Here is a 144,179-nt window from a genome sequence, read left to right as displayed (position 1 = left end):
ACCCACCGATCCTGGATGCTGTTCCTCTCAGGCACCGCCCTGCCCCAAGCCTGGCTGGCCTCAGAGACCTTCCAGTGCCTCGGGCCTCACCCAGAGTTTTGGGAAACTCAGTCTAGGGTTGTCCTCTACCCTAGAAGTAATTCAGAAACATCAGTCTTAGATTTCTTCCAGATGGAATAAAATGGACAATCCAAGTCCACTCCAAGCAGGATTGTGGAAAATTGCCTTAAGGTTTTGAGTCCACAAATACATTTTAATCTGTTTTCTTCAGGTGCTTTGCTAACACTGAAATATCCTTTCAAAGTTTGTTGATCCCGAATGGTCTTAAAAAAAAAAAAAAAGGATTTATTTATTTATTTGAGAGAGAAAGAGAGAGCGAGCAAGCCGTAGGGGTGGGGGAGGGAGAAAGAATCTCAAGCAGACTCCCTGCTGAGCACAGAGCCCCACGTGGGCCTTGATCTCACAACTCAGAGATCATGACCTGAACTGAAATCAAGAGTCAGACACTCAATCTACTGAACTACCCAGGAGCCCCCCTGAGCGGGGTTTAAATACTCTTAATTATTATATAAATTTGAACTGAATATGATAAATGTAACCAAATAAAACATCCCCTAGGCTATGGTTGTACCCACCTCCGAAAGATGTTGTCTGGGAATCTTAATTCTGGAGCAAGAAAATCGCCTTCCATACCTGCTCCAAGTAAAGTCTTGTGCTCTTGCCCTGAGAGTGTGGCTGTTCTGACCACTGGTGTGCATTTTTATTTTGATGCCTATGCCCCGGAGGGCACGGACAGTGGCCTTATCAAGTGAATAGCCTGATGCATTCATAGGAATTAGAGAGAAAGACAATTTGACAGATGGGAACACAAAAGAATGCAACAACAAAACAAACATAAAGGGAATCAAAATATTAATTAAAAAAAAAGGGATGGGTCTGGGTGCCAGGTTAGGTGGTTTGGCCGCAGTGTCACCAAACGGCCCATGCGTGATGTGTGGGATGCACTCCAGCCACAGATTCCAGAAATCACAGAGGAGATCATTCTCGGCACCGGCAACTCTCCACTGCATTCGCACTTCCCCTCGAGGCAGGTGGAGGCCCTAGGGATGCAGTCACCATTCTGAGCATCCAGCCTGCCCAGTTGTCCGGGGCCCTCCAGGCATCGGGACAGACGGTGGGAGAGGAGAGGGTCAGGGGGCTTAGATGGAGGGATTGGACCCCTGCCCTGCATCCCAAGTGTGCCACCTGCCACCAGCCCCCATCTCCTCCGTATGTCCCACATTGGTGGAGAAGGCAGATGCTAGAATCAAGGTTTGTGGTCCAAGTAGCCACTATGTCCATCTCTCTTGTGTGTCCTACTATCACATGGAGGCTGCCTCCCCCTCCCATGTTCTAACACTCGGGCCTGAGAGGGTATCCGACTGAAATATGTGAGACCGAGAAAGACAAATATCGTACAATTTCACTTCCAAGTGGAATCTAAACAACAAAACAAATAAACAAAAAACCAGAAACAGACTCATAAATGCAAAGAACACATTGACGCCTGCCAGAGGAGCACCGGGGGTGGTGGGTGAGGGAGGGGGTGGGAGAAATCGGGGTATGAACTTGTGGTTATAAAATAAATAAGTCATGGGGATGAAAAGTACAGCAGAGGGAGTAGTCATTCACGTCGTAGAAAAAAGGAATAAGCCTGTGGTAAATCAGATTTCCCCGTCCGCTCAGGTGAGCTTCTAGCTACCAAGTCATGTATTTAAATATATCTGCTTGTCTGTCTCCGGCACATGCGAGCACACACAGACACATAGACACACATCCACACCCACAGGGAATCTGATGCCAGGACTTCCTCACGTCCCCAGGCCCAGCCTTGTCATTTCCAACTTGCTGGTCCAGACTCAGTTGTCCACTAACAAAGATTATCACGGATGCTTCCTGGGCCCAAGGCCGGCTGGGATAGTGAATTTCTCACGACGGCAGCCAGACGTACTCTTAAGAAAGTTCTTCCCTGGCCTGCTGGGAGTACGGACACTGAATGGTTACCAGGAAAGAACACAGAGCAAGCACGACTCAAGCTGACAGCAGGAAAGCCTGAAAGAGAGAATGTGCTCACATCACAGAGCATGCCCTGCCCTTTCTTGGTGCTGTGGGGTGAATCATGTTCTCCGGAAAGATGTGTTGAAAGCCTAACCTCCAGCACCTAGAATGTGATCTTGTTTGGAAATAGGATGCCTGCAGAGGGAAGTAGATGAAGTCCTCCGGGAGTGCAGTGCTCCCTTCATGCTAGAGCACCTGTGTCCCTGAAGGAAGATGAGTCGAAGGCCTGGGGGGAGGGTGTGGAGAATACAAGGATGAAGGCTGTGATGTGGCTGCAAGCGACGAGGGCCCATGATCAGAGGCTAAGAAGAGGCCAGGAATGAGTCCACCCAGCGCCCCAGAGGGAGCACAGCCTGTCCACACCTTGATCTTGGACATCTGGCCTCCAGACCTGTGAGGCAGTGAGTTTCCAATGTTTCCAGCCACCCAGCCTGTGACACTTTAATATGGAAGCTGCACAACACTGGTCCTCACGGGGTCTGAACAAGGCATACTGTCCCACCGGGGCAGCAACGAGGGGGTTCACTTGAATTTAATCTCTACTGGGAGCAATGATTTCTCTGAAAACTGGATCTGATGGTGCTTTTTCTCTGGAATTTATTTAAAATGTTCAACTGGCATCGGCTCCGAGTCCTTCCACTTACATTTGATTGACTTTCCTCCAGACACTTAGTGGACCTTCCCAATTCCCCGAGTGTGTTCGCGTTTTATTGCTGTCTCCTAATCACATTACCTAAATCCCACTCGGTGGTTTCCTTGCTATGGCTCCTCATTACCGAAACCTCCACAAGAAGCCTCGCACACATCAGCAGCGGACTGTAAAACATCCCCCAGGCATTAGCAAGACCTCTGACTCCTCTCAGCCCATCTTGAAATATGTTCAATGTCTAGACTAATGGACTGAGCAGCCGTCGGAGGGAGTGTGTACTCTTGTTTGGTCATCAAGAAAGTCATCACCTCCTCATATATAATTCCCTGGGGCTTCCTGCCAGGTTTCTGATAAAAAATGGGCCAGACTCTTCTTTCTGAGTTAATCGGGATCTGTTCTGATGAAACACGTTGCCTGATGAGAAAGGAGATTTTGCAGATTCCTGGTCTCCATGTGGCTTCGGGGGGGGCTTTGCTGTGCACCAACCACTCTCGTGCACTTCCATTACTCCCTTCCCATCCAAGTGAGGCATGTGGAGCAGCTATTCCTGAGCAGCTACACTCCAAAGGGTGACATGTAGTCCAAATATGTTATGTGTTATCTCAGTACAAAGAACAGACTTCTTGTTACCCTACCTGGGGCCGTTTACAAAATGAGGCACCTTTGTTGAGATCATTTCTTGAAAGTGAATGATCCTCTCTAGACTCACGCTTGCCACATTTCTGCATTTAAAACACATTAAAATGAGACCCAGATCCAGTGACTTTGGACAGGATGTTTAAGTTATTGCCTCCCCCCGTTTTTAATCTGTGATAGGAAGAAGGAAGGTCAGTCAGGTGGTCACTAAGATTCTCTCCTTTCTTCTCCACCCCCAGGCACAGCAATATTTACTAGCATGAAGTACCTCTTTTGGAAACAGGAATAGAAACAATCCCTTTAGATTGTTGGCTCATGATAGATCTTTTTTGTTAAGTTTACCAAGAGGGCTTTATAGTTATAATTTTAATATGCAGAAACGTAATAACTGCTCAATACTCCATTACTTGTGCCCAAGTACAGTTGGTGTGCATGTTTCAAAAAGAGATATTCCTGTCAAATTTAAAGATAATGGCAGTAAACTTTATTTTTTGATGACTATGATAAAAATCACTGTAAGGTGACGAGCTTTATCACCTGAGAAACCAATCTCCAATGTGAAAGATTGAGAGATGTCTTTCCACGAGCTCCCTCCATGTCTCTGTTACACTGAAGTGAGATGGGTGTGTCATCAATTTGGTTAAATATCTTCAGGGAGACCCACGAGGTAGATCCACCATTAGAAGGAAGTTTAATTCCATCTTTGATGAATCACTTACTGGTTTCAAAGTGGTTTCATAGCCACAGCTGAGGCTGAGGTCAGACACAGAGTCACAGGGTGATAGTGCATGGGGACACAGCATCTGCCCGGGGAGTGGCCAGGGTCCCCAGGACCCCGGGGAGGTGAGCTGCTCTGAGGACTGAGCTTCTCCACTCCAGCCTCCTCTCCCTGTGTGCTGCCTCATGAAGCTGCCTGCTGATGTGCAGGGGCCTCCCTAATAGTTCTGGAGCGTGTCAACAAGAACAAGGAGGACAGGTGACCTTCTGCAGCCCGTTTTATGTGCTGAGACAAGCCCAGAACACTGTGCTCACATAATCTCAGCCCATCCTCTTATAAGCTCGGGGACATGACCTCTGTATTTGTCACTGTACTCCAAGGACACACAGGAGTCTGCCAACTTGCCTGAGGCCACAGGCTGCTGAGTGGGAACCCAGGACCGGGGACCATGCAGAACTGTTTGCCAAGAAGCTACTCAAAGTGGGCAACAGGCTCAGCATCACGGGGCAGCTTCTTGGAAGTCCAGACTCTCGGGGACCACCCAGGCTACTGCGTGGGGACCACAGTGTCCCACGAGATGTGCTTGTGCACTGGACCTCGTGAAGATCTGCTGCGGACCCCAGGCTGCACTGCAAAGCTCACACGCCAGCGGCCTGCAGTAAAATGATCAGAATTAGTGTTGTGGCAATAAAATCTATATACACTCTTTGGGATTTATGCAATCTTCATGGCTAAAATATTTCTTTTGTTTTTAATAAAAATGGCAGGGCCTTGCATGAGCTGGGAGGCACCACATCACCGCTGCACGTTTGGGCCCAGCCCGCACTGCCCCAGCTCTCCCCGCCCGGCTGTGGTCCATGGCCAGACAGCAGCAGCCTCCTCTGGGTCTGTCGGTCTCCTCCCTGAATGAGCACTTCCCCAGAATGTCCCCTGTGTAATTTCCACTCTTCCTCCTCCAGCTTTCTGCACAGTTGTGGCTCCAGGGGCGTGACCCTTCGCTTTGTCAGCAGACGGGCTCCTGTTACACACGGATGTGCTGCGGGACCTCAGAGCGTCAGGAATCCATGAAACAGGAGCCACTCAGTGCTGCAGGTGTCACTCCTGTTCTTAGTGTCACGTGGTGAGGCCAGGGTCAGCCTTAATCTCCATTTGTCCCTTTCTCTCTCCCTCCCTCCTTCCCTGTCTCTCTCTCCTGCCTCTGTCACTCTCTCTCTCTCCCTCTCTCTCTCATTCTCTCTCTCTCTCTCTCAGCTCCCTCCCTCCACCATTTCATTCAGCCCCAGGGCACCTGCAGGCTAAAGGTTCTAGAGTCACTCAACAAGTGGCACCGAACCTCCGAACCTCGTCTGAGTCAGGATCTGAGCTGGTGTTGGACCTCCAGGGCTGGATACACAGGCCCTGCCCTCAGGCAGCTTAGTGTCAGGTGCCCCGAAGACACCTGTCATACGTGGGGGTCCAGAGGGGGCAGGAGGATGGCAGGGGGGCTCCGAATGCAGCTGGAAATCCCAGACCGCCACTGCCAGCTCCAGCCCTGCCTGTGGCCCAGCTCGAGCCCCAGGGAAAGTGGCACCTGCTGCCCTCTCCGCTCGCCATGTGGAGCTGGGCAATGAGGCGTTCCTGCACGTTGACCTCTGCGCCACGTCCTAATCCCGCAGTGGTGGGGGCGCGGGCCACAGGGCCTTCCTCCAGAATCCCTTCTTGTCCATTCACAAAGTCAATGCAAGGATTAACATGAACCCGAAGGCCTCGGAACCTTTAAACCAGTGACTAAAGCTTCATCATTTAATCTTCTAAATGGGATTTCTGACATCTAAGAGTGTGAGGGGTGGGTGAGTACGATGCCCTGTTTTCTGTTCTCCAGACACAGAACTGGGCAGGCTCGGTGTTTGCAGCAGAAGCAACAGAGATAGAGGGCCCAGAGCCCTCAGCTCTCCCATCCGAGGAGACGGAAGCCCTCCTTCCCACGTGTGGAGACCCAGGCACGCGGCACTCCCGGCCCTGATGGCCAACCCAACACGATTCATTACCATTGACACGGAGAGCTGCATGCATGGGTGTCCGGGCCCCTCTAACCCCCAGCAGAGTCAGCATTTAAATGGTCCATTCCATTAGGGTTTTTTTGATATTGACAGTGACAGGCTTATAAATAAAATATTATTGAGTGTCCCAGAGGTCCTGGTGGCTCTTGGAGATAATACTTATTCATACACTGAGCCACTTGATGCAGAGGAACACCTTGTCTGCTACAATTTGCCTCCTAAGTTGTAAGTGACAATATTATTTCAGAACAAAGGGAACAGGACACCACCTCTTGGGATCCACGACGACAGCATGTAGATCCAGGGGCTGAAATCATCCATCAGTTAGTGGATTTGCAATCTGTTTACCAAAATCATTCTTTGTTTATAATTAGTATCACTATTACATTAGTCTGCATAAAATAACATGGCAAATCAGTCTTCGGATTTCCCTGGACACCCCACAGTGTAAACAGCAATTATTTACATTGTGGAGGCTGCATTTATAAATGGCATGAATTCCCTCTCTTTAGGGCCAGGGAGCATCATGAATCAAGATTATGGAACTTCGATTTAAACACTGAATCTTGTCTTTTCAATCGAGGAGGATATTGATGGAATTAAACAATGAATCTACTTACTGCTGTCATCAGTCCTGTTTGTTCTGACTGTAGGTTGCTTTCCAAATAAATAGAGCCCTCAGATTTAGATAATATCTGTGTAACACAAAATGCACATAGATTTCAAATCATTTGACTGACTTCATCAGAAAATATCTTGACATCTCAAAAGAGTTAATACAAAAATTCACTGGGGCCCTGGTAATCTATTTTATTACATGAATCAGAGAATCTCTTTTTCTAATTTCCATTCTAAACTGTGGAGGTGTTTGGAATACCTACATAGAAAAGCTAACTTCAGAAGAGGGATGGCCAATGTAGCAGCATGCCTCACTTGTTTGCAAAATAATTGATAAATTTCGAGCTTCCAGTTGGAAGCAAGATGGGTTTAAACCATTATAGGTTTAGGAAGCCGGTAGAGTCTGTCAAGTTTTCTGAATATCAGAAACAGGCTCCACTGCCTTAGTGAAAAGTGGGTGTCTAGGCTTCCCCAGAAATCCTCCCATAGGACCTGTGTAATCCCACAGGGGCTCCGAGAGAGGCGGCTCCTCCCTCTCCAGCCAGGAGGGTGTGACCCAAGGAGGATGGTGGCCTTTATGCCTGTTTTTCTGCACCCTCACCTTTGGCAGAAGAAGTAGCTTTGACCCCACAAAGAGGTCATCCCTGCCTCAACTGGAAGCTCTGACCTGGCAGCTTTCTGCCTCTCTGTCTCTATTGATGAAGCTCCATGTCTGCAGGGCATCAAGCAGTGGCTGCCAGCAAATCGAGGTGCAGAGCCCCTCATGACCCAGCCCATCAGTCCTCTAACAGCTGCAGACCCGCTCCTACTCCAGTGCCCCTGCCCTCACTCACCCAGTCAAGTCCAAATTTGGAGGCTGGTCCTCAGGACCTGCCCTGGCTTCGCTCTGCCTGCTTTTCTGGTTTCCTACTTTGGTGGCAGAGCTGCTGCCATATAGAGTCATAGATACATCACATCTCACATTCAGGCAATAAAATAAAGATGACAACACCTTTATTTATCTATCTATCTTCTATCTTATTTATTTATTTTTAGACAGAGAGGAGAAGGAGGGGGAGGGAGGGAATGTTAGGCAGGCTCTACCCCTGACATGGGGCTTGATCACATGACCCTGAGATCATGACCTGAGCTGAACTCACAAGTCAGATGCTTCAATGGACTGAGCCACCCAGGCACCCCAGTAGCAGCTCTGTTAAGCTGGACTTCGGTGATAATGTCAGAGGTGGATTGTGCCCCTTGTGGGCACAGTTATCAGGTCAGAAAATTATTGGTTTCCCACCATGAAGAGACAGAACTGTCAGCTTGCTAGTGTTGGTAATGTATGTGTGTGTCCATTCCATTCCTGGTCCCTTATATGTTTTCTTATTATTATTCCTCTTCTTCTCCTCCTCCTCCTTCTTCTCCTCCTTTTTCCTCCTCTTCTTTTTCCCCTTCCTCTTCTTTTTCTCCTTCACCTTCTCCTTCTTCCTCTTCCCTTCTCTTCCTCCTCCTTCTCCTCCTTCTCCTTCTCCTTCTTCTTCTTCTTCTTCTTCTTCTTATTATTATTATTATTATTATTATTATTATTATTAAATGAGCAAAAGCTTCTGAAGACCATACTTCCCTGCACCTCTCTATAGGTGCTTTTCTAAAATTGACTTTCCACAGAGATTTGTGAAGGTGACGAACCTAAGCTAAGGAGTGCCCTGCCTGAACTTGGCTGCCTTAGCCATGCACCTCACCACCCTGTGGCATGCAGGCACATGGTTTTGTTTCAGTCCCCAGGAGAATCGCACATGGCTGTCAAGAGCTTTTATTTCTGCCTCAGTCCCCCTCCCTCTGTCTCTGACTCCCTCCCTCTTTCCTCTTGGCTCTCTTTTGATTCTATTTCTAGTTTAATTCAGGTTCCTGGCTGAGTTGGCTCTGCGTCTGTCAAAACCCAGCCCCTTCCACAGAACCAGGAATCTTACGGTCTGACCGTCTGGTAGTTTCTGTTGGGTCATGAATGACAAGGTGGTGTTGTTTGTGTGTGTATGCATGTGGATGGGTACATGCAAGTGTGAATTTGCCTTTTTGGTTCATAGTCTTGGGGACTCTGATACCTTGGCATTTGGGGCAAACATCTGTTTGACCCTGGGTCACAAGGTATCATTTCTATAAGGATGATGCAAATCACACCTTGTCATCTACATCACTTCCCACCTGACTGAATTATCTTGTCCTCTGACACCTGATGGCATCCTCTATGCTTGTCTTTGTAGCACACCACTATGATCTGAAGTCACCCAAAAAGAAAACTTCTATTCTGTCTGGAGAGGAGAGCAGCCTGGGAGTTCTGTAGTGGTAATGAGCCAATGACTCTGTGATTTTACATTTTTCTTGATGTGTGACTGGGGAGATGCAGAGACTTCTTGTTCCCCTTTTGAAGTGTCTAAGTAGGAAAGAAAAAAGCATTAAAACAGTGCCTTTCCCTCTTTTATTTAAACGATGTGCTTATAACCATAACCCATGTTGTTTCTTTGGCTGGCTAGCATCTACACACTCTCCCCTCTGCCCCATTCCACACACACCCATGCAACATTGTAGGTGAAGTGGTCACAAGGATCTGTCATCCATGCATACTCTCAGGATGCACACATCAGAGAGGCGTAAATACGCCTAATAAAGGGGAAGGGATGTAGAGCTGAGAGGAGAGAGGTTTGCAGCTGGTTTTTACGTGGCTCACAGAACAAAGCGACACAGAAGAGCATTTCCCTTGATGTGTTTGCAACTGAGAGACTGGCCATGATCGTGGGGTACAGCAGGACGACAGTTCCAGTGTATCTGGGGTTTCTGGCTTTCCAAGAACCACACAGGGCGCTTCCTTCTGCCAAAACACAAGGAAGCACTAAGCCAACACTCAGACAAGCGAGTCAGCCCTTGGAGGGAAAAAGGGCTGACACAAGGTACAGCAGACAAGTTTGCATCACTAATCTAACCAGAGCTCAGATAGAGTCATGGACAAAAGTAGCACACCATGACATATTGATCTATAAACACCTCCTCCATTCCATAGCTTGCCCAGGATCAGACTGCATTCTTTGACTGTGTTTGCATGAAATGTATATTTCTGAGGAAACACATTGGTATCTTCTCCTAGCTTCAGAAAAAAAAATAGAGTATACGATTTTATTAATTCAACGGAGCTTCTCTTCTGATTTGTTTTAGAGATACTTTGAAGCATTTCTATAAATTTAAGTGACCTCAAGAATTTCTAAAACTTAAAAAAAAAAGAAAAACAGTTGAACTTTAAATATCTCAAGCTGTCAACCTTTGACATTTTATTTATTTATTTATTTATTTTTAAAGATTTATTTATTTATTTGAGGCGGGGCTCAGGGAAGTGCAGAGGGAGAGAGAAAGAGAAGCAGACACCCCGCTGAACAGGGAGCCTAACACAGGGCTTTATCTCACAACCCTGAGATCATGACCTGAGCCAAAATCAAGAGTTGGATACTTACTTGACTAAGCCACCCAGTTGCCCTGACTTTTGGCATTTTAGATATTTGCTTAAATCAGAAGGAAACACTGGTTGTCAGGTTAAGTTAATGGTCTTGATGAATAAGATGCTAAATGAGAAAGTTTTAAAAAGAAGCAAATTTGATAATATGGAGAGATAGTTGGGAAAACTTCAGTATAAGCAAATATAAGCAAAATCTGAAGAGTTTTTAATATTTGGTGCATAAAAGTGGAAAAAATTAGGTAATTAAAAAAAAGATTTTATTTATTTATTTATTTATTTATTTATTTATTTATTTATTTAAGAGAGAGAGAAAGAGCATAAGCAAAGGCAGAAGGAGAAGCAGGCCCTCCACTGAGCAGGGAGCCCAATGCGGGGCTTGATCCTATGACTCTGAGATCATGACTTGAGCTGAAGGCAGATGTTTAAACGACTGAGCCACCAAGGCACCCCTCAGGTAATATTTTTAATCAAAGTGAATCCACACGCAAATTGGATTAGTCTGATAATTTCAGTTTTAATGTTGTTTTCTATCTTTCCCATCTATTTTATCATAGCATAAAATACAATTTTACCAAAATATTCTAGCTTATGCAAGATAAAGTTTTCCATTAAAATCCCAATTAAGGGACGCCTGGGTGGCTCAGCGGTTGAGCATCTGCCTTCAGCTCAGGGCATGATCCCGGGGTCCTGGGATCAAGTCCCACATCGGGCTCCCAGCAGGGAACCTGCTTCTCCCTCTGCCTGTCTCTCTCTCTCTCTCTCTCTCTCTCTGTCTCTCATGAATAAATAATGAAATCTTTAAAATAAATAATAAATAAAATCTAGTTAATTTATATTTCTGAATATCTTGGCCTTTCCCCCCCGATGTCTATCATATCATCTTTCTATCCATAAAACATTTCAAATTATATGTGAACATCATATGGTAAAATAAATAGAATTGGTATCATTTGATTTGTTCCTGTAAACTATGTAGCACAGGTAGTAAGGTAGTGACTCGGGGGGATATTTACAAAAGACTTTGAGTACATTCATGTCTGTTTATCAAGGTGAAATCTATGTTTATCAAGGTAAAATATAAATATCTTATTATACCAGAAAGAGAAATAAGCTAACCAAAGACATATTTGAGAGTGTAAAAAAAGTACTAAAATACAAAGGGAAGTGAGTTTGAGTTTATGCTACTTGCAACCAATATATTTGAAAGGAGCAGTGAAATGTGTTAACATTTTTACAAATTTGCTCAGTGTCAGCGAATATAATTATAAAATGAGAAAAAGGCTTGTGAAAACTTGTCTGCAAATTCCTGCATGAATGGCATAAAAAAAGAAAACCTAAATTTGGATTTCCTTTTGTTAAACAGTGATTTGACCTTTGAAAATATTAATATGCATTCTGCTCTAAACAGGAAATATAAATGTTATTCTCCACCTTGGTCACAAAATTCCTCTTTATCACCAAATTTTGTGAACATTTACTCTTTCTGTGTTCATGAACTACCTTTGAATCAAAGTTCTTTATTATTATTATCACTATAAAAAGCTAAAATCCCTAATAATAATGGCTACCTGCTGTGGCGTTTTGTTTTATTTTAGTTTGAGACTGAAACTTTAATTATTTCTTGACTTTAAGTATTTATGACTTAGGTTTGTTACTATCTTCTGTTCTAAATTTATGCCCTAACTTTGGGATAATAAAACTTTTAAGAAATCTTTTTTTTTTTAATTTTAAGTATCTTAAGGGCTTTCCAATGGCAGCTGAGTTCCAGTAAAAATCGACTCCTTTGCTTTATAAAAAGAGGGATGCTAGAAATAATTGGGTTGAGTTGCCATTCTCCAGAGTTTTAATTCGCTTCACTCCCTTGTTGGAGCTCTCCTGGTTGAACCAACGCTAAAAGAATAGGCACATCAAAAGTGGAACTTGCTCTCTAACTTAATTGGAATGAAATGAAAAGTCATTAATGTAAAGGTATATTCAGCCTTCGTGTTTTTTGCAGTTTGGATACTCACATGCACTTGTCGCTTGTTGGCAATCAGACTGCAGGATTGATGGGATACATTAAAATAGTCTGGAGATTTGCCAGTGTCCTCACTGACCTTGGAGGCTCACCATCTTAGATTTGCTTTTGATTTAATTCTTATCATTTGATTACACAAGTCCTTCAAAGGAAGACCCACTCTCCTCCATTTTATTATACAGTTGACCCCTGAATGATGCAGAGCTTAAGGGCTCCAACCCCTGGGCAGTTGAAAACCTGTGTGTAACTTTTGAGTCCTCCAAAACATAACTACTAATAGCCTACTATTGATCAGAAGACTTACCAATAACATAAATGCTCGGTTAACACATATTTTGTATGTTTTAAGTATTACATACTGTATGCTTACAATTATCTAGAGAAAATAAGATGTCACAAAAAATCATAAGGGAGAAAACATACATTTATCATCCTATTCCTGGGAAAACATGTGGGTTTAAGGGGACCTGCATAGTAACACGATGTTAAGCAGCAACTGGAGTTGATTATAATTAGTTTCCCAGACCCATTCCTCCTTGCTGAGCCCTGTCAATTGGTATTTTTTCATTGCTTTACACTTGAAAGAAGACCTTGGCTGTGTGTGACAACCAGATCTTAAGTCTTCTGAAGAAACATCAAAAGAACCACAGTAGATGACTAGAGGGGCTCCTGACCCTTTGTACCACAGTGACTCTACCCAAGGACGCAGACTTCACCGTGACAACAGACCTGTCCCAAGGAAGAAACCCCATCATGTCCTATCCAGGGACTAAAGGAGAATTCCCAGGACTCATCCCGCAAACAGATGCCTGATGAAAGTCATCTGTTTAACACAAAATCATCATCATCAAAAATAAGAAGAAATTACAGAGGGATGAAATGGACCTGAAAGAATGGATTTAATTGGGATTAAAGTTCTATTTTTACCGAGCTTATGAGAACTCCTCTTATTTCTTCTTACTCTGACTCTAAGTTAAAGGGACAATAGTTGTTCAAACTGAAATGAAACATTCTTTAAATAATATCTTGTTTGAACTAATCCTTGAGCATCGAGAAAAAAAAGACATGAAATTCCTTATGTAGATAATAAGCAAATAAATTGTTAGCACACTTAAATATAGTGATGCTAATACAAAATAATTACAGATAGAAATCGTCTGTGTCCATAAGCCATTTCAAAACATGATGCCAATGGCTATGCAAAATGCAAACAATCTTTCTAAATCTCTTTACTTCTTGTGATCATGCAGTTATTTATATAGGTCAAAAAGAATCTTTTCTCCATCCAATCAGAACATATTTTTAAATGTGACAGTGTCAGAAATCCCCTGTAAGTAGTTATGACAAGCTTACCACTCCAGAGTCAGGACTGTTCTTCAGACATGGACCGGTTGTTAGCTAAGACGTCCCAGGAACTCTGGTCGATACCTGTCCTATGACCCATGGAATCCTGGCAAATATTATCCCTTCCAGGCAGGGTGGCAACATTGACAAATTTTATAATCTCAGGGAAAGAAGGCTCCCTGAAACTTGAAGATATTAAAAGAAAAAGATATTAGTGGTGAATTAGTTGCTTCTTCATTTCTGACCTCAGTAGATAACTGATAGTTTCAATAAAATAAATCTAGCAAACAAAATATATAATTCTAGGGTTTATAGAGCCTCATGAAAGAAGTTGATTCTGGGATGCCTGGGTGGCTCAGTGGTTGAGTGTCTGCATTTGGCTCAGGGCATGATTCTGGAGTCTTGGGATCGAGTACCGCATTGGACTTCCTGAAAGGAGCCTGCTTCTCCCTCTGCCTGTGTCTCTGCCTCTCTCTCTGTGTGTCTCTCATGAATGAATAAATAAATAACATCTTTTAAAAAAGGAAAATAAGTTGATTCTTTGTCATGAGGTGCCTGGGGGGCTCAGTTGATTAAGCATCTGCTTTCGGCTCCGGTCAGGATCCCAGGGTCCTGGGATGGAGCCCCACATTAAGCTCCCTGGTTGGTGGGGAGCCTGTTTTTCCCTCTCCCTCTGCCTGCCACTCTGCTTGTGTGCATGCTCTCTCTTTCTCTCTGTCAAATAAAAACATAAAATCTTAAATTAAAAAAAAATGAATGTTGGATAGATCTACCTTCTTAAACCATGTGATGCTATACATATATCCTAGTAAATAACAATGGAAATAAAACAAACCATAAACTAGCCATGTACAATCAGAAAATTTAAAAATGGCACAAAGACACAGCCTAAAGGCACATGCCCTAGACTCTTCCCTGGTCTGTGCATATCTATCCTCCATGGTCTCTTGTGGACAGGGTGTGTGTCCCTGCCCCTTGGTGGGACCTAGCTATGTGCTTGGCTCTGGCCAATGGCATTTCAGCAGAAGAGACAACGTTATAGTTCTAAGCCAGAGGAGGCCTCACACATTTCTATTCACTGTCTCATCTCTACTGCTGTCATGAGAAGAGCTTCCCATGGGTAACTGGTGGCCTCTCAGCTCTGGTTCCAGGGGGAGGCATGTGGGCACACCTGACTGCAGATATACTGTGTGAAGCATGGCCACCCCTCAAGCCCAGTGTAGATCAGAAGAACTCCAGAAGCCCCACAGACATGTGAGCAATGGTAGATAACTCTTGTTCTAAAGCACTGGTTCTGGGGATAGTTGTTAGGCAGCAATAGCTAACTGACACAGAGGTGGATCACAAGGTGGGGCTGTGGAGCAGGAGTAGCTGCTTGCCTTGCTGTCATTGTCCATGAGCACCAACAACATACCCCACACTCAGAGGCAATTATCTTTTGTATCCTGAGGTAAAATAAAAATAACATGGTCACTCTGTAAAACACTAATCCCCCCCAAAAAATGATACTTTAAGGCTTTTCTGTAAGTTTCTGTCTCCTTAGTGAAATTTTTTTCATTAAATATTGCCATACCAATGTGTGAAGATATATCATATACAGAATGTGATAATTATGTAAGAAAATTGTTATTTACCCATTGTGGTCAGATCTACCATGAAGGCTGATTGGTAGTTTTTATGTTTTTCTCTTAAATATCTGGGTTTTTTTTTAATTTAATTTAAAAAATTTTTTTTAATTTTTTAAAAAATTTATTTATGATAGAGAGAGAGAGAGGCAAAGACATAGGCAGAGGGAGAAGCAGGCTCCATGCACTGGGAGCCTGATGTGGGATTCGATCCTGGGTCTCCAGGATCGCGCCCTGAGCCAAAGGCAGGCGCCAAACTGCTGCGCCACCCAGGGATCCCTAAAAATTTTTTAATGAGGGGTCCTTCTGTAGACTGGATTTCCTTGTATGTCTTTGCAAACCAAGTTATTTTCTTTTCTGACACCCTTTGTCTCTGCTTATCTCTTTATGATAAATGCTCCCCTGGCTTCCATGGGCACATTCCATGCATGCACACCTCCTTTACTATTACACCCTTAACTCCTTCTGGGAATTCCCATAGCCCTTTCTTCTTCTTTTATGTGAACCACCATTATTGTCTTGCATTTGTCTGTATTTTGATCCTTGTACTTTGACTCTTAACAGGTGCTCAGGAATGTTGTTGAGTTGCTTCCATGACCTCACCTTGGGCACATTCTTTCTTTCTTTCTTTCTTTCTTTCTTTCTTTCTTTCTTTCTTTCTTTCTTCTTTTTTTTTTAAGACTTTATTTATTTATTCATGAGAGACACAGAGACAGAGAGAGGCAGAGACACAGGCAGAGGGAGAAACAGGCTCCATGCAGGGAGCCCGACATGGGACTCAATCTCAGGACCCCAGGATCATGCCCTGGGCTGAAGTCAGGTGTTAAACCTCTGAGCCACCCAGGGATCCCCAGGAACACTCTTTCTTAAGGGTCTCTGACAAGATTGTAAGCTGGGTGATCTTAAAAGAAAATGTTTGTCTCTAGGCACCTGGGTGGCTCTGTCAATGGAACATCCGTCTTGGTTTTGGCTCAGGTCCTGATCTGAGGGTGGTGAGACTGAGCCCATGTTGGGCTCCATGCTCATTAGAGAGTCTCCTTGAGACTCTCTCTCCCTCTTCCCCTGCCTTCCTCCCTCTCCATTCACTCCCTCTCTTTTTTTCTCTTAAAAATTAAACAAATCTTTTAAAAAGAAGCTATTTGTCTCATGCTCAAAGATGAGAGAATATGATGCTTAACTGCAAACTCTGAGCTTCTCAGATCATCTGGGGCTGTATCCAATCAATGTCCTTTCTATAGCCCTCAATGGACAAATGAACTTCCTTGAGGCCCATTTTCATCTTTTGTGAAAAGCGGTTATTAGTAATGACCTTATACACCTGTCACAAATGTTAAATGAAACAACGTACATAAAGCATCTAGGTCATTTAATTAAAGTTTGCTAATATTATTAGCCCACGTGCATTCCTGCTGTTTGATCAAAGTGCAGTTCTCTCTTGGCTCCATGATGGGGGATAGGACATTAGCATTGTCATCCTTCCTCCGTAATATTCAGGAGACAGCTACATCACCCTAATAAGGGATTCTGTAATTCTTTTTAAAGGAAAGAAACCACATTCCTCCTCACCCTCCCCCATCCCTCTCCCTCTTCTTCTTCTTCTCCTAATGATGAAACCATCTCACTTTAAAAACAGGAAGGTCTGAAGTTGGATATTTGGATTTCTCTTTTTAATCCAGAATGTAGTCTGAGGCATCTAGCAGCAGCACCTAAGGTGACATGTAACATGCCAGGTGTATTCACGTGTAATTTGCCTGGGTAATTATTTCTTAGCGCCTGGAAACTGATTCCACTTTCACAGAGTCTTGTTTTTTGTTTTTGTTTTTGTTTTTGTTTTTTCTTTTCTTTTCTTTTCTTTTCTTTTCTTTTCTTTTTTTTTTTCACAGAGTCTTGTGCGGCTTCAGGTGGGAAGGGCAGAGGCCAGGCCCCTTATGTCTCCTTGGGGGTGCCATACATCTGCCTTGGACACCAGGCGGATTTCAGTAGCCATGGCACAGGGTGTTGATGAAAGCCTACCTGTTTCTGGCTCTACTATGTGCAGTTCTATAAAGCAGTCCCACGGATGTTGAGGCAAGAGCTTCTGTGGCATCCTTTTTAATTAGTAGAGCCGAACACCCAAGCTAATACAAGTATCTGATCACAGAAGACATCAAATTGAGTATTTAACATCATTGAGTAGGAACCACAGAAAACTTTTATAGCCAATGGGATATACTAATATCTCAATTAACATATTTCTACATCTCTTTTATTATCAATGCAGATTCATCACCAAAATGAACAAAAGTCTAAGCATGTTGTAATGAAAGTGTGGTGAGAAACAAAAGTCAAAATGCTCTCTTAGCGGCTTCTCATACAGCCTGGGACAGCTGTGAACTAAAAGAAGCCAAATGATGCTCAGTAGGGGAAAGAGCACCATGTTCACAGCCGGACCATCCTTTGAGAAGCAGTGAGCAGGCCACAGAGAAACAAAAGATTGAGGAACATGACAGCTAAGGAGCCTCTGCAATCCCAATCCTTACAGTCCCAGACAGACACAATTCAGTACAGTGACGAGTAAGTGAATATGTCACAAACACTGTAGGACAGTAGAGGCCTCAGGAACTCTGGTGCTAGAGTTCGGACAACCGCTCTGATGAACCACAAGCAGAACCTTTTCAATAGTAAGATGCTTGTGATTGCCTTGAAATTTTCATGTGAGCGTTTTAGTTCTAATGCCAGCCTTGGGTGATTTTTTTTTTCATATATAGAGAAATTATTTGGGGATGAAGGTGAAGGTGGAGAATATAAGCCGAAAATGGTCATAAAAAAATCCTTAAGGTGCTTTACTCATCGTTCAAGTGTTGGTTGGAACTTAAGTATTCTCTTTTAATTTAGAGCTTTCATCTTTTTGAATGAATTTTTTAGCTCATGCTTTATGTAGCAGGACCATAATGTTGCTCTTTGGAGTATTTTTGTGTTGTTATGGTCAAGTGACCTTTCTGTCATTTTGCAAAGCATCACTGAATATTGGGGCATGGTCATATATTTGAGTTTCCCCAAAACCTAATAATGAAGGCTAAGAATTTTTGTCAATATAGACATATCTGGAATATTCTCCATGCTCTCCCAAATCACATGACCTTCAGCCATCCATTCATCACCCATTACACAGGAAAGCATGAGCTCCTGCCATGTGCAGGTGCTGGCAGGTGGTGGCTCAATGGTGAACATGACAGCCCTTGCCCTAAGCACACATCACTCCGCGTGGGCAGACAGGCATCGAGACAGCAAAGGACAATGCCGTTACACTCATCTGGCTGTGGGGTCCTCTGGTGGCCATTGGACATTGTCATGGGAAAATGAGAGACAGATACGAGAAGGGAGGATGGGAGTCTGAAGCAGAGCCAGACCCACAGGTTGTGACCTTGGGTTCTTTGCTGCATTTTTAACTTGTGACAAAGACTCTGTCCCTAACCCAGCTTCAGTCAAGCTCCTCTGAGCCCTCTTATTGGCCTGGCCTCCATCCTGGCTCCCTTCCTTGTGGGTGTGAATAGCCCAGTTTTAGCCAGAATCTGGGTGAGTCAATGCAGATAAACCCCATCTGATCACCCTGTGCACCTTCAGTAAGAACCCCTACCCTCCAGATATGGTTTTGGGAGTTTCCCGTCCACTGACCTCTCACTCTGCTTCCTGGCTGCAGACGCCCAGCTGCCTTTGCTGGATTTGGAGTTTAGCCACTTCTCTCCCCTATTGCAATAGTCTTTGAATAACATCTTTACTATTTTTAACAAGTGTCAGAATAATTTTTCTTGAACACTCGTCGACAAACTCAAGATTTTTTTCATCTTCCAAAAGTCTTAAATTAGTAAAACTGATGGAAGTGCTTGGCTAATTTGAATGGATGACTGAGGACCCATCACAATGACCAAATTGCATGATTTGGACTGTCAGCTAACAACATGGAATGGGATTTGCTTGACTCTATTTTTGTCGGTGATGGAAACAGTCTAATAGAGATTGGCGCCCTGCCCACATTGAGCCCTCCACTTCTGTGCTCTGTGTTTTTTGGTTGCTGTAAATATATTAACTTGCATTTCTCCCCTGGGGTTTTAAATTCTGAGCCTGGGATGGAAGCAAGAGCATGAAGGTATCCCTGCAAGACCTTGTCCTTATTCTCCTAGGCCAGTTTTAGACCATGTGGCTTGTCACTTGGTGCTGAAGCATGGGTCCGCCCTACATAAGCCCTTCAAGGGAACCACAGGTGTTGCAGGATACAGACAAGCAAGGGAGCATCACAGATGAGGACTCAAGAAAACTCTGCTGAGCCAGCACCCACATGGATTGCAGAATGAAGCCCACTGCCCCAGGGCTCATAATGTCCATAGAGGACTGGCAGATTGTGTTCTCAGTGTCTCTGGCTGTGAATCCTGCAGGACATGGGGCTGCAGGACACAGGACACTGCAGGACACAGGGCTGGCTTTTCCCTAGTTCATCATGGTTCATTTGGATCAGAGCCTGCTTTGGAGGTCACGAACAGCTACAGACTCACAGGTACAGACAGGCCCAGGCCACAGCATCCATAGGGACTGTCTATCTATGACCCACTCAGATGCGCTCATTGGGAATAAGACCTCCCTGCTCCCTCCCTACAACCTCCTCTCCTCCCAGCTGTCCTTGTCCTCATTTGACATCTTAGGCTTGGGTGACAGTTTGGTGCATCAGCTCCGGAGAGGCAGCTGTGCCCAGGCTTTGGGGAGATAAGGTCAGGGAAGGAGCAGAGAGACACTTTCATCCTCTTCCTTTCTACTCCCTTTACACAGGAGATGCTGGCTAATTGCATCTTTATTACCACCTCCCCCACATCAGAATCCCACAGTATCACTTTTATTAGCTTAACTTAAGTGTTAATCATTCTGAATAAAAAAACTTTCTTTTATTAAGAAGATAATATTTCAATTACAAACTTAAACTAGCCTTATAACAATTAATTCAATGAAATTAAACGTGTCTCAGTATGTTGCATGAAGAAACCAACACATTCTCCGTCTTTCAGACACCACTGTTAACAGACCCGGTGAAATGTACATTTTACAGAGAAAATGTCCTGAGATACTCAATGGAGGCACTTAGCCACATCTGTGATCAGAAAATGTAGAGACCATAATATTTGAAATGCCTTTTTGATTTTATAAAGATAATACGGGGTCATGTTTTAATTTGGGGGTTTAACCTCTTTTTATAATATTTATTGTGTGAGAACTTAATACAAGCAAAGTATTTGTGGTAATTGTTTTTTTATGTTTGAGACAACACAAAAAATTGGTTTTTTGAAATTAAACTCCCATGAATCAGCAGTGTTCCCCAGTATGAAGCTGTAGGAGTCCTTTTGAGGCTGTATGTCATCATACGACAGAGGCAAAGCGGGCCGATGTCTGGGACTGTAGCTTGCGTCTCACTGTTCCCAGATATATGAAGTCCCTAAATAAATACATAGAGCTGTATTCCTAACCAGAAAGGGTGAATTTGGTCAGGAAACATATCTATTTTATACTCAGGTAGTATATGATATTTTCCGGGGAGCCATGCCCCATAATTCCCCAATCCTAGGTCTGTTTTCCATAAGCAAGCCTGGTGAGCTGGCTCCATCCTGCTAGAAGCAATCCTTGGACAGATCCCCTAAGGACTCCAAATATCATTGATTTGTTTGCAAAAGTTCTGCCAATTGTTTATTTCTTATCTATTGATCTATCCACCCATCTATTCCTCCATCCATCTTCTCATCTTTTTATCAGTCTATTTATTCATCCATTTATGTGTTTCTATCTCTTTTTTTTATTAATAGACTTAGAACAAGGGATAGAGAAGAAATTTTTAAAAGCTCTGTTACCATCTCAGGACTAATGAAAAGATCTGTTATTGGTATGAATGTCTTTTTTTTTTCTTGTAATACATAAAGCTTCTCGAGAGCATTTATATGGCTAAGAAGTCAGCGTTCAACTAGTGACATGTGACCCCCTCACATCTTGTTCTGGATGTGGGGGTGTCACCAGGCCCTTCTTTGAGTTAGCTAGGAAGAGATCATAGGTCTCCTGGGGTTGATTGGGTTTGCTTTGTCTCCCAACCAGCCCACTTAAGTCAACACTGGCCACCTGCCTTTGGTGACTTTCCTGTCTGGCAGACGCACATGGGGAGTGGGGCCCCGCATGGACCTGTCCTCTCCCTCCCAGCTTCGAATGCTTCTCCTGCTTCTGACTTTGAGAATGCTCACCCCAGGATGCCTCACCCTGTGTCCCTTGTAGACGTGCCCGGGGACATCCCTTTGTGTGTAAGACACTTGAGCAGGGCAGGTGCGTAAGCCTCGGGGATGGGCATGGCTGGACCCAGGAAACCTGTTCCTTGGGGAGATGTCACTGTGTGATGGCAGAGGTGCCACTCGGAAGTGGCATCAGGGTGATGGTGAAGTCCTCAGGACTGAAGGCCGTCCCTGTGGGTTGCTGCAGACAAACAGTTCTCAACCTCCCCAGAGGACGATGTCACAGCTCTGGGGCACATCTTTCCAGCACTCAAGGACACCCACTTTCTGAGATTCCATACATGTTCAGTAGTGGGGGAAATAGAACCAACCCAGCTGCTGAAATCAGGCTCACAGACACGGCTTTGAACCCGATATGGCGAGTGGCCCTGGGCATACCTCCTGTTCACTTGGCTGACTCAGTTTCCCATTAAATGGGATTCCTGGGGCCCCTTCCACCTCCCTTGCTCGCCACATGCCAGGTACACGAGATTCATCATTTTCCCACAGCCGGGCACACCTGCTGTGACTCTATGCCTTTTAGGTGTCCATTCTTCCACCTCGTGGGTCCCTTGTCCTCCATCTGAGGGCCCAGTATACACGTGAGCAGCTCTGTCTTCCAGGGAGCGCTGCGACAGCCCTGCCACCAGAGGAATGGGCCTCAGTTGGCATGTGTCAGGTGGGTAAATGGGGGAATTAATGACAGAATAAATGGATGGCAAATGGATGAGTGGAGTGTCCCAGGCCAGCAGCAGACAGATATGGCCTGGGGGTGGGGGGAGGCTAACCCAAGGGACAAGCCGTCATCGGAGAGCACACGTGAGCCGGAAGCTACTGGATTTCCCGGCCAGTAGGCCAACATTCACGGCAACCAGGGCGACCACGCAGGCACACGTCATTCTTGGGCCACTGTCTTTCCAAAAACTAGTAAAGACGCAGCCGTGCGGCGTTCAGCACAGAAGGTCGCTGTGCGTTATGGAAAAAGTGGATTCAATGGGCAAGAGTGAGCTTCTGACTCTTTGCTGTCAGGGACTCGGATGCGGCTCCTCCCAACACCTGACAGGATATTGCGGGAGCCTGAATCTGAGGGGACCTGGCTGCTTCGTTAAGGGGATTTCTCACATGGGAGTGAGGTGATTTTCATTTCCTTTACAATCTTTCTGGGCTTTTCAAAATCTTTTATGATAAACATACTACTTTTATAATTAGGGGAAACCATAGCAAAATAAACCAATACCAAGTTTTAATGATAACCTATGTCCATCTCATGTCTGGGGGTCCCAGGAATGGTCTGCAGGCCAGAGGGGCCACCTAGCCTGTGGGGAGCAGCTTCACTTTTAAGCAAATTGTGGTTTCAGAAGTAGTAATGCCATTGGCACCAGGACTCTCACCTGCCAATCCCCCTGCTTTGTCAGTCTTGTAGGTAGCACTCCTGCCCTCCTCCTGCAGCACCTCTGCCCTCCTCCTGCACCAAGGCTGGACAAACACCTGCCCCCAGAGGTGCTCTCTCTCTCCTGGTGAATTTTACATTTCAATGAGACCACAGAAAGTTCTTCCTTGCTGTCTGCTCAGTGGACAGGGCCCTGGACAAAGGGTGCGCAGCAGGAGTGAGGCCTGTGCACCGGCATTTGCTGTGCAAATTTCATTTCTTCATCAGCTGTAACAAACCTGAGCTCTGGCCGAGGCTCTGCATCAGTGATGCGGGGAGGTGTGTGCGTGCTGGGCGTGCACCACAGGCAGGAACCAAGAGAGGCAAGTGTGATCATCTGCAGGTCTCCTCAAAGGCCTCCGGGTCAACATGGAGCACTAATTTTACTGCATGAAAGGCTCCGCCCGCACCTGTGGCATCCCTTCCTCTGCTTTACGGGCGGCCAAGGTGAACTTCGGCCTACTGAGCCCTGAGCAATGCTTGCGGACAGAATGAAAATTAGAGTGACGGATTCGAAGAGTCGGGGGTTGGGAGCAGAAAAGTGTGTTTCCTGACCTCGGAAAAGAGCAGGAATCCCTCAGATGGGCAGGGGCAGCACCTAGGGCCTGGAGAGGGAGCCGGGGGTGGACAGAGCCACATGCAGACCTGTCTGAACCCCAACCTGTAATCATGTGCTAGGATGCCAGCCCGGAGGGACAGCCACAGCTCGCCTGGGGGAGGCTGCTGGAGTCCTGAGGTCTGGGGCCACAGAGTTGTGCCAATGGGGAAGTGGGCTCGTCATGTCTCCTATCTTTCTTTGAGTCTTTTGTCTCCTTTCACTTAACATGTGCAGTGTCTCCAGCGGCCCTCCTGCTCAGCGGTCATCCGAGGACCTAACTATTGCACCTGGGTAAAGCGGCAGCACATTTTGGTGTCGAGGTACAGACCCACTGTGGTGCCCAGCATCCCAGCCAGGGGGACGGGGACAGCCCTGGAGGCACCTGTAGGAAAGAAGGCGCAGGTGGAAGACGGCCGCTCCCGCGCTGAGTCACCTGCACCCCGGCCCCACTCGGCACAGGGATCAGAGGCTCCGCCGGCCAATTCACCTGCTCTTACCTCCCGGCTGGAAACCATCACAGGGGAGCGCTGAGCACCTGCTCGCCCGTGAGTCCTCTGGGCTTCTCCCCGTCAACCACCTGTACCGCAGACCAGGGCAGGCCGGGGCTCCAGCACCCACAGCTGCCAGGCAGTGGCGGGGGCGGGGGGTGTCACCCTCCTGCGAGGGCTGCAGGGTGTGTGTGTGGGGGGCTCTCCAGCCAGTGAGAGGAATGGAAGTGAGACAAGGAAAAATAATGAGTTCTTTCCTTCCTGTCCCCGAATTCTTATCCTTATTTTCTCGGCCTACTTTAGAATGTAAGTTATTTGAGGCTTTGTGAGGTCACATTTCCTGTTTCTTGGATAATACAGAGTTTATGTTTAATGCTATATGTGCTATAGATTTTTGTTGGATTCTGATACTTAACTCAGGGCTATTTTGTGTGGTTACAAGTAGTTAGCAGGTAACCATGGTTTCAGGTTTGTGGTGAGTGTAGATGGAGGGTGCTACTGCTGGCTATAAGTGGGGTGTGTGTGTGTGTGTGTGTGTGTGTGCGTGTGTGATTATATGTGGACGTATCTCTGTGTGTCTATCTGCACCGTGTTCTGGAATAGAGTGCGTGATGTGAGACAACAGGCATTTGTGTGCTCTGCTAGTCTCACCGGTGAGACCAGGGATTTGTTGGAGGGGGCATCCTATCCTCATCTTTCCTTGCTCTCGTCCCCCCTGCACCCAACACATCTCTGGGCAAGTTGAGTTTCGCAGGAGGTCCCGGGAGTGTCCCGATGGACCCCCACCTTCTCCCCCTCTTAATCAGCATCGTTTCCCTCCACACAGTGGGCCATTCCCTTCTGGGTCCATCAACCAGTCTGTCTCTAAGTCTTTCCTACACACTTCCCAGACAACCTGCCCCACTTCCTATCGTGCACACCCCACCCGTGCACGCCCCATCATGCATGCTGCCTAGGTGACCATGACTCTGGAGTCCTGAGGCAAGACTCTGTTTTCCTACAAGATGTCAACTTGGTTCTGACACCAATTTGATCCAATCTGGTGAGGCAGGTCTCTGAAGGAGCCCTGCCACTCCTTCTCCCTGACCTCCGTGTACTTAGCAGATCTGTATAGGGAGCCAGCAGCTGTGTTTTCCTTTTTCTTCTTGTCTCAGCAAGTCACAGCGGTGAGGAGTGTGCAATCGCCCGATCTCCTTCCCCCATGGTGTAGATGAAGCCGAGTCCTTCAGGCACCCATCCCAGGTCTCACCGCCAGACCGAGGGTGGTATCTCCATGTGCCTTCTTCCTACCAATTCTCTGCTTGCAGTGGTCTGTCTGTTGTTTTAGAGCCACCATGGGGCCCCAGACAGGTGCCGAGGAGGCCTTGGGTGTCAGGCGATGGAGCACGGCAGCATGAAGGACGAGTCACAGAGTCTGCAGACCCAGTAGGCCTTCTTCCCAGCAACAGCTGCGAGCAGTGACCTGGAGTCCATGCGGAGGAGAAGCCGGATGGGTGAGAAATTTGACCCATAAAATCTACTTCAGATGGTGCTTTCATGGCCCTTACATGTTGTAGCATTTATCAGTACTTCATTCCTATGGATAAATAATATTTTGTTGTTTTTTTAATATGTTACATTTTGTTTATCCGTTCACCCAACTGGCACCAGGGTCGTTTCCAGCTTTTTGGCCATTATGTGCACTCTGAATATCAGGGTACAAGATTGTGTTGGGACACATGTGCTAAATTTGTGTGTGTGTACCTGGGAGTGGAATTGCTGTACCACATGGAGGAAGCCAGACACAAAAGACCATGTATTTTATCATTCTATTGATATGAAATACCCAGATTAGACAAATTTATAGACACAGAAAGCAAATTCATGGTTGCCAGGGGCTAGGGCAGGGGACGTGGGGTCAACTGATTGATAGGAATGGGGTTTCTGACTGGGGTGATGAGAAAAGTTCTGGAAGTAGATGGGGTAATGATCACACAACGTCATGAATGTACTCAAAGCCACCTAAGTATACACTTTAAAATGATTAATTTTATGTGTGTTGTACTACAAAAATTCACCTAAGAAAATAGAGTTGTTGGTGTTTTGTTTTGTTTTGTTTTAAATGTACAGGATAAGTTGGTTGAGAATTGACAACAACCTGTCAAGTATAGGTTTTGCTGATTACACAGAAATAGATGAAACAGTTGTAAATTGAAAGCCAATTCCTTTTGCTCAATATGGGATATAGTTAGCCATAGAAACCCTATCCTTGTCATTCCATTTAAACCTGTTTTTATTCCACAGAAATGCACAGAAGGTAGGTTTCAGCTCAAATTACAGTGGGTGCTTAATGAGTATGGTAAATAAGCGGTGGTTTATTGCATAGTTGATTTATACTTGATGTTACGTCACTTTTTCTTGTCTTTGATGTTGAGAAGATCAGGCAAAGAGAAATGAGCATGTTTGAATGATCAAGAAATAGATAAATTTTGAAAGCACTACCGTGCTTTTATCATTCCTCTTGCAAAAAAGAAAAAAAGGAAAATGATGTTTTGTTTCTCTCTTTGTTAAACATGTATAAGCCTGAAAACAGATGTCATACCACTGATATCTTCAAGCTATTAGTGGTGATATAAAAACCGGCGCTACCCATGGGGGAAAAGAGTTTGGGCCACTTTACAGCTGTGTACACAGCATATAAACGTTTCAGTAATGAAAATGGGATTCAGAATGAGCAGTCAACATTTGATGCAAAAACAACAGCCATATATTTAGTAAAACTCACTTGCAAAATGTGCTTCTCATCTATGGCCATATATATGCAAAGACACGCTTATACAACACGTTTCTGGCAACATCAAACAGAGCTTGACCTGGTTAACCCCTTCTTGGTCAATAAATATGTCAGCACATCGAAATTATTTCAGTGACATTTGATTTTATGGTGCCTAGAACCCAAAGTGATTATTTTCAAAAATACAATTAAAGTTCTTTTAAAGCAGACATAAAACTTGGTGAAAGGACCCCTTTTATATAGCACTTACCCAAACTTTAAAAGATCCATTACTCACAAATGCATTTTATGTGATGCAGTTTCCAGTATTTATATCAGAACTCAGGAAATTACAGCTCAAACAGCAGCCTCACTACCCACAGCCCACCCCCTAAACTCTGTCATTCTCCTAATGGGCATTGCGATTGCTTTTTAGAAGATCCTCCTTGAGGGAAAATGCAGTATGGAAAAGCATTGAAAGGGACCTAGCACAGGAGAGCACAGATCTCTCTGGCCCCCTCCACCCCCCAAGCACAGGCATCTGGCACATTCACTTCTGCATCCCCACGTCAAAGGCTTTGGCAGACACCTTGTCAATCAAGTTTGTGAATGAATATGAGAACAAATGCGTGAATGTTCTTTAATTATGTGACATGTTAAGAGCTGACATGGCCACAGAGATATGCTTTTGTCATCAGTTTTGGGGTATAGACCTTCCCCCAGGTTAAGTGGTGTGTCCTGCCAGAGAGTCATGGGAATGCCCATTGGCTCCCTACCTGGGCCACGCCCAGGATTTTTATGCACACATGTGCACACATATATACATGTATTTATACATACATACATTTATCAGAATGTATATAAAATGATACTACAGTCAAGTGAGTAGTGTGTGTGTACTGGATGGCACCATAGAATTCATGTACGTACATGAATGTTTCTCCACTGAGCTGATTGTCACATCTGAGAAATATATGATGGGAGCTTAAGCATGATATTTCAAGTAAAAATGATATGGATGCAGTGATTAATGAGGACATTGGGTGACAGAAGGCTAATGACGACAGCTCAGTGTCTCCACTGCCTGTGCTATTGAGAATAAGCCAGTCAAGTTTGCTGTGCCTTAATTTCCCCAGATGAAAAGTGAAAATGATAAAAGTTCCTTCTCTGTGATGTCGCACACAGATTAAGCTAACACAGGTAACCCCTTAGAACAGTGTTGGCAGAGAGTCAGGGATCAACCCCATCTGCATTTGGGGTGACATCCTTGTCACCTATCCCCAGCCAGGGCCAAACCTCAGGATCTCACGAAACTGATGTACATAAGGTACAATCTGATGGGAAAATACAGAGGAATGAACACATCCAGAGTCCTTGTAGGAGTTTTTAGCCACACTTCTCAGAAATCAATATAGTAAATATGCAAGTGTAGACTCATTATCTTCATAACACAAAAGAAAATCAACATTTCACATGGAGCTCATACCTGTTGTGTCTGGTTACAGTGTATGGATTATAAAATAGTAGCAAATAGCAGAACGAAAATACAGTCATTGGGAATTTACTAATACCCTTTTAGTAACCCTGTGTGAAGTCAAACTTTTTTAATTTTTTATTCATTTTGTTAAAGATTTTATTTATTTATTCATGAGAGACACAGAAAGAGAGACAGGGATCCCTGGGTGGCGCAGTGGTTTAGCACCTGCCTTTGGCCCAGGGCGCGATCCTGGAGACCCAGGATCGAATCCCACGTCGGGCTCCTGGTGCATGGAGCCTGCTTCTGTCTCTGCCTCTCTCTCTCTCTCTCTCTCTCTCTATCATAAATAAACTAAAAAAAAAAAAAAAAGAGTTAAGTCCCTATTAAAAAAAAAAAAAAAGAAAAGAAAGAGAGACAGAGACAAAGGCAGAGGGAGAAGCAGGCTTCTTGTGGGAAGCCCGATGTGGGACTTGATCCTGGACCCTGGGATCCCTCCCTGAGCCAAAAGGCAGACGCTCAATTGCTGAGCCACCCAGGTGTCCCAAAATTAAACTTTAAATAGTAGAATGTATGAGTGATGAAACCACTTTACCTCTCTTTAGTTACTTCCCAACTAAAGTAAACTTATGTTTTACAAGAGAAGGTATTTAAAGGTACACACACACATTTTCAATACAAAGAAGCAAAACAAGCTAGCATTAAGGAAATTTGCCCAAATACTGGATATTTCTTTTTTTTTTAAGATTTTATTTATTTATCAGAGAAACGCACACACAGAGAGAGAGAGAGAGAGAGAGAGAGGTAGAGACAGAGGCAGAGGGAGAAGCAGGCTCCATGCAGGGAGCCTGACGTGGGACTTGATCCCAGGTCTCCAGGATCACACCCCAGGATGAAGGCAACGCTAAACTGCTGAGCTACCCAGGCTGCCCCCAAATACTGGATATTTCTGTAAGAATCCATAACTTTACAAAATCTGCAGTGTAAGCAAACTCCTTTACAACTTCAGGTTCAGGGGTGCCTGGGTGGCTCAGTTGGTGAAGAATTGGCCTTTGGCTCAGGTCACCATCCCAGGGTGCTGGGATCAAGTCCCACATCGGGTTCCCTGCTCAGCAGAGAGCCTGCTTCTCCCTCTGCCTCTGCCCCTCCCCCCATCTCGTGCTCTCTCTTGCTCAAGTGAATAAATAAAAAATCTTAAAAAAAGAACTTCAGCTTCAGAAAGACCTTGTGTTCAGAAGTAAACAGGTACACTGTTGAATCTTTTCTTGAGTTTTCTAGAAGGCGAATCTCAGCATCTAGTATCTGATTGATGACCCTCAACAGAACCCCTCTGGGGCACTACTGCAGTAAAGTTGTCCTCAAAGATGCAGAAAAAAGTCAAAGCCAGCACTTCACAAGGAAGGAAGGGGCTCTGAACTTGAGCCATTCTGTTTCTCCTACTTGGGTAAAAACAAACACAGTTAATGGAGGTCTCAGAAAAAAAAACCGTAAGCTGTTTGTTATGATTATTATTTTTTTAAGATTTTATTTATTCATGAGAAACACAGAAAAAGAAGCAGAGACACAGGCAGAGGGAGGAGAAGCAGGCTCCATGCAAGGAGCCTGATGTGGGACTCGATCCTGGGAATCCAGGATCACACCCTGAGCCAAAGGCTCAACCACTGAGCCACCCAGGTGTCCCTGTTTGCTATGATTATTTAATGATGTCAGAATGTATCATTATTTATAATTCCAAATGTTTAGAGCATGCAAACCACAAAAATAATAGTTTAACATTTAACTGTTTAACACCTTTTGAGATTTTTTAAAAAACATTTACCTGTTCTGTTTTTTACAAACGTCAAAATAATTATGTCGTTTCTAAAGAAATCTCCTCATCCTCATCTTCCTGAAAAATGTACTAAAAACTTAATTGTGCATGTCACTTTTCAGGGGGTTTATAAATGAGAACAGGAAGAAACAGTCCATGAAATGGAAGGTGTATAAATGGGTGGTCAAACCCAGAAGTCAGGCCTATAAGGATTAAGACATAGACCAAGGCTGACATTGTAGGTGAATGTCAAGTCCACGTCAACGTGATGACTTTGTGTTGTCTTGGTCCCTTGCCGAACGGTGATAAGTCACTGTGTTGGATCACTGGGTTTGGAGAGGGGGAACCAGAAGGTCTTTATCAGACCCACCAAGTCTATTCTAGGAAATAGGCTGAGAGGAGGCTCAGACAGGCTGGAGCTTGAGGACGAGCTGAAGGCTGAAGGTACACACTCGAGAGCCAACAGTGCATTGATGGGAATTTCTGGCCAGCTGTCGAAGGTTTTGATTCTGCAGGAAGAAGACTCTCAGGGAGGCATTAGAGGTCAGAGGTTGATGAGAGCAACCTTCGCTGCAAAGTAGATATCCTTATTTTTCAGCTTACGTATTTCCCCCCTCACATTGTTCTATCTGCACTGGGTCCATCTTGTTAAACTCCTTCTTCAAAGGCTAGTCCCTTGACTCATCTCCATCTCTCAAAGCCATTTCTCCTTCAGTGAACCCCACTTGCCCCTGTGTGGTCAGCACTCTCCTGAACACTCCTATTCTATGCTATGCGCTTCTCTCTTCCACCATCTTGTCTGGCCTGGTCTCGGTCTTCAGCCACTGGCCCAAGCGTTTCTAACGAGGTGTCTATTCCTCCTGCCCACGGACTTCAGTCTCCTTCATCCTCATCTGACCTGGCTTGCCCTTGTCCCACCCACCTGGACTGCAGTTTCAAGGTCATTAACAACTGCTCTGCTGTCCATCCCACCCAGGCCCTTGTCTCCATTTCACATGACCTCTCAGCATTATTTGGAATGATTGACAATCCTAATGCTATAGAAATGCTCTCTCCTGACCTCAGTAAGGATGTGGCCAGGGTTCATCCTGCTCCAGTGGCCACCCCCTTCTTGTCTCTTTGCTTCACACTCGGGCCCCTCTTGGCCCCCGTGGGGTTCTTCTAGCATGTGTCCTACACCCGTACTTCCCTCACCCTGGATTGCTTTATGGCTGTGGGTTTAGCTATGATCTCCAGGGCAACGACTTTCAGTTGTAATTTTGCATCCTAGACTTTTCATCTGATCTCCTCCCAGGGCCTCCTTGACATCTCTATTTGAACTTGGCCTGGGCATTTTACCTTAATCTGTCAGGTACTGAACTCTCAGTTCCTCCCTCACTACTTCCTCTGCAGACTTCCACATTACTGGAAATCGCATGACCACTAAGCCATTGCTTATTTCCGGTTTCTGCTTCACCCTCCCTTCTCCAGGTCCCAGGGTTGATAATCCCATCAGGCTCTGCAGTGAGCTCTTTCATCCTTCCCCTCCTCCGAATGCCCTGCTCCCACTTGCACCCACCTCTCACCTGGCTTCCTGAAAGAAGCTCCTCAGGCTGGATCTTCTTCCTCTTGCTCTCTTCAATACGTTCTCCCTAATTAGACAAACCTCTTGAAATATAAATCAGATCTCACCTTCCTGCTCGAAACTTTTCAAAGGTTTCACAATGTGAAGACAATAAAAGTATATTTTATCCTTGTAGAAATGTGGGCAAATTCACATCAGCCTACCTTTCCTATTTCCTTCTACTTTCTTCCTCACTCCACTGTCTCACATCCAATTAGCCTTTTCTCAGTTCCAGCTTCTTACTGAGCTTGCTCTCGACTCAGGGCATATGGTTGCCTCTCCCTGCAGGAACCCACCTCCCGTTTTCTCCTTTAAGTTGTCCTTCTCATGCTCTTCCTCAAGTCTCAACTTTGATGTAACATCCTCAAGAAAGCCTCCCCAGGCCCTTTCTCTCCAAGAGTATGCTCCTTCTCTAACTCGGGTTCTCATTTCCTTCTTATCATCACACTTGGTTCTAAGCCCATCTTTCTCATCTACAGCATGTGGGTAGGAACATCTCATCTGTCATGTTCACCTATGTGCTCACAGATGTGGTAGGATGAGTTAAATCTGGATATTAAAGGGACTTCTCATAGGAAGGACCATCAGAGAAGTCATTGTTTTCATTGTATTAGTCTAAATTTATAACAATACATTCAGACATTCAGAAGGCAGAGCATCAAATTTGGCAAAAAACAAAGAGGCAAATACAAAGACAATATTCTGTATCTTGGGACACCTGAGTAGTTCAGTGGTTGAGTGTCTGCCTTCGGCTCGTGTCATGATCCTGGGGTCCTGGGATCGAGTTCTGTATGGGGCTCCCCACAGGGAGCCTGCTTCTTCCTCTGCGTATGTCTCTGCTTCTCTGTGTGTGTGTGTGTCTCATGAATAAATAAATAAAATATTTAAAAATATTCTGTATCTCTGAGGTTGTTTGTACTTCACATGGAATCAAGTATGCTCATCAAAAGCCAATAAAAGACCTGAGAAGAAATAAAGGTAGATAATACTGAGAAAGATTTTAAGATCTGTTAAAGAGGAATTGCAACACACCCTTGGGGGATTACTTATAATATGTTTTGGGTCAAGTGTACCTATAGAGTAGGAAATAATCATTTGTTCAGATATTGCTCACCATGAAGTGATATCTAAATATCTGCCTATATACAAATATATATATATATACATATATATATATATGTATATATATATTTGCGTGTGCACACACACATAAGAACTTTATATTGCCACATTGCAAGGTTCTTGGCAGATCATTTCTCTAAATAACATGCAGGCTGTTAAGAATAGTATCTGCTTCTATTTATTCCCAGAACCCAGATTACTTAATTTCTTACACGTGCCAGGCACTCCTGTCGGCGGGGGATGTATCCTTCAACAATAATGACAAATGGCATCTAGCAGATGTGTCAGGTGTTGAAAGCTTCCAGGGAACAAAACAGTGAGAAGAGATGAGTTTCTGGGAGAGCTGCTTTCCCATTCAGACGGTCAGGGAAGGCCTCGGGGAGACGACCGCGTGTCAACAGATAGATATGTGGGGAGTGTTGCACACCAAGTGTAAAGAACAGCAGATACAAGAGCCCTGAGACAGGGAATGTGCTTGGCAGAGCAGACAAAGACCCTTCGGCCTGAAGGAGGTGGTGAAAGTGTGGAAGAGCCAACAGCAGAAGCAAGTCACCTTCTGGTTGGGAACCTCATTGACCAACCTAAGATATTGGTTTTCCCCTGAGTGGGATGAAAAGCGTTGGTGGGCATATCCAAGAGTGATGGGCTCTGACCCTCATTTTGAGGAGACAACTCTGTGTTGAGAGCCTGTGGTCATGCAGATCAGAGGTGACAAAGCAGGTAAGGCCACAGGAGCGACCCATTAGCGGATGATACAGACATGAACAGAGGTGACCACTAGTTAGAATCTAGATGTGCTTTGAATGCAGAGACATTCTTCTTGCTGATGGCCTCAATAGGAGGGCAAGAGAAAGAAAGAAGACAGTCCAATACTTCTGGCTCAAGCAAAAGACAGCAGAATTTCTGTGCACAGAGATGCATGGAAGCAAGGAGCAGGCCACGACCAGGAGAGAAGCCAATGCTTTTACAGATGATGTTGTCGTTGGCTCTTTTTTATTGAAAATAATTTCAGCATTGACAGAAGAAGATATGTGAAAAAGAGGAGTTGTCTTGTTCTTTTTATAATCCCCCCATCTTCCATCCTGTGCTTTTGTTGTGGAGAAATTCTGGAAAGGGACAGTTTTCCCCAAGGTTCTTCAGCTGCCTGTGAGTGCCCTCCCTATAGCTGGCGACATATACTGTGCCATATTGTAGTTATTAGTCAATGTGTCTCCAGGATGACTGCTTCATAGTTTCCGGTAGATTCCAGCACATTTCCCATTGCACTCATCACTGGAATGCATCAGGTCTCCTCCTTTAGTGGAGTGAATAAATATCTACACTCCAAATGGCCTTTCAAATATATATATTTTTTAATGTCCTAAATCTTCCTCAGATCTTACTTTCTTGACCCTTAACTAAAAACATCTCTTTATAAATATTAATACTCACTTTGATTTCTCTAGCCTTGCAAATGGCCACGAGTGAAGCATCTAAGCTTGAGGGAGCTGATCTAGGCACTTGTCACCTTATCTTTTCAGAAGTGCTGGGGACTCCAGGACCATCTGTACCCAGGATGCCTCCATCACTTTCGAGCAGCCTGGCCTAGCTGAAGGGAGTCAGGTCCAGCTCTTCTGTTATGTAATTGGTAACTTTCCAGATTAATATCACACTTAGGAAATATACTTTTGTCATCTGCATTGTCAGCCAAATCTTTGACAATTATTTTGTGATTTTTCTCATGCTCTGAAAAAACAAATCCTTAATTTGATTTCTCTTCATAGGAATCATGCCTCACCCCCCTAAAAAAGCCGTGAAAATGGGCTCTATTGATTTTTTTTTTATCTGTGCATTAACCAGGTTGTGAATTATGGCATATTTCTGGGGACCAAGTTTATCAATGGCAGCAGAGGTAAGGACAAGGTACAAAATTACTGACGTTTATTTCTTCTCACGTAAGACATCCCAGCCAAGTGCTATAACAGTTTCCAGTGTGAACATAAGCTATTGATTCAAAGCTGCCACCTGCTACTTAGCCACGTCAAGAGGCAGGAGCTTAATATATCAGATGCCATTTGCTATTTAGTCTCAGGTGGTAGGCCAGAATCAATATCCTTAAATCAAGAATCTCTATATTAAGCAGGAACAAGGACATTTATTATAATTCTGGTCCTTTCCTGCTATTAGCCTACAGAGGCAGGCACGTTGCTCTGGCTTTCCAAGCCATGTTGCCCTCAATACCCCCTCTGTGTTATTCTCCCTAATTATATTGTCTCTGTACTAGAGAGTCTGGAACAGGCTTACACTAAGGTATATTGTCCAAAATACTTCAACTGCTTGAAAAGCTTAAATATGAAAAACCTATCTAATGGCACTTGCTTTGAGAATTAAATAATAGTTAATTAATCAATACAAAATGAAGGCAGTGCTTGTCCAACAATGTTGGAAATAACCCCAAAGTCAGGAAATCAGTATGTGAGGTGGGGGGATTCGGGGGAGACTGGAAATATTGAACTTCAGTGAATAGCAGGCAAAACTTATCTCCAGCTTTCTCAGAATCTGCACTAAGTTATTTTAGGAGTTGCACCAGTATATCCAAAAATTTGAAAACTTTCTTGACTTCACCCTCCAAAAGAAATTCATTAGGAGGTACCCAGTGGGCTCCTCAGAAGCACATGGGACCTCTTAGATAATAGTTGGATATAAAATTCAAAGGTTACCCCCATAGCATTGCTTCTTGTATAGCCCTTTGATGAAAGTCAGATTTAAGCTGACAGATCTCCAATTAAGTCAGTTCTACTGGGAAATGGACCAGGGCTGTGTAGCTTTGGGGATTTTCAACTTTCCTTGAAATTTGGAGGAAAAATTTTAAGTTCTAAATGAAATATTAGGAAAATGTTAATTATACTCAGCTGGACAAAAGGCAATATGAGATAAAGCCGGAGATTTACTTCAGTGGGCAATGAGGGACCCTGGGGACCATAGCATTGGCATGCAGGTTGCAAAGATGGGACATTCTACTCAAACCTAGTCTTTCCTTTTAAACTGAGAATTTGACCCATCAGAAGGCTTTTACTGTTTTTCCAAGTATTTCAGTAGAATTTTGACAAAGATTCAAAGGACATTAGAAAGCCCTTGGATCTGGATCATCCCACCTGGTTCACACACAAACAGTTCCTGTTTGTGAATTTCAGTCATTAAAAATCACAAAAGCAAATACTTTTGTAGCACACGCTGTGCACCAGGATCTGTTCCAGTCGTTTTACTTGACTCATCCTCATGTGTTCTCCTAAGCCAGAGACTAACAATGGCTTCCATTGTTTATCATGAAGAAGTGGAAGCACCAAAAGTTAAAGACCTCTCTGGGTCACCCTGTTGGTGAGTGGTGGGCTTGGATTCAGATGCAGGGTCTGCCTTCCTAACTGCAAGGCTATGCTCTCTGCCTAACCACGGAGATATAGATAGATGATATAGATATAGATATAGATTAGATATAGATATAGATATAGATATAGTTTGTTTAAACTTATGTTTCAGTAAGCTTCACCACAGGACTCAAACTCATGCCCCTAGAGCAAGACCTGAGCTGAGATGAAGAGTTAAGACACTTAACCTACTGAGCCATCTAGGCACCCCCACAAATATTTTAAAACTTAATCTGTATTCAACCTTTTAATTTTCAATGAAGCAATGAGAAACAGCAAGAAGTGTGGGAGGTTTTGTCTTTTTTCTCACATAAGACATTACTTCTTTCAGCACTGAGAAACACCGAGAAAATTATCATGGAAATTCCAGAGCTAGCTGGCAAAATGTTGGCATTACAACGGAAGGACTTTTAGGGTTTTGTTTACTTCTGCATCCAGGGTCAGTGAGCTCTGAGCATCCCTGCTAGGGAAACAGAAGTCGGGGGAGGAGCTGAACAGAGTCAAGGTCTCCAGAAGGACCAAGATCTAAGTGACTCAATAGTTGCCTATTACTCCTGTTGTCACCGTCAGTGTGCTTTCACAGAAATTATAATAGCAATGCACAAACAGCAATCACTGCATCACTGCAACGTCTCAAGCACCTCCTGGGGACCAAGCACAGTGCTGTGCTTCTCTCACAGCATGTCATGGAAAACTCAGGACAGCCCTTCAAGGGGAGCCCAATGCCACCCACATCTATCCTGGCTTCCATGCCATGGCTCTTGACTATTAGGATACATTGCTTCCTTAGAAAAAAGAAGAAAAAAGCCTAACCTTGGAGCCAATGCAGGTACCTGCATTTTAAAATATGGACCATGTTCCTTCATTTACCTGAGCCACTCCTGCGTGGTGCGTGCTACCAATCACAGTTGTGTGGGGTTGAAGAAGGTGCAGTCCTCGCAGAGTTAACACTTCATTTGGGGAAAGGGAAAGAAAATAATTGGCAGGAATGTCTAATTCCCACTAAGAAGGATGGAGAAATATTCACAGAGGGCAGAGCCAGAAGTTAAAGACTGAGTAGGGTTGTGTGGATGGGGGCAGGGAGGCCAGCACCCCTCTGAGAAGGAACAACAAAAGGACAGGAAGAGAAGACATTTTCACTTCAACAAAGAAACATTGGAGAGAATGGAAGCACTTCTGGGTGTCGACAAAATCACAATGATTTCAATCCAAGGTAAAATTTTTATTCAAGATAAAAATGAAAAGAAATTACACAGCTGACTCGAGATGAAAAGAATCAAGTGTCGATTTGATTCCTGCAAAGGTTCAGCGCGCTGGCTGTGACATTGGAAACTCGGTCCCACACCATAAGGGTGGAATGAATGAAAGGAGCCTCAGAATCACGCACTTAACCCTATTGTGCAGAGTTTGGAATAGATGCTGTTAGGTGACCACCACCCTTTGCTTTAAAAATTGGTGTTTATCCACTCTGCCGCAGAAATGCTTGCAGAGAACGTGTTTCTCACCAGGGTTTTTAAATATTTACATCTGCTGATTAATAATTTATAGTTGGCATTCAGGACCTTAGACTCATGAATAATTGACGTGTTCATTTAAGATTTGCAACTGTTCCGGATAATGATGAAGTGCACCAGTCGGTTCCCCTACTCCAATGGTGAAAGTTTACAGTGGAATCGGGCTTTCTTTTGGTTTTACAGAGGTTGGAAATAAAGATATAAGCAAAGTAAGGCAGGAGAATAATTGTGTGTGCCAGATGCTATCTCTATTAAGAAAGGGAAGAGTAATTGGCACATAGGGAAAGTCTCAATACTCATGACAACACTAACAAGTGGATTTTATTGGTTGCATTTTCAGTAGAAGGAAGGGGGCTTGGGAAATCTGATTCAATTCCACATGGCCTCCTGCCCTAATTAAGTCATCGAAGAGTAGTTTGAAATAGCAAAAATATATGTGTATATATGTATGCATATGTGTGTGCGTATGTACATACGGATGTGATACACATATACACATCTATATTTCTGATCACCACCAGTTTAATTATTATGATGGTGGGTTTTTTAAATATTTTATTTATTTATCCATGAGAGACACAGAGAGAGAGGCAGAGACACAGGTAGAAGGAGACACAGTCTCCCTGCAGGGAGCCCAATGTGGGACTCGATCCCTGGACCCCGGGATCACTACCTGAGCCGAAGGCAGACGCTCAACCACTGAGCCACCCAGGTGCCCCAATAGTGTTTTCAAGAAAAGAAAACTAATACAGAGAAACAGAGAAACAAGCTAAAGGTTTGTGTGGCTGCCAACTTACCTGTTACCTTGGTCACACCACAATTCTCCAATTATAACTTCTTTTGGAGAATTGCATGTTAGTTATTGGCAGTTTGATGTCAAAATGACTCTTATTTGAAAAGAGAATGTTAAACTTAGAAGATCCATGCAAAGAAGAAGAAGAAGAAGAAGAAGAAGAAGAAGAAGAAGAAAATAGTATCAATTTTAGTGTATGTGTTGCCGAAGTAAACACAAGACAAAACAGTTCATATAACTTTTCACTAAGCTATTTTTCTGTCGCCTGGCAATTTGGTGTGGAGTTCAGTTAGCAGTCTCCTGCATGGGTCATTGGCCATGAACAGCATCACGAAAAAGGCATGTTTTGTAACTATTTTTCTAAGTTCACTCGTATATCTCTTCTTGAGACCATGCCCCGTTAGGTGTCTAATCTGTTCCATATGATCCTCCCTTGCCAACTACCAAAACTCATCCTTAGTTTACTGTTTTATTTTACAAAATGGCTTTCTAAGTCTTTTCGGGGTAATAGCAGAGATGGTTTTATGGCGCTGCAGTTTCTGGGGGTGATATTTCAAGTACAATGAAAGACAGCGGGTAAAGTTGTTTTCTTTTTTAAGATTTATTTATTTATTTTTGAGAGAGAGAGGCAGGCAGACAGAGCACACTATGTTGGGAGGGGGCAGCGGGATTCGGGCAAGCAGACACCCTGCTGAGCCAGAAGCCAACATGGGGCTTCATCTCATGACCCTGAGATCATGACCTGAACCCAAATCAAGAGTCGGACGCTCAACCCAGTGAGCCACCCAGGTGCTGCTGGGTAGAGTTGTTTTCTAATGACGATCACAAAATGCCATCCGAGTCAAAATCCATTTTTCTTACTCAGAAGATACTTGAAGATTCTGCTCATGATGCACTAGACATGGGTGCTTCCTTGTCACAGGCCTGATTGCCCTCTCCTATGTCCTCAAAGCTGGCAAACAGCCCTTGTCTCAGTGGGCAAGTGAACAATTGCTTGTTTCTCTATTTTGACTGATGTTCCTCACTCTTGTCTTCCCTGGCCATGTGAAGAATGTTTTTTGGCTTCAAAATTCCCCAGACTGTGCTACTCATTGCAATCTATTTGAGGTGCCTCTGTTTTATTGAGTCTGCCTCTTCCAGAAGACCATCAACCTCTAAGCACTTTCAATTCCATCTGTCTGTGTCTGGGGATAAGATGTGGGCATCAAACAGGGCCTGACGACACCAAGAGGAACTGCTCTACAGTTTAAAACACAGAGAAGTTCATCAAGGGGATTGTTAACACAGCAGTGTGAGAGCTCAGAGGCTGACTGGGAGCAGTGATGTAATGGGAGGAATCAACACGGAATTTCTCAAGGCTTGAATGTTGTGAGTAGGAGGTGCCACAGGGTCAGGGGCTGAGGTCATGATGCAGAGAAAGCACTGATGGAATTTTCTGGCCAAGAGCCTGAGCTACAGACGACAATATGGGATTATGGAGATGGTACCCAGGTGAACAGGGCGAGGCCAGAAGTAGCCTGTCTTCTCCCTTCCTCTCATCTTTAATCCCTTCCCGTGCCTGTCCTTGTCCAAGCTGGTGGGGATCAGCTGACATGGGGATGGGGAGGTGTGGCCTAGGGAGCAAATGGACCTGCACTGTAGGTAGAGCAAGGAAGGGTCAAGGACGAGATCTCCTGGCAAACAGGACAGAGCTCAGCCATGGGGTCCTGCCGCCACCGTCATTGTCTAAGAAGGGGACTGAGGTTCTTAGCGCATTTCTCCAAGGTTGTGTCTGGAATGAGGCTGGACTCCATTGTCTTACCAAGTCAACAAAAAGTAACAAGTCAGAGTTTATCATTTCCCCATAAAATAGAATGTGACATGAAAAATATTTGAAGGCATTCTTAACACCTACAGAAATATATTTTATATGAGTAAATGATTAATTGCCAACCTAAGCTAAATTTTATAAAATGAAAAATATTCAGAGTAGGTTTTTAAAATTAAAAGGCAAGTTAATCAAAGGTAATTAGATTGGCAGAAACAAGCTTTTGGTCTGAGTAGAGATATAAAGGTGTATATGGAACATGAAAACTGCTCTAAGGCACTTTCCGTGGGAGGCATTGGGAGCAGAATGCCATGTAACACTGGGGCGGGCTGCTTCCACCATCATCGGAAGGCCAGGGGTAGCAGAAGGCAAGAGGCACCCTGGGACAGTGCCAATGGCACAGGATGAGCCATGAGGAGGGCAGGGGACAGCTGCTGCTGCCACCCCTGGGACCCCCAACCACCCCACCTGAACTTCCCTGTAGACACTGGCATATGGATTCAGCCACTGAGTCCACTCCTAGGGGTCCTCTGGTAGCCACGACATCAGGCAGGTGGATCTCATCCCAGGGCAAACCTTAACATTTCATACAAGCCTGTCTCACTCACCATGTGGGACTCCAGGTGGAAGGAAGTTTTGGAAATGTAGCTTTAGACGTCCAGCCCCTTCAGGACATGAAAGACGGGCATATACAGGGCAGGAATGTTGGCCGAGTCTTAATAAACAATTGAAAGTTAAGACTGCTCTCCAACTTCTGGGAAAATCTAATTCTGATTTAAAAAAAAAATACACTTGAGAAGAAATTCTCTTTCCTCCTTTGGAGAAGGACTTGGTGTATGAAGAGATGGTTTCCTTTTGCAGTCCTGAAGTTTCAATGGTCAGGGAAAAAGTCTAATGACTAAAGCCAACAGAGGAATGGAACTTTCGAGGTGCTTGATGACCCAGATCTACCAGAACTCACTAGCCACGAAACAGCTTACCTCCAGCTTCCAGGAGGATGAGACACTAACTTCTCCGAGCTGTTGGTTGGATGTTCCTTCCTATGATACCAGATGGGCCTTCCTCCCACAGGCTGTGCATTCCACTGAGGCAGCTTAGAGAAACGACGCAGCGGAACTTGTAATGAACAGGCAATCAGACACGTTGAAACCACAGCTGATGTCATGAAGAAAGGGTTGAAGCTTCTCTCTTGAAATTCTTCTATACAACCCAGTATTCAAAAATATACAAGAAACTCCTTGTAAAAGGGATGGGCCTCGACTTTCTTGACTTTTCAATTTTTGATGTTACAATTTTGAAACAGTAGGAAGTTTCTAACCTGAGAATAATTCCTCTGAAACTAATATATGTATGTGATTAGACTTCTGTTTCAAACATTTAATGCCAGTTTTTTTATTCTTTCTGATTAAATTTGTGTATATATATATATATATACATACATATATATAAAATATTAAAATATATTATATGTTAATATAATTGGCATGCCAAATATTTTAGCAGAAAAATTTGGTCCATCTGTATCACTAGCTGTCATAATGGCCCCTGGGCGAGATGTAAAATCCAGCAGAGCTTTCCACCATTTCTTCCGAGGCGAAGTGCACTTAGACTAACATATCTGTCTTCTGTTTGACTGTCTGCTCATTCAAAAGATATGGACACAGGTTTACTGATTTCAGTGCTTACTGCGCACTATTTTACCTTTTAAAATATAAAATATGAATTTGGAAACATGGATAATTCAGGAAGCACGAATTTTCCCCTGCTACATGTTATCGGCTGTGCTGTCCATTGGGTCTGTAGGTGGAGAGGACATGCTCCCAGGAGGACGGGTTCTACTAGGTGAGGCCTCCTGTGACCAAGAGGCCTTGCTTGACATGGTGTCGGCACAGAGCAGTTGGGAAGTGGGCTAACTTCAGATATTTACTTACATGGAGTGATGTGGACCTGTTTTCACTGACAGAACACGGATTCCTAGGTTACTCAGCTCACATTCTATAAAGACAACAGGAACAATCCTATTCCTCGCATTCTATGCATGAAATATCCCCCTATTTCCTATTTTAAGTGAATTTTAGTGATTCGAGTTCTGTAAGAGCTCAGTTCTATGCAAAGTATAAAATTAAAGCCCAGAGGATCAATCGCCCGTTGATTCAGCTAATGAATAATCTGTACATGATTTTACTAAAAAAAAAAAAATAGCCTCATCCTTCCCTTGGTGGGGAGGGACTCCGCAGTATATGAAAGATTCACATCGGGGCCATTAATCTAATCTAAAAGGACCTAGAAAAAAGTCAGCAACTGTGCCAGTCAGCAGAGTTACATTACTCTATAGAAACAACCTCAAACTACAGGGCCTTTTTTTTTTTTTTTTTGGTGCAAACATCAATATTTTGCTCGAACCTCATCCAGAGGTTTCTGCTCATTGTGATCCCTGGTGGACACAGCAGGGAGGAGGGATAGGAGGAGGGACATTCCTTCTGCTGCGAGTATCACGACTCACATTCCTTCTGCCGCAGCCTGTGAAGGACATGTGCTCCCATCTCGGGGCCCAGAAGCAGGGAGCTAGACGTGCTGACACCACCCTGGGCCACCTAGACCAAAACAGCCCCGCACGGTCCTTTTGCTGTCCACAGGTGGTTTTGGGGTTCAAACTAGAGAATGGTTAGGTTTACATGTGCCCTTTGTCAAGTCCTCTGTCCTCTACCGCCCATGCCTAGGCCAGTCCTCCTCGGTGGGCACCGTGTTGTGAAAGGCGTCGCCCCCTCCTCTCCGCAGCGAGGTGCTGCCGCTTTAGGGAATGTATGTAATTCCATGCATTCTGTGATTTAGCAACACATTCAACTATTTTAGAAACACCCGTGGGCCACAGTCCAGCCCTCAAGGAGACGGAAACCTGTTGGGCTAGGCGGCCTGCCCATATCAGAAACTAACGCCATTGGTGGTGTAAGCCTCCCAGCTGAGCTGTACAGGAGGTATGGCCCCATTCACATTGCAGGGATGGGATGTGCGGAGAGCAGGAGGGGGCAAGTCCATCATGACGGGCCCGGCCTGGAGGTCTGTGTGCAAAGCCATTGGGCCCCACATCAGGGCAGTGGCTGTGAACATGGAAAAAGTTTAACTCGAGAAACAGTGCAGAGGGATGGGAGCCTGATAGCAAGTGTTCAGGATGGCGGTGACAATAGTGAAGTGTAAATCAGGTGGAAGGTGCAAGATGTGAGTTTGGAGGGGCAGGAATGTTGGCTGACTCCCACTGTTGAAGTTTGGCCTTAAGTACATCCTTCTGCTTCTCCTCGTCCCTGTTTGCTATGACCTCCTTGGAGATGTGTGTCTCTTCGGGGACTCATGGCTGAGCAGGATCATTAAATGTGGGGGACAGTGGCAAGGGGCAGAGACCAGATGGGCCAAGCCAGTTTGGTACAAGCCCTTCAATTCTTTAGGGGACAGCAACAACTAAAGATGGTAAAAATGATGTTTTATGACATTTAATCTCTGCTGACCTTTCATCACATCTGTTATGGGCCATAAACTTACTTGTCAATCCAGGCATATACTTCAAGTTGTTTCCAAGTATCTGTTTTTAAAAATAGAAAGTGAGTCCCATGAGAGTTTCAGAGGGAGTAAAGGTCCATTTTCACTCCCAGGACCGTCCTGTCCAGCCTGCCTGGGTGACCTGGGAGTCCATGACCTAGCCATTCCTCGAAGACTTTCTCCACCAGCAAGCCCTTGGCTTACGTGGTCCATGCTTCCTTTTCTCCTGGAATCTTCCCTCTGCATCTAGTGGTGCTCGGGTATCCCCCGGCCCGTGGTGCTATGCCCCCCACAGCTGTCGCCCTTGACCAGCAGTCTTCTTCCTCGCCAGGAATCTGCCGTTAGGTTTACGCACCAGGGCAGCTTCCACTCCAAGGGCAGTCTGGGATCCCCTCTCCCTTGGGTCATCAATGACTTCTTCAGGCTGAATCTAATAACACTCTCTCTTCACTTCTCAGGAATTCACTTGGGGAACTGCTCCCTTGACCCTCCACCTTGCCCTGTCCCCTCCTCCAAGTCCCCTTTGTTGAATTGTGCCTGCTTCTCAATGCATTCTGCTTCCGGGGCATGTTGGCCACTGTGCCCAGACCCCAGAGCTCTGTATCACCCTTTTTCATGCCACCCATTTGTGAGCAGATGGGCTCCTCCACTTCTATGACAGTGGCTGTGTGCTCGTGACCCCCAGAGCACCCAATGCACATGCCCTGCTGCCCTGTAGACAGCACCGCATGCTAGTGGGCAGAATGGCCCTCCGAGTCCCTGAGCTCTGTAAGGAGCATCACCAGCCTTCCAGCTCCTAAGCCAGGAATGCATGTGCAGCACCTGCCTCCCCACATCCCTAATATTTCTGACAATACTCTTTTCTCCATCCTCACTGCCATGGACTGGCCACCGTGGCTCTTGTCTACACAAGAGCCAGCCCTCTCTGTCCCTAAACTTCTCTCCCCGAGTCCTACAGAGATCTTTCCAAAATACACATTAGATCTTGTCAATCCTCCTTCAAAAAATAAAAACAAAACTCTCAGTGTTTCTCTATAGCTTAAGGGCAGAGTGTAAAGAAATTTCATGGTCTGGAATCTGCTGAGAACCAGCCTCTCCTCTTGTCACTCCCATTCTCAGCCTCTCCTTCTCACCCGCATCTACGTCCCAGTCCTCCTGACCCCCTTGCCCTCTCTGAGCACTGAGGATATTTTGTGTTTTTTTCCTCCCAGCTCACAGCCTGAACCACTGCCTGCAGCCTCCCCTGGTTGATTTGTCCACTTTACTCCTCAGCCAGGCACCCTCCATCGGGAAAGCCTGCATTGAGCCAACTGGCCACCCTCCCCCTGGCTCTTGTATGAAGAAAGGGGGCCCCTCACACCTGGAAATCTGGCAGGGAGCAAGGAGCACGGCTTGGACCATGAAATGAACAACTGGTTGCAGTTACAGACTTGGTCACTGTTTAGGATAAATCTTGAGAAATGAGCATGTCAACTCCAAGGGCCATGGTGTTGTGAAGCTCCAAACTGCCTTCCAGGACCGCTCTCATGCTGGGTTGTTTTGCAGGGTTTTATTTTCTGCCACTCTGAAAGAGGTCAGAGCTAAACACCAGCTCATCACAGTGTCCTGTTCCTTCCTCAGATAGCTGGTACTCTTGAGTTTTTGTACTTTTTTTTTCCCTCTCCAGGGACAGAAGTATTAAGCCTCCAGCAACTGGCATGTTGAGCTGATAAAATCAGAGAGACATGATTTAGTTGGGATAAAAGAAAAGTCACAGTTTCCCAGATGTTTCACTGTGTTACTATGTAACCTGGTTATTGCCTTGCATTTTTGATGGACTGAATTAACTGGGAGGGAGTCCTCTCATTTGGGCAAAGAAAAAATTACATTTGGTCAACAATCCAGTGGTCTTCAATGTAACTTTTTTGCCCAGCTTGGCTGAAATGCTGAAAATCCCAGTAGGAAAGTTCACAACTGAAGGGTTCATGACCTTATAGGAAAAATCAGGAGGATGGTGGGGTCCTCAGTAAGTGAACTTGGAGAGATTTCTTAAATATATTTGTTTTCACTGACATAAAGTGACACCTAAGAGACACCAAGTAAAGATATTACTCATGATGAAGTATACAATCCAGTTCATAATCATCATGACTGTACTTGATATCTCTTGCTTCATAGAAAATTTTCAAAATTCCTTTTTTCTCCTCGTATAAAGAAATCCTTATGGCTCAGTTTTTGTTTTACCAATAATAGGCCCAGCATGAAACATCTTTCTATGCGGTTCTTTATTCCACTGTACAGTGTCTTCCGGAAGTGGTACCCCGAGATTGACAGTGCTCCCCCTTGCTCCCAAGCATATCATCTTGACTCTTCGGGGAAGCTGGAGCCTGGCCCAAGGCGGAGACATGGTGCAGATCCCTGTCACACCTTCCAGCGTGGGTGATCCTGGTGAAGGTATGTCAGGTTAGGGTCCAACCTGAGGAGTACACACCCCAGGAGCATGGCCCCACTCTCATGGAAAGGTCCATCCTATTGGGGTCACACTCCTGTAAACCAAGCTCCTGAGACCGACACTTGAGACTGGAAGACCAGATGGCTAATTCTACAATAGGAACAATCTAATTGTTATTCAGAATGGAATATTCCCGTTGGCAGAGCCGGCACATTTTCTCCTTGTGAGTAGAGCCACGTAGGAAAACGAATCCGAAGGCTCATTAGAGAGCAGGCTTGCAGCACCTGCCAACAGAACAAGAGGAGACACCAGTGGTTGATGGCAGTGGGCTGGGGGAGCACATGATGAGCACATGCTTTTCTGAGTCCCCAGCTAGAGGCTCCTTATACCCCACAGAGGCACGACATGCTGAGGTGGACCAGTGCTCCCCCTTCATTGGCACTTTCGTGGGCCTTCCCGGCGCCCCTAAAACATCAGGCCTGGAGGCCACTGCTCTGCCTCCCCTGTAGGCCACTCACAGCTCCACCTTGGAAGGCCTGCCTGTCACACCCACTCCTCTCCCAACCACTTGGTCTGACCTCCAGCCGTGCGACCCTGTGCGCCAGAGCATCGAGGTTGTAACCTGCCAGCGGTGGCACATCACCTTTGAACTTGTCCAACTGATACCTACTTTCTTTAGATAAGGAAGTACATTAAACCACACCCTGTCCAATTGCTCGGGGCCTGACAGTCCTCCCTCCTATTAGGGACTGGCTGTGGCACGTGCCCGAGTGTCCAGGGTGCTTTTTCCTCTTCCAGGAGGCTGAACTCAAGTCCCTAACATTCACTGTTTTAATATTGCATTTGAACAATAAAGAACGGCACTGACAGATTTCAACCACTTTTTTGAATGGACCATCTTCATGGCAGAAAGATGGTCAAGGGATGTAGTACAGTCTTCAAGGACACCTGAGGGCCAGGACACAGCACCCTGAAAGGCATCAAGTCCCTTGGGTGCGCCTGTGATTGTTTTCCCTTGGAGTCTGTAGGTTCCTTACTTGGGGTCTGATGTGGATTTGACGTCCAGTGGCCAATCGGATGCCTACATATCTTGATAACACATTGTGAGACCTCCACCCTGCTCATGTCCAGCCTCTGCTGTATCCTGTCACCTGGAAAACATCCCTGTGTCCAGAGGGATGGGTGGGGCTAGTTTCTCTATCTCTTGAAACAGATTTGAAGTGTTTAGATAAAACTGATGCTGTCACTTCCATACTTCTACAACCAATTTCTTTCTTTCTTTCTTCTTTCTTTCTTTCTTTCTTTCTTTCTTTCTTTCTTTCTTTCTTTCTTTCTTTCTTTCTTCTTTCTTTTCTTTCTTTCTTCCTTCCTTCCTTCCTTCCTTCCTTCCTTCCTCTTTTCTTAGAGAGAGAGAATGCATGCAAGTGGCAGGGAGGAGCAGAGGGAGATGGAGAAAGAATCTCAAGCAGACCCCACTTAGCACAGAGCTGGATGCAAGACTCCATCTCACAATCCTAGGATAGTATCCTGAGCTGAAATCAAGAGTCAACACCCAACCGACGGAGCCACCCAGGTGTCCACTTCCATAATCTTTCAATGTTCGATGGCATCACAGGTAAAATAGCAGAGACTATAATATTTTTCATATGAAGATTTTAAATTCCATCTTTTGATTATACAGGAATATTAAAATTTAACACTTTTTACTTTATGATGTGGTAAGTGGTGTGTTTCTGGAAACTGTTAATTTCATCTAAATTTTATATGTGTTGGTTTCATATTTCATTAACGTCTTCCCTCAGTTATTTTTTTTCTTCAATTTATTTGGATTTAACGTATTTTGTTTTTCTAGCTATTTGAGATGAATGCTGTTAAAGTCAACATTTCCCCAGGCAAAGGGAGCACATCAAAATTGATTTTATCATGATATCATTGCGGGGGGCAGTGGCAGGTCTGGATCCTTAGCCCCACTGAAACAAGGGCAGGGCATCCATGAGGACTGCCTGGGTGGGATCAACATATCCAACTCAGGGCACGGAGCATTCCTGCCCTCATACCCACAGCAGACCCCAGTTCCTGTCTTTGTCCTCTAGACCCACTAGAACAATGTCAAAGCTCTGTTAAGTTTCTTCACCTCTCAGCTCTCCAGAACCAGCAGATCCTTATCGAGGGAGAAGAGCTCAAGTGCTGGGCTCACCTGTCTGTTTTCCTTCTTCTCTCCTGTCTCATCCCATAACCTGAATAACACAAGCCCTGTACCACCATCAGAGAGCTCCAGGACCCCCGGAAAATATATTTTCCAGCTTTTCTACTTGTTCTCCATGAAAACAGCTCCAAATCATCTAGCCTGTTATTATTAAAATGTTTTTATTGCTGTTGACATACTTAATCAATAACTGATCTCAGTGATTTTCCGATTAATAGACACAATTGAAAATAGGTGAGTGAACATTTTGTGTTCATAGATGGAAGATCGTCATCATGTTAGTAATCTTTCTGTTTCCAAGTGTTCTCTTGGCATTTCCTTTTATAACGCAACTTTGGCATCCAAACATGGAGTTTATTTTGTTGGGCTTATAGCTGTAAACCCAACAAAATCTATTTTGCACCTATCAGGGCTCACATGTCCCATTAAAGTTAGATTGAAAGGATTAAGTATAAAGCATTAACAAAAAAAGAGTATTGAAGACTCGTACCACTGCTCAGACTGTATGGATTTTGAAAACCACAACCCTAAACTAATCATGGCCCCCTGAATAAGGCATATTTCCACTTATTTTATCACTGAATTTTCATTATATCTCAGCGACAAACATATCGATGACGTAGGAGACTGGATTTGGGTGGCTCTAACATAGTTGCCGATAGATGTTTAATTCGATGTGACTTTACAGGGATTCGTAATGACTAGTGGGGACAATTCTTCGGGCTCTTATTTGCCAGTCATCTGTCACAACAACCGGAAGGTTGAACGCAGCACAGTCACGCAAGCAGCCTGCCGCTACCTCTCAAGGTGATGTAGCTGGTGTGCTACTGCGGGCAAATTCCCCGAGCTCTCCCATCTTCTCAGCAGCGACCTACAGGCCTGTGTCTGGGCTTGGACGGTGGGTGCTCTGCTGTCAGAGAACCTGCCCTACCCCCATGGGCTTGGTTTAGGGTGTCTACCTTCTGGACTATGGGAGTGCAGCAGTGTTTCACCAGAATCTGGGGCTTGGGGGGATCTGTGAATCTTCCATTATTCATTCTCTCTCTCTCTCTCTCTCTCTCTCTCTCTCTCTCTCTCTCTCTCTCCCTCCCCTTTCCACTTCCCCCAGGCAGTTCTTTAATACTCTGCTTCTGTCTTGATACCACCCGTCTAATTGTCCCACTCTTTCTCAATATCTTCTGGTCTTTGCATTCGACCCTATGAACTGAAGGTCCTGTGAATGCTCAGAGTTCCCTATATTCGTCATTCTTGGTTATTTGCCTATTAGCCGTTGGAACATTTTAGCAAATATAGCTAAAAGTTCTGGAGGACAGCCAGAGAGTGCCTTAAATACTCCATTTCCATCATTTGTTTCTGTCTCCAACACAGTGCAGGCACCTAATCCAGGCTGAAAGGATAAATCACAGGCTCACTGCATGGGGGAGGGGGGTGACTTGCCATTACTGGAGGGAAAATTACCTCTGAGGATAAAGAGAGGCGGATCCCACGTGCAGAACAAGCTGGGTGGCCCCCTGTGTGTACCCCCTCCCTCACATCTGCCCAACCCTGCTGGCACTGCCCTTGCCTCTCCCACCTCCCCTCGTGCTTCCACTCAAAACGCGCAACCAAACAGCACACCAGAGTCTACGATTTAGCAAGTAGCTTGTTCTCTTTAGTTTAAATGATTGTCCTAAATTATTGCTAATCATTGTTCTCAATAATTCTCTTGTTTTTGAGTGATGTTCCTTTTCACTTTGCAATCTATGTGCATTTTGTCTGCTCTGACTCACATGGCAACCAAGTGGTTGTGCCAACTATGATTTCTTGATGAAAACCTACTTCAAGTGAGAAATAGAAAGAAGCTACAGTCTCCACCATGTTTCCGGAAGCCTGAAAGCCCCACTTTTGTGTTTTAAACTGCTTGGTGGATCTCCATGACCCACCAGTGACAAATGCCACCTCGGTGCCACCTGCCATCTGCGCTTGTTAGACCTACCCCCCCCACACACACCCCTGGCAGCTCCCACAGCATGTGTCCATCCTTGGACCACACATTCCTCCTGGGATCAGGCCCTCTCATACCTCCCACCATGACCTATACCCCTCTCCTCCTTTCTGTTTGGAACCAACTTTCTCCTCTACTGGCCAGGCTTTACAATTCATTTTAGTGTGGACTCAGGGGCCAAAGAATAAGCTGTCTACACTAGATTGCACTTATGAAGTGTATACTCTTCATTTAGGCTGCATCGGGTGATTTCATTTGGTCCCACCTGCTACTTGGCCCCATGAACTTGTCACATTGACTCTGCACGAGCTGTTCACAACACCTGTCCAGGCACCTCATATAGAAGTGAGGCCTCTGGGCACCTGTGTTTCAAAGGAATAAATACATACCTGAGGTTCCTCTTCCTTTTCTTTTCTTGTCTTTCTTCTCCCATTACTCCTTCACAAAAACCCAAGGCAGCATTGGGTGCTGTCAGAACGGGGACACCCAATGATTGCTCACCCCTGGACCCCAGGTGAAAGCTGTCCCTCACCTGGAGGCCCCTGGGCTCACCCCACAGCTCTTCAGGGAATAGGCTCTTGGTGGGCAGGTGGTTGACAAGGCTCTCACCCATTCTTTCTTTGGTGCGCCCTGAGCTTCCAGAAGCCTGCATTCTGCTAGCACTAAAGTTCCTCATCCTGTCCACCTCCCTTTATCCTTCAGGGGGTTTTCTGGTTTCCACCTGGAAGTCTGAGACATGCTCTTCAAATCACTGTCTCCTCGTGCATTTTCTCTCTTTTGTGGCATTTTATGTTCCCCTCCCTCCAAATGCAGCACATTTGGGACTGTCTTACATTAGTGAATCTCTCCAAGTTTCCTTTGGGATTCTGAACTTCGCTGTTTGGTAGTTAGAGATAGTACATAACTTCCATGAGACCTATTCTAATGGTAACAAATTAAAACACTACCCATGTAACAGCTACAAATTTTTTTTCTTCTTGTCATCTTGGTATGCACACATCATTTATTTATTTGTATCTAAATCATGAATTTTCTTTTTTAAAAAAGATTTTATTTATTTATTTATTAGAAAGAGAGGGAGAGCGAGCATGCATACTAGCAGGGGAAGAGGCAGAGGGAGAGGGAGAAGCAGATTCCCTGCTGAGCAGGGAGCCTGACATGGGGCTCCATCCCAGGACCCTGGAACCATGACCTTGAGCTGAAGGCAGACGCTTCACTAACTGAGCCACCCAGGTGCCCCTATGAATTTTCTTTAATCAAACAGAGATCCCAGGCATACCTGCCATCAGAGAATGGTGGTGAATGGCACGTATTAGGTTATGTCTCTGTACGCTGTCTGCACTGACATGCACAGTCCAGCAGCACTTACTGCTTTCATATTGATCAGAAGAAGAAAGTGAGGCTTGCAGAGCTTACGTGATTTGCCAAAGAAGAGAGTCAGTGCGTGTGCGACCAGGAGGCACTACTGTGGCTCTATAAATGCCTTCCTCCTGCTGAGGCCCCTCCGCGAGGACCCAGGCAGAGGGTGGCCCCCTCCCAGCCCTGTGGCCACCTCCACGGTGAGCCCACGGCCCACGGCCCAGAGGGAGCTGGGAAGAGGGGCCGCTCTGCAGTGCTGAGGCTGCAGGCTGACGTCCCCTTTTTGGACTCTGTTTCCTTTCTCCCTCCGATTTTCCCCTTTGCTTCCTTTGATTTATTTCCTCCCTTTATTTTTATTGTTTCTGGGGTGATTTCTGTCTTCTTTTACCTTGATGACTTTTAAATATCTTTCCTTCTTTCTTCTTGTCTTTTCTTCTTTTACTTTACACACACACACACACACACACACACACACACACAGTCCCTCTGTAGGGATGTTGCTGCACACACTGCTTCTTACGTGTTGAAACTGGAAATGAAGCTTTTAATGAGCTGTTGGTATCAGTCCAACGCTGATGGATCTGGCTTTGTGGAAAGAGGCAGGGCAGGCTCCCCAGCCGGCACGGTCCCCTCCTGCCTCGGGGCAGGCCAACAGCCGCCAGAGTGTGCATTCAGCCCTGGGTGTTAAGAGGTAAGTCGATGCAGAAGCCACCTGTCCCGACTCCTGCCACTCCCAGAGCTGACTCCCAGGCCCCCCACCCAGACCAGGTGCGCCCCATGGGTCCAGGACGCACAGTGTAACACTGCACATTTGTGTGACTCAGAAAACAGCCCTGTGAGAAGACAGACCCTGATCATTTTGCCGGGCATTCTGAGGCAGCCCTGCCCGCCTGGAGACTCTGAACACCCTTCTGCTGCCCCTGACCCATGGCCACTTCTCGCCACACTGACTGCCGTTTCTATTCTTGCAATGTCATGACCATTCTGCTTTGTTTTTGTTCTTGTTTTTAATGTGATTTTCAATACAGCCTATTAAAAACACAAAATGAGGGCACCTGGGTGGCTCAGTGGTTGAGCATCTGCCTTTGGCTTTGGTCATGATCCCGGGGTCTTGGGATCGAGTCCCACATCAGGCTCCCTGCAGGGAACCTACTTCTCCCTCTGCCTGTGTCTTTGTCTCTTTCTGCGTGTGTGTGTCTCTCATGAATAAATAAATAAAATCTTAAGAAAAAACAAAAACAGACACAAAATGATACTTCAGGAAACCTGGATTTTGATTCAAGCGTTTCCACTTTGGACAAGATTCTTCATCCCCTGTAAGTTGTCCGGATTTGTCTATGTGCCATTTAGGATGACTTGGGGATCCCAGGTTCCTGCATCTTGGCCAGCTCACGATGCATGCTCCTGAAAGAACATGTGCTGAAAGAGAAATGTGCTTTTCTCGTGTAGGTAGGCAGACTGTGGGGTGACATGGAGCATGATGGTCCACGATTCACTTCCCTGGAGCCCACGAAAGGGAAGCTGTTCTGTTGCCTTTGTACTCAATGAACCCCATCGGCCAGGGAGCACCTGGCACCTGCAGGAAGCAGGGAGTCTGAGCAGTCCGTATGTGAGAGATCCAAGTCCCAGGCTTCTGCAGAAGGGCAGCTCCATCTGCTCCTGGAGAACTGAAGTTTAGGGGAGCAGAAGGATCCCTGCTAGGCCACAGTTTCTATAGCCTCAGAAAGCTTGAAATCAATGAGGGCTGAACAGGGTTTTCAGCCCCCTGGAGAGAAACATCCACTGTCCACAGGCTGTCTGCAGGACAGCTCTGTGACCTCCTGTCCAGGTGACCAGAGTAGCCCCAGGTGTGTCCCTGTGGGGGACAGGGAGGATCCCCTCCAAGGTGTGTGCTCAGAGGCCTGCCACTGGTTGTCACACTGGGAATGACACAGCCTGCATTAAATATTTAAATAGAGGCCTTCCTTAGCTTAAATCATCTGGACATTCCTTGCAGCTTAGTGACAAGCATGTTTTCCCTCAGAGTCTTCCCTGGGTCAGAAAAGCCTGATCCATGGTCACCAGTGTCCAAAAATAGGATGAAGAGACTCAGAAAAGGGAAACGAGGGTGACAGTTTTGCATGACGTGGCCATGGTGACATAAGTTAGGTTTATGTCCTTGAGAGAAAAGGTGCAGGAGAGGGGCCCACTGAGCAAAGAACGTAGGAAAATGGTCTTCGAGTGGAAGGGGGATGTGTTCACTGATTATTTAAAGCCTCTCACCAAGGCGGCCGTTACAAAGGCAAGGTCAGTCACGGGGCTCCATCCCTCTCCTGGAAGGCTCTGTTTTTTAAGTACAGGAGATACTAGAGTGGATTCAGTTTACTTTTCACAGGGTGGGCATAAACGTGGAGCAGAATCTGCCAGGTAGCAGGGCGGTGATTACAGCCGCGTTCAGCACCTTGCCCACTTGGATCTCACAGTGGATGTCACCGGGTAATTTTAAGTGTTTATAATGTTTTAAATGTCGAATTATATAGAAGAAAAGGAAAGCCGTCTCACTTGAGGGATTCAGTAAGATCTACACGTTGGCCACCATGAAAGGATAGGACCCTCGTCTAGACAAGGCCCTGTGGCCTCTCAATAAGTCCCCGGTGGAAGCTGTCCCTGGGGGTTCTCAGAGGGAATCCTGGCAATTGTGGGGGGAAGAGCCAACCTTGACCATGGCTCAGATCCGAGGAGCTTCCAGCAAAGGCGTGGAGGGCTGTCATGGTCCTGGGGCTCCCAGACGTCATGGCCTCTGTCGTGGGGCCTCCTGGGACAGTTATCATGGTACCTCCTGCGCGCAATGGCTGTGGTCAGCGGCGAGCAGGTGGGAAAGGCAAGGAGATGTCCGCCAGAAAGCTCTGATCAGGTCACCAAGGTCACTCGGTTTGTCTGTTGTTTCCTTGGCCTGGACTGTTATTCTCAAGCCCTGCATGCTTCTCTTGCTCTCTTCATGCCATGACTCCGATGGCCCCTTCTCAGGACACCTTGCACGACTCACTGATTTAAATCTGCAACCACCTCCCTGGCGCTGTCTGCACCCTCTCCACGCAATCCACATCACCCAGGCTACTGTTTTACTCATTTGTGTGACGTGCCGTCTGCTTCTTCCACACAGGGGCCTTGTCTGGTTACTTCGCAAGGGCATCACAGTGCTTGGAGTGTTGTCTGGCACAGGGCAGTTAGTATTTATTGACTGAATCATGAAAACAGAGCCATTACCAGTATTTCACTTACCCAAACAGAGTCAACAGAGGCGACCCCCACTGAGTAGGAACAACATTTGAGCGAAATGAAGAAACCTGAAATTATTAGTAATACAACCCAAGGCATTAAAGTTGTTTAAGATTAACACATTGGACTGGCCAAAGTGTGTGTTTGTGTGTGTTTCGTTTGGAAAGTGTAGATCATGTTAAACAGCAAGAAACCTTTTTTTTTTTAAGATCTTATTTATTCATGAGAGACACACAGAGAGAAGCAGACACATAGGCAGAGGGATAAAGAGGCTCCCTGTGGGGAGCCCGACGTGGGACTCAATCCCGGACCCCTGGGATCACAACCTGAGCCAACGGCAGTCGCTCAACCACTGAGCCACCCAGGAACTCCATCAAGAAACCTTTTAAAAGAGAAAACAATTTAACAATTTCTACATTTGATTGAAAATATACAAATTGTCTTAGATATCAATCATATTTTGAGTATATAAAAGTAACTACTAATAAAAAAATGTTGGAATAAATTATTTTGCAAAATAAGAGTGTTTCCAGTAGTTGTCTTTTGAGGGAACAATCTCTATGTCAAATCTTAGGGGATTTGCCTTTTAGGGAAAAACCATCATGGCTGTAACAGTCACTCAGTAGAAATTCTCTTATAGACAATTGTCTGGTAAAGCTTTGTATGTTTCCTCAAATATGGGTAAGGACAGTATCAATTAAAATGCTTATCGCTATGAACGCAATATACTTATTTATGCATTTGGCTCATGGTCTCCCAGATGGCCATCCATCTATCCAGTCACTCAGCCAACAAATAGCAATTGGGCAGCAAATATTTGGCAAGGGCTGATTATGTGCAAGGCGCGGTGCTGTATTTAACGGGACAAATATGATCCGCTCCCTTCCTTGAGAAGTAGTATTTCCCAGAGGGGGAGACAAGCTGCATTAACCTCCTCCCCTCCAGCACCCCAAGGTCCACATGCACCCTATCATCAGGCAGGAGGGGAGGAGTGAGCCCCCCAAGGAACAGGGATGTGTACTTCAGGAGAGATGAGCAGCCTGGCACCAGAGTGTCATGTCCAAGCAGTGGAGACAAGTCTGGAAACACTGCAGTAGGTACCGAGTGCAAGCTGGGAGTTTAGACTTGATTCATTGGACAAACCAGCATCTTTGCACTGATTTAAAGTGTTAAGAGGATAACTGGGATATTTAGCCTAGATGGATCTGACAATTTGGATTGCATTAAGAGGCAACACTTAATTGTAAAGTTATTATTGAAACTGATGCAAAAACAGCCTGCAAGGTGTGGAATTTGGGGAGCTGTAATTGGATGGGATGTGTGCTTTCAATACATGTGATGGATAATGACAGCCAGCTACTTCAGCGGCAGCCAGAAATAGAAGATAATTATTACAGGACACCTAACAGTTGGCCCAAGCCCATGCCTGAGATTCTTCGAGGTGCCAGGGTTCCATTTGGAAAGTCATCTCTCCCAGCCTGTGTGTGACCGTCAGCTGGTGTGGAAGGTTCTGGGCAAGCAGCTCAACGGCCGAGCTGTTTGATGAAGTGCAGAGCATCCACCCTGGCCGATTCCTAACATGCTCTGATTCTGGCACTGAGCTGCATGCATGCTTCAGGCAGAAATGTCATTTCTGGCTCCTATTGGAGGCTAAAGTCACATGGTACCCTTTTCAAGTCAAGTTTTCTGTTATTTATTTATGGCATGCAAAGTCTCCATCTGCTCTTTGGTGAAGGACGTGAAGATGGGTCTTTGGCAGCTGATCAGGAAGCAGAGACCTGTAGGGCTGTGGCCTCTCCTGATCCCATGTCCACTGACACCAGATCTCAGCTGAGCCAATGGGCAGCAGCCAAGCAGCTCCACACAGGTATTCACTCACCCGAGTAGGTACCGAACAAAAAGGCCCCAGAGTGGGGGCAGGTGAGAGGAGGTTTGCAAGATGTAGTTGCTTGGTTTCATTATAGGAGTCAGAGCTCAGGGGCACGGCTCTGCTTGGAAACTCTTTCCAGCAAACTACTCACTTATCCCAGTCTATCCAGTGTGCCAACAATGTCCAACTGAACTTCCAGGACTTTCCCTGAGAAGAACATGGTGGCTGATGGCCAGTAGCCAACACTTCTCTACTATGTAGGCTCCAGATCCGGATTTGCCCCCATGACCACCCAAATGGATCCAAAGGGTTTGCCCCACTGTGTAGCACAAAAGACAAACCAAATTCTGTCCAATGTTCTAGGAAATTTCAACCATTCTATCAACACAGGGAAGACTGAACCTGAGGGTACAGGGCCATCGCCCAGATCCAAGCATCCCCTCCATCTCCCTCTCTGTACCCCAGTCATTCATTCCCTCCTTCCCCCAGTCATTCATATCCAGACTCCTACTGTACAGGTAAGTTTTTGATATTAACCTCCTATGGGGAGAATAGTAAATCCTAGATCCTTCTAGTAACGTTGCCTAAACTGGCTTCCTTTCTAATTATTAATTCTTTTTAAAAAATCATTGTGTTCTTACTTTCAAATACCAAGCTGCATTTGAGGGAGAACATTTTTTACTGATCCTGTTTTCAAGGTGTCTCCCATCTGTGAGTAGGATGTACTCCCTGGGGGACAGCGAGGCTGGAGACGTGGTGCTTCCGTCACATGGACAGGAGGGTCCCAGGGACTCAGCAAAGTGGGCGTTGGCATCACAAGACTGGTGCTGTCTTGTGTCTCGTGTCTCCAGAGCTGGGGAAGGGGTAGGCTGTCCAGGAAGGCGTATTGAAGTAAGGGATATCATGGCACTGAGACTGACTAGGGTGGAGAGTGAGCTAGGTTTTGTATGGGCTTGTCCTTCCATTGCTGTGGTAGAGAAGATAGCAGAGCAGGAGATATAAGGGCACTGGGATCCATGATTGCCAGGCCTCAGGAGCCATTGGAGGGGCTTCTAGAGGGGGCCAGCCCCTCAGCCCCGTGTGCACCTGTACCCTCAGCTTCACCCTGGCTGCCTCATAGGCTTCCACCCATGGCCATTGGGCACCCAAACCCAGATGCCACAGCAGTGGCCCCACTTCCTCATGAGGGAACAACTTCAAAGGTTAGGACTTAGACATAGTGAGCCTCGTCATGTGGGGTCCCTCCCCTCGCCCTCACCTGCTGGGCCCCGTGGCCTACAGAGTGATCCCTGAGATGGGGACAGGAGACAGATGGGGGAGCCTAAGGGGGATCATGGCTCATCTGTGCTGTGACTCTGGGTCCCACCCCTAGCCCCACAGATAATGCGGGCGCTGCCTAGGGCGGGAGTTCCCATGTCAGCCAAAGACATCGTTTTAAAGCAGATTTGAGAGTTGCTGTCAGCAGACCCTCTCTCCTTCCCTCCACTCCCTGACTCTTCTTCCAAAGCAAATCCACCCAGTATGTGGGGCTCAGTCTCAAGGCTCATTCTCTGGGAGACTTCCCAGTAAGACTTGTGTGGGAGACAAGTCCCCTGTTATTTCACATGCCCCTCTGTCTCCCACATTGTGCGGTCTCTTATTTGCTCCCTCCCCGGGGAACTGGATGAGCTCGCAGGCCGGCCAGAGGCTGTTCGGGGCCCATGGGCCTAGGCCTGGCCCTGGGGTCCATGCTTGGAGCAGAGCAGGGGCCATGCACAGCCTGCCACCTGCTGTGGTGAACAAGTGGGTGGGGGAAGCAGCACAGAGGCCAAGGCAGTGGGGCGGGGAGCGGGGGAGGACTTTCTGTCCCTCAAGTCCCCTCCTCGGCTCTCAATGCAGGGAGGGTATTACAAAGGCAGATGCGTATCCTTTATTTAGGGGGCCTCGGGTCACCTAGATAGTTTTTCTGGTTTTAAGATTCCTCTGTGAACTTATAGTCCCCACTGCCATCTGTCCCCGGGAGAAGGAAGGATGGATTCAGCCACGTGCAAGATGTGGGGGCCAATGGGACACCGTGATTTCTTCCCCCAGTGCAGGAGGCCCTCAGACCATCATCAGGGTCAACACGATGTGCAGATGCCCTCTGAGGCTGCTCTTGAAGAGACACAAGGCAGGTCCGGGACGTGCGCGCAGCTGCCCTGGATCCACTGCAGCAAACGGAAAACCTACTTCTGCTTGCTCTCTCTTTTTTTAAATTGGAGTTCGATTTGCCCAGTGCTCATCCCATCAAGTGCCCCCCTCAGTGCCAGTCACCCAGTCACCCCCACCCCCTGCCCACCTCCCTTTCCACTACCCCTTGTTCGTTTCCCAGACTTAGGTGTCTCTCATGTTTTGTCACCCTCTATGATATTTCCCACTCATTTTCACTCCTTTCCCTTTGTTCCCTTTCACTATTTTTTTATAGTCACTAAATGAATGAGACTGTATAATGTTTGTCCTTCTCCGATTGACTTACTTCATTCAGCATAATACCCTCCAGTTCCATCCACATCAAAGCAAATGGTGGGTATTTGTCATTTCTAATGGCTGAGGAATATTCCATTGTATACATAGACCACATCTTTATCCATTCATCTTTCGATGGACACCGAGGCTCCTTCCGCAGTTTGGCTATTGTGGACATTGCTGCTAGAAACATCGGGGTGCAGGTGTCCGGCGTTTCATTGCATCTGAATCTTTGGGGTAAATCCCTAACAGTGCAATTGCTGGGTCGTAGGGCAGGTCTATTTTTAACTCTTTGAGGAATCTCCACACAGTTTTCCAGAGTGGCTGCACCAGTTCACATTCCCACCGACACTGTAAGAGGGTTCCCTTTTCTCCGCATCCTCTCCAACATTTGTGGTTTCCTGCCTTGTTGATTTTCCCCATTCTCACTGGTGTGAGGTGGTGTCTCATTGTGGTTTTGATTTGTATTTCCCTGATGGCCAGTGATGTGGAGCAGTTTCTCATGTGCTTATTGGCTATGTCTATGTCTTCCTCTGTGAAATTTTTGATGTTTGACAAAGCAGGAAAGACTCTCCTCTGAAAAAAAAACAGACTCTTCAATAAATGGTGCTTGGAAAATTGGACAGCCACAAGCAGAAGAATGAAACTAGACCACTCTCTTGCACCATACACAAGGATAAACTCAAAATGGATGAAAGATCTAAATGTGAGACAAGAATCCATCAAAATCCTAGAGGAGAACACAGGCAACACCCTTTCTGAACTTGGCCACAGCAATTTCTTGCAAGATACATCCATGAAGGCAAGGGAAAGAAAGGGAAAATGAACTATTAGGACTTAATCAAGATAAGAAGCTTCTGCACAGCGAAAGAGACAGTCAACAAAACTCAAAGACAACCTACAGAATGGGAGAAGATGTTTGCAAATGACGTATCAGGTAAAGGGCTAGTATCCAAGATCTATAAAGAACTTATTAAACTCAACAGCAAAGAAACAAACAATCCAATCATGAAATGGGCAAAAGACATGAACAGAAACTGCTTGCTCTCTTGTTCACACCTGAGAGTCCGGAGGGCGACCCTCCAAGGCCGAGGACAGCAGGCTTCCGTTTCCACCAGCAGAGGGAGCGCGTGGCGGTTCGCGTGTGGCTCCTGGCCCCGCGTCCCTGCACCTGGTGGTGGCATCTGCCAACCGCTTTTTGCGCGTGCCACTCAGCGCTGTGCCCTGGGCGTGCTCTGTGGACCCCAGGGAGCCCTGTGGACCGCTCCTCCTGAGAGCCACTAATTACTGCGCTGAGTAGCAGAACCGGCTTCCCATGGACCAATTTTATAGATGCTTCCCCGTGGTGCCATAGTTACACCCCATAGCCCTGAGTCATCCCGCCTGCCACTAAACGTAGGTCCTGTGGGTGCCCCGCTGGATGCCATTTCTCAGAAAGCATGCAACCTGCTCCCCTGATTACTTTTGTGCAGATCTTGGAAACTCCAGAGAGCCAAGAATCTGAATGGAAGCATTGGTTAGAACACCCCCCTACCCCCCTACCCCCACCCAGAGCCTCACCAATAATTCTTTTTCCTTACTCAGGCTCCTCACCCACTGCTTGTTTCTGCTGGTTAATCTTCTCCTGGTTTTTCCCTTCCTCACATCCCTAGTAATTGGATCATATGATGAATGTGATTAATACCCCAAGCATTGCTTTGTCTCTATTCTTAGCAAAAACTTTGCTGCAAACACCACACTGGTGTCATCAGAAACTTGGGTGTCAATGTCAGACATGTAGGGGACACTGGGGCTTCTCAGTCCCTAAGACAAAGGTGCAGTATTGGTCAGTTTATTGGGTCAGCTCTATTAAATACACCAACAGCCAACAGTATGCAAAGTTTTCTACTTTTCTCCTATTCTTTCTCTTTCTCTCTCTCTCTTTTTTTTCACTGCAGACAATTCCTTGGCCTCATGACATTGGCTTTTAACCATGATTCATGAAGTAATAAAGGAATCCTTTATTCAAGAAGTCACTTATCCTGCTAAAAATTCCTTCTTTATTAGCTTTCTCATTATGATCCTGTGCAGGCATCCATTTCATACGAAGAGCCAGATTCCTTATCTCTTGAGAAAGGGATGTGAGAGACATACAAATAGTATAATAGCCAGATTGGTGATTTGTCAGAAACTCATAAGAAAATACGTCCAGCTTCTCAATTATCCTGGGGACTATCCCAGGACTGAAAGTCTCACAAAACACCAGTGACCCAACGTGGTGTCTCCTTGTGAGCTGTCGGTTATGACCAGCTGCACAGATAAGGAAGTGTTTACGGTATTTGCATTCGGAGCATCTCTAACAAACCATGATGGGAAACTCTCCACACAGAATTTACCTGAGACCTCCCTGGTTGGCAGAGTCTAGTCCATGCCCACCTTCCATGGAGCCCTTCCAAGTGCACAGTTCTGATTGGACACTGAGCAAAGGATTTGTGACCGCCACAGGTGCCATAACGGGACTGTGACATGGCACTGCTCAAAACACACTCACACCCCTGCTCAGCCTGCTCCAGGTCCAACACATGCTTTTTGTGTGTTTGTAATCTTTTATTTCCCTGGCAATCTATTCTTCTGCTCTACAGAGCTCCCCTGGCCCCCGGCTTGGTGGATCTGCAGATTGAGGAGAGGATGGAGCTGAGTGTGGCATCAGAAATACACATGTAGAGTACACCTGCTTTGTCCCTGGGGAGAAAATGCCTAGCATTTCATCCTCTCCCTCATTATATGCACAGAAATGGTCATATCTGTTAGAAAGCCATTTTCAATGAGCCAAAGAGTCAGTACCTCTCTTGCATTTGGGGGTTTATTATATCTTATTCCTTTCATTTCCCACTGAGTATAAGAAATGGAAATGAGACTTTTGTCTAATTTTCCTCTCATCACTGTTCCTACTCATGACAGGTCCTGGGCACCTGTTACCAGACTAATGGGTCCTTTAAAAATTTCTTTTGGGTCCCCAGTTTTAAAAGCCAACCAGGGGGTCACCGGCAGAGTATGGGCAGGCACCTTCTACAGCCAGTGATAATCATATGCTCTTTTCTTCCATCTGGAGACACTGGACCCACTGTCTTTGGGCAGATCTCAATCTATTCTGGCCAGTAGATGTTGGACAGAGGTGCTTCCATGCCATCAATGCCACAGTGGCAAAACAGAACTGCCGCTAGAGGCTGATCTGAGAATAAAGGTACAGAAGACTTTTAAATAAAAATGTGACTCGTGGTTCATCTGTGCTCTCTTGGCACCTAAATATCAATTGAATGAATAAGAGTGGGTAACCAAGTTTAAGATGTTTGCAGGAAATACAGGTTTATTTAGCCAGAGCAAAGATAAATGTTGACAAAGGGTGAGTCAAGATTTTATTCTACTTATTTTAGAAACTGGGATATTTATAACTCAATACCTCCCAAAACAAATGATATAGTCTAAAAATGGGCAGAAGACAGGGATAGACAGTTCACCAAAGACATCCAGGTGGCCAACATGAGAAGATACCCAACATCACTCCTCATCAGGGAAATGCAAATCAAAACCCCAATGAGACATTGCCCCACCCTTGTCAGAATGACTAAAATCAAAAACACAAGAAACAAGTGTTGATGAGGATGTGGAGAAAAATAAACCCTCGTGCACGGTTGGTGGGAATGCAAAGTGGTGCAGCCACTGTGGAAAACAGTATGGAGGGTCCTCAAAAAAGTAAAAATAGAGCTACCCTACAATCCAGTAATCACACTGCTGAACATTTACCCCCAAAATACAAAAACACGAATTCAAAGGGATACACGCACCCTGATGTTTATAGCAGCATTATGTACAGCATTATGGAAGCAGCCCAAGTATCCATTGATTGATTAATGGAGAAAGGAGGGGTGATGTATACACGATGGAATATTACTCAGCCACAAAAAGAATGAAATCTTGCCTTTTGCGATGACGTGGATGGAGCTAGAGAGTATCATGCTAACTGAAGTAAGTTAGAACAAGACAAATACCATATGATTTCACTCATATGTGGAATTTAAGAAGCAAAACAAATGAACATGGGGGAGGAGAGAGAGAGCAAGCCAAGAAATAGACTCATAACAGTAGAGAACACCCTGACAGCCACCAGAGGGGAGGGGGTGGAGGGGTGGGGAAACTAAGTGATGGGAATTAAAGATTACACTTATCATGATGAAAAATATTTTTAAAAAGATCCGAATTCTCAAAATTAAAGAAAAATATTTTACCTCTTTTAGACACTGGAATAATTTTGAGTTAGAAAATACTCATTAATGTATAGATGAATAAATACTAAACCATGAATGAATGCAGAAAATCATAGGTCGCAGATGGGAAATTAAACTGAGTATGATTTAGCTAAAGTATAAGATATCTGAAGGGATATTTGGGAATTATAAGACGGAAATCTTGTTTGAAGAAGCTTGAATGCCAGCATAAAAAGCATGGTATGTGACTCGGAGGGGGATGCCACCACAGACAGAGGAGTCAAGCTGTTCCAATGATTAGCATGTCCTCAGTTGGGATCCATGGTTATTGATATTATATTGTTATATTACTTACAAAAAGGATATTACAATAATAGGGATAAATAAAATTAAACATTTTTTTAAACTGGTGGCCTTGAATTTTCTTTTAGGATTTATTTATTTATTATTATTTATTTATTATTATCTATTTATTTATTTGAGAGAGAGAGAGAGAAGAAAGAGAGGAATAGAGTGGGGCGGAGGGAGAGAGGGAGAGAATCTTTTCAGCAGACTTGTGCTGAGCCTGGAGCCGGGTGTGGGACTCCATCTCATGATTCTGACATCATGACCTGAGCCAAAACCAAGAGTCGGTCACTCAACCAACTACACCACCAGGTGCCCCGGTGGCTTTGAATTTTTAGGAGAAACATCAGGCAGAATTTACAAAAGTTTATGAGGGATGTCTTGGTGGCTTCTACCTTTGGCTCAGGGTATAATCCCAGGATCCTAGGCCCACATGGGGCTCCTTGCAGGGAGCCTGCTTCTCCCTCTGCCTGTGTCTCTGCCTCTCTCTCTCTCTCATAAATAAGTAAATAAAATCTTTAAAAAAACGTTATTTGATCCCCAGAAGTCCTTTTTCTCAAAGAATCTTGTAGGACTCCTGTTCTGCGGATAACACTTAGGGAAATTCTAGGTACAACATGGTAGAGAGCTAATCCGGGCTCAGGGGAGGGGCAGGTCAGAGGGCATTCCAGGGGACAGAGGAAGAGGATTCAGACATGGCTGGGGATGTAGGGGGATCCCCCTGAAGCCGATGGAGTCCTGCCAGACCCCTGGATACCTTTGCCTTCTGGTTCACACCACTGCCTTCCTCCTGAAGCACCTGTGGCTGCACCCCTGGCTGTTGGCTCTGGTCGTAGGATGCCCCGTGAGACTGGTGGAAAGTACCAGTAAGTTGGTGTGCCTGGGAGCAGTCTCCAGACTATAAAGGATGGAGGTGGACGGGTAAATACATGTTTTCTCAGCCCACATGTCAGTCTACAGTCACCCAGCACCCTGGGGGGTGGGGTCTCAGTTTCCCACTGCTGTGACCCACTCTGGCTTCCCTACTCTCTTACAACTGCTTCCTGGAGATGCCTCCCAAATGAACCATTTTCACCCCAATCCTGGCCTCAAGGTCTGCTTCTGGGGCAGCCCAAACTAAAGCAGGTGCTTACTTAACTAAACAGGAGAAAGCATCATTTTTGTCGTAATTCCTTTGGAGGACTTCATCGTTGTCTTTACAAGTGCTCCAAATCCACCTCTGTATCTGCCCACCTCATTACCATTCCTTGATCTCCCCATCCATCATCTGTCTATCCGATTGCTCTATCATCCGCTACTCACCTATCCAGAAAAGGATGAAAGTAAATATACAAGATGCTAATGATCACCCCTGCGTGACATGGACTAAGGGAGAGCAGCCGAAGTGTGTTCCTGTATATGTGTGTGTAACCTTGCATGTTGTCCAAGTCCTCCAAAACCAATGTACAGTCACTTTTATATTTGGGGAGAAAAAGAAATGTTTTATAAATGCTTACCTATAAGCCTAAATATTTCATACGCAACCTCCACACTCCATTGGGCCTCTACTGCTGGGAAGGAATGATAACATAAATGTAGGTATTCAGCATCTCTTTTCCTTAAAACTGTGATTTTCCTTAAAAGAAAAGGAGGAAGACAGAGAAAGGAATTGCATAGCAATTCACTGACTAGCTAATGCCATGTTAGCTCCTGAGGAGGTGACCGAGCCCGATTCCTTAGCTGCTGTGTGGGATGCTCCCCTCGCCTGCTATTTGAAGGCATTTACTACAGGAACACATGCCTTCATCACTCTGCCTTCACTATGAATTATGACTCATCCTGCCTACACAAATCCACTAAATGGCTTTGGTTTGCTTCTGAATCAGTGACATTTCGGTCCCCGGTACCGTAGACCATTTCCATAAAACACAGACCGTCACGAGAATGCCCTTAAATTTAGCTCAGAGATTGAACTGAGATATCTTTGTCAGAAAGATCAGATTGGTTAATGGGGAGCTAGAAATTATATGTATGTGACAAATCGTGTCAGCTTCCCACCTGATCGGGGCTGTGCCTGGGGTGGAACGAGGCCTGAGCCAGACGCAGAGAATCCTAATGGTTCTCCAGCTTGCCAGCCAGCATCACACACCAGCAGCTCCCGAGAGGGCTGAGACCACATGGGTCATTTCCAGAACTTTTCCTTCGTGTGTGTGGGCGTGTCTGGGTGTGTGTTTTACAAGTGGGTGGGAAATCTCAGCTGGTTCTCAGCTAACATAAGGTCTGAGGGACCCATGACAGACATACACTTAGTGATAAGGAGGAAGAGTTGGCAGGAAAGGGCTGGCGCACAAAGCTGGCCTAGCTGTGTTCTCTTCCTGGGATGGTGGGACAGAGATGTTGGCAGGGCCAGGCCAACGTGAGGATGGCTTTGAACACCTTTGCCACCATCTTGCTAGAATGTGACTCAGGTCACTTGCAGAACTCTAAGCAGTAGTTTCATTCTCTTTAGGGAGAATTCAGTGCCTGTCCCCATGACAACAGATCAATATGACACACAGCCGGTCTCGATACAGGCGTCTGTCTGATAATACTTTGGAAATGGCCAATAAAGACTCAAAGCCTGCTTATGCACTGGCACTTGGGGGGCCCTCCGGCAAGCAAGCTTGCTTCCCATGCCACGGTGCAGGTGGTGCAGAGGTGATGGTTGGAGGGACACTCAGCACCAAGGGCAGCGCCTGCCCGCCTCTAGCCTCTTCCTTCACGTTGCTTTCCTTTCTAACTCCATCCATCACCCTTATAGTCTGATTCACTGGCTCTGTTCTCTCTCCATGTCCCCCTCTCCATTGGAAAGAGGACCCTCAGGCAGCCTTGGCACCAGAGAAGGGCAGAATGGGTATAGCCACTGTCCCAGGCAGGTGCATTTTCAAAGCAGCACATTTGGTTGGACCAACAACTCTGTATCCTGTGCTGGTCATTCCTTATCTGCCCTTCCAGGTTCAGTCTCCTCCAGCCTCCATCCTGCCTGGGCTCTAAGGGGATGAAGGCCTGAAGTTACCAGCTCCTCCTTCTTGGGCTTCTGTCAATGGTAATATCAACAGAGAACGAGTTCCTAACAGAGCCCGATGGGCCACTCTCTCCCACTCTCTGTGCTGCAGCCCCAGTGGCTTTGGCCTGGCTTCAACCCTCTGGGCTGAGAACACCTTCTGGGTAACCCTCTCGATGGCATCAGCTCTCACCTGTCTCAGGTGACACTTCCCCTGCCTCTTTAGGCTGATGGCAGGTAGTGGGCCCCAGCAGTGGGTATCACAGGTGACTTAAAATCCCTTGTTGGTCGGGGATCCCTGGGTGGCACGGCGGTTTGGCTCCTGCCTTTGGCCCAGGGCGCGATCCTGGAGACCCTGGATCGAATCCCACATTGGGCTCCCGGTGCATGGAGCCTGCTTCTCCCTCTGCCTGTGTCTCTGCCTCTCTCTCTCTCTCTCTCTCTCTCTCTCTCTCTCTCTCTCTATCATAAATAAATTTAAAAAATATATTGAAAAAAATCCCTTGTTGGTCACCTTAACTACTTATGCATCCACAAGAAGTCCCTTCATTGAACTCATTTATCAAGGGTGCCTGGCTGGCTCAGGGGTTGGGCATTTGCTTTTGGCTTAGGGTGTGATCCCGGGGTCCTGGGATGGAGTTCTACATCAGGCTCCCTGCATGGAGCCTGCTTCTCCCTCTGCCTATGTCTCTGCCTCTCTCTGTGTCTCTCATGAATAAATAAATAAAATCTTCAAAAAAAAAAAAAAGAACTCATCGGTCAAACCCTTCTGAGTGTGACTTTCTTGCTTACAGCATTGGCTGGTGTTACAGAGGGTGGAGACAGCACCTCATTAGGGGCATGGGGGAAGGATAAGGGACCCTGAATTCAGTTCCCTTTCTGGTTCCTTATGCCTAAGTATGAGATCCTGTTGCTCTCCTTGAGCTGGGTGCATCAGCAGACATAGGCTTCTCTCTCCCTTTTTTTTTTGTATATTTTTTATTGGAGTTAGATTTGCCAACATATAGTATAACACCCAATGCTCATCCCATCAAGTGCCCCCTCAGTCACTGTCACCCAGTCACCCCGTCTGCCCGCTCACCTCCCCTTCCACTACCCCTTGTTCATTTCCCAGAGCTAGGAGTCTCTCATGGTTTGTCTCCCTGTCTGATTTTTCCCACTCATTTTCCCACCTTTCCCTTATAATCTCTTTCACTATTCCTTATATTCCCCATATGAGTAAAGCCATATGATGGTTGTCCTTCTTTGATTGACTTACTTCACTCAGCATAATACCCTCCAGTTCCATCCATGTCGAAACAAATGGTGGGCATTCATCTTTTCTGATGGCTGAGTAATATTCCATTGTATACATAGACTACATCTTCTTTATTCATTCATCTGTCGACGGACACCGAGACTCCTTCCACAGTTTGGCTATTGTAGACGTTGCTGCTATAAACATTAGGGTGCAGGTGTCCTGGCATTTCACTGCATCTGTATCTTTGGGATAAATCCCCAGGAATGCAATTGCTGGGTCGTAGGACAGATCTATTTTTAACTCTTTGAGGAACCTCCACACTGTTTTCCAGAGTGGCTGCACCAGGTCACATCCCCATCAACAGTGCAAGAGGGTTCCCCTTTCTCCACATCATCTCCAACATTTGTTGTTTCCTGTTTAGTTAATATTCACCATTCTCACTAATATGAGGTGGTATCTCATTGTGGTTTTGATTTGTATTTCCCTGATGGCCAGTGAAGTGGAGCATTTTCTCATGTGTTTCTTGGCCATGTGTATGTCTTCGTTGGTGAAATTTCTGTTCATGCCTTTTGCCCATTTCATGATTGGATTGTTTGTTTCTTTGCTGTTGAGTTTAATAAGCTAGAAAACCCAAAAGACTCCACCCCAAGATTGCTAGAACTCATACAGCAATTCAGCAATGTGGCAGGATACAAAATCAATGCCCAGAAATCGGTGGCATTTCTATACACTAACAATGAGACTGAAGAAAGAGAAATTAAGGAGTCAATCCCATTTACAATTGCACCCAAAAGCATAAGATACCTAGGAATAAACCTAACCAAAGAGGTGAAGGATCTATACCCTAAAAACTACAGAATACTTCTGAAAGAAATTGAGGAAGACACAAAGAGATGGAAAAATATTTCATGCTCATGGTTTGGAAGAAGAAATATTGTGAAAATGTCAATGCTACCCAGGGCAATTTACACATTCAATGCAATCCATATCCAAATACCATGGACTTTCTTCAGAGAGTTGGAACAAATAATCTTAAGATTTGTGTGGAATCAGAAAAGACCCCAAATAGCCAGGGGAATACTGAAAAAGAAAACCAGAGCTTGGGGCATCACTATGCCAGATTTCAAGTTGTACTACAAAGCTGTGATCATCAAGATAGTGTGGTAGTGGCACAGAAACAGACACATAGATCAATGGAACAGAATAGAGAACCCAGAAATGGGCCCTCAACTCTATAGTCAACTAATATTTGACAAAGCAGGAAAGACTATCCACTGGAAAAAGGACAGTCTCTTCAATAAACGGTGCTGGGAAGATTGGACAGTCACATGCAGAAGAATGAAACTAGACCATTATCTTACACCATACACAAAGATAAACTCAAAATGGATGAAAGATCTAAATGTGAGACGAGATTCCATCAAAATCCTAGAGGAGAACACAGGCAACAGCCTTTTTGAACTTGGCCACAGCAACTTCCTGAAAGATACATCTATGAAGGCAAAGGAAACAGAAGCAAAAATGAACTATTGGCACTTAATCAAGATAAAAAGCTTCTGCACAGCCCAAGAAACAGTCAACAAAACTAAAAAACAACCTACAGAATGGGAGAAGATATTTGCAAATGACATATCAGATATAGGACTACTATCCAAGGTCTATAAAAAACATAGGCTTCTCAACCTCCGTTTTCTATTTCCAAGGTACCCAGCGTGGTCTGCTTAGGGACCTGGCTGCAGGTGATGCTGCGTGGTGGTTGGCTTTTCTCTGGACCATAGGTGAAGGGCCGGAGGCATCCCAGTGTTTTGGCAAACCTGGCCAGTCAGGACACACGTCCATGGAGGCCGGATGTGCCCACGTCACGGCCTGGGGTCAGGCACTCAGAGCCATTGTCCTTGGGAATTCACCTTTCTACTCCTTCTGAGCTTTTCCTGTTTACTTATCCCTGAAAAAGGAAACAAGGACTGAGTCCCTGGTCATTTGCCAGCTGCTTGGTGAGGTCTGACTGGGGAAGCTGTCCACATTTCCCTCTGAGGACTTCCTCAGGGGAGAGAGACAAGAACAGGACAACTGGATTTTACCACCACCCAGCCCCTGGAAGTCTGAAATGCCGACACTGGATGTGACACCTCCATTCCCTCACGAGATCCAGTGTTGTCCCCCTTCTGTGTCCTCTGACTCACACCCACCCCAGCTGCCCTGAGCCGTGTTCCTGGACACACACTCTCTGTCTCTCTCTCTCACCCACATAAGTCACCCACCAACTCTCAAGAATTCCATTTCCTCAATATTCTTGAACCAGGTTCACTTTTCTTCATCCTCATCAATGCTACCCTATTTGAGTTGACAGCCATTTCTCCTGGAATACACGGTAACACATTTTTTCCAAACTGGTCTCTTTGGTTCCTATCTTGGCCTGGAAGATTATTCTCTATGTTGCCTCTCTATTTTTTCAACTCACACACCCTGTAGCTCAATACTCTTCAATGGCAAACATCAGTTGATTCACAAGGCACAGAATGCCCCTCACCACCTAATCTACTTACCTGTCCAGTCCTGTCACCTGGCTGGCCAGTGCCTGTCCCACCTCCTACCTTTTACTCCCACTGCTTGCAGTCCTGGAACAGTCACGCTGGAAACAAAACAATCTGGTCCCAATTTCTTTTTTTTTTTTTGTCCCAATTTCTTCTTCAACTCTGCCTTTCCTCGTAAACTGCTTAACTGTGCCTGCCACCCAACAGAACAAATGATGTTTTTAGAATGTTGTCTTTAAAAAAATATATTTTTTATTTATTTACTTATTCATGAGAAACACACACAGAGAGAGGCAGAGACATAGGCAGAGGGAGAAGCAGGCTCCCTGCAGGGAGCCGGATGCGGGACTCGATGCCAGGGCCCTGGGATCACGACCTGAGATGAAGGCAGGCTCTAAACCACTGAGTCACCCAGGGATCCCTGTTTTTAGAATGTTAACCTGACCTAGGTTCCCATTCAAAATCGAATGCAAGAGTGTTCCCTTTTCTCCGCATCCTCTCCAACATTTGTTGTTTCCTGCCTTATTAATAGCCAAACTGTGGAAGGAGCCTCGGTGCCCATCGAAAGATGAATGGATAAAGAAGATGTGGTCTATGTATACAATGGAATATTACTCAGCCATTAGAAACGACAAATACCCACCATTTGCTTCAACGTGGATGGAACTGGAGGGTATTATGCTGAGTGAAGTAAGTCAATCGGAGAAGGACAAACAGTGTATGTTCTCACTCATTTGGGGAATATGAATAATAGTGAAGGGGAATATAAGGGAAGGGAGAAGAAATGTGTGGGAGATATCAGGAAGGGACACAGAACATAAAGACTTCTAACTCTGGGAAATGAACTAGGGGTGGTGGAAGGGGAGGAGGGCGGGGGGTGGGGGTGAATGGGTGACGGGCACGGAGGGGGACACTTGACGGGATGAGCACTGGGTGTTATTCTGTATGTTGGTAAATTGAACACCAATAAAAATTAATTTATTAAAAAAATAAATAAATAAAAAATAAAAAGGGAAAAAAAATCGAATGCAAAGACCCAGATTCTTACAAAATCATTACAGCCCTGTGAGTGTGAAACTTCATTGAATCCCTTGTGATCCTCAGGAGAGAGCAGTCCTCTCACAAAGCCTGGATGAGCCCTGCAGCAGAAGAGTTGGGCCGATGGGAAGAGTGTAAGGAGGTCTCTATCCATAAGAACCCCCATCGATCACCCTCAACACACGATTTCCCCCAACCTTATACTCCCAAATGTAAAGAAGTTGTCTATCAAATGCTCACAAACCATCATCCTGGTAGTGAAATTGTGTGTGTGTGTGTGTGTGTGTGTGTGTGTGTGTGTGTGTGTGAGAGAGAGAGAGAGAGAGAGAGAGAGAGAAGGATCATCTCTCACCTGCAATCCTAGATAACACCCTTGGTTTCAAAATACTCTCCCTCTTATCGGAAAATGTTTTTGTATCCTTTAAGACCATACGATGAGCTACCACAGCATTTTTACATTTGTCTGCAAGCAAATTCATTTATATGTTCATTCGTCCATGTGATCTACTTCACAACTGTTCATTGCATCCTCCCCCTCTGGTCCCATCCAGTTCCCTGGAAAGCCCCTGTGATGTGCTGTTGATCTTGAAATGAAGACAAATCACTTTCACCTAGCTGACAAAGGCTTGCATGGACTCGTCCCTTCCCATTTTTCAACTGCCCTCAAAGGTGACACGCTTCCATCTGATAATAGTGCACGCACATCAGATCAGTGCACTCGGAGAGCACACAGGAAAGGACTCATTACAAATCATGGAGAAAGTCATGATCATTTGCTATATTGTTTTGCATACATATTGTATCACTTGCTTACATATTTTAGTTGTTCAGAAAAATCTCCACAGATTGTCACTTCACACTGTGCATGCAGTAGAATCCCAAATAGACAGAAACAGTAAATTCTGAAGTTGAATGTGAGTTTATTTATACATGAGACAGTATTTTCAAAGATTTTTAAAATAACAACATTTAATCTAAAGATGGGGAAAATTTATTACTGGAAGAGCCAAAGAGGAAAATACATGAGTGAAAATTAATTGATTTGATTAGATATAGCAGTTTTTCATCATATTGTCAACATCACAGGCAAAATCAAAGGACCAAAACATCTTAGGTGAATATTTGCTATATGTTCGATAAAGAATTTATGATTTAAATATACAAGAACTCATACACATCAATCGGTAATGCTGACACCTCTGTGGAACGGTGTCCAGCATTTTAAGTGCTCTGCAGTAATGTGAGCTCTTCATGACTTGTTTGTCATTGTTAATATTTGTCATTTGTTATAAATTGTTACTATTTACTTGTCAATATTGTTACTATTGTTAATAGTACTATTCCTAAGATACAGGGAGAACATACAAGGTCCAACAGTCATGAACAATAAGGCTAAAACACATGAAACAGTGTCTATTCTCACTTCTATCTAGGGAACTCTAAATGCTTAATGAATACATTTTTTGCCAATCAATTTATTAATGATTTTAAAATAAAAATCAGTACTACCAAAGGCCATTCACTTTCTGGTAATAATTAGCATCGTAATAAAATCTTTCCTGATTTTATCCTTGGAGCACTCCTTCTCCAAGGTAAGTGTGGACGAGATGTCTACTGTGCACAGGTGTGAGTGGTGTGTGTCCCATGTGGGTGGAGCCTCAGATCCTACCAACAAATGGCAAGACCACCTTCCCCAGCCAAGGATAGAGGCACACTTGAGATGCAGTCACCTTCGTCTCAGGCTCTTTGTGGACGACAGTAGTCAGGGAAAATGTCAACCTGCCATGACCATGGTATGTGGGCAGGAGAAGTCTTTCTGTGTCAAGCTGTCTTGGTTGATACCACCTATAGGGAGAGTGCAATTTGGAGACATCATTCATGAGAACGGTTTGATGGTATAGAGAGATTTTAAAGAATCTCAGATTTGGATTTTCTGATTCCTGCTCATTCAGTCACTTGTTCATCAGGCAAACATTTCCTGGGCTTGTGATGTGTCTGGACACCTAGCAGGCACAGAGAAACAGAATAGAGAGATGCCTGCACAGGGCCACAAAGCAATTCCCTCTCAGATCCTTTTCTAAGAAATAATGAAAAACATAATAAATGGGTACACAAACATGTAAAATGCATGCTTCCCTCTATGATATTGATCAGTAGGACAATTGATCAGTAAGGCAAACACTCAAGAACAGGATTATTCTAGCGACAGAGGAAAATGTTCTGCTTATTTATAATTTTAAACTAATATTCATAGGCATAGCAAATACTAATTTTATAATAATTAGTGAAGAGAGCAAAGTGTGTTTATGGCATAGTCTAAATTGTATAAAGTGTATGCTTATATTAAAAAAGATAAAGTTATATATCAAATTATTTAAATTGGTTATCTCTGGGTAGAAGGGGAAAATGATTTTAATTTTTCTTTGTATTTTTTTGTATACAAAAGTTTAATAATGGACTTGCTATATTTTTTAATAAAAATAAAAAAATAAAAGTCATTAAAATGTTTTTTTCTACCAATTCACAGGCTCTCATGAGGATGAATTAAATTACATTTTTAGAGTGCTTACAATTTATGCATAACAACTAGAGCATTATTAAAACAAAACACAGACCTAACTCCAAAAGAAACAGAAGGATAAAAAATAAATTGCAATCTGATCCAAAATGATAAAAGTGTTTAGGAAAAAATATTTCCAGTGGCTGAGCACCCTAAGAAATAGATTGGTTTTAGTCTGGTAGGACTATAATATGCAATTAAAGTGTAAATTTGCATAATAATAGCCAACTCTCAGCCAATTCCCAATTTTAAAACTGAGAGCACTGAGAAAACAGAGACATAACTATTGTTTGCTATAACCATAGTGGAATCAGTGCTCAGCGATCCAGGGATGAAAGCAAGTGGAGGGTGCGTCATCCATTGTTGGTAAAGTCATGCTGCTTGCTCACACCGGAAATGGGGGAGGGCCATATTTGAGTTTGTTCAGGAACTATGGTTTTATATATATATATATATATATATATATATATATATATATATATACTCTATCATAATAATAACTAATAATTATAATAGTAATATTTTATGTGTTGTATAATAATATATCTATATAAAATATATATACTGAATATGCATATATTTATTTGTTTCCTATCCCCAACAATAAATCTTGCTCTTTTCCTGACTCATTGTTTTTACGATACCTCTTGCAAGGAGCATCAGAATGCAGAATGCAGAGGGCCTGTGCCAGCTTATAATTATATCGAATATACTGTTATATGCAAGACTTTGGAGAAATTTCCTACCTGTCTTAATCTTTATAACTTTTGAGGTAAGTGGCTCAATTACTTCTACTTCCTTTTCTTAAAGAAATTTGGGCAACCTTTCTGCTTTTGTATACAATTTAGTCAAAAAGCCAATTGGTGGAGCCAAGCCAGGTTGGCTTCTATTTTGGAGCAGAGTTGTTGGTCTGGTGCAATTAGGAGTGTGACATGGAAGACAGCTGCTGGGGGGAGGGCTTGGGAGGGAGTGGGAAAGGAGGCACCTGCATTGGGCTATTGTGTTGGTTTCATATAAAGAAGAATGATCAAGGACATGAACATATTGAGGATCATGGGAAACAGGTTCCTCACTATCAAGGAAGGAATTTACAAATATAAATATGGAAAGAACTTGATTTTCAATTTATAAAGGATTATAAGAAAAAGTATATTCTATCTCTCTTTTTGGGATATTTTATTTATTTATTTGAAAGAGAGAAAGAGAATGAACAGTGGGGAGGGGCAGAGAGAGAGAGAGAGAGAAGCAGACTCCTTGCTGAGCAGGGAGCCAGATGTGGGGCTCAATCCCAAGATCCGGAGATCATGACCTGAGATGAAGGCAGACGTTTGACTGAGCCACCCAGGTGCCCCATAAATTCTCTTTTGAAATAGATACAAAAAATCCTTATGAGATATTGGCAAATTGGATTCAACCATGTAATAAATATACACCATCATCAGTAGGAGTTCACAAGAGGAATCAAAGAATGGTTAAAAATTAGAAAAATCTATGAATGCTTCTGGCAAACTTCATGACTAAGCCACACATTTTTATTTTCTCTCCTTTCTGCATCTCCATTAAAGAACAAATAAAGTTCTGAAAAGTGTACCTCCCCATGAGGGACAAAGTGATGGGAAAAGACAAATCAAGGGAGTAAATACTTTGAAATAAATATAGAGGGTGCTGGCTGATAAAATAAGCGAAAACTGCAGCTGAATTCCTACAGCAGAGAAGGAGAGGGCAGGAAAGTACCCCAATCCTGGTCTGAAAATAGAAAGGGAAAACGAAATTCACTGTTAGAACCAAGGGGATCCCACTCTGTGTACTCATTTCCAGCTTTCTGGATCTGAGCAGCCCAGAGTGTGCCCCTAAGTAAGGAGTGGAGGATGCTTCATAGGGGCATCTATGAGCCCCAAATGTGGGGAGAAACCCTCTCCAAATGGTATTTGGATACCGGAAATGGAAAAAATCATGTTGTCCTGCTTGACAGTGAATCTAGTCATCACTTCTGTGTCTCCTTGGTGACAAGGAACCAATATCCAGAGAGCACCAGCTCTTTGACAGAACTCCTAGCATGCAAGAGAGAGGCCTTAGTAAAGGGGGAAAGTCAGAGGAAGTATGTGAAATGAAAAGAACAAGACAACTTTCAAAGCAAGACAGGAGAGTAAAGACAAGGCTATCCTGAAAAAAACATAGTGATATTTCATCCATAAACAAGAACAGGATGCCATGAAAAAGGAACAATCAAAGAAGAGCAGGCTCTTGAAAAGTATATATTCAAAGCAGAAATATCATATGAATAGGAGGGTATGAGAGAGGTCACAGAATAACCCCTAACAAGCAGGGGAAAAAATGACAAAAAAAAAAATAAGTTGGATGAACAAATGAAATGTGAAGGGTGGTACATGAGTCCAATATGGAGTTGCTAGGATTTCAAAAAGATTAAAAAAAAAACAAAAAAAAAAAAACAAAAAAACACTGTCCACAGTTTAGAAAGTTCTCATGTGAGCCTAGGAAATTGAATAAAAAAAGATTCACCAAAAAGTAAATCTCATTACTTCAGGGAATAAGGAGTGTTCTGAAAAAAAACATATAAATCAGAAGTTGATTTAAAAATTAGCTCCTGGGATCCCTGGGTGGCGCAGCGGTCTGGTGCCTGCCTTTGGCCCAGGGCGTGATCCTGGAGACCCGGGATCGAATCCCACGTCGGGCTCCCAGTGCATGGAGCCTGCTTCTCCCTCTGCCTGTGTCTCTGCCTCTCTCTCTCTCTCTCTGTGCCTGTGACTATCATAAATAAATAAAAATTTAAAAAATCTTTTTTAAAAAATTAAATAAATAAATAAATAAATAAATAAATAAATAAATAAATAATAAATAAATAAAAATTAGCTCATAGGGACACCTGGTGGCTCAGTGGTTGAGAGTCTGTGGTTGACCTTCAGCTTAGGTTGTGTTCCCAGGGTCCTGGGATCGAGTCCCACATCCGGTTCCCCGCAGGGAGTCTGCTTCTCCCTCCGCTTGTGTCTCTGCCTCTCTCTGTGTGTCTTTCATGAATAAATAAAATCTTTTTAAAAAAATAAAAATAAGAAAATAAAAATTATCTCATATTTAAAAGTCAAGAAATAAAAGATCACTTCACATTTCTCTTCACCAACATTGAAAGGTTGAGAACAATTTAGTAGGTCATTCAAAATTCAGTGATTTTCAACCTGGAATTCTATACCCATCCAAAGACTAACTAGTTTCAGGGGTTAAATGCAGTTATTTGACACTAAAAACGAATAAATTTCAAAGGCACTGCTCCTACTAGTCACTGAAATCTGAGGGTAACAGACAGAGTAACTGAGGGCAGGGTGGAGGCTGAGAGCACAGAGGGCTGGGGTGCTACAGTCACATGCCTTCCCCACAAGGTCGTCAGTGCAAGGGACACCTGACCAGCCCCAGAGTGAGGACTGCCCTAGTGACACCCTGTGCCCTGTCCTCAAGACATCAAGAACCAAGAAACAGAGAGCCTGGGACCCAGGACATAGGCTGCTCAACAGCAGAGCATGATGAATGAAGCCTCGGGTTTCTGTCCTGCCACAGACCAAGAAAGCAAGTATGAACTCCCTTCTTGCTGAGAAACAAGGAGATAGATATCTCACCATGAATAATACAAACTTAAAAGTGACTGTTTTTCTAGAATAAGAAAGGGGGTGGGCAGGGAGTAGCAGGAAGGTGAGGTATTTTGCTATCAGCTTTTGTTGTTTCTTTTTGTCCACCAAATTTTTGAAATGTCATATTTACCATTTGGGTAAAAAAGGAAAAAATAATTTAAATGAATATAGAAAGATAAATTCCAATATAACTTGCCACATTAGTAGACTAAAGGGGAAATGGGTCGTTCTCTTATCTTAGACACAGAAAAAAAAAGCTTCACAAAAGTCAAAAGCCAGGGATGCCCGGGTGGCTCAGTGTAGAGCATCTGTCTTCAGCTCAGGATGTGATCCCGAGGTTCTGGGATCGAGTCCCACATCGGGCTCCCTGCATGGAGCCTGCTTCTCCCTCTGCCTATGTCTCTGCCTCTCTCTGTGTGTCTCTCATGAATAAATAAATAAAATAAAATAAATGTCAACAGCCATTCATCAAGAGACAAACAAGCCTTAACCAACCAGGGATGGAGAGGCTGCATTTGACACGGAAAGAGTAACTGCAAAAAAAAAAAAAAAAAACCTAAAACGACCATCACACTGCAGTGGAATATTAGAAGCATCCTATTTAAAATCAGAATGAACACCAGGTGTTCATTCTCCAATTACAAAAAACAAACAAACAAAGAAAAACTGCACACAGAAATATTAAGAGTTAGTTGGATACTTAGGGAGTCAGGGCCAGGATCCCCAGAAAAAAATGTGGAGCCAGGACAGCTAAGATAAAACAGCCCTGACATCGTGTTTTGCAGCTTAGGACCGCACTAGAATTCTGTTTGATAGCCTTTGCAGAAATGACTTCTACAGAATGTCCTAAAGTAAGACAAATAACCACAAGACATTTGTCAGTGTCAAGGGCAAGACCTAAGCACCCAGATGTCAGCAAAAAAAAAAAAAAAAAAAAAAAAAAAAAAGACCCTGAGCACATGGACATTAACCTAATAGGTAGGCAGATGGAGACCAAAGCCCTGATTGGCACGACTCAGCACACCCTAACTGCTTAAGGGAGTTCTGCAAAGGACCTCAAAAAACCCCTAAACTAGGAAACACTGGGGCAGCCCTCTATGGCCCTCCTTCCTCCCTGGGGGCTCTATAGTCTTGCTCAGTGGACTTTGCTGCCCCCCACTCTTTGTCTGCTCTACCTCTTCATTCTTCAAAGTGGCATGACCAAGAACCCATGAGCTAAAGAGACCAAGTCCTGTCACAAAAAGATGATGCCAATGAAAGCAGAGACTGTCATCTTCCTAGATAAGGAGACCCAGGATTGTAGCCACATCAATTCCTCCCAAACATGTCTGCAAATTTAAAACAATTTCAGTTAAGAGCCCTGCAGACCAAAGATACAGATCCAGTGGAAAACCTAGACACCTGCACCCCAATGTTTATAGCAGCAATGTCCACAATAGCCATATGGTGGAAGGAGCCTCAGTATCCATCGACAGATGATGGATAAAGAAGATGTGGTCTGTATACAATGGAATATTCCTCAGCCATCAGAAAGGACGGATACCCACCATTTGCTTCAACGTGGATGGAACTGGAGTGTATTATGCTGAGTGAAGTAAGTCAACTGGAGGAGGACAATCATCATATGGCTTCATTCATATGGGGAATATAAGAAATAGTGAAAGGTATTAAAGGGGAGAGGAGGGGAACTGAGTGGGAAAAATCAGACAGGGAGACAAACCATGAGAGACTCCTAATTCTGGAAAATGAACAAGGGGTAGTGGAAGGGGAGGTGGGCAGGGGGATGGGGTCACTGGGTGATGGGCACTGAGGGGGGCGTTTGATGGGATGAGCACCGGGTGTTATGCTATATGTTGGCAAATTGAGCTCAATAAAAAAATATACAAAAAAAAGCCCTGCAGAAATAGTTTTGGGAAAGCTTACAAATTAATTCAGAAGTTTGTATGGAAAGTTAAAGGTGCTTTTGAAGATAAGAGGGATAAGATGCTTCTGGACAGTCAGAACTGGTATTGCAAGTCCCAGGCCTAATGTGAAGGAGCTGCAGGAAAGGGCTGTCAGGAACCGTGTGGTCTCATGGGGAGGACCCAAAAGGTGTCCAGTGAGGAAGCTGTGCCCACTGGAACTAGCACCATGAGCCGGTGGGAAAGAGACTATTCTATGAATGCACTCAAGACCATCAACAGTCCATTTAGAAAAATAAAGTAAAATGAAATTAGATTCCTATTTACACAATCCACCAATAAGTCCAGTTGGAAGAAGAACCTAATGTAAAAAAGAACCCTAGGAGATCCTTCTCTGTCCTAGCAGTTATGAAGTTATTCTTCTGTGGTTTGTTCTAATTATTTAAACCACACAAGAACAACCTCAAGCAATAAAAAAATGTAAGTAAATGTGATTATTTCAAAATATAAAAACTCTGGTATCTTAAAAGACACCTCAAATGCTTAAAATACAAATAACAATGTGGGAAAGAGTGGGGTTTTTTCTTAAGACTTTGTTTATTTATGAGAGACACAGAGACAGAGGCAGGGACACAGGCAGAGGGAGAAGCAGGCTCCATGTGGGGATCCTGATGTGGGACTCAATCCCAGGACCCTGGGATCATGACCTGACCCAAAGGAAGGCACCCAACCACTAAGCCACCCACGCACCCTGTGAGAATAATTTCAGTCTATGTAGTGAGCAAGAGAGATATATGTATAAGAAAGGAGGAACTTTTAGGAATCAATAACTAAAGGAAGAGCTAACTCACAGAAGAAATGTGAATGTATATCCTAACTGACAAGATGCTCACCTTCAGGAATAACCAGGGAAATGAACATTAAAACAGCAAGGAAGGGCTTTTTTTCTTTCTAAAAAAGATATGGGCAAAGAGCAGAAGTGCAGTGGAGTACTGCGTTGGCCAGAAAACATGGGATCTGGCCTTTCCTGCTCCGTTGGCGGGGCGTCTGGCTAGCTCAGTGATTGTAGGGTAGTACATGAGCTTGCTGAAAAATAAACAATGTGCATATCCCGTAAACAAGCAATTCCACCTCTGGATGGGTAAACTAGATGAATTATTGCACATGCTCACCAGGAGATAGCCACAGGATAGTTTATTGGGCACGGGTTGTAACACTCCAAGTTTGGGGACAAACCAAATGTCTATCTGCTGGAGAGAGAATAAATAACATGGTACCAGTTGTAATGCAAGGGCTCAACCGCAAGATATATCTCTCCGTATCAGTATAGACATATCCCAGAAACAAAATATAAAGCAAAACAGCAAAATGGACATGAATAAATACAACCTCATGTCCTCACAAATAATAGTAGACACAAAATAGTATGCAATTTTGGAAATGCAATATATTATCTATGAGTATACAAACAAGAAGAGCTACTTTTTTCTTTCTAATGATGCTGGATCATTAGCACAGAAGTCGGGGTACAGAGGACATCTCCTGGGGTGGTGGCTAACAGTGATGTTAGCTATATCTTTGATATTTCAGATCTTTAAATAGAGCATAATCAAAGCATACACAAATGTCAGCAGCAAAGTATGGATGGTAGGGTAGGAATGTGGGATTTTATTTTTCTACTCTTGGTAGTTATCTCAGTTTTTAAAATTAAAAAGATAAAATTAGTTTGTAAAAGGATCTGTAGTAATCAAAACAATGTCGCATCAGTGTGGCTTGGCCAAAGCCTGCCCTTCGATCTACTATCTCTATGCATTAGGATTTTATGCGTTTGATCTTGTAATAATCTTTAATAAAACTTCAAAGTCGCATTGGAGCCATTTAAACTATGCAGCAGGCCTCCAAGAAAGAAAAACTCAGTTGGAGTCCCCAGGCTTTAAAATATGTTTAGCTTTGATAATATCTCATGTTCATATGAATCCTTTCATCCTCAGAATATTAAGCTCCTCGGACATGTTAGCTCAAGGGTCCCCACAGTCCCCCTGCGAGGCAGGAGATTGGCTGGTGTTATTTAGAAGAATAAGAATGTGCGTGCATGCATATCCGTGTGCACCTGTGGACGCACTTTGCCATGTGGATTCTTCACTCTCACACCTGTACTTCTAATGGTCCCTGAACCAAACTGCAGGTACACAAATATAGCTGGCGGTGCTCCTGCATGCCGACATCCAGAGGTCCTGGGGACCAGCCAGCAGCAGCCGGTACAGGGCTTGGAGATGGTCTGGCGGCCTAGGTGACTTGAGCTCTGGGTGATGTGGCCTGAGTGACGGAGCATGGCTGGGCAGGGCTGCATCACACACAAGTCACCTGGCTTACTGTCCTCATGGGCAGCTGGTGGCCATCCCTGGGCATCGGGTGTCCTGCGTCCTCTGCTCCCACCATGCCCCTCTGCCTCGCCCCCTCCCCTGTGCTGCATGGCTGCTGCAACACTGAGTGTGTGGCCTCCACTGAACGGAGTGTGGCCCACGCATGAACAGCCATGAATGAGTAAGTGAAGGCCGCGCCAGCTTCCCTCGTGTGCGATGTTGTAAGTGGGCTTCCCTGCAGTGCCCCCGGAATCTCCTGGCACCGGGCTCCTGCTCCACTGCTCTGCAGTCGGCCCATGTCACCACGGCATGAGGCCCGGGCCCTGGGTGCCCAGAGGTTGTTCACCTTTGATGTGAAGGTGATGTGACTTCGTTCCCTATGTTCCCTTTGGAAGCGAGGGCCACCGACAGACATGAGCCTCCCTTCCCTTCATTGTTCAGATAGAAGGGATGTGGCCGGACACTTCAGAGGAAGCCCAGTGTGCAGACAGCAAGGCCAAGGAGCCACCTGCTTGCCTGTCTCACGCCAGCAGCGAGCTCACTGCTTGGACTCACAGGCTGGGCGGCCCAAGATTGGGGTCACCGGCACCAGCACAGACAGGAAGCATTCGAACCCGACTCACCATAATGGGGGGGGCCTCTCGACCCCTCTGTCAAGGAGCGGGGGACTGACAGCCCTCCCAGCACCCCCCCCCCCCCGTCCCACAGGGCCAGTCAACTCCAGCAGAGGACAATGGCGAGCTCGCTGATGGGGCGCGTCCTGGGGCGTTACTGGTGCTCACTGTGCATGCACGCGTGTGAGTGTGCGTGCAAGCAACAGGGAGCTGGCGCGAGGGCTGCCAGTAACAGGTGTGAGACATGAGGGAAGGATGGGGAGACGTGTCCACACGGGAGGTGCAGGAGCTCCGCTGGTGAGTGAGCCTGGGCGACGGGCTGAGCCTCCTGGGGGAGACACAGGAACGATCACTCAGCTGCTCCCGTGAGGCAGTGTGACGGTCCCTCAGGCTAGGGGTCGCTGGACGGGGAAGAAAGGACATCTGCGTCAGACCCGCCCACTGAGCCAATGACTCAAAGGCCCAGTTATTACATTAACCCACATGGCATGGACTTTAAATATTCTGAGGGACCAGCTGCGACTGGCCGTGGCTCTGTGTCCAGGGTTTTCCACGCTCTCCCTCCTTTCTACCTGCCACGGTAACCCTGTGAGAATAGGACCGGGCAGGACAGGGCGAATTTGCCAAGGTGACAGACACCCAACCTTGGTCTGTCTCTGCGCCCAGGCAGGCCCCGGGGGTTCCTTCCAGCTGGCTTGCCAAAGCCACTTCCTCCTCGTGTCAGAGTAACACCCAGAGCTGCTCTAACCTGGTGGCACTTCCGCGGGGACCCCCTGCTTTCCTGGTCACTGCTGCAGGGCAGAGAACATGGAGAGTCACAAGTAGCATCTTCGGGGCTTCCCAGAAAGTGGCACATGACTTTGGCAAGAGTTGGCAATCTTCCCCCTGAGGGGTGCAGGAGGAATAGATACCTGGCTGTCCCAGCAAGCGCCTGAGTGGGGCCCAGCGACATGGGCCACCTCTGTGTTTTCAGGGAGTGTGCACTTACTCCTGCGCACACATAGCCAGGTGCACCCAGGCTCTCATGCAGACCTTCCGACCCGGAGTGCGGCCCTTCACCCAGCATGCATGCACAGCCTGCCTTGCACCTGACCCAGCGGCACAGGGCACAGCTGTCCCCCCTGTTCCTCAGACAGTCCCCTTTCGGCTCCAGGACTCTGTCATGTCATGGTCATCCTTTCCCACTCGGGGTCCTTTGCTGGTCCCTCCTTGTCCCTCTGACTTAGAATGCTCGAGGTCCCTGCATCCCGGAACTCCTATATTCTCGGCCACACATTTGGTCTAAGACACATAATTATCTATGCGCAGAGAACCTGAAGACTTCTGCCTCTACCTTGGGAAGCCCTTCTCTGTCTCTGAAATCGATGTGACCCTTCCCCTTCGATGTTGGGTAGGCAGTTTGACTCAGACAGCGCCACACACCCAATCTTCGCCCCTCCCCCCAGCCCCGGGCTCCCTCTGCCATCCTCCGGTCACGATGAGTGGCAGCTACTCTGCAAGTCATTCATGTCAAGTGTTTCACAGTCAGTTTTGATCTTCCTCGCTCCTCGTATTTCATTCAGAAGAATCTTATGAGCTCTGCCTTCCTAATACATCTAGAAGTTGACCACTTCTTACCTCCACCTTGGTCTTCGTCTCTGTCATCCCAACGATTATAAGAGCTCCATAGCCTGGTTCCCTGCCTCTGTTCTTTTGCCCACCCCATAGTCTGTTATTTCTATTACCTACATAATAGCCAGAGGGATCCTTTATAGACATACATTGGATCCTATAACTCTTCAACTAAATAAATAAATAAAATAAACAAACAAACAAATAAATAACCTTCTAGAAGCTTCCATCCCAACCAGAGTAAGTTGACACTTTTATAATTTCCAAAAAGCCTTAACAAATCTTCTCCCATTCTTGTTACCTCTCAGATGTTATTTTTATCTCTCTCTTCTTCCCTTGCTTCCCGCATCCCAGCCAAATTTTTTTCTCTTGCATAAACATGTCAGGCATTCTCCCTCAGAGTTTTGCTCCTAGATTCTCTGCCTCACATGTTCTTTCATCAAATATGTGAGACATTTATGCTCTCATCTCCTTAGGTCTCTTCATTATTGATTTCTAAAGTAATTCCATTCTGGCCAGAGAATCTCCTGGTGGAACTTGAATCTTTTTCAATTTACTGAGACTTGTTTTATGACCCAGAATATGATCTATGTTGGTTAACGCCCCACATGCATATGAAAAAGATATACATCCTGCTTTCGTTGGATGGACTGGTCTATAAATATTAATTACATCAAACTGGTTCATAGTTTTGTTCAAATCTTTGGTGTCTTAACTGTTTCTATCAATTATTGAGAGAAAGCTATTAGAATCTCTGACAGTAACTGGATATTTCCAATTTTCTAATGGGTCTTGTAGTTCTTATCTTTATGAAATGCACTTCTTTATGCCTTCTAACATTCTCTGCTCTAAATTTACTTAGTAGGATATTGACACAGCCAATCCCGGTGTTTTTTGATTGGTGTTAACATTGTATACATTTTCCCAACTTGCTCATCTGTGTCTTCTCATTTGAAGTGTTTTCTTTTAGATAACATAGAGTTGCATCTCACTTTTTCTATCTGGTATGATGATCTATCCTTTAAGAAGGATGTTGAGACCATTCGTATTTGATGAAATCACTATGTGGTTAAGTTTAATGTTATCTTCCTATTTGTTTTCTATTTCTCTCATCTACTCTGATCCCTTTCCCCTCATTTTTTTTAAATTAATTGAGTACTTTTCTTTGATTCTATTTTATCTCTTTACTAGCTATAACTATTTGGGTTACCAGTACACATCTTTAATCACAGACTTTCCTAAAATGATAGTCCACCTCTTTATGTGTTGTGCAAGAACCTTACAATGCCATGGACTGTCTCTTCTTTCCTGAAAATTGGTGCTATTATTAGCACACATTTTACTTTTATTTTATTTTGTTATTAATATGTATTTTTAGACAGAGAGCACAAGTGGGATGGAGGGGCAGAGACAGAGGGAGAGGCTCCATGCCCAGCGCAGAGCCCAACATGAGACTTGATCTCATGACCCTGAGATCATGACCTGAGCCAAATCAAGAGTTGTATGCTTAACTGACTGAGCCATCCAGGCACTTCACGTATTTTTTACATGGTACCAACCCCACACTATGTTGTTATAATTCTTATTTAAAGAATAAATAACCTTTTATAGAGAGTTAAGATTTTTGTCTTTTAAGTTTATTTTTTTGGTTATGTCTAACATCCAACATGGAGCTCAAACTCATGATCCCAAGATCAAGAGTTGCATGCTCTTCACACTGAGCCAGCCATGTGCCCCTTTTAAAGACATTGAAATGAGAAGAAACATTTAACCTGAAGTTTTGGGGCTCCTTTTGCCTTTATGTACATCCATCTGCCATCATTCTCATTCTTCCAAAAAGGAATTTGTTGAACGTTTCCTGTAGTACCTGTTTGCTAGTCATGGATGCTCACAGCTTTCTGTATGCCAAGAAGTTCTCCTTTGTTTATGGAATATATTTTGTGAGATGAAGAATTCTAGATGGAAAGTTTTTCATTTCCTTCCAGACCTTGAAGATATTCCACTCTCTCATTACTTGCATTATTTCTGATGAGAAATCTACATCACCCTTATCTGCAGTTTTATTTACTGTGCTTTATTCTCTCTCTGGTTGCTTATAAATGTTTCATTTGTCACTGGTTCTGAGCCATTCAGTTATGATGTGTCATGTTCCTTGTGCTTGAGATTCATGGAGATTCTTGACACTGTGAGTTTATCATTCTCATCAAATTTTGAAATCTTTTAGACAGTATTTGAAATATTCTTTCTGGCCCCCTTCCTCCTGTCTTACAAAAGTCCAGTCATCTCTTCACTGAGGTTCTGGACCTGGCTGATAGAAACAGTCACGACCCCCAGCTCTGTGGAACCATCAAACACTACTCCTTTAATCCTTTAGGATGACTTTTCCTTTGTTCTCATGTGGTTTCCTCTACCTTCTCCCTGAGCCCTTCCCAGCCTACTCTTTTAAAAGTTGAACATGCCCCCTTCCTAGCCATTTCTGCCCTATCTTTTTCATAACCCTTATTACCTTCTGACATAGTAAACTCCATAATGATAAGGATTTAAATCCCCTCTATTCATTGCTGCATCCTCATCACCTAGAGCATCACCTTAGACACCATAGATGCTCCATAAGTATGTAAGGACTGGATAAATGAATGATCAAGTGTTTGAATGAATTATTGAATGAATACATGACTGAGTGAACAATTGAATGAATAATGAATAAATGAACCACTTCAGGGAAGTCTATCCATGCTGCTTCCCATAGCAATGAGAATGGATCATGTTTCAGTAAACCTGTGCTCTGGTTCTACTTTTACTAAACCCATAGTTTTGGTGAATTCTGTGTATAGATGCAGAATCTGTCACATATGTCACAGCCTTCCCTTGGAACCAAGCAGGGGATCAGAGGAGAGATGCAGGACTTTCCAGAATTTAAGAGTAGGTAACTGGAGGAGGCTGCTTTACCTGTGGTGTGTTTCGGGGTAAAGCCTAGAGGTTCCAGTTAGAACCAGTTGAGATCAAAAAGCACTGCTGTCGGTGTATTATTGGAAGCAAATGTAAACCAAATGATTGGGAAGAAAACCAGGCACAGGGCAGACCAAAAAGTGAGAATGAGGAATTTGTTGGAATGATATAAATAAGTTCAGGCCCAAGGAAAATTTAGGAGTAAGGATTAAAAACAAGAAGGAAGATAGAAAAACAGGAGAGGAATATAGAAAAGCGAGAACCCGAACCAATTGTGTTGATAGTGGGTTATCTTCCAGATGCCCTTTATCCTGGGATCGAAGATGTCTATTCATCAATCCATCTACCTTGGGCTACCATGATAGGAACATTTATACTTCTCAGTCTTGAGGCTTCAGTTTGAATTTAGAACTAGGAGTATTGCACACATAGGGTCAACTTGTTCATCTGGCCTCAGGATGGATATTTGGAAGAGGAGTGTTCCAGGATCCATTTTCAGGCTTGAAAGCTGATGAACCAAATTAGCCTCATGTTCCTATTTAAGTTAATGAAACAGACTGCCTGGGCCTTCCTGGGTTTGGTGGAGAAAGCCAAGCACATCCTGCAAAAGTAAAATAAATGATATATTTGGCAGCAAAAATTGCTAAACATCAATCATAGTTTACAAAGTAAATTTCAGAAATGCCAGCAGCTTTGGAACAGTTTTTAAAATATGAATATTTTCCAACCAAAAAATATTTTTTAAAGTCATGATTGCATAGCAAGGAGTGACTTTTTTAAAAAGTGCAATTTCTGAAACGTTGATCACATTGTGTGGATGAAATCTAATTAAAAAAAAAAACCAGCAACTGTCAATGTCCATTAAGAAAAAAACAAATAATTTTGAAATAAAAGAGACAAAAGAATAAATAATTTTGAAATTAAGAATGAAGATTTAGTGTATTCTTTGAGATGGATGCTTATCTATTGGTCTAAACAATTTTTTTTTATCCTTTCAAAATAGAGGTCAAAATACCCATTGAGTCTGATGTGAAATTTGAAACAAACTGCAGGCACTTCAATACAATGCTATGTATTAACAAGTACTAATGATCTTGGTGAATTTGGAATACCTTACATGAAACCACCAATTGCTAGTTTTGATATCAAAAAGAAAATCTGAGTACTTTGATCCATTTCTCACTGTTCTTCCCAACTGTAGATTTATACAGCGATGTGGGGTCTGCAGACTGACAGCATGTCTTTATGGTCCTTTGACACATCAGGCTTCTGGGAACTGTTGGCATATGTCAGCACACTCCAAAAGGGTACAAAATGCCCCCATGGTGTCTTCTTCAATTCAGGCTTGAACATGTTTTTAAGTAGCAAGTGTTTTGTGGGGTTACCTGCCACACTGACCAGCAATAACATGGTTTCTTGGCTCCTCAAACACTTGCTTAGGGCATTCTTAAACTCTGATAGATCTTGGCGGCAGCAAGACACTCCAGAGGACGTCACTGAGGTCATCAGTTTGCTACCTCAGTCACATCCAGAAGGGGTGGGCTGCAGAACTGATAGAATTGGGGAACATTGACTTTCTTGGGCCACACTTATTTTATCTTCTTCTGTTTGTCTTTCTCATGAAAATTCATTCTAGAATAATCTCGAATCACCAGGATTTATACTATTTGTCATTCTAAACTATTTATGCTGAAACATGGGATCCTCATATGCTTCATAGAATTGGCTATGGACCCCAATTGTTTTAATTGGAAATAGAATTGGAACAATAATTTGTTTGAAATTAAAATGACTGGCATTAGATGAAAAACATAATCACAGGATCTGCTTGCCTTACTGAGTGTACAGTAAAAGGAAAGAAGGAAAAGTTACTCAAACTTACTAATAAAATGCAACAATTTACCTAATTAAATGCAGTGGAATTTAAAAAATGGTAGCTATTTGGTTTGTGCTGGGGTGATTTCTAAGGTATGAACATATAGATCCACCCTCTCTCAGATTTAGAAAAGAGGTAAAAGTGTTGTTTTGCGAACTCTGTTATAGAAAACTGAATATCTAGACTAAAAATGAGATGTTTACATTCCATCCTTCCCTGAAGGAAATACAGGTTTATAAACAGACAGGTGGAGGGCAGGGTGGGAGCTTAGTGTGAGAAAGGAACAGTTGTGGCTTCAAGCTCATTAGCATCATTAGAGCTGCCAAGTTCCTAACCATCTTTGCCTTTGCAGTTGTGGCAACACACCCGAGCCTCCGGCTTTCTTGCTCCTGGGCAGGGGAGGACAGGAGCCCACACCCACGGCCTTCCAGATTGCAGGCTGGGCTCCTGGAGGGCTCAGAGCAGATGTGTGGACCCAGGAAAGATCTATGCCATTCGCTTCCCTTGGCTCATCTTCTCCCTAGACCACCCCTCTCTTGTGCTTTCCAGAATAAACATGTATGTGAGCACGCACACACATACACATACACACACCAGAAAACGTTGTTCTCCAAAAGGGCTTTATTTTTGGTTACAGAGCAAAAGAGATTTAGAGGTGGCATCTCTTTTTATTTAGACTGGCTTCAAGACTCCCTCTTTCAAATCACAGACTCCTCACTGGAGAGCACTCACCTATGGGTAGGTGTCCCTCACTTATGCTGTGGTTACATGTCACCACAATGAAATCGCGTTCTCTACAAACTGGGTGAGCTCACTATTTAAAGCAATTAATTAACAGATGCTCTTGCAAGGTGGAATGTCCCTGTGTTCAATGTGCATTTTTTCTTTATCACGTTTGAATATATCAGAAAACATTCGCAGTATCCTGGATTCAAAGTGAAAATTCCTAAGAAAGCTAGAAATTTTCACATTCAATTAAACCTTAACTTTCTCTTCCCCAACTCATTTTTGACAATAGGATTTCTATTTGTTTGTTTGTTTATAATTGATGCATAATTGACCTACAATATCCTACCGGTTTCAGGCGCTCATCATTGCAATTTAATAGTTTTATACATTACAGAATGACCCTTATGAAAACTCTCGTTACCATCAGTCACTATACAAAGTCATTTATTATTATTGACTATATTCCTTGAGCTGTGCATTATATCTCCAAGACTTATTTATTTTACAACTGGAAGCTGGCACCTTTTAATCCCAGCAATAGGATTTTTAAACCTGAAAATGAGACTTCCCTTTTATTCTTTTTAAAACTTCTCTCGTGGATTTCCACATAATTGATTTGGCTAGTTCTGACACAACTCTCACCTTTGTTCTACCTCTGAATTTGCCTGCCTGTTTTTTGTTCATCAAAACAACACGACCGGATATGCAGCAAAGCCTTTCAGCTCCTCCTGCCCCCTGGCAACCCCACCAGGCTTGCAAGGCAGCTGCAGGGAGTGGTGGTTTCTGAAAACAGTTCTACCTTTATCGTCCTAATTTCTTTGTTTGTTTGTTTGTTTTTACATTTTTTTAACTTAAAGTCAATTTGCCAACATATAGTATAACACCCAGTGCTCATCATGTTATAGTATAACATCAGGTGCCCTCCTCATTGCCCATCATCTCCCAGTCACCCCATCGCCACGTCCATCTCCCCTTCCACAACCCTTTGTCCATTTCCCAGATTTAGGGTTTACCTCCCTCTCTAATTTCCCCCACTCAGTTCCCCTCCTTTCCCTTATAATCCCTTTCACTATTTCTTATATTTCCTGTATGAGTAAAACCATATGATGATTGCCCTTCTCCGATTGACTTACTTCACTCAGCATAATACCCTCCAGTTCTATCCACATCGAAGCAAATGGTAGGTGTCTGTCCTTTCTGATGGCTGAGGAATAATCCACTGTATACATAGACCACATCTTCTTTATCCATCATCTGTTGAAGGGCACTGAGGTTTTTTCCACAGTTTGGCTATTGTGGACATTGCTGCTATAAACATTGGGTTGCAGGTGCCCCTGCGTTTCACTGCATCTGGATCTTTGGGGTAAATCCCCAGCAGTACAATTGCTGGGTTATAGGGTAGGTCTATTTTTAATTCTAAGGAACCTCCACACAGTTTTCCAGAGTGGCTGTACCAGTTCACATTCCCACCAACAGTGCAAGAGGGTTCCCCTTTCTCCGCATCCTCTCCAACATTTGTTGTTTCCTGCCTTGTTAATTTTCCCCATTCTCACTGGTGTGAGGTGGTATCTCATTGTGGTTTTGATTTGTATTTCCCTGATGGCAAGTGATGCGGAGCATTTCCTCCACTCAAAATTGTGTTGCCCTGCCCTTCACTGCACTTCTTCCTCCAGATGGTGCCCTCTGAGGGACACTTTCCCCCTGGCTCAGGGAAACTGGACTCCTGGGCTCTCTGGAAGGAGTGTTGTCCTTAGGATCCAGAAGAGGGGACTTTATGAAAATTCATGGGACCAAGCAGGGCAGGGACGCAGGATGTAATGACCTGTTATTTTGCAGATTAGTGTATTTTGGGAAAACATATATTAAATGATTATCCTCAGAAGCATTTACAGAGACATAGAAGGAAAACTAAATCAGAAAAATATATGAAAAATTTCTATTTGAAAGTTCATAGAAAAAAAAAGGACTTCTGGCTTGAAATTTAGGTGTTCTGAGTTATTGTGATGTAAATACTGATTAAACCTGCACTTAGAAATTTCCATCCTGAGGCTTCGCTGAGTTTGGAAGAGGGGAGTGATGGGATCCAGTGTCACCTTTCCCTAGAAATGATACAGACACAGCCCAGAAAGCAGAACAAACAGGTCACAAACAAAGGAGGCAGGGGAATACATGGGGAGGAGCCGAGTCCCACCAGAACAATCCAGCAGTGGCTGGAGCAGGCAAGCGCCGTATTTTGCAGAGCGTAACTGGAGGGCTTAGAAAGGCTCACATCACTGAGAAATGCCAGCAAGTTCCACATCTGTAGCCATGGTCCCCAATTCATTCTCGACCCTGAAACTCTGGGGCCAATGTGGATTTCCATTGCTACCCCGACTCCCTGAACATACTTGTTGCTGCACACTTGACCTGCAAGCCATTTGTCATTGTGATCCGTTCTGAGAGTTAGCTTGAAACCTCTCTTTCTGTTGCTTACATTGACAGCAGCATCGGGAGGACAATGGAAGTCTTTGGAAGTTAATAAGGAAAGGTGAGTTCCGAAGCCAGGGAATTCTGGATTGCACAGAAGTCCCTCAGCAGTGGTCTGCCATTTTCTGCAGAGAATTCTCGAGTGTCATAGGAATGGCAGTGGCCTCAGTCCTTCTGGGACATCGATGGAAGCAGAGACAACCCTGGAGACAAGCAAACAGTGACAGGGCTGCTTTCCCTGGACTGTCAGGGAAATCCGAGGCAAAAGGCTGTAAGTCAAAGGACTTGTGTCCTGTGGCTATTGGTCTACCTCTCATTCCCTGCTGAACTTTGGGACGTGGATGAAGGAGTAAAGAATATTTGATCTGATAAATCGTCTTTCTGGTTTCCAGGCCTATAATGCTCTGAAACTCACTCATTACATTTCTAAGACAATTAGATTTCCATCACTGTCATAATAAATCACCACATATTTAGCAGTTTAAAACAACACAAATCCATTGTCCTATAGTTCTGTAGGTCAGGAGTCCAACAGTAGTCTCACTGGGCTGAGGTCAAGGTGTCCACAGCCTGACTTCTTTGCTGGGGGCTGCAGGGGAGAATCCATTTTCTGGTCTTTCCCAGTTTATTCAAGTTCTTGGCATAATTTGACTTTTTTTTTTTTAAGATTTTATTTATGTATTCATGAGAGACTCAGAGAGAGGCAGAGACATAGACAGAGGGATAAAACTTTCTGTGGGAGCCTGATGGGGGACTCGATTCCAGGACCCCAGAGTCACAACCTGAGCTAAAGGCAGATGCTCAACCACTGAGCCACTCAGATGCCCCTCAGTGTCTAGAGACTGTGGGACGCAGGTCCCCATCTTCAAGCTGTCAACTGAGGGCCATCCTCAGCTTCCTGAGGCCATTCCAAGTCTTTGTTCCATGGCTCATGGCCTACTCCTCCTTTCTCAAAGCTAACAATGAGGGCTGAGGACCCCTTATGTTTCATATCTCCAGCTTCTCTGCTTTTGAGGGTTTTGTGATAAGATTTCATCCACTCAGCTATCCAAGATAATCTCCCCCATCTCAAGACCCATAATCTTAATCTCATCTGCAAATCTTCTTTTGCCAAGTAAGGTAATATAGTCTCAGGTTCCTAGAATTAGTCTGTGGACCTCTTGGGGGGGGGGCATTATTCTCTCTACTATACTAAGAATTTAATAACATAAATAAGATAGTAAGGCTAATATTTATGCTGCATACCAGAAACAAGTGAATTTATGTTATCTGAAAATGTTCTTAGATATTAACATCTTCTAAAGACCTTACCTAGAAGGATTATTATATTTTGGTTAAATTATTACAATTAAGTTTTGAAAACATACGTTGGATAATCCACTCTTTTTCCTAATTTTGACTGACTGATATTCACTGGCAACAGATATTATTTGAAGGCTGTTGTGCAACAGTGTGTGTCCAAGTTCAGGGCATTGGCGTGCCATGCCTCTAGGCCCTGTTCAGTTGTGATTCTCAATACTTTCCACTAATGGGTGCTGCCATCATTCCTGATTTCTTCTTTTTTTTCAAAGTGCTTCTTTACTATCAGTCTTCCTCACCAAAAATTATAAGGGCACATATCATGCATATTTTATCACTGAGTACCCAAACTTAATATCCTGGGTCTCAAGAAAAGCCAATTCTCAATAAACATTTGGGTATATGGATATATTATTGAATGGATGAATGGGTGTTTGGATGGATAGATTAGTGGATGGATGGATGGATGGATGGATGGATGGATGGATAAATCAATGGCTTTATAAAAGAGTTTCTTAAATTGAGAGCAATTTTCAACCAGCAAACTTTGGCTTTCTCTCAGTGCTTAGATTGTATCATTCTTTAAGTCTGACCATATTAGGGGCAAAAATTCTTTCCACTTTATACTTCTCTCTGACTGTTCAGGACATGCACACCTACTGTCTCTTTAATTGATGAAACATCACTGACATAATCAGAATATATATTATTCTCATTTCCATTATTAGGAAACAAAGACTCGAAAGCTAGTTTGAAATAAAGGACAGAACTCCAATTTCCAATTAAATATGTTTGTTCTCTATTAAGTCTTGTGTGCAATCCATGAGGCCATTGAATCTCATGCATATACAAGTGTTGATAGTGTATGTGGATCTAACTTCCAAATTCTGGCTTTAAAAACTGGAGGTGAGTTTATACTGAATTCCAAAGCCTAGATAGACCCAAGCCCAGGGAGGTCTATGTGTGCCACAGGAACATCAGGGTCCTTAGTGACCTGGTCCAGGACGTCTTCTTGGACAAGGTCTTTCTTCACAATCTAGGAACACTAATGCTACACGTTTAGGATGGGAGGGAGATAATGTGTCTATACTACTCGGGTTAGGGAACTGTAGCTCATTAAACAGTTACAAATCTAAAATTGGTTTCTACCTAGTGATGACCAGACTCATGGGTCTCTGCAGGTGTGCTGGCATCCCAAGAGCTGCCGTGGAGAGGAGCTGAACCACTGATCCCCATGAGGAGAACTGTGAGGACTAGGAGAGACAGACTTGTCTATACTGGCAGTCAGCCTTACAGAGGCTATGTTCATCACATCCTTTCCTTCTTTGAAAACCCTCACGGCGAGTCTACATGTGTCAGCGTTAGATTCCATTATGCTACTTTTGCTTTGTTTCATTTTGTTTTCTCTTTCTCTACCTCTTACGGAGTTAAAAAATAAATTCATCCAGGAGTCTTATTTTTACTAGAAAACACAACCACTAAATGTTGTTTGCAACAAGAGGCTTTTTATTGTATCTTTGAAGGGAAACAGTCCTCAGATCCTGTCTTTCCAATAGGATGCAGAAGGGCCCTCCTTCACACAGAGTGACAGAGGGGCACCCTCTCCCGTCACCCCCCTTTTGTAGGCAATACCTACTCATTTTATGACACCCAATTATATGCAGCTTTGTTTCTCATGAGACTGATGTTTGCATTCTACGTGTCTCCACCTTCATTATTTTACATGACTGTAACTCCTTTCGGAGATTTGTTCTGTGTCATCAGATTTAAGTGTCTTCGAGCTGCTCCAGGAGGAGCCGAGCAGCCTTGTCATTTTCCTTTCAGAGAAAATGCACCACCAAATGTGAGCCAGACCCGTAGAGGAACAATAGTAACACAAATCTCTGCCGTTTAGGCTTAAGGGTTTGGGAATGTGTTTATTTTCCTGTTGTTATTACTTCAGTGTTTGCTTTCCAGAGCAAACCTGGCTCCTAGGGATTATTAACTAGGATAAAGTGTTCCCATTAAAACCTCCTGGTGAAACATATTGACCAAATCTTCTTTTGAATATTACTCGTAAATAATCCTTAAGGATTTGTTTTGTTACATTTAAAGAAGGAATAGGAGAAGAAAGATGAGGAGGAGGAGGAAGACGAAGGGGAGAAGGAAGAGGAGGAAGACAGAAAGGAGGAGGAGGAGGAGGAGGAGGAAGACAGAAAGGAGGAGGGGAAAAGATCATGCCTTATATTGCTGCTTACCCAGCAAGCTAAATTGGCTTATTTCAAGTTTATCTTAGACCTTCTTCAAAGAAACATTTTGATATTGACTGTCTGGCTGTCTCTAGAAACTCGTTCTTAAGAAGGTCTTGCATTTAATGGCTCCATCAAGCTCTTACATTTGGATGAAGGCTGCTCTGTGTGCCACCAAAGCACGTGATAGGGAGCACTGGGCACTTACTTACACACGAGTGTGAGGCTGCTGTGTGTTAGTGATGACTTGCCCAAGCAAACACTAATTGTATCTGATTTATGTGGAAAATGAGCAACTGGCATTTGGCTGAGCTGATTGAGCATATTGTGGTTTTAAATATCATCTCGACATGGCACTGAGTACAGCGAGTTCTTAGTAGAGTAAGATGTAGAAACACATGCTGATGTCAGACACCTGGAACACTGGTGTCCAGAGCTACACAAAAGACATGTTAAAGGGACCCATAGCAAGGATCAGCATCACGGTTGCTCTCATTACAGGCTACACCTTATCTGCCTCTTTGCCTTGGGTCAGAGTCCCAGAACACAGTCCCTTGCCTTTGCCTCTCTGGGCCTGACTGACAGGACCATTCACGATACAAGAGCAGAGAGACTTTCTAAAGAGCAGAAATTAACAACAACACAGAAGCTTCACTGTGAATATCTGAGATGATTATTTTCCACAGCAGCCCTCACTGTAACGGGCACAGGCTGGTCTTGGAGACATGATGCTCCAGGGAAGTGGCTACTGAAGAAATGGCCCAGCCCAAGTTAAGATGCTTAGATGCCATGTACTGAATGTGATTTTAAAACAACCTCAAGAGTAACCGTCCTCATTAATTGTAAGAAACAACTCTTATTCTACACACTAATTAGGGGAAAAAATTCATTGCTTAGACCAGAAAATAGTCATTTGGCAGGATACCAATTATCTCTGTTGGTATGTGTAAGTCTTGCCTAGAGGCAGGTAAACAAACTAAATGGCCTTTTTAAACTCTTCAAACTTTTATGATTTTTTAATAATTAATATACAATTGGATGGTTTGATAAATTGGAGAAATGATTTATTTACTTTGAAATTGTGTAAGAAACAATCTTCTCTTTTTACAAAGGAAAAGTGGCTCTCCTGGGGAAAACCATCAGAGCGGAAATTCATCTATAAAAACACAAGATTGTTCCCCTCACCTCCACTGGCCCAGCATGCAAGCAGATGGCCTAAACTGTACCTGCACATACTTGCTTTCATATTAATGAATATTATGGACCAGGTGGCAGATTCAACCAGAACCTGTCCTTCCCTCTCCGGGCTCCTTAAAATAGGGACCATGCCCTATGTCCAGTTTGCATTACCTATGACCCTAGATCCCTCCTGTCTGCTTGACTTTCTATTTGTCTTTCATTCTATCCATCTACTCGTCTGTCTAGCTAAGTATCCATCTGCTTGTAACTTAAAATAATGACTGGATGAGCACAATGAAAATAGAGGTCACATATCCTCCACAATACAATAGAAGATATTTTTCCCAAGTTTTTTTAATTTCAAGAAATTTGTTTACCCTTTAACATTCAGAAAATCATTGATTCATAGAGCCCGGAGGACCTCTGTGACCACTGAGAAAGGAAACAGCAGTTCGGAGTAAAGAAAGAAATTGCCCAAACTCACATGGATTCTTAATAGCTTGCTGGAACTGGAACATATTTTAGCTTGACCATCTCGCTTATATTTATTTCAGTGGTGGATCACTCACCAGAAGTTAAAATTAATCATCATTCCTCTGTCCTAGGGGAAAGGTTTTCTATTTTAAACATAATTTGCATGTCATGAAGCAGCACGGATTATCTGAGAAAGGTCTCACACTGTTTCTGGGAACATAGTCCCCATCAAGGTGGTCAGAGGAAACACAGGGGAAAAACAGAACAAGAGGTCTGACCCATGGAGACCACAGTAGTGGGGCAGGAAGAGTTAATGCTGATGGACACAGAGGGCTCATCTTGTCCACTTCGCTGTTGCCAGCTTCGGGCTGGATCCTCTGTTCCTGAAGATTAGAGACACCTGAACCTTCTCCTGGTTTCTTTAGCTGGGATGGCCTTTCTTTGACAATCAAAAGTTGTTGTTTCTTATATAATGAAGCCCCTTGTTCATCATTATTTTATTCCTGCTTCTGTTTTTATTTCATATATTCAAAGATCATGAGTGATTCAATCTCATTAATTGTTGCTGGCAGGAGCAAATACTCAGAGATGGATAATCATGATCACTTTGGCACAGATCTTTGGCAGAATCTGAGAGATTTTTGTCTGTAATTCAAAACTATCTGTGCCTGTGGAGATCCTGCAGAAGGCAGGGCATATAATAATACAAAGGATGCAGAATGGCTGTGGCTGATGCTTGTCCAAATGTCTTTCGAGTGTTCTGGATGGTATTCTTATGCAGAACATAGGAGGGAGGCTTTTAACTGCCCCACAGTGTCCCTGATAAGGGCAAGGCTCCCCAGTTGGAGAGATGGCTCAGTGAAGACTCTTCCAAACATGATGGCTTCACTCCCACGTGCAGACGCTGTCACTAGCTCCTCTGCAGTGATTATCGCTAGCAGGGGAGACTGGTACATCAACCACACAAGCTCCAGGCAGCTCTCTGAACCACATTTATTAAAATGCAAAAGTATGATCTGATAAAGTGACAGTTTTCGAAATAATTTTTACTCAACCAACAGGAACAATCTGCAAATAGATGGCTAAGATTAAACAACCCCGTCCCCCACTGTGTGTGTCGTCAGGCGAACAATTAGCGATGACATATTGGGGATTTGTCATGGCTGAGCTGATCGCAAGATGAGCCCAGTTAACGGTCCTAAAACTCTCATCATACATGAATGTAGCAAAATACCTATAATTGTAAATAAGAACAAAACGTCTCTTAGCTTCATCTGAGATTATGTAATATGTCCCCCATAATTAAAACTCCAGATGCTTTCTCCTTCCAACTTCACCTGAATTCCATAAAAGCAATCTGAAATAGTTTCACCCACTATTGTGAGGAGGCTACAGACACAAAGTCATCTTTAGGTGTTGAACATTCAAGTTGCTTGTTGAATTAAAGGAATTTGCAGAAGCAAAGGAGCTCCAGAACCAACATCTCCACATGACTTACTCCATCTTCCCATTTCAGAGGCCACTATAAAGTCTATTTTTAGTGCTAATTGTAAAATTTTGATTAATAGATCACCTTTCTTCCAAGGCGTATTTTCACATTGTGTATCATTCTTTGTGTATTGTCTGCAGAGAGAGTTTTTGCTTTTTTCTTTTTTTTTTCATCCAGTGGCATTTTGTCATCCCGATTTGCCACCATCGTAAGAGTTCCTAGCAAATTATGTTGCAAGGCGTGGCATCGTAATTGGCCTTTCTGCATGGACAGTTCACTCACTTAGCTCCTAAGTGATCTGAGTTTCCCTTTCCTGTGGCTTTCCAGCCTAGGGGTGAGGGAGTGGGGGTTGAAAGATGAGTATGACACATCTGCCCCCCACACAGGCTCCAGGCCTGATTGAGAAGATACCACAGGGAAAAGGCAGAGAAACAGTGAACCAATTATACAACCACCTGTTAAGAAATAGAGCAGTGATGGATGGGCCCCCGGCTCTCCCTTCCATGGCAGCAATGTCCTCATGAGGGTACTGGCACCCTGTCAGCTTCCATCCCGGCCCTCTCACAATATTCGATATTAAAATATCAGCATGTGATGTGATTTACATCCCTGGAGGGAATCCAAACCTCAAAGTGCGCTCCCCCAGCTAAGTGGTCTCGGCTCACTGATCTCCTAAAATGATCCTTCTCCCTTGGAAAGAGTGGCTGACATCACCTGCCATCATTATGGTGAATTCCTCCGACTTCTAACAATACTTTTTAACTCCTCCAATGAGACTTCAGAAAAAATTTTCATTGCATTCCTGACTTCTAGAAAACATTGATACATGCTATTTTAAATCCATTTCTAAATAGTCTCCCAGTCTCTTCCACCAGATTTCTCTCATTCGGAACACTTCCCAGGCGCGAAATGAGAGCAAGTGAGCAAAAATACCCTTCATTTCTACCACTCCTGACAGAGCCAACATCGTCTAAGCCCGTTCACCATGCTTCTTGTCTCTCCCCATTGGAAAGACTTTGCGACCAGAGGATACAAGTTCCAAAGCCTCCTTGAACACACCCTGGATCTTACGTTTCTGGCCTTGTTCTGCTGGGCTAATTAAAAAAAAAAAAATCTGTCGTTGTGGCTTATATAAGTTTTAGAGCCGGTCAATATTTGCATTTATTTTTGACCCGTGGAGAGCGGGAGTCACACATTCTACTAGAGCTGCATCTTTTACACCTCACACCATTTGAGGTAAGCATTTTCTACATGGACCTGACATGTAATAATGATGAGATATTTATCTTTCACCAAGTGAATGATTTATTGCTAAGGAGAAAGCAATTTGCATTCTACAAGGACAGTGAGGGCTATTTTCTTTTGCCACTCAAATGTTAGATAACTCATTATAATATTTTGTTTGCATCTTAAATTTTTTTCTCTCATCACTAAGAAATATGGATTCTTTGGGTTTTACTATTATGGAGGTAATTTATTTTAAAAGGAATTTTGAGGGAAATACCGCATGCTTTAGTAAAAGTAAGTGGAAAAGTCATGCGTGCATAGATAGGGACAACTCCCTGCCCAGTCATGACACTTACACTGGATTATGAAACAGCAAAGTACTCCCTTGCAAGTGCTCCCAGCACTTCGGGACTGATGTCCTTTCCTTAGGCAGCAGCCAGCTACCTGTACATGGCCGCGGTGGGTGCTGGTAAATGTGTGGCCACATCCGAGGGCTGCTCAGATAGCTCAGGAGGCCTCCTGGCAATTAATTCACCCTAGAGAAGAGGGATCTGATCTTCTGCTTTGGGGCAAAGAATGAGACTGATCCATCCCTGACCCCAGATATGTAATGTCCCATTTAGAGGTTCCAGGTAGCAGAAGGGCTGCACGTAAAACCTGAAACAGCCATTTCCTAGGAAACAACAGTTGACAGGGGACCCTAGCAGACCACTTTTATAAGCTATTGTTATTCAAATATAAAGGAGGTGGTGTGCATTCTTGTTCTTCCCACTTGGGGAAGAGTCACTTGGTCAAGCCGGAGGGGGAGCTGCAGTGGCAGGACTGCCTGTACCTGTCCGGGCCCAGGATGGCCTGATCTCTGCTGGGTGACAAGCAGATGGCACTTGGGGCTCTGGCCTGATTGAGGAGCACATGGTGCATCTCCCTTGGGGCCTCCTAGAAATGCACGGGGCACGTCTTATTCCTCCATCATCCCAAGGGGCTGGAGTTACAAGTGTGTGTGACTGTGGGGCCATCTGTGTCTCAGGTGAGGCTGGGGGTTCTCAGCTCCTGCTGCACCACTGTCATCTGGGTGGGCCAGCTTGTGCTCTCCAGGCCCTGCAACAGGATGATCCAAGGCATTTCATGAACCAAAAGTGGAAGGTGCAATACAAGGTCGGTATTCCTTAGAGCAGTTGGGATAAGAGGATGCACCGGGAAAGCTCTCTTCTCTAGAACACAGGAAGGTTGGGACCAGGAATGTTTCTGCCATCAAGTTAAGACAGAAGCTTGGCCAAGCACTCATGAGACTCATTATTCAGGCACAGGAGATTTTGTTAAGACACCGTTCAGCATGTGGCTAGAAGGATGCAGAACATGGGAACTGGTGTAGACACCCATGCATGTGAAGGCTGAAGCAGCCTAGATGCCTCTCAACAGCCCCACCAGATACACCTTCTCACCCACCACACCAGTTCACGGCGCCCACCGGACACAACCTGAGATCTTTCGTTAGTTCGCACCCATACAACATGGGGCATTCTGTGCATGCTGATGGATTCCACAATGACCCCTTCAAATACTAGTTAGTTTGGGCCCCATTTTATGAGTTATGCAGTGTCTCCAGGTCTTTCTCACTGTCCAGTGGCTGTGAGATGTGGAACCCCTGCCAGCATCTGGTGAAGAGACTCTGGCCCTCAGCCCTGTGCTCAGTGCAGGGGCCCTCAGATCATCAAAAGAGCCCCCACACCCAGCTATCTCTAGGGCTCCAGATCCTACAACGATTTGCAACTGAGCTCCAAATAGTAACTGAGTGGCTTAAACTTTCACAAAGACTCTAAGGTGGAGAAAGCTGAACAAACGAACACTTACAAGAATTTGCACCAGTGCCTTAAGAGCACTCATTATGCTAAGACAAAACCAAAAAAAGGTTTAAAAAAACTCATTAAAATAATCGTATTTGATCGAAAGAGAATGCAGCTGCTGTTTCCACCCGTTTTCATGTGTATCTCTTCACTGCCCTCAGCTTTGTTTTTTTTCCCCATGGATAATTTCTATTTTGAAATTTGTGCTCATCTGTGTTATTTCCACTCATGAATTTTTGTCATGCTTATTATTTCTCCTCTAGTCCAAACCCCAGATGATCCGACACAATTTTCAAGACACTTCAGGTATAGAGGTCCGGTTTCTACAGCAAGAATATGAGCACCCCCGGGAAGGAGCCTCTCCCCCTGCCCACAGTGGAGAAAAGCCCACAGCAAATTGCTTAGAGAAGCTCATCAACTTTCCCAGCATTTTTGAAATAATAGGCCCTTCCCCTTAAGTTAACATCTGTTCCATAAACTCTCTCTGGAATGTTCTACCCTTAAAGCATTGTCTGGACACACCTGCACTCACTGGTGTGGCTTTTCTCCTCTGCGCTCAAAGACTGATATTTTAAAACTCCAGCATCTTGTAATGACAGGAAATTAGAAGCCTGTAACCAGCAGTTTTTGTGAAACTGTTTTCTTAACCAATTTGAACAGAATGAAGCCTAGCTGAAATTATGTAGGAGCTCTGCCTAAGTGCAGCGTTAAAAAGGAGAGGGTCTGATTCTTGGAGCACAATCCATGCCACAGGGATTTGCAGGCAAAATGCCCCAGGCGGAGAACATTAGGATGATGTGGTCTTCTGTGACAGGGTGACAGGCTGTCCTCAGGCACACATTAAGGAAAGGAGTGGGGGATCTTTGCAAACCAGACAAAAGGGGGACACGCCAATCCATTCCAATTAAAGCATTGAACCTGCACAGAAACCCGAGGCCTCTTTTTCCATCACGGTGCTCCCCAAGGTTCTCTGACACTTTCCACCCCTGCTTTGGGGTCTGATGCAGGAGGGGACCATGAATTTTACCACACCAAAGGTCTCAAAGGCTGATGAATCCAAGGAAACAACCCCAATGTTGATGTACCCAGACCCAATGCTCACCTCCTGTGCCTGAGCTGACCTGTCTACCCTTCAGGAAGGTCTGCTGGCTTAAGAAAATGCATTTGATCATGTGATTGGTCTCTAGGCCCTGCAGCAACTGTGCCACTTCTTCCGTAAATCCATATCAGCCAGCAGGAGGCGCCCATCATCAGCACCTAGTGGGTGGCTGCAGTGTTAGCCACTCCTCCCAGCGTTGAGTTCAAGTGGAAGGGCTGCTTGGCAGATTTTTACAGTGTGGTGGGGGTGGGGGGGGGCGTTTTGCAGGTTGTCAATATTTAAAAGGCCCACAATGCATTGCTACTCACCTATGCAGCAACATCAGTAGTCTTGATGATTGGCATCCATCCTTTCTTAAATGCTAGCATCCTTTGAGATGCAAAATCGCTGGCAATCTTTTGAATTTCAGCCGATTATTTTTAAAGCTATATATCTCTTGGTATCTCTTGATTTGTTTTAGAGTTCATCTTGATGAATAATTCCTTAGGGAGGGAAAACAGAGAAATAAAACAATATTTGCAGTGTTAAACTCTGTAAAATGCCTCATCGTGCTCAGGAGAGATCTTCAGGTCTAAATTGTGCAAATGAGTTTAATTCCTGTTTAAAGGGCTTCCGCTTAAATCCTCCCCTTATCCCTAAAGCAAGCTAAAATTACCAAAGACATTTGGGGAATTTGAAATGTAAAATCCTTCTTAAAGAGAATTCCTGTTTGCAATAATAGAATTACAGAGAAACACCCAGAGACACAGAGAAGGAAAGAGCGAGGATCAAGACATGAATCCCATACATTTGAGTCCCGTACATGCAGTCATACTGGTTTTTGTGTCTTCACCCCAAATGAGATGCCTTGGATTTCAAGATATCACAACAGAGGAGATTCTTTTAGAACCAAGAGGACAAGCTAGACAAGCATCTAGAGCACGCCGCCAGAATCTCACTTTTAATGATGTAGCTGCAAATGAGTATAGGTTTGTAATTAGGAAAGAAAACAGATGGTGAAGACTTACTTGAAAGTGTTCATTAAAATAACCCGCACTGCCAAGTCACTGCTCCTCGCTCCTAGGCTGCTGCTCGGCTGAAATGTGCTGTACGAAAACGAGATGTAGGAAAAGATCACTGCAGTGGGGAACAGAGCATAATTGTTTCCCCATCGTCTGCCAACTTCCCGACGTGTGCTGAGCGGGCCTAAAAATGGGTATAGACTATCTGAAATGCTTCACATGCCTTGTCAGAGGCACACAGTCTGTTAGCGCTGTGTCCAGACGTACCACTCCCTGGCTACCTGCTGACCCTCCATGGGGGCCCTCTCACACGTGCCTGAAGGACAGCCAGGGCCAGGCTGCCAGCTGCCCTTTGGAGAGGCCCGGGTGCAAGGAGTCCAGGTCCAGGGCCGACAGCCAGTGTGGACCTGAGGCCACCAGGGGCCACAAGAGACAGCATGGAGCTGGGTCCTCCCCCAGCCTCACCGTGGCTGCAGACGTCGGAAGGCCTTGGGCCAGAGGCACCCAACGATGTCCCTTCCAGGCCCCTGGCCCCCAACAATAAAAGCCGTGTAAGCGCTGTGCTACTTCTTAGGCGGGATAGAGAACTGACACTCTGTCCAAAGGTATAGGGTCTCAGAAGTCCAAGGCTTACTTCTAGTTATTTGGTGGGCAAGTGACCCACTTACACCTTTTTTTTCCTTCTCATTTTATGTAATTACTGCTGAGCAGTGGGTTCTTGGAATCTCAACATAGGATGAAAGACCTTGTCAAAATATTCAATAGTAATATATTTGGTTGAACTTTTTTACACATAATTAAAACGTCAAATTGATCTCCCAGAAAAGTAAAACAGACTGGTTATCTTTAGACTAGCTTGCCGGGAATCACGTGTCATCGTATCTACATGACAGTGGGTGGATGGAAGCGCACATAGCTGTTGAACATTGCATCTGTCAAGGCAGGCCTGAGTGTGTGTGGGGGCGCCCGCATGCACACACAGATAAACACGGAGCTATTCCTGGGGAGAATGTACCGGATTGCTTCGCTGGACTTGCTTCGTATCGTTTGTGTGAGTCACAGGTGGGTTTCATAATCCCCTTTTCTAGAGACACGCAGGACCCATTTTTAGAGGAAAAAAAAAATGAAACGCACACAGGTTCCTTCCTATTTCACTGGAGGCTGCTTCCGAGATCATTTTGCTCCCTTGTCCCTAAATTATGGAATCCTCCAGGGCTCTTTCCCTAGAACTTGTTCTCTGCCGTGTATACATTTTTGTTTTTTTTTTCTGCAGGTGACCCTGTCCAACTCCACTGCCCAAATATTACACAAGCTGAGGACTCTGAAATGCACATCCTCTGTCCTGAGTTCTGGACTCATACATCCTGACATCACCACTTGGATGCCTAAATAGGAGATTCCATATGAAATGTCCAGAACAGGGGCACCTGGGTGGCTCAGTCAGTGAGGTGTCTGATTCTTGATTTTAGTTCAGATCATGATCTCAGGGTTGTGGGATCGAGCCCCCAGTAGAGCTCTGTGCTCAATGCAGAATCTGTTTGTCCCACTCCCTCTGTTCCTCTCCGTTTGCCACCCCCACATATATGAAATATATATATAAAATATACATAAAATAAAATGTCTAGAACAAAACTTGATTTTTCCTGCCAGAGTCCCCTTCATTCCCCACTTTAGCAAATGATATGCTCATTCCTCAAGTTGTTCAGGCAAATGATTGCAGGATGTCATTAGTTCCTGAGGTCCTACATCCAATCCAACAGCACATTTGCTGACTCTGTCTTGAAGGCATATAGCAAATATGCTCCTATTTATCACCTCCACTGCTACCAAGCAGCCCGCTCATATCTCTTGTTCGCGCCGCTGCAATGGCCTCCAACCAGTCTTGTCTATTTGCCGCACAGTAGCCAGAGCAATACTGTAAAACCATAAATTAGATTGTGTTCTTTCTTTGCTTAAAATCTTCCAATATCTTCCTGTCACATCTAGAATGAAAAGAAGGCACGTTTTGATAGCTTTATTGGTCTCACTTGGACCCGTAAGGGCTGACTCAAACAATAGAATAATTGAGGAGATGTAGTGAGGACACAAGAGGAGACAGGGTTGAGGGACATAACTAGGTGGGGTGAGCCATCCTTTTGTTCATCAGGAAATGGGGAGAGGGAGAAGAGGCAGGTGATTTTTTGTCCCAGGCAAAATTGATTCCTCCTCTTTTCAACTATAAGCCAGGAAGCAAGGACGAGTTTGTGATTAGAGCCTAGTGTAGAAGTGCATTTCTTAAGGATCAATCTTGTCTGTGTCCTTTTATAATAAAGCACAAAAAGCTTTGTATTGGGAAGTTCAAGAATTTACCAGTTCTGAACCTGCTACTACCCTGGTCAAATCGCAGTCTGGGTCTCAGGGGAGATGAGTGGTCTCTAATGCATCTGCCTCTGAATCTTCATTTAGCTCAGCAACTACAATTTCTGTAGTTTGGGTTTTTACATGATTCATATATGCTCTGTGAGGTGGGAAGGGCAAAAAGGGCAGAGGGAATAGTTGATAGTGGAAGGGCTGAGCCTTAGAACATTGTATCTAAAATCTTTAGTTAACCATTGATCTGCCAGGACAACCGAGAGAGTTTTGCCCCACAGACCTGCTCATGTTACACCAAGGTAATTTGGCTTCGATTTCCTGTAGGATAGAAATTTGAAATGACAGCCAGAAATTTAACCAGAACAATGCTGAGTTTGGACACTGACTCTAAAACACTGGCAACACTCAACGTTTTCCAGCAGGGTTAGTAGACTCAAATGGTAACAGTAATGGTCACAATCAAGTGCCAGATACTTTGAGGTAACTGGGTCCAGAGACAAGTGTAAAGGCTTAGCTGGAAGAGAAGATGTGCAGCCTGGGAGCAGTTGATTCTCCCCTGGCTTCCCAGTCTGCTCCCCAGTTGGCTCTGCTGCACCTGCTCTGTCCAGCTTTCGCCCCAGGGGGCATCCCTGTGCAGACAACCATTTCTCAGGCTCCCAGATCAGGATCCTGATTGGATTCAGCCAAGGGGAAGCAAAGCCATGGGGAGAAAAAGAGAGAGTCGGTTTTTATTCCCTGCTCCCCCAACATGCAGAGATGCATCTCAGACAGACTGCTGTCCTCTGTGACTACAGCTCCTGCTGGGAGGTCGGTCCTTCCTCTAGGACTTCAGATCTTTCTGGATATACCATTGGTTATTTGCTCCTTGAACCCTCCCCATGCTTCCTAGAGCCCCTCCATTATCGATTCTTCATTTAAGCCACTGGTATAATTCTGTGTCCTCACTCTTATGCACCGTTAGTTGACACATACACTTACTTGTGTTGAATCAAATATCCTGAAGAAGGAAATTTCTCAAGAAACATAATAACGAATTTAAACTTATGCTGTATTAAAAATAATGAGATTTGAATTCTGTTCCCTGGATGCCTCATTTTCCCTATTCCTGCAGTACTTGAGCGCTTGAAATGAAATATCTGAATCACCTTTGTCAAAAATATTTTTTCGATCCTTTTCAAAAGAAAGCTTTTATTTATTTACTCTTTTGGATTGAAGTATAGGATTTGGAAGTGTTTTCTTAACCCTGTATTATTTGGGGATAAACAGTTAGGTAAACATATTTTAAATCATGGTTTTTCCTATACTCATGCCTCGGTGCCTAGTGATAATTTTAATATTCCATCAGTTCTTGGTCTCTTGGAGTCTGTTTACAACAGATCTGTGTGCATGGAGGAATGTTTTTTGAATGTGTATGTAAATGTGTGTACATGAGAGAGAGTGAGAGAGACAGACAGGGAGACACATGTTCCTACTCCAACATCAGCTGAGCCTCTGTTTCCTCATGTACATTTCCTGTCACTTCAAAATCACCAGACCTAAAGAGACAGGCATTGTGTTCACGGTGAAAACAGAGTGTTTCTGGAGGTCTGATTATTAAGAAGTGAAGCAATATGTGAACAAAGTGGAAACCCACATGGAACTGGATAGGGAGAGAGAAGTATATTCAAGAAAAAACACAGTGAGAAGGAAGAAGGGAAGGGAAGAAGGGTTCCAGCATGGGTTATTGTGCAGACCTACTCTCCAGGAGGCAGTGGGGGGGTGAGAACACAGGGGACAGATGAGGATAGAGATGTTTGTCAGTGGCATCACTGACCTGAGAATATCTGTGAGGGTGCAATCCAAGCTCTTAATTCACACGTGTGGGCAGACATATTTGAGATTCGAGGGCAGGCATTGGAAGCACACTATCGTAGGCTCCTATGTCCACCTGCACCAGAGGGAGGTAAGACTTTCAACTCAGATTGAAAGATAGATAGATGGGGGGGGGGGTTGAAATGTCCCTTAAATCTCTCTTTTTTTTAATTTTTTTTCCTTAAATCTCTTTTAATTCATAAACTCGCTCTTCATCTCTTATGTGTTTGTTTCCTCTCAATGAATTCGTTGAAGAAATCAGGACATTTGTCCTATTGAGTTTCCCAGACTCTGGATTTTATTGATTGAAACCTGTGGTATCATGGTCCTCTGTGTTTCTGATCACTTGATAAATGGAGCTAGAGGTATGATCGAAATTCAGGTTTGATTTTTTCCATAGACTACTTCAAAGGTGGCTCTCTCTTCTTCAATCTGAAGGCACACAGTGTCCGGGTGTCTTTCATTTTGCTCTGTGAGTAGCCATTGATGATCAATAATTTGATCTATTTGTTATTTTAGGGATGACAAATGGTGATATTATAATTCTATCAATTTTCATTTATTAGCTAGAGTGTTTCTACACAGAGAATGTTCCTTTCCACTCTTTGGAAGTCCAATGATATATCTTGCATGGAAAGTCAGAAGGGATGTTTGATTTTTCCCAGTGTTTACCAGTTTTCAAAACTGTAAACACTGGAATCAGCTAGTTCCTTAGCATCTCCCAACAGCGATCACTTAGCATTTTTCTTTTTTAGAATCTTTATGAACTCAATGTTTCTTTCTATTGCAGTTATTACCCTACTGATACTCCAAATATCCCATCTTTGGCTAGTGAGAGCCTCTAAGTTCAAATTTGCCACTGAGTTCTTTGACCGTGGTGGTGCTGGTGGTCTTCTGCAGCTCCCTTACTGAATGGTGCAACATGGTCATTCAGTATCATTTCATGTGTCCCACGCCGAAGACCTGAAATTGCTATTTCTCCATGGAGCCTTGGCTTGTTTTGTGGGAAATGATATTTTAAGACCACGATGCAGTCATATTTTTAAATAGCAGATATATACAGTTATTTCTTGATTCTTCTCCATTTGAGCTCTGAATTATTGATATGCTACCAAAGATGAGGTTTTAACTTTCCCCTTAACACCTTCTTATCCTGCTCCCAACAAAGCACTTAGTATTTAAAATACTAAGATGAGGTCAAAATTCAGTGAGACTTTGTTTTGTGATTACATCGTGTTTCTTAAACAGCTGTTTTTTTTTTTCTCGAGTTAATAATTGCCTTACATTTATTTCTATTTCTGGATTTTCTAGTTTCTGTAATTGATCCTTAAGCTTTCCTCCCTAGGTAGAATGTCTTCTCTTATACTCAAACACATCGAGTTATATGTCAATTTCCCCTCTCATTTTCTTTATTCTTTCTTAGATCTCTCTTTTCTGGAAACTTCTACCCCCAGTGGAATATGATCATCCTATGATTCCCTCCACATTGCCTTTGCATTTCTTTTTTTTGGAAAATTCTGCTTCCTGTATTAAACATTATATATACTTAAAAACAACAACAACAACAACAACAACAAAATTAGTCTCTGGTTTTGATAGAGCATCTTCTTAACTGTATTCTAAGAAAAATCCTTCAAGGTAATTTCTTTCCAAGTGTGAATACTTCATCATTCAGCTGAACATATCATTTTAAATTGGAAATGATCTGAAGAAATGTGAAGGCATTTTTTTCATTATGTTGTGACACTAGTGTTGCAGTTGATGACATTCTGATTATCCTTTATTTGCATTTTTTTTCCTTTTTGCATACTTTGATGTCTTTGTCATCAATGTTCTGAAACTTCCTAAGGGCGTGCCTTCTTTTCTTCTTGGGAACTCCGTGGGACCTTTCATTTTTTTTTTAATAAATTAATTTTTATTGGTGTTCAATTTACCAACATACAGAATAACACCAGTGCTCATCCCGTCAAGTGTCCCCCTCAGTGCCCGTCACCCATTCACCCCCACCCCCCACCCTCCTCCCTTTCCACCACCCCTAGTTCATTTCCCAGAGTTAGGAGTCTTTATGTTCTGTCTCCTTTTCTGATCGTGGGACCTTTCAATATTGTGGCTTCCTGGAAACCACATTTCTCTGGTCATTCCTTCCTTTTCAGTTCTGTTATTACTCTCTGTGACTCCAATCAGCAGGATGTCACATATTCTGAAACAATCTTATAATTTTCTGTCCCTTTCCCTTTGGTTATCCATTTCTTTGCTTTTTTATTCTACTTTTTGGGCAATTTACTCAACTTTTTTTGTTGTTTTCAAACAGAAAATTGGATTTCTTTTTCTATCATAACATTTCTAATATCGAAGAGATTGTTTTTGCTCTCTGAATGTCCCCTTTTTGTGGTATACCATGCTTGATTCATGTTTGCAACCTCTTAACTCTTTAAACCTATTAAGTATAATGGGTTTTATTATAATGTTCTTTCCCTCTTCTTTCAGCATTGTCTGTTGCCTCTAAGTTCTATTTTTCCTGTTTGCTTTTTTCTGAGCTCTGTTTCACGATAGGCCTTTCTGCACACATCTCGATCAGTGGCTGGCTGGCTGTGTTTCAGAGTGAGGCACAGTGTGTGGGCCTGGAACTCTGCAATGGGCACTGCTTGCAGAGTGGTAAGCTCCACTGTAGGACAACTGAGCTGAGGAGCCCTTGACTCTGGTGGAAGTAGCCAATTTCTCTGGAAAGGAGTCTTCTGGTCTTCTACCTGGGCACAGGAGGAGGGCCCACCAGCATGTTGACAGGTAAATGCAGGAGTGCCTGGCTTCTGCTGAGTTAAGTGGGGTGAACATTTAAGGTGACTACTGTCTTATATATCTATTATGGATCAGATGTGTATGGCATTCACCGGATTCTGTGTTTTCAGTAGGGCTCCATGCTGAGTTATGCCTGGCACCCTTCAGTTCACCTGGAAAAGCTCCAGTCTCCTGCTGAGGTAGAGGAGAGAGAGACTCCAAGGGTCTAACTGCCTCTCATGAAAACTTTCCACCATCTGCATCACTGTGTTCAGAAGTGCCCGGGCCTGCCTCCAGTTCCTCAGGTCTTCTGGATTTCTACATCATGAACCAGCTTGCTTCTTGGTCTACTGTCACTCCTACCTGGGATTTCTGATTTCTTGCTTGCTCTTTTTTTAAGCAGGGACCTGAGCTTTTTTTTTTTCTCTATTCACACAGAACAATATTGTCTCTCTCTCTTTTTTTTAATATTGTCTCTTTTTATGGTCATAAGTACATCTGAAAGTCTATGATTTTTGTTAATCTGGATCTAGAAGCAGATACCAAGATGGTTTTGGACACACAAGAGAACATAAGACAATTTAACCCATATACTAGCTAGCACTTGTCCTGTTCAATGATGACACGTGTGATTACTGGTAGAAAGTCTTTTCCCCTCACTGGCCTCCAAGTGCCTGAGGAGGACAGGGTGGACTGCCCATCCCCAGCACAGAGCACATTGACTGCACAGAGTGGGCTCTCAACTTACATCCATGGACTGAATGAATAAACGGCAACTGGCTGGATGCTGGAAATAGGAGTTCAATCCTAGGAACATTGGGCATGTAGTTTTTTGGGTTGTAAATTCAGGGAAGGGTTCTTCTAAAATGGTGCAAGAATGAGAGGGGCCACAACAAGAAAGGTATCACCCTTGGTTTCCTGCATGGGATGGCCTCATTCTCAGTTCTGTGGTTACCAACATCAAGTGATTCTTAACTGTAGGAAAGGGGAGATTTGTCAAAATCAGCAGGAATGAAACACTGCATTGGGAAAACATGCTCCCTATAGTCACAGGACTATAGATAGGTGTCCAGGGCCTGCTCACTTTGCTACGTAGCTGCTCCAGAGTTTTCTATCTTCACAGAGCCAACCCAGAAGCAGAAACACCATCACGAGGTGGGAGGGTGTGTGGGGTTGGGGAGGATACAATGGTCTGGCCAGTGTCAGCCTCAGGCCCAAACAGGGGTTTCTATAACAGTTTAATGGGAATCATTACAGAGCTTCTTCTGAGTTAAGTGGGGTGAACATTCAAGATGACTACTGTCTTATCTATCTATTATGGATCAGATGTATGTGTGCTTCCAAAATTCACATGTTAAAGCCTTAACTCTACCAATATGGTAGTGTTGGAAGATAGGGCCTTTGGGAGGTAAGTAGGTTTAGATGAGGTCATGAAGGTGAGTCCCCAGGATGGGCCCCAGAAAGCTCCCTCACCCCTGCTGCCATGTGAACACAGTAAGAAGAAAACTACCTGTGAACCAGGAAGCAGACTTTTTCCAGACCCCAAATCTACTGGTTTACTGACCCTGGAATTCCCAGGCTCTAGGACTGAGAGAAATGAATTTGTAAGCCACCCAGTCTATAGTGTTTGTTTTTTGAGGTTTTTAGTTTTTTTTTGTTTGTTTTTGTGATAGCAGCCTGGATGAAGCAAAACAAGGAACATTGGCCTAATGAGAGAAACCAAGGAGAGTTTTATGATAATCGAGCTGATCTAAGTAGGTAAGTCTGGGGTGAAGGCCGAGTTCTGTAGGGGGCAGCAAATGTGAAGCCCCTGTGGTAAGAAAAGCAGCATGGGGATCCCTGGGTGGCGCAGCAGTTTGGCGCCTGCCTTTGGCCCAGGGCACGATCCTGGAGACCCGGGATCGAATCCCACGTCGAGCTCCCAGTGCATGGAGCCTGCTTCTCCCTCTGCCTATGCCTATGTCTCTGCCTCTCTCTCTCTCCCTGTGTGACTATCATAAATAAATAAAAAAAAATTAAAAAAAAAAAAAAAGAAAAGCAGCATGAAGGAACAATGCAGTGCCCTTGACCTGTGTGCAATTAGATGAGACCCACGATGAGACCACGATGGGCAGGTGCACTGTCAGGGGACAGACACTACTGGAGAGGATGTCACACCCAGAGCCCTCGTCATTTTGGGCTCTGCTTCATAAGAGTGACTTTGTCAAGACAGTGTTATTCTAGAAGAGAATGCCCAGGATGGTGAAACTTCCTGTATGGGTGGTTAATTCTAAAATTTATCGGAGGCTGATTGATCTTTGAACGGAGACTTTCCATGTGCAGATCTGGTCACCAAATGCAGAACAGTTGGTTTATAATGGAATGGCACATTTAAAATGAGACTCCTGGTTCAAACCCAATTCTAAGATCTACATATACATTTTTCGTATGATGATATATATCGTCCAACAATGAAAATCAGTTGCCCTATAATGTGGCAGGTAAACTTTGGAATTTTCAACACCTTTGACCTCTAAGAACATACAGCTAAACACATGTGGATGAAAGACACAGCAAAGTATCTACTTCCCCTTCCAAAATTTCCTTTGCAGTTGGAAGAATCTATAGGATTTTCCTTCTTGGGTAGTAACAACTCTTTCCTAGGCGGTCTTGATGGGCCCCTTTCCCCTCCAAGGTGGTATAACATCTCTGAAAAAGCCCTAGAGCATCCAGTCCAGGTCAGCTGAAAATGGACTATTTTGAGCTTGGGGAAGCAGTTCTTTATGTGCGAATGTAAGAGATGCAGCTGCACTGTCTGAGCCTCCCATTTTGATCCAGTCCTATCCATTCTAATCCTCCTAAGCCCAAAGGGACACCAAAGACACAGCCAAGACAAGTATGAAACGAAACCTGGCAGCATGTGCCTTCATGGGAGCAGGTACAGTCGACAAGCACATGTGTTCACAAAGAACCGATCTAGAAGCCTCGATGCATCTCATGCCCTCAGGAAAGACCCTCTGTGTTCCCTAACTGGGAGAGGAAATGATGGATCACAATTTTTTCTCTGAACATAGGATTTGAAGGCCAATTAAACTAACTTTTACATCTAATGCTGCACCATTTTCTCGATGGGACAGTTGTTTTACAAAATAAAAAAATAAAATATTTTAAGCTGGATTTAAAAAAAATAAAGACTGCTGTAGGTCTGTCAGACATTAAATGTTCTCTGAAAGAATGATCTTCCCTGCCTGATGTACTATTATTCTAGTGAAAAAATTAGTGATCTCCTCTGCTTGGCCTCTTCTATCTCTCCAATCCCAACTGAAAATATGGCTCTCTTCACAGAACCCAAGTCTCTGCAGACCATCTGGCCCTGAGTAAACCAGAGACACTCAAATTTTCTTTAGTAGCAGTGTAAACATGAGTTTTTAAGAGGCTTGGCCTTTTCCAACATGCCAGTGGTCAGGGGCGTGAATATAGACTCAGAAGATGTGGACCTGCTTTCTGTTTATGTTCTACCCAGCACCTCATATGTCCTGGATTGTGCCACTTGTCCCATCCCACTTGCTCCCAACCTATGAAACCACAGTGCTGTTAGAAGATACTGGAACCCAGGGCATTGGCCGTGCAGCCTGAGCAACCAACCCCAGGCTAGCCACAGGACCTCTGGGTCGGAGGCATCTTATGAACAACAACACAATGCATGACCCTGTCCCATTCTTTCCTGTCCTACCTGCACTTTTGGGGTGAAAATCACTGCTAAGAACACCTTTTAGTGGTGCTGTGATAGCTGTGCTACAAGACATAGCACAATTCCTGTTTTTGAGAGACTCATACTCAGTGAAACAAGAAGTGTGTTGGAGAGATTGTTAAGGAAGATGACAACAATATACAAGCAAGAACTTTCACAACTACAGAGTTTTAGGAAGTGCAAGTTCATGTGCTGTCCCTTCAACCAGAGGACTGACCACAGGACATAGATGTCTGATAGGCAGATGTGTGGTGGGAGGGAGATGGGGGGATTTCTCTGTGAGGACAACACAGCCACCTCATAACAATTCACCAGTTCTGGAGCCAGTAATTCTGCAGGACTTTGTGTAGCCTCCTGCAAGGGAAAGCAGTGATGTGCAATATTCCAACCAGACAGGTTTCCTCAGACCATCCTCTGAGATGTGTGTTGGGCTTCATCAAGCTCTGGATCTGCCTCCACTCTTTGTGACAGAAATGCATCCCTCTGTTCTGCTAAATGCACTGCCCGATCCTGTTCCAGGTAGGTCTCCAGGGAAAGGAGGTTTTGTCCTGGACTCATAAAACCCCTGATCTGACAGTAAGATTCTCATGAGAACATTAGGGAGCTTTTGCTTTACGGAGACGCTAACATGACTGGTAGATATGCTTTTTGCATATAATGGTTTGAATATTATATACAGCACTATGCAAGTTTATTATTCTTTCCTTTGTACTCTTACTGATCGTTTTTAATCAGATGTTAGCAGAGACAGAAAATCCAGTGTGAATACTAAGGAGTAGTACAGAAAATCCAATTTTCCACTTGGCAGTAACCATGATATCATGCGAGCTTGCAGAAATCTAGCTGTTGAGGCTGCAACCAGGAGTAGAGATGAACTTAGCTTTCCAATTAAATTCCAGCCCCTGCTTATTCCTTGAGGTTCTCTCAGGTGACAGGAGCCAAAGCCACACAGCACACGTCCCACCCGAGAACCTTTCTTTAGACAGAAACCCCACTTATGGGACGTAGAGGTAAGGGTGTGCTGTACTCTGAATGTCCTTATCTTCTCAAATTCATATGATGAAACCTAATCTCCTATGAGATGGAGGTGGCACTTTTGAGGTGCTTAGATCATGAGGGTGGAGCCCTCACAAATGGGACCTGAGAATAGAGGCCCCAGAGGGGCACCTGGGTGGCTCAGTGGTTGAGCATCTGCCTTCAGCTCAGGTCATGATTCTGAGGTCCTGGGATTAAGTCCCACATTCGGATCCCTACGGGAAGCCTGCTTCTCCCTCTGCCTGTGTCACTGCCTCTCTCTATCTCTCTCTGTGTCTCTCATAAACAAATAAATAAAATCTTAAAAAAAAAAGAGGAAAGGAAAGGAAAGGAAAGGAAAGGAAAGGAAAGGAAAGGAAAGGAAAGAAAAGGAAAGGAAAGAAAAGGAAAGAAAAGAAAAAGAAAGAAGTGAGGTGCCAGAGAGCTCTCTCCCTGCTTCTTCTGAGGACAGAGCAAGGGGACAGCTGTGAACAGGGAAGGGAGTCCCCAGCAGTGACTGGATCTGCTGGCAACTTGATCTTGGACTTGCGGCTTCTAGAACTGTGAGAAGTCAATGTCTGTTGTTTAAAAGCCACCAGTGTGTATGGGGCTTTGTCAAGACGGGAGCTTGAGAGGATACCACAGTACAAAGGACTCAGGGTAGTTCTGCACCGCGGCCACACTAGAGACACAAGTGTAAATCCAATGTCTATTTCCTCCATTGGAAAAATGAGAACACACCACTTTTAGCAGTCCTGATGCTCCCAAAACTCTCCCCCGTAAAGCTGTGTTTACATGTCCCTATGCTACACATAGTATATAAAAATAAAATCTTGCTCTGCCAAGTAAATGTCTCACAAGCCACATCCTCCATCATCACCAAGGCAGAAAACGAGGTTCCTCAAACAATGCTGATGCCTCGGCACCTGCAGTGACGGCCTTCACCAGAGGGGCTGGCAGGCATTTCTAAGCTCTATTTGTAATGACTATCTAGCCACCTGGGGAAACTTCTGGCTGCTAAGCCCCTATAAACATCTAAACATTCAATGTCGTGTTTCATTTTATTTTGTTTTCCTCTGTGAGACATCCCAGCCATTCTGCATTCAGGAATAGTCATCAGCAAAGACCAGCACGTTCAGAGAAGATGGAAAGACCACCATTCCCTAAGTCCCAGGCCTTCCCCCAATCGCATGTGGGAGCCCAATCCCGGGCTGCAGTTCTCTGATGCTTTTTATCAGAAAGGAGGCACACCTGCCATTTACATCGATGTGGGTGGAACTGGAGGATATGATGCTGAGTGAAATGAGTTAATCGGAGAAAGTTATCATGTGGTTTCACTCAAATGTAGAATGCAACAAATAGTGCAGAGGATCATGAAGGAAGGAGGCAAACGCAAACTGAGTGGGGAAAAAATCAGAGAGGGAGACAAACCATGAGAGACTCCTGACTCTAGGGAACAAAGTGAGGGTCACTGGAGGGAAGGGGGGGACCGGGTCACCGGGTGACGGTCATACCATAGATAGATAGATAGTAGATAGATAGATAGATAGATAGATAGATAGATAGATAGATAGATACGAAGGAAATATGATAGATACGAAAGAGCTCTTCTTCCCCGACTACTCATGAGGCATCAAGGAAAGGTGCATCTTTTTCTTTCTTTCTTTCTTTCTTTCTTTCTTTCTTTCTTTCTTTCTTTCTTTCTTTCTTTTTCTTTCTTTCTTTTTCTTTCTTTCTTTCTTTCTTTCTTTCTTTCTTCTTTCTTTCTTCTTTCTTTTTTTAGGAAAGGTGCATCTTTGTTTCTTGTTGTCTTTGTCACTTGCTCTGCCTGTGGAGATGAGAAAGGATCCACCCATCACTGTGTTTCCTTCATCTTCCCTCATCCCAGCCTCAGCCAGGGCCCAGGAGATGACGGCCTGAGGGACATGCCCCGGCCGCTGGCTCCCCAACATTCTAGAACAGAGGCATGCCCACCAGTGCAAGGAGTACTCGCCGGGAGCAAATGATGGGTGACAATAATGAGCTAAGTAAATGAATGAAGCTGCAAAGACTTAGAGACCTGTGTTCAGAAATCATACCAGCATTAGTGGTTTCAGCTTTCAAACATACAGCAGCAAGTATGAAGATGAAATTTTCATTCCTTTTCCTTTGCATTGAGGACCTCATGTTGTTCCACAAGTCTCTTCAAATCCAGAGAAGCTTGTAGGAAACAGGTTGCATTCCCAGATACCTGGATTACCTCTGGATTTAAATCCAGGCCCCAGGTCCATTCTGCTCCCAGACATACAGATGTGGGCCTTATCTCCCTGAAACACTAGGACCAGGCAGAAATGACTGGAACAAACCAAAGGGTCCTCGCAGGTCATGAGCCAGTCAAACTCGAGATGGAGATGGTTTCACAAATGCTGTAGGGACTACGGAAGCCAGCCAGTGTCCAGGAATGCCACTGGGATTGGACTGGCACCTTCAAAATGGCCCAGGGTTCTAATGAAGCATGTTTCATTTTCTTTTGTTCTGGGATTGAGCTGACCTTACAAATCAAGAATGTGAATGGAGGAGTCCTCTTTTTTTTTACTTCCCATTCCCTTCTAATTGTTCTGACAGCAGCTGGCCTTTTACCATTAAATACACAGAAACTGGTTTGTTGAGCTTTCTATTTCTTCAACAAACAAACAACTCTTAAAATGTAACTACTCTGGAAAGGTGTAGCCCCATAAACCGTGGTTAGTTAATCATTTCTGAGAGTTGTATGATGGGATTTAAGTCCTCGAATAAATGAGTTACAGTTGACACTTAGTTTGGAGGAAGAAGAAGAGAGAAAAGGGCAACAGAACATGAGGTGAAGGATTGAAAGATGGTATGATTCCCCGAGATTTTGTCTATTTTTTAATAATAGCTTGACTGAGCTACTGCTCACACACCCTACACTTCACCCATTTAAAATATGTAATTGACCACAACAAGGTGTCCCCTCCCACCCATGAGAATGGCCATTACAAAGGACAAGAGATGACTGACTGGTCCAGAGAAAAGGACCCTCGTGCACCTTTGGTGGGAATGCAAACCGGTTGAGCCTCTGTGGAAAACAGCATGGAGGTCCCTCCAAAAATTAAAAATGGAATTACTAAATCATTCAGCAATCCTACTTATGGGTATTTATCTGAAGAAAACACTAATTCAACAAAATATCTGCACCCTCACGATCATAGCAGCATTATTCACGATAACCAACACATGGAAAAGACCTAAGTGTTCATCAATGGATGAATGGAAAAACAATACACACACACACACACACACACACACACACACACACGATGGATATATGATATACAATGAAATATTATAAAGTTCCAGTTATAAATATATAGGTATAAAAATATAAAAATATAAACTTCCAATTATAAAATAAGTCAAAGGGATATAATGTACAGCATAGGCAACTATAATTAATAATACTGTAATGCATATTTAAAAGAAGCTAAAGAGAGTAGTTCTTATACTTTCTCATCACTGGATTTAGAATGCATTATGCTAAATGAAAAAAGCCAGTCAGAGAAAGACAAATACCATTTCACTTACATGTGGAATTTAAGAAACAGAACAAAGAAAAAAAGAGACAAATCAAAACACAGACTCCTAACTCTAGAGAAAAAAGGGATGGTCCCCAGAAGGGAGGTGGGTGGGGTGGGTGAGATGTGTGATGGGGATGAAGGAGTACACCTGTTGTGATGAGCACCGGGTGATGTATAGAATTGCTGACTTATTATATTGTACACTTGAAGCCAATATAATACTATATCTTAACTATACTGGAATTAAAAAAAAAGTTCTCATCACAAGAAAAAAAATTTTGTAATGATTTATGGTGATGTATATTCAATAGACTTACCATGGTGATCATATTGCAAACCCTTATGAAACTAATATAAATGTCAATTATATCTCAAAAAAAATTTAAAAATAAAGTGTGCAGTTCAAGAGTGTTTAGTATATTCTGACTCATGTGACCGGCAATTTTAGAACATTTCTATTCTCCCAAAAGAAGCACCAAATGCAATGCCAGTGACTTCTCACCCCCAACCTCCCCTAACCCACTATGGATAACTGCGAATCTGCTTTTTATCATGATAAATTCCAGAAATTTTGCAGAAGTGGAATCACAAAATATGTGGCCTTTTAAAATTAGCTTCTTTCATTCAGCATCTTTTGAAGGATCATTCCTGTTGAGGAATGTATCAGTTCTTATTTTATTGCTGGATAATATTCTACTGTCTGGTTGTACCATATTTGATTTATCAGTTCATCAGTTGATGGACATTCAGTTTGTTTTCACTTTTTGGTTATTATTAATAATGCTGCTGAACATTGGTGTACAAGATTCTGGGTGGACACATAATTTCATTTTGATTAGGTCTGTATCTATCAGTGGCATTTTAGGAATCTGCCAGGCTGTCTTCCAAAGGGGTCGCCCCACTGTACCTTCCCAATGGCAATGTGGGAGGGTTCCACTTTCTCCCCATCCTCACTTGCACATTATCATCTGACTTGTTGATTCTAGCCATTCTTGGGTGTAACGTGATATCTCAATGTGGCTTTTATTTGCACTTCTCTGATGGCAATGATGTTGAGCTTTTTTTGTGTGTGCTTATTGGTCATTTGTGTATCTTTTGGGAGAAACTTCTATTTGTGTATCTTGTCCATTTTTTACAGCAGGTTGTCTTTTTATTTTGAGTTCTGTTTTTATGTGCTATGGATACAAATCCCTTATCAGAATATGAATTGCAAAAAATTTTCTTCCATTCCAGTTCTTTTTTTTTTTACTTTATTGATAAATATCTTTTGAGGCACAAAATTTCTAAATTTTGGCGAGGTTCAATTTATCTCAACTTTCTTCTGTTGCTTCTGCTCTTGCTGTGATTTCTAACCCAAGTTTCTGCTTATTCTAAGGGTTTTGTAGCTTTAGCTTTTATATTAAAAGCTTTGATTCAATTTGAGTTAATTTTTGTTTATGGGTGATATATATATATATATATATATGTAACAGTACAACAACATATATATATATATATATATATATATATATATATATGAGAGATCCAAATTCATTCTTTTGTGTATGGAGGTCCATTGTCTAGAACCATTTGCTGGAGATGATTTTTTTCCTCCATTAAGTTGTACTGGTACCCTTGTATGAAAGCAATTGATAAAAAACATTAAGGTTTAATATTTAATTCAATTCTATTTCATTGATCTATAAGTTGGTCATTATGCCAGTACCACACAATCTTCATTATTTTTGCTGTGTATTAAGTTTTGAAATTGGGAGATGTTCTTTTCAAGATTGGTTTGGCAATCCTGGGTGCCTTGAATTTCCACATGAATTTTAGGATCAGCTCATAAGTTTCTGAAAAAAAAAAAAAAGTCAGCTGAGATCCAAATAGGGGTTTTGTGTTTGTTGAATCTATGGATCAATTTGGGAGGTAGTGCCATCTTAATAATATTAAATGGGATCCATGAACATGGACGATCTTTCCATTTATTTAGGTCTACTTTCATTTCTTTCAAAAGTATTTTATAGTATACAGAGTGTAAGTTTTGCTCTACTTTTCCTAAAATTTTCCTAAGTATTTTATTCTTTCTAATGCTAGTGTAAATGGAATTATTTTTCCTGATATTGTGTTCAGATTTTTTTTATTTACTTTACATAAATAAAATTGATTCTTGTGTATTGAGTATATAGCCTGTAACCTTCCTGAATGTTTTTATTCCAATAATTTTTGGATTCTTTCAGATGTTGTATATACAAGATTATATCATCTTCAAGGGGAAACCATCTTATTTTTTTCCTGTTTAATTTGCATGCATTATATACAATTTTCTTATATAACCGCCCAGGCTAGTTTCCCTAGTACAGCGCTGGACAGAAGTAGTGCAGTTCTGGTTCTCATGTGTGTCGTGTCCTGGTTTTAGGGGAAAGCATTCGGTGCTTCGTTGTTAAGTGTGATGTTATATGAGGTTTTCATAGATGTCCTTTATCAGGTGAAGACTCCCCTTCAGTGCTTTGTTTTTGAATGTTTTTTATCATGAAGAGTTGTTGAATTTTATCACTGGATTTTTCTCTCTGTATGAAACAGTTATGTAGGTCTTGTCTTTAGTCTATTAACTTTCAGTTTTTAATCCAACCTCACAATTTTAGGTGAAATCCCACTGATCAGCATGTCTGGTCTCTAGTATTGGTGGATAGAGTTTGACAGTGTTTCATTGAGGAATTTTACATCTACATTCATAAGAAATATTGGTCTATGTTTCTTTCATTGTAACATCCCTTTATTTGATTTTGGTATTGAGGTATTACTAGCCTTGGCAAATGAGTTTGGAAGTACTCCATGTTCTAGTTTTTGGAAGAGTTTGCAAAGAATTAGTGTTAATTCTTTCTTTAATGTTTAAATGAAAAGAAAAAAAAGTTAGTTTCGTATCAGCTGAGTAGTTTAATGTAAAGCTGTCTTTTAAACAATACTCTTTTTGATGTAATTCACATGAATATTTTTATTTGGGGGCAGTAATATAGTAAGTGTTCCAATGTTTTTCTTTTTTTTAAGTGTTTTTCCATGGATATTTATTTTTTATTTTATTTTTTATTTTTTTATTGAAGTTCGATTTACCAACATATAGTGTACACCCAGTGCTCATCCCATCAAGTGTCCTTCTCAGTGCCTGTCACCCAGTTACCCCATCCCTTTGCCCACCTCCCCTTCTACCACCCTTTGTTCATTTCCCAGAGTTAAGAGTCTCTCATGTTAAACAATACTCTTAAGTCAAAACACTACACAAATGCCACCAGTGGATTAAATGAAAAGAGGACCTTTCTCCTGAATCAAATTGCACCTTGATAATAGAAATGTAAACAGAGCCTTGATAATCAGATTTGATCATGGCTGCTAGTCATCCAAATTGCAAATATAAAGGGATGTTTTGTAGGACTCAGGGTTTGTAGAGGTCCATGGAAGCAGAGCCACAGCACAGGTGGTCTGATGAATAGAAATGGAGTAGAAAGGTAGATATGAAGTGCCCTCCTTCCCAGAGAGGCCCAGGAGAGCAGTCGAGGGAGGACCAAACCTATACCTATTTCTCAGGACCAAACAGTGCCCGCACCCCTGGCCGTCGTGGTGGCCTGCCGCGTCCCACACCAGAGTCCGGCAGGGCAGTCTTCTCGGCTCTCCCCTCCTAGCTGGAGCCCCACAGCTACAAATGTCCATAATTATGGAAGATACCCTCGTTTTCTGCTCTGTGGTTGAAATAATGACAGTCTCTCTTTTTATTACTGTTCTAATGGCTTCATGTTCTGAATCACTGTGATATTATTAGTAATGGCAAAGGGGTCTTATTTAGCATAGGCAGAATTTTCCCCATCCATCACTTTAAGAGCGGATGAGCAAGCTGACAGGTTAAGGAAGCTGCCCAGATCTGCGGCTGAGCCCAGGCTGCAGCCCAAAGGGGAGCGGGTGGGGGTGAGCACATGCGCTGTACTCCGCCACCCCTTCCGCGTGATAGTTACCTGCCATGTGAGCTGTATAGCTCAGAACAGACAGCACGCTTCTTAGTTGCACGGCTTCTATCCCAACAGCATTCCTTAAATATGCAGCATTTCACTTAGGATCTGGAGCTTCCAGAAATGGTTACCCCATCTCCAAAATCGGATAAACAGAATCACCTGGAAACGTAAAGCACGCAGAATACAGCAAAGAGGCCATGGAGGCATGACTATGTCTTACGTGGGGTCTGAACTGGGGCCTGACCCCACTCTCCTAGCACAAGATGTGCGTGAGGGCTTGGGGATGAAGGTTTATTCTTCCTAAGGATGTCCTGTGTTTCTCCTACACTCGTGGATACGACTTGAAAGCGAGTTATTTTCAGTCCAGTGTTCCATGCATTCACTGGAGCACATCCCCTCATAAGTGAATCGTGTGATGGCTTCACCCTGATTCCACAGGGTGGGGTTGGGGGTTGGGGTCGCCGAGACGTGGGTGGATGCTGGGGGCATGAATGATGGATGGAGAAGAGCTCACGGGTGCTCTGGTCCCAGGGAGCATCAGTGCTCCTTGCTGCACATGATAGACACATGGAGCCAGGCCCCACCCTGCTCACTCCCGGGAAGCCAGGGCCCCCAGGACCCCTTCTTTTCCACTGGGGGAGCAAACCTGGCCCTGGATGGCACATCCTGAAATGTGATCTAGGCTTTTTTGGAAAGGTAGCAGCTTATGCTGACCCGGTGGGGTGCTTTCATCAGGAGAGCACCCACATCTCTCCCTGCGCCCCCCAGGCTCCTCCTTCCCGGCCTGGGGGCCTTTACACTCTCCCCCCAGCAACGGTCACATCAGCATCTCAGATTCACCCCCTTGCTGTATTCTTCAGATTCTGCTCTCACTAAGCCCTCGGGGTCGTTACAGCAGTAAGCGGCAGAATGGGCTAATATTGTACTGTCCACCCTCATCTATGATTGGACACTGGCCAGAGCGTCATCATTCAAGTCTGGTATCAGCTGTGACACACTTGATAGCATTACACCAGGAACGACCCTGAGAGACGGGGCCCCCACCATGGGAGCCAGTGGGTCAGTCAGATGCGCCTCCCTTCTGTGGTTGTCTGGGAACATGAAAAAAGAAAAAAGAAAAAAAAAGCCTAGGATGCATGCATTTTGACAATTCCAGAAATAAGCTTCCTCAGTGAGGGAAATGTAAAACACGTAACTTATTCAGAGCTTGTAAACTTGTGTTTGGATTACTGTAGTTCCACACGTGTCACAATTAGATGTGAGAGCCGCAAACCTGCAAAGTGGTGCTGAGAGGAAGTGGGGCCTCAGGATTTAAAGGCAACAACTAAAATTTCCCACCCTTTCTGCTTTTACCTTCTTCCCTTCACTTGCCCTCCCACGTGAATATTCTAGAAAAGAAAAAGGAACAGGACTCTGCAGGGCCCCAAGTCAGCAAGCGGCTGGTGATTCCTGTTTGGGGAGCCACCGTGGTCTTTGCAGTCAGACAAAACTGTTTGTCATGAGTGGGAAAACAGAGAGGCTTTGGCTTTACCCTGCCATCTGAAGGTTCTGGAAGTCTGGTTTCTGGAGAGGTAGAGGAGAAGAGACAAAGGATGCTAATACAACTGAATCTGACAGTAAGAGGGAAGAAAGGGCAGGGGGACACTTTCCAGAGCCTGACGTGCCTTCACAAAGCAAAGTGGGCTGATGCCTCTATGTCTCGGTCCATTCCTGCTGCTATCACAAAGTTGCCATGGGCTGGGGTGGCTTATAAATGGCAGAAACCTACTTCCCCCTAGTTCTAGAGCCTGGGAAGTCCAGAACCAAGGCACTGGCAGAGGTGGTATCTGCTGAGAACCCCCTTCCTACCTCACAGAGGGTGCCTTCTCTGTGTCCTCAGATGGCAGGAGGGGCGAGGGAGCTCTCTGGGGTCTCGTTTCTAAGAGCATGGACCCATCATGAGGGCTTCCCCCTCATGACACCATCACTCCCCAAAGCCTCCACCTCCTGATACCATCACCTTAGGGGCTAGGATTTAGCACATGAATTCTGGGAAGGATGCAGACATTCAGTGCACAGAACTCTGGTACAGCCTTTTCCTCCTCCACACATCCCTTCTGGGAAGAACCGTCACCGACGGCACACAGGCTGCTAGTATCTTGCTGCTGGGCTCCCTCTTCTTTGTGGAGACTTCTGGTAAAATGTGGTGCTTCTGAGCAGAGAGGGTTAGGATGCCCAATCCTGGGCACCTTTACTGGGATGACAGTGGAAGGTCCTGCTCTGAGTGCCAGAGGGGACCCAGCAGGACCAGTACCTCAGGAAGCTTTAACTACCTCCCCAGCTGGGAGGCCCCACATGTGTTCATGTTCTCAGCACCCCATATGTGTGGTCCTGAAGGATCTGTGAGAGTGGACATAGGAACTCTAATGGGGAGATGAGGAAAGGCTGTCCATCACCACCTCCTGCTTCTCACAATATCTGTGTTCTAGGGTCTGTGGCTGAGATGCTGAGGAGTAGGTTTCTTGGTTTTGTCAGCGGGCGGCTCCCTCTTCCTCACGAATAGGGACCCTTCTCCATCCCACAGCCTCTTTCCTTAGCTGTGTCCTCGGGGAGGGGCAACACCAGCCTGCTGTGACCTGTGTGTCTCCACAGGGTACTTAGCCTCTCAGCTCTATCTTCATCTGTAGCAAGGAAAATCACTTGTGATTTGTAATCCACGGTGTGACAGATGGATCATTTAGAAATTTTCCTATGTTATTTTAAGACTGAAATAAGCTTGCCCATCAAGGTGCTGCCCCTTTGTTAAATAATGCCACATAGCTATGCTGTTTTACTTTCCTAGCTTTTTCTCCTGACCTACCTATGTGCCCAGAGGCTCTGAGCTCTCCTCTCCATTAAGAGAAATGTCTGGAGATGCTTTATGAAGACACAAGGTCAATGTCTATCTCCAAAAAGGGGTCAAATTCCAACCCGTAGAACTATTATTTCCCTTGATTGAATCAATTCTTAGAAGGTAATCATTCATGGGACTTCTCAGCCTCCATGTTATGTGAGTCAATTTCTTATTTTATATTTAGAGATATAGACATAATATGTGGTATGCCATTATATATAATATGTGTTATATAGGTAAAATAATACATTGTGTATATAACGTATCTATATCTGTAAATCCTGTTAGTTCTGTTTCTCAAAGAGAACCCTGATACACCCCCAAAATAGATCCCATAAAGACTCCAGTATCTGTTGAAGAGACATTGGAAATCTTTTAATACTTATTCAAAATTATACCACTTAATATAGGAAGAGAGGAATCTGTGGCTGGCCTAACAGAGAGTGGCTCTTGGTGTAGAGTTAAGAGCATATGCTCAGGAACAGGATGGCCTGGATTCAAATTCCGACTTCACCAAAAGCAAACAAGTTGATGTTGGGATGGCTAATTAACCTGAGGCCCAATCCCCTCCTCATTTAACCAGCAATAATAATTATTGTCACCTTTATGTAAGTGTTTGCTAATATTATGACTGTTGTTACTATTAGAATTACTACAGACATATATTAGGAATCCTAATATAACTAGAAACTTCCTGTATTCTCCTTCCCCCACACATACCTGCCCCTTCCCCCATGAATGTTCTCTATAGCTGCCTGTGCTCCTCCTTGACCCCAGCCTTCTGACCATTGTCTTTCTCTTCCTCTCCTCATCCTTGTCCCTCTCCTGCTCTTCCTTCTTTTAAATCTGGGAGTTGATACCTGCCAGGAGGTGGATCCCTCTTCTGTGGCTGAATTTGAAAGGTTTAAACTAGGAGGCTTTTGGAGATGACGTCACCTGGCCACTTGAAGAACTGTGTTAATGAGGACATGACATCAGGGAGAAGCAGAAGGGTCTAGTGGAGAGCTCAGAGCTCCTCCTGTGACACATCTCACCACTGTCCTCAGCTCTCCAGGTGTCCTTGAATTCACCCAGGGAGGAAATTCCCAGTTTTACTTAAGCCAGTTTAAGTCAGTTGTTTGTAAATTCTCTCTCCTAATCTTACTTAATATTTGGGGGAAGTTTTGGACAATTCCTTAGCACCTAAAACATAAAAAATGACCAGTCTAGAGATGACATAAATTTTCCTCTCATAGTTCCTTCCAAAATAGGAAATCAGTTTTGTGCATAGTCCTGGTCCAAGGAGTCACAGTGGCCAGTTTTGGTTTTGGACCTAACCCAAGGCAGCGAAGATGCCAGTCGACCTACTACTGAGGCCTAAGGCCTGGCCTTAAAATTGAGTGAGAAGAAATTCTTGTCTCATAAATTTGAGTTAATATCTTTAGTGCTCATGGCTGAATTAATAAGAGGGCCAGAAGCTGAATAGATGGAAAGAGGTAAATGAAGAATTTTGGCAAGCAAATCCACACAGGGGGCTGCATGAGGATGGACAGCAGGCTCAGTGGGCAGCAGAGCAGCCTGAGGGAAGCCCCAAGGAAAAGCTGCAGGGACCTTGGTCCTCTGTGTGTTAGCTTTCTGTGGCAGCTGTGACAAGTTATGAAAGACTTGGTAACAGATTCATTCTTTTGTAGTTCTGGAAGTCACAAATTCAAAATGGGTTTTATGGGGGAACCCCAGGTGTCAGCCTGGTGTGTGCTGTCTGGAGGCTCTAGGGGATAATCTAGTTTCCTGTCTATTCCCACCTCTGGAGACGCTTTCCCTACATTGCCTGGCTCCTCGCCCTCCTCTACCTTCACCTTCGTGGCCGACAGCAGACTTAACTCTCTTTCCTTCTGCTTCCGTTATCTGGCTCTCCTCCCTTCTGTTCATAGAATGCTCCTTTCAACCCTCTTCTTTATCTGCAGGGAAGAAAAAAATTCTTCCTCTACCCTTCAAAGTCTTCCAGCCGAATGAAGAAGGACATTCACATGAGTTAGGTTAACAGGAGGAAAAAAAAAACCCAAAGTTTTATTATGTTCCACGGAGGTCTAATAATGAAATTGAGACCTAAAGAAATGGCCAAGGCAGGAAGTTTTTATATTTCTTAGACAAATAGATAATAACTAGGTGAGGAATTAACAGGATAAAGAAAACAGGTGTTTGGGTGCTTTAACTAGTAAGGAATTCTAAGCAGAATTTGGGCAGAGGTAGCAGATTAGGAAAAAAGTAACAGGGTTTATTGCTATAGGTTTCTTGGCTTAGAAATTCCTATATGTTTTTAGTTTTTTGTGCAGAGAGGGTGCATTTTGCCTGGGAGATTTACCTCCTGCTCTCAGGGGGACAGAGGAGGGCCTGAGTGTCCTTGTACTGGCTGTTTCTTAAGTAACTTTTATTTAAAATAATCAACATTCCAAAGCAACACATTTTGAATGGCCAGCCCTTGGCCCCTATGTATGCCTCCAATTATATTTAGGGCCCAGCAGGATAATGCAGAATAATCCCCCATTTCAATATCCCTAACTGAAGCACATCTACAAAGAAGCTTTTTCCATGTAAGGTAACCTTCTCAGATTTTGGGTATTAGGACCTGGATATCTTTGGGGGACATGTTCCTTCCTATCACACTGGGGTTCGGATTCTGATTCCCATGAGGCCTGAACTCCCATCCCTGTTGTGAGATCCCTGTGACATCCCTTAATCCCTGGACATGATTCAGGCTCTAGAATGGGCTGCAGGAGATCTTGTTGTATTTTTCTGCTTTATGCTCCTGTGGCTGCAAGAAACAAATATAAGATTAAAAATTTGAGATTAAAAAAGTATCATGATAAATATAATCACACCCTTGGAAAGTTTACATATTTCTGTTAGGAAACTTTAGACCTAATAAAAATTTTATGGTTTAGCAGGATATAAAATAAATATACCTAGAATCAATTACACTCTTCCATACCATCAGAAACCTCGAATGAATCATTTATAAGGAATCTCTATTTACAATAGAAAGTAAAACATAAAATATTCAGAAACAAATTTAAGAAAGGATACATGACCTTTATACAACAAGTGACCGAAGTTTATTGGGGAATATAAAAGCCTTGAATACAGAGATCGACATCCCACTTTCTAGGTACGAAAGCTAAATATGATGATGTCAGTTTTTAGCAGATTAAAAGATGGATTCCACTTAGTTTGGGTATGATTTTTCATGGAACATTAGGGAAGCGTTTCCAGATTCATCAGGAAGACACAATCAGAGTGTTTTGACAGAAAGAAGACTAAGACATAGGGAGTCGTTACCTGGGTGGCTGTGAATGTGGCTGTGGAGTCACAGGGACCAGAATTGGAAGCAAGTCCTCGAGGTACACCTACGTCTGGAGAAGCCTCGCCGCTCTGCAGAAGTTGGTTTCCTTATTTGTGAAATGGAGGTATGTCAACAACCAAGTGAATTCTGAAAGGCTGTCTCAGAGCCTTTAAATAGAACTGATACAATGTGTTCTGGAAATCTGTTTCTGATGACACAGGCCATATTTCTTGTGATGCTGGAGACAGTGCTTCAGTGTGAAGACCTTACATAAAATTGTTCTGGGACAATAGAGAAAGGGAAAAATTAATATTTTAAATGGGTGTATTGGTTTATTTCATATTAAATTAAACATGTGCGCAAAGTATATCAAATAAGTAAAAATCCATTTCAGCCATGTCACAGAAAAATTAATGCATTTGATTTGGACAGAAGCAATTTTAAAATATTGCCCTTGAAAAAAATGGAAGATTGGCAGCATTTCAGCCTTCTTATTGTTCCAGAACTTTCTGTAAGCTCTCTTCCATCAGGGAGAAGTGCAGCCAGGTTGTGAGGGGAAGCAGGCAGAGCCTCACACTGACCTGAGGGCCAAACATGACCACGCACCCGTGAAAGCTAATAAGAGGACAGCAGGGCGTACTGTTATTTGTCAGAATTTGAAGTGCAAGGGCTAAGCAGACAGACAATAAACAAATGTAGCAGCAAGAGGCAAAGGGTGACTCAGAGCTGTTATTGGAATAAATGATCAGATCTGCCAGGAAAAGTCTCACCTAGCAAACTTCACCAAAATAGAAATTGCCTGGATGCCCTTGAATCCTGTCCATCGTCCCTGGGCTCCCAGATAACAGCGCCAGCACACACAGGCTACCGCACAAGTGCGGGCACTTGCTCTGTCCTGACTTTGGCTGGCAGAACCGTGAGCACGCAGCCCCTTCACTCCAGGGCAGACAGGTGCCTGGGGGGTTGATGACGCTCTCTGCAGGGAGGGATCTTCAGGAGCCGGCCTCATCCGAAGTCACACACATTCCCCACCGGGTCCCCCTCTCCCTGGGGAGCACTTTCTGAAGAAACCAAGCACAGGAATTCTTATCTCTGGAAACCCAGCCTCCATCAGAGCTAAATTTGTTTAAATAAATGAACACAGCAAAAAATGATGAATAAAAGTCACGTGACACATTGAGTCATATTTGCAACAGATGTACAGTCCAGAGGGTCACAAAATGGGATTACAACAGACACATAAGAAAAACAGAAGGAACACAATGGGAAAAACAAGAAAGCATATGAACTGACAATTCCAATAAGCAGAAATGCAAGTGATCAAAAACTACCCGTCAGGTGATTCTCACTGGGGAAAAGTAAACAAAACAAGATTGATTTGTTCCCATTAGATTGGACAATCTAGAAAATCTAATAATAATGTGGGTCAGTGGATGTGAAGGGAAATTGCTATTCACAAACACTTGAGTCTTCATAGCCACCTCGGAGAGTAATTTGGAAATATTTCCCATAGTGTAAAACCCCTCTGACCTGTGGTCCAGGAGTTTTAAACATCCTGATGTGTATACATTTATCCATTCAAAGAATATTTGCAAAGTGCCAAGCATGTCCCCAGAACCATCCTGGGCCCTGGGATGTTGCTAGTCACTGGAAACCTGTGCTAACACCGCCTGCCGTTCTGCCTCTGCACCAAGGGGAAAGGCACCCCTTAAATGCAGTGAGCAGAGCAGAGGGTCCAGGTCCCTTGTGGGTCTGGGCTTGGACTGGTGAGGAAGCAAGCTAGGGCCAGATGCTCTTGTGAAACAAAGGCAATTGAGTGATTTGGATCTTAATTATTTTTATCTCCAAGCCGGGAGGACTAAAGTGGAGCTGAGTTGACATTGATAAGAGCAGCCTTGGCTCACGGCAGGCAGAAAGGTCAGACAGGATGACAGCAAACTTTGGTCATTCTTGGGGCTGCAGGGTTGACTGAACTGTGTCCTTCCAACGGGGTTATGGGGTAGCCATCCTGAGCATTATTTATGGTCCAGATAGAAACATCCCAGTCGGGCTGCCAGCAGGGCCATCGTTTTTTTCTCCATTCAAACCACACAACCCTCCACCGGTGTGGGGGCTTGCGTTCAAATGGGTGAAGATAGGCAGTAATGGAGTAAACTGATACATACGTGCTGTAAGGTCGGACAGTGGTGAGGACTCTAAGTAAAATAAAGGGGGTGGTGGGGTTAGGGAGAGATGTCAGGACAGGGTTGCTTTGAGACAAGGTTTTTATTCCTGAAAGATTGGGAATGTTCCAAATTCCCATCAATAGACAAATGGTCAAAGAAACTATGCCACCCATGGGAGCTCACAAATAATACTGTATATTTTTATATGTATACATGTGCATCAATACACAGAAAAAAGACTGGACGTTTATCAACCATATAGTAATAATATTGGCAGAGAGAGAATGAGGTAGCACTCTGAGTGGTCTTTAAAGGGGACTATAGTGTCAGCTATGACACTGTAATTGTTATTTAAGAAAAGAAAATGTATCCATGGATTGCCCTTGTAACTTTTGTAAAAGGCATAATTACATAGGACCCAGGAGATATGCCTGTATGCTTTACATATCAGAAAATATTTTCAAGTTTTCAAAGCACAAAACCAAATATCCATAATCAGATTTGCAAACATGCATATAAAATACTTCCAGAAAATTCCATGCAATATAAAAACCCATGCAATTCTTCTGAAACCATCAGATTCCAGTAAGTAACCCGGCTAATTAATATGTATTTATTGAGTTCCTATATAAGTCAAAGTCTCTTGAGCATTAACTCTCCATGAGGAATGGCTGCCAGGGAGGCACTTCCCTCTTCTCTCTGTCGCAGACAGCAGACAGACAGCCTCCCAGTGCCTCCTTCATGCCTCCTCCTCCCCCAGGCTGCAGTTACACGGTGACAAATGGAGGAGTGCTGGAGGGGACACCCTACCCTGACACAACAGGTCTCTCCTTAAGATCACCCTTTGCTCTGGGACCCCCTCCTGGCTGCCAGCCTTCCGAGGCTCCTCCTGCCTGGTCCTCCCCTCTCCCCTCCTGCTTCCTTCTCCCTCTGGCCCTCATAGGCATCCCCCGCACACCCTTTGACTTCCAGATTCATCCTCACTTCAGCTTCCCAGGGACCGAGACTGACCCAGAGGTAAAAGTTATATCTACTCTGTTCAATCCTATAGCCCGAGGGCCTCCAGTACACACCAGTACAGCGAGTAAAGCCACATATGTGAAATACGCCAAACCAAGGAACAATCAATGTGCAGAAGAAAGCTGTGTTGCAATATGTTATGCTTTTCAAATTAGCCAAATAAATAATGCTGATGAGTTGATTGTGAGGCTGGTATAATCACACCCTGCTAGAATTTATAATCGGCATATCATTTTTCAAAGCTAGCTTGGCAACATGAATAAAGAACTTTAAACTTGATCCAGCAGCTCCCTGTCTCAGGACTGGTCCTAAAGCAATCTTTAAAGCAATTTTAATAATAAAACAGGAGTGCCTGGTAAAGTGACTTGGGCTCAGTCGGTAAAGTGACTTGGGCTCAGCTCATGATCTCGGGGTCCCTGCTTGGTGGGGTATCTGCTTCTCCCTCTCCCTCTGCTCCTTCCCCCCTGCTTCTGTTTGCTCTCTCTCTCTCCCTCACATAAGTAAATAAAATCTTTAAGAAAATAAAGATAAGGGGCACCTGGGTGGCTCAGAGGTTGAGCATCATCCTGAGGTCCTGGGATCGAGTTCTGCATCAGGCTCCCTGCAGGGAACTTGCTTCTCCGTCTGTGTTTCTGCCTCTCTCTTTCCGTCTTTCTTGACTAAATAAAAATATATATATATATATTAAAAAAAGAAAGAAAAAACAAGAAAACAATGACTATACACCAAGTTAGCCATTGTGTCATTAACCATGAAGTAAATAAAGTGCATTTCCAACCATAGGAAACTAGTCACTTGAATGAGTTCTCTCATTTAGAAAGGAAGAGGCTGAAATAGAATTGAACTGAACTACAAGTGCCCTGTATAAGCCACAGGGGCATGAGGAGAGCTGGATTTTCAGAATCTTGATCTTCCAGAACAGTGCTCTAGAGCTCCCTGGACTTCCTTGTCAGGGCAGAGGGATAGGTGGCCACCTGCATCCTCCTTTGAAATGGATAATACGGTTTGAATCCCTGGAGCAGGACACTCTGTTTCTCTCCCTGTGGGGTAAGTAGAATTTATTTCACGTTGGGATTCATTTTATCTCCTAATGTTCAATGCCTGGGAGTACACACTTGGCTTTGTAGATTTTCAGAGGGCAACGATTCTGAAACATTCTATTGACTTTCCAGAGTACAAACAGAAGAGAACTACTTAAACTGTACAAATCCACTGTAGGATGCGCCCAGTTTCCAGAATGTTGAGAAGAATGCCACTGTGCGCCTGGGAGCTGGGGCCACAGAGTGTGGAGGGCGAAGCCCAGAATCTCAGGACCTGATCCACTATGACGGGATGCTGTGTAGCCCACCCCCCTTGTTCACTGTTACTGCGCAAGGTGGTTGCTATCTTGGGACACGTGATGCCAGAAACATCCAGCTAGTGCCCAGCCAACTCACTGTCACATGTACACGCATGCATCACGCATGTGTACCGGCGACAAGAGCCTCACAAAACCAGCCTAGTGTATGACTTGTACCGGGTTCTGACCTATGCTAGTCCATAATCTAATGCCTTAAACGTGCTCCATTTCTGCACCCACACGTGGTCAGGACCACAGAGTGAAGCCTCTGCCCCAGGAGAATGGCTGCAAGTTTCAGAGTGAAATAAAAGAGACTTTTCCTAAAGGGTCTCAGAATTGCAATTCGAGGTGCACAGGTTCAGGCAGCAACTCAGAATTAAATCCTCCTGGGGAGCAAAAGTCAGGGGGTTTTAAAGACAAAGGGGAATGCTTGTGTATGTTGTTTACAAGGAATTTTGACTGGTGCTGGTAGCAGAAAACAAACCCTGGCTGAACCCACTTAGTTGCTAAGGCTCTCAGGGGGCAAACGCCCAATACTGTGCAGGAACCCTGGAATATTTGAGTTTGGTCTAGTGGGTGCATGGTTTCACCTGGTAAGGATAGGCGCAAGGCCCACCTCCTGAATGGCTTCCTGGCTCTATTTTACAACCCAAGCGTTGGGCAGTAGGAGCTAGAAATGGCACTGAACAGCAGTGGCCTATTTCATCTCACTCTTCACGGAGTAGCTGTGGAGACTCCCACATGCCCGGCCATAAGGGAGCCACTGCATCTGAAGAGTACTCTTGCTGCCTGGGTGAGAGCACACCTGGGGCCAGGACACTTGTACACACTCGCAATGGGTGCCTCCCGTCCAGGATGCCAGGTACCTACAGAAAGGAGAGGAGACACCCAAGAACCCCGCTTTCTAAGTAGAGGTCAAATGTTACGTCTGGACATACTCCTGTCTACTCTCTTGAATTTCGAAAGCTTCTAATGGAATACCAGAAATTTCCATAGAAGACAGAGATGGATTGATTGACCAGTTCCTAGTCACTCAAGACCCTCTGGACACATCTGGAGGGGGATTCTCATCTGAGTGAGAGTGACAAGGTGGCAGGTATCTGCCTGGATGTGCTTGCTTCCCAGACTCCCATTTTCTGGCAGGGGCTGGGTAGAGCCAATGGTGTTTGTCCAAACCTCTGTCTTCACTTTTGTGAAAGACTTGGGAACCTGCACGCCGACCACTGTCAACACAGTGCCAGAGCCAAAGGGCCGGGAGAGAACTCACCACAGTGACTAGGAAAATGCAGAGACACGGAGCTGCTCCATTCACCTCTCTCCACATCTGAGGCTGACACGTCTGAGGTCTTGGATGGACAACTTTGAGTGAGATAAAAAAAGGAAGCAAGAGACCAATGATCTTACAGTTTACATTGAACAAGACCTCTCGGGGATCCCTGGGTGGCGCAGCGGCTTGGCGCCTGCCTTTGGCCCAGGGCGTGATCCTGGAGACCCGGGATTGAGTCCCACGTCGGGCTCCCGGTGCATGGAGCCTGCTTCTCCCTCTGCCTGTGTCTCTGCCTCTCTCTCTCTCTGTGTGTGACTATCATAAATAAATAAATAAATAAATAAAAATTTTAAACAAGACCTCTCTCATACATTCTCTATTTTACACTCAGAACAATCGTGTGATGCATGCACCTACCTTAAACCATAGGGAGATAAGACCAGAAAGGCCACGGAACCTCCAAATGTCACACAACCCAAACGAGATCGGGAAGAGGAAGGCCTGCAAATGTGTCTCTCGGGAATGTTGGTTCAGATTTGCAGCAGGAAAGACCTGAGTGCTAATGCAGAAGCAGTGTGAATTGAGGCTCTGCACTGGGTGTGCAGCAGGGCTTGCAGTAGTCTCTCATTCGGGATGGTGCATGGAGATCATTCCTGAGTCGTTGTCATCGGGTGCAGTGCATTCATTCCAGAAAGGACCCTGGCCTGGGGCACCCGGGGAATGGATTCGTGTCAGGTGATGTGATCAAGCCTGGTTTGACCGTCTTGCTTCTGTGATCAAAGAAAACACAGCAAATAATGTGTCCATGGTGTACCCGCCGTGTGTCTGTCATTGGGAGACCCAAGACACCTGCACCTGCCCGTGTATTTGGCAGGTTACGGGAAGCAGTGTAGGGCATGGGCTCTGGTGCAGAGGCTGGGCCCTGGAGTCCAGCCCATCCAGCCCTAAGGAAATGCTCTTCTCCATTTCTCATCTTCACTGGAACCATCTCTGGGGATACATGGGCTCCGTATCACAGTAAAACCTTAAACACCCCATGAATGCTGTAGGATTTGCCTTCTTTTAAATATCTGTGCAGTGAAGAGGTTTGAGTAAGAAATGAAGTAATGCTGATCGGATTCCAGATTAGGGAGATTGGGAATATTTTGCCTACTATTTTTATGTGGAAATAAAATGTGGCAGAGATTACAGAATACCTGGGTATTCGAGGCGAAAATTAAGGGAAGAATAACATATTGGAAATAAGTTTAGTACCTGTAAGAACAGTGTCAACGACCCCAGTGCCAGCCTGAGAATGGGAGCACGTCACCGGGAGGTGGTTGTCGGGGCTGCAAGCAGAGGCCGTGAGAAGTGGGGACGAGGCAACCGTCTCCGTGATCTTGTGTTATTTATGGGAGAAGGTCACACATACACACTCATGAACTTCACAAAAAAGTGCTGTCTCACTGATTTCCAGAGGCATGATTCAACACTTCTTAAAAAGCTGCATTTAAGGGCAGCCTGGGTGGCTCAGTGGTTTAGCGTCACCTTCAGCCCAGGACATGATCCTGGGAACCCAGGATCGAGTCCCGCGTCTGGTTCCCTGCATGGAACCTGCTTCTCCCTCTGCCTGTGTCTCTGCCTTTCTGTCTGTGTCTCTCATGAATAAATGAATAAAAATTTTTAAAAAGCTGCATTTAAGAATTGGACTCTTGATAAAAGAATTTTTATAGTCAATTCTGTATTCTCGTTATAGCAGTTTGCTTTTCTCACACTTTTTCCCTTTCTCTGACTCACTGAACACCCCAGATTTCCCATAAATTGAACTCCTATAACATGTACTTTTTCCTGACATGGTATTTGTTCTTCAGAACTGTGGGATCAATGACCCATCACTGGTGTTTTTTTAAAAAAAATAGATATGGTCTTAACAAAAAATATTAGATGATCATGTTCAACGTTGAATTTTTGGCATCTGCTCTTCTAGACACAGAGATCACCTGCAATCACGTGTGTAGACCATGCCTAAATGCTCAGGAAAACATGGGGAGAGACTCACGAGACCTCATCTCTTCCAGTTGTGTCTGTAGGTTTCCTAAGGAGTATAAATTTCTTAAGAGCCCCTTTGGAGATTTATCTATTATTATCAAGATCCATCTTAAAGAATGTCAAACCATATCCTTTTATCTGTTTCATCTATCAAAGCCTACCATTTACATTCTGCTTCCTTTTCTGCTCTTGTCAAATAACTTCCATTTTCCAGGGATGTGTAAAAAGGGTCAACGTCACCTGCCAAGGCAAAACACTGAGATGAGGCTTGCATTAGAGCGTCAGCAATGATGTCAAAATATTTTTCCAAGGACAGCTTGTGAATTAGGGATACAGAGCACACCACTTGCCAGTCTGACCACCACCCACGCCTGGCCTCTGTCAGTGGGAGATAGCAGAGGCCACATCTATCCCTGTAGGGAAGCAGGGTAGCCAGCGCCTGCTGTTCTCTCCCACAATGGTCAGCTAGGAGACCACCAGCCTTCTACTGGTGAGTGAGTCAGCAGTGCCTGGTGTTCCAGAACCCTCAGAGAAAGGCTGCCTCCCAAACACTATTAGCGATAGCTAGTGGCTACGACTGGTGGCCACTGTTGGCTGGGGCTCTGAAGCCTTCACAGTTCAAGGAAGCTCCGCCTGCAAATGCTGCAGGCAGCTGAACTGAAGCGAAGCAGTTGAAATTTCAGGGAAGACTGTGAACCACAGCTGGCATTCCTGATTTTTCTAAATCGCTTTTTTTTAAAGATTTTTATTTATTTATTCATGAGACACACACACGCACACACACACACACGGGGGGGGGGGAGGCAGAGACACAAGCAGAGGGAGAAGCAGGCTCCATGCAGGGAGCCCGATGTGGGACTCGATCCGGGTTTCCAGGATCAGGCCCTGGACTTAAGGTGGCACCAAACCGCTGAGCCACCTGGGCTGCCTCCAAATCAGTTTTAACTTGTGATCCTTCATTACACTTTGCAAATTTAAATGTCCCCTATTCACATAGGTTTCTACTTTGGGAGCTAACGGACTTTTTTGTTGTTGTTGTTGTTGTTGTTGTTTGATGGTTTGTTTTGTATTAACTAACAGTTATAATGAGATAAGGGTCTTTTCTAACCTATTGGGGCATTGAAAGAATTATTTAAGAAAATCAAATGAGGGAGTAGTCCATGCAGAGTTAAGTGGCTGGCTAATATTTACGATGTGTTGAAGTCCTGCTTGGCTTCATTTACTTTATTTGAAATAAGCTGCATTTTTATTGTCATCAAGTTGTGTGAAAATAGCAGAGAGAAATGATTCTTTATCCTGATTTCTACAAAGGAGGTTTTGTAATAAATCTGAATTTTAAATAATTCCTTGGTCAAACACTCCTGACAAGGTTGGTTAGGGTCATTTGTAAATTTGTAGATGTATGTTAGGATGCCCAGAGCACTTCACTGGGAAGGAGAGAGGGATGAGACTGGCTGACAAGTCCTCAGTCATTAAGGACACTGAGATGCCAGTGTGGGCTGAATTGTGTCCCCAAAAAGATATGTTGAAGTCTTCATCCTAAGTAACTGTGGGTGGGGGTTTATTTGAAAATGGGTTCTTTAGAGATGGGATCAAGATCAGATGGGGTCATAGCACATTAGGACTGCACTAATCCAGTACTGGTGTCCTTGGAAGATGAGAGGAGACAGGGACCCAACACCCACAGGGAGAATGCCATGTGATGAGGCAGGTGGAGATGGGAGCAGAGTATCCGCAAGCCAAGGAATGCCAGGGTTGCCAGCAAACACTGGAAGCTAGGAGAAAGGAATGGAAGGGGCCTCCTCTAGAGCCTTCAGAGGGATCTGATTTTGAGCTCATCAAAGCCACAGAGCCCCCAAGCCATTAACTCTAGGTTTCTCCCAGGAAAATCATGAGTATCAATCAGAGAACACCACGTCCTTAACATGCAAGGAATCCCTGCGATCATCTAAGAACAAAGTTCCCTAATTTTGCAGGTTAGGAAACACAACAGAACTCTGATAAGATTTTTAAATTTATTTGTGACTATATTAGGGGAAGAAAAATGCCCATTTGCTTCTAAGCCAGTAAATCTAGGTACTCCTGAAGCCTCAGGCATATACTTAGAGCAATTAAGAAGTCAGTTCTCTCCTGGTAGCTACAGAAATGCAGCCCTCTCTGAGCCCTTCCTTCTTGATTTGCCAAGGGCCAGGGGGACTGTCACTTTCCTGGTGACCTATGGAGCCTGGCAGCTCCGAGCTGAGGTAGAGACTGAAGACATATCTGGGGGAGATGCCTTCACCTTCCTGGGAGGGTCCGGCCTCTCCAAGGCTTAGTTGGGACACTCAGCAGGGCCCATCCCAAGGCTCTACCCACATCTGCTCTCCTCACCACCCTCCCTCCGCTAGGAGAGTTTTATGCAGGAAGGCATCTTGAGGACACTTGTTGGAAACTAAGAAAGACAGTTAAGCCAGAATGGGTGCACACACCATGCACTGTCCTCTTCCACCAGCTGGCAGGTGAAGGCCAGTCCACTGTAAAAGGGAAGAACATGACATTTGAGCCTCAGCCAGTGAAGGAGCACAGGGAAAGGCAGAGGAGCAACTGAGTAAATGAAGAGGCCAGGAGCCCTGTCTCTGCTGGAAGGCTCATCTCTCCTCACCCCTCCATCCAGTTCACTCGCCCTCATAACAGAGGCACTTGACAAAGCCATGCAGGAAGACATGATTCCTTGCCTTTGTTTGAATAGCATTTTATATCTCCCTTTGCTTGCCAACGCTGTCACACTGCAGCGGTCAGGCCGCTCTGCACAAATGGAACTAATAGGATGTATATGTAGATGTATTTTAAAGAACTGTCTTACGTGACCATGGAGGCTGACCTGGGGAGCCGGTAGCCTGGAGATGGGAGAGCCGAAGTCCCCCTCTAGTCCAAAGGCAGTCTGCTGTGGAGTTTGGGGAAGCTAGTGTTGCAGAGGAAATACAGAGGCCACGGGTTAGAGAAGTCCCTCTCACTCAGGGGAAGCCAATCTTTTCCTTCTCTTCAGGCCTTCAGTTGATCAGATCAGGCCCACCCACATGGCGGAGAGGAGCCTGCTTTACTTAAAATCCACCAATATCAACGTTCATCTCATCTAAAGACACTCTCACAGAACAATGTTTGACAACAATGCCACCACCCAGAATAATGTTTGATCAAACATCTGAGCACCATGGCCTAGCCATGTTAACACACAAAATTAACCATCACACAAAATCCATGTATATTATGTATTATATAATATGACATGTGCATTTACATATGCCATATAATATTTCCTATATAAACAACATCATATGTTATGTGACACATATTGTGTACATGTCTAATTCTCTGCACTTGTCTTGACTGTGAGTTTCCAGAAATTAGAAGATGAGACTTACATCTTTATATTTTCCCCACATAGAGCTGTAGCCCAGTGCCCCAATGATGTGCAATCAGCATGAGGTGAAAGCAAGAGACTATAGCAGACAGTGCAGTGTTGTTGGGCTGTCGGGAGTTTACCACTTTGCCAAGCTAACCCGGGTGCTAACCAGCTGGTGATGAGCACCTCGGTTGGCAATTTCATTTCACCACAGGAATTACCATGTTCTGCTTTTTTTGAGAGGAAAGAATGCTCCCTGCTATTCACGTAGAGCATTTCACTTTTCACAGTAAAACTTTCACATATCATGTTCCAGTGGGATGTACCATTTTCACACACAAATAAAGTAAACAGGAAAAGTGAATCCATTACGAAGCTAGGGATGGAATGATAGACCAATAGGAATGAGAATTTTTCTGGGATTACAATTTGTTAATAGGGGAATCTTCTCAATGTGGAAGCTCTTAGGATGACATGTCTGTGATGGCAGGTTTGCATCCTTTTCACATTAGGTAACTATTGAACATTCCACCAGAGTGCAAGATAAAAGTGGGCTGTATGTGCCACCTAGACCTTTCCCAGTGACAGCAGGTATACCTTCTGTAGAAAATAAGGACAGAACCATCTGTTTAGGCTCAATTACTCTAATACTGGAAGCTTGAATAGAGACACTGAGCAGTTGACATGTTAACATGTCTGTGGTTCCTTCTTTACCCATCTTTCAGCCAGAAAATGACAGTTTTCTTTTATTTGAAGGTAGGAATTATATCTATAATAGTCAGACTTCTCTCTCCTCACACCAGAGACAACATTAGCATCTCCAAAATAGATTATGTACCAACTAGAGAGAGCCTGGAATACTACATTTCATACTTAAATTTGTAGGCAATGGCATTGGTGTACCAACCCTCTACCAAAACCTCCCAGAAAGCATCTACACCCTCTGGTGCACCAAGACCAGCCATGGACTGTTCTCTTACATCTTTCTTCTCTGTTAACCAGAGAGCCCACTTTGGTGAGAAGATGGTGCCTAACAGAGCCTCTTTTCTCAGCTTCCTTCTGGGCTGCTTTGCTCTTGTGCCACATGAAGTGCTTCCTAAGTGTGTGCGGAGTCCTCCCTCCTCATCTGTCTGTCCAGTCCACTGCCCAGAGGAGGGCATGGGGTGAGAGCTCTGCAGGTGTGTCTGAGGGCAGAATCCAGAAGAAAAGCGAGCTTGGCCTACCATATGATGTTTTTTGTTCCTAATCCATGTCATGGGTTTGTCAGGATATTTTCAGAGGTTTTACGGTGAGGATCTTACAGCAATGTGATTTTAAGAAAAAGAAGGAGAAGGATGTAGGGACCAAGGGCAGGCCACCCCAAAATGTGACATTTTGGCATATTGATTATTTTAAGTAAGTTACTCAAGAAACAGCAAGGACACTCAGGCCCTCCTCCATCCCCCCTTAACCAGGAGGTAGATGCCCCATGTGAAAGGTACCTGCCCTGTGTAAAGAAATAAAAAGACATCCTTATCACCAGAGACAGGAGCTTCTAGGCCAAGAAAGATATAGAAACATACCTTGTTATTTTTTTTCTGATCTACTACCTCTGCCCAAATTCTGCTTAGAATTCCTTACTGATTAAAGTTTCCAAACATCTGTTTTCTTTATCCTGGTAATGCCTCATGTTATTATTCTTTTGTATAAAAACTATAAAAGCTGTCTACTTTGGCCATTTCTTTAGGTCTCAATCTCATTATTGAACCTCTGTGGGCATGTAATAAAATGTGGGTTTTTTTTTCTCCTATTAACCTATTTCATGTAAATGTCATTCTTTTTCCAGCTGGAAGACCTTGAAGAGTAGAGAAAGAATTTTTCCTTCCTACAAGGAGAAAGAGAAGAAGGAGATGAAGGGGAGGAGGGGGAGGAGAGAAAGAAAGAGATCAAATATTTCTCCTGGTGGAGTTAAGCTCCTTCAATCCTAAAGCCATCTTCTTCAAACTGCAGTTAATGAGACACTCAAGAGCACAGTCCTAATAAAGCCCAACACTATTCTTCAGTGTTATTTTAACGATGATGTCCTAAAATTAGTCATCACTTTATATTTTACAAATTGCTTTTAAGGTCTTAATACCATCTGATATTCACATTAATCTTTCATGGTATGGAGGGAGGTATTTCTAGTGTATTTGGAGATTTGGAAGTTTTAAGGGATTATTTCCAGGTCACACGTGAGTGTGCTGTCTGGTGGGGGCAAGTCTCAGGCCATGTGGGGCCAACTTGCATGTTTTCCATCATACCTACTGCCCGTGGTCTTCCAATAGCCTGAACTCCTCAACATTCTGCCTTAATTGAAATATGATTAGTGAGGATAGTTTTATATATCATGCTCACATGGTAAGTGTACATATCATGGTGAGTGATTGTCCATGTCTTGCCCTCACCAAACTCATAGAGTAGCAGGACAGAGAAAAACAACAACTGTATTTATAATATATTTCAAAGTATAATAAAGACAAAAGACAAAGAGCAAGTGAGTGCTCTCAGGGTGGGAATGTGCTTGGTGGTCAGGAGAGATGGTAGGAAGCTCTTCTACACTAAGCCAGGGTGTTAGTGTAGCCAGCTCTGAACCCTCAGGGGCATGCGCCCCCCAGCCCCTCCCCAGGACTGCCCTTTCCAGTGTGCAGTGTAGAGGGTGACAGCTGGCCCAGGAGTCTGCTCCAGGGCCCCTACCAGCCAGTGACTAGCACCTGCCTGATGAGTCAGCCTCCTCCCAGGACCAGCTGTAAACTGTCTTGAATGTGACTCTGGGTTGGTTACCAGGCATGTAGGAGTGTGAGTGATGTGTCGAGGGCACTAGTGCGGGGGAGGAGTAGTGACAGGGCCTGAGGATAGAAGTGTAGTCCCTGACCTAAGAGTTGGATCTGCCCTTCAGTGGACACAGAGGCACCAGGTCATAATTTAGAGGGAGATCCACACAGGCACGTGGTCAGGTTGGCTCCGCTTGGCCACTGACCTCGGCGGGACAGCGCTCCGAGTTGAGGTCTAAGCCTTAGAAAACAGGAGGGGTTATCCCAAGTGAGCACAGAGGGAGGGGAAGGCCACCGCTCACGTCTGCGAGGAGAAGAGATGCTCACAGGGAAGC

Source organism: Nyctereutes procyonoides, unplaced genomic scaffold (genome assembly GCF_905146905.1).
Source record: "Nyctereutes procyonoides isolate TBG_1078 unplaced genomic scaffold, NYPRO_anot_genome, whole genome shotgun sequence".
NCBI classification, from domain to species: Eukaryota; Metazoa; Chordata; class Mammalia; order Carnivora; family Canidae; genus Nyctereutes; species Nyctereutes procyonoides.
This window is presented reverse-complemented; position numbering follows the sequence as displayed.